The sequence below is a fragment of the Talpa europaea genome (assembly GCF_964194135.1).
Source record: "Talpa europaea genome assembly, chromosome: 10".
Taxonomy (NCBI): Eukaryota; Metazoa; Chordata; class Mammalia; order Eulipotyphla; family Talpidae; genus Talpa; species Talpa europaea.
This window is the reverse complement of record NC_140077.1, coordinates 42,770,648-42,893,872: the sequence shown is the minus strand read 5'-3', so window position 1 is coordinate 42,893,872 and position 123,225 is coordinate 42,770,648. Positions and strand designations below refer to the sequence as shown.

General features: G+C 46.3%; 2 protein-coding genes across 2 annotated transcripts; one reads left to right on the top strand and one right to left on the bottom strand.

Annotated features, from left to right (window-relative positions):
* Positions 1–3,654: 3,654 nt before the first annotated feature.
* On the top strand, positions 3,655–55,715 carry SGPL1 (sphingosine-1-phosphate lyase 1; the record flags this gene model as incomplete). The annotated part of the gene is made up of 14 exons (XM_084244824.1): positions 3,655–3,681; positions 28,939–29,104; positions 34,356–34,423; positions 37,808–37,955; positions 40,784–40,860; positions 44,332–44,460; positions 46,959–47,047; positions 48,399–48,504; positions 50,212–50,310; positions 50,990–51,139; positions 52,698–52,936; positions 54,049–54,195; positions 54,904–55,024; positions 55,575–55,715. The coding sequence occupies 14 exons, from the start codon at positions 3,655–3,657 to the stop codon at positions 55,713–55,715; spliced, it is 1,707 nt and encodes a 568-aa protein (XP_084100950.1).
* A 5,114-nt stretch (positions 55,716–60,829) lies between these two features.
* Positions 60,830–61,710, bottom strand: PCBD1 (pterin-4 alpha-carbinolamine dehydratase 1; the record flags this gene model as incomplete). The annotated part of the gene is made up of 2 exons (XM_084244622.1): positions 60,830–60,928; positions 61,642–61,710. 2 exons carry the CDS (start codon positions 61,708–61,710, stop codon positions 60,830–60,832), a joined length of 168 nt encoding a protein of 55 aa, XP_084100748.1.
* Positions 61,711–123,225: the final 61,515 nt, after the last annotated feature.

Genomic DNA, 123,225 nt, shown 5'->3' with positions numbered 1-123,225 from the left:
CTGGAAAGTACCAGGATGGCATCAAAGGACACCTTAGGCAACTGTAGTTCTCCTTCTTGCCTCCCCCACATGTTCCCCATCAACTACCTTAAACTATCTCAAACAGACTTGCAATCTTAATATAAACAAGGTGTATTCTCTGCAAATGTCCAGGGGCTTACTTCTCAAACTTTATTGTCGTAAGTGTAACCCAGGGATCTTAAATTGCAGATGCAGATTCAGTGATCTGGAGTGGAGCTCAGGAACCTGCATTCCTACCTAGCTCCCAGGTGACGCCATTGCAACTCACTGTTGGGAAACCAACTCTGATCATAGATGCTCCAGGCAGCCCCGCCTCTGCCTCCTGTGGGCCAGCCAAGCCCCTCCTTCATGGAAATTCTGATGCCCCCACTGTATGAGCATCTAAGGGAGGAGGGCAAGGACACAGATATTGGCCTGTGTCCCCCCCTTAGCTAACATTTCTTCCTTTTTATATCCCTCTTCTCTTGGAGCTATAATTCTCTCTTTCATTTGGCCTTTTTCTACTTGATGATTCTGTTGTTAATCACTGATGTTATTCTTCAGTCAGACAGTATGGGGTAGAGGGACAGAGGGGCTTGAAGTCACACACACACACACACACACACACACACACACACACACACACACACAGAGTTTCTGGGCTATGCCACAAACTTCTAAGAATCATGTCCTTCCCTGGGGCTCAGTTTCTATGGGATTGATTTGAAAAAGAGCTGGAGGCCCCTCAAGTGCTGACATTCTTTGACTCTAGTTAACCAACAAACATATTTTAGGTCCTTCTTACAAAGACTGAAACCTTAATTTCCCACCTGAACTCCACCTATCCTGCTGTGTGTCTTTGGGATAATCATTTACCTTCTCTGGGCCTTAGTACCCTTGTTTACAAAATTAGAGGCGATTAAGAGTCACATGACCTGGGCAAATTAGGATATAAATAGGGCCTTGTATATAAAGATGCCCAGCATGTCTCTTGGTAAAGTAAGTGTCTTAGTCAGCTCTGGTTGCTATGACAAAACACTATAGACAGTGACTTAAACAACAGACATCTATTTATCACAGTGCAGCAGTCTGGGATGGAGAGTCAAGGATGAGGCTTTGGTGAGGTCCCTCTTTCTGGCTTGCAAATAGCTGCCATTTCAGTGTGTGATCACATGATCCCTTCTTTGTATATGCATGAGGGGTCAGTGAGAGAGAGAGATAGAGAGACAGAGACAGAGAGAGAAGAGAACACTCCAGTTTCTTTTCCTCTTTTTCTAAGGACAGTGATCCCATTATTGGAGCACTACCCTCACAACCTCATCTAAACCTAATTACTTCCTAAACTCTCTAACGGTAAGGATTAATCAATATGGCTGATGTATTTTGTTCATGGGGAAGAATGAACAGACTGCCCAGCCTGAGTTAGGGCTGGGGAGTCCTAACTGAGGTGTACTGCAGAGAGCATAGGGAGAAATCAGGTGTGGACCTGCCTCTCGTCAGCTGGCACCAAGATTCTAGATTAAAGGGGTTGGCATCTAAGGAGAGAGACTAGTGAGGGCATTCTTAGGACCTGAAGAAATCAAGCAGGGGAAGTGGGGAGGGCATCCCTGAAATTTCAAAGCAGCAAGAGGAGTGCTGTGCCTGATTCAGGAGTTCTGGATGGTAGAAACGTCCAGGACTTCTGATGGGGTGGGGGTGAAGGAAGGGAAGCCCAGACTGCTGCAGAGTCTTAACCATTCTGGATGGAAAATTAGGAAATGCTGAGGGGTGGGCAAAGAACTTTTGTGATAGCAAGGAACTTCATCCGAGGAGCACTAGATGAGGAATAGTGATGGTAAAAGATGATGTCATGACAACAGTTAATGTCATGTTAATGTCATGACAACAGTTTGCAACAGGATGGAATGGGTACCCTCATTAGTGTCATTTTTGTTAAGGTTTCAAGATCCTAACCAGGTATTGTTTTTCAAAATCTGTTAAAAAAATACCGTAGGCAGATTACTGATGAGTTACGTGCAACTATGCTGCCTTTTGTTTCTGCTGAATTAATTAATGCCACTGACAACATGGGCAAGGCATAGAAAATACTTGAGATTTAGTTTTTCATGGCCTTGGTGATCCTGGTGGCCAGTTTCACTTGAGTATTAGATGACTCCGACATTGCTTACTAAAGTAAATATGGGCAGCATTTTTTGCCCAACAACTATAGTTTCTGTTCTCCATTTTGGGGGGAGGAGAGAGGAACCGGTGAGATGATATTTTCATGATGGCAACTTTTCATGAAGGGACTTTTCCTGTTGCTTTTCTTCAGGCATCACTGGCTTCCTGAAAGTCTCCAGCAAGTCTCCAGAAAAGAGGCCAGGAGCAAATCTTTGATGACCCATTAAGACCCCAAGGGCCTTTCCGGAGACCCACCTGGAGTCCCCGTTTCGGGTTACCCTGCACAGAGCTCTGCGCTCCACTCGGCGCCGACGAGCGGCCCGAAGTCAGTGAGCAGATTCCCAGCAGCGAGCGCGGCGGGGCTGGGGACCCCCTGGGGCGGAGGGCGCGCCCTCCCGAGGGGGCCCGGGTGTGCGCGCCCCTCGGGCCGGCAGGCGGGGCGCTCGCCGCGCGGGGCCCCGAGGGCACCCGGCGCCTCAGTCAGGCGAGCGCGCGGCCGACGGCGGGGCCGCGCACGCGGGGCGGGGGCGCCGGGCCGGCGCCGCCCGAGCCATTTCCGGGCGGGGAGGGGCGGGGAGAGTCGGGGAGGGGCGGGGCGGGGCGGCCGGACCCTCAATCTCCGGAGCCGCGGCGGCAGGGGGAGCCCGCGCCCCGCGGCCGGCTGGTCGATCGCGCGGCGAGAGGGAGCAGGACCCGCGACAGCGTGAGCCGGAGGGGAGGCGCGGGGAAGCTGGCTCCGGACAGAGGCGGTGGCGGGGTCCGGGCTGGGGAGGGGGGCTCCGGATCGGGGTGAGGGGGCGTCGGCGGGGAGTCGCCGGCCGGCCTGGACTAGGTAGGGGTCCTCTCGGGGGAGGAGAGGAAGGGGGCTGGGCCGGACGGAGAGGCGGGGCGCCCGAGGCCTGGGGTGGGGTGGGGTGGGCTGGGGGTGGGTGGGGGCGCCGCCTGAGGTGAGCGGAATGAGGGGGGCTCATGAGGGAGGGGGCGCCGGGGCCGAGGTGGGGCCGATGTGGCGCTCCCCTGCGCCGGCTGGGTCGGGGTGGACTTAGCGGCTGGGGTTCGCTGCTCTTTCAGGAGCCAAGAGGGGTTCTGGGGTGGGCGGGACGAGGCCGCGGGCGGGAGCGCGGGGCGGGGAGCCCGGCGGACGCAGGCCCCGGGACCGGGCGGCGCGCGGCCGGGCCGGTGAATGGTCGGGCGGGCTGGGCGGCACCCTGTGTGCACCTGGGGGGTGCTTTGTGGGAAGCTGGGTCCGGATTCGTTTGACCAGCTGTGGGAGGGAAGTGGAGCGGCTGCGGGGTTCCGATTCGCTGGCTCGGATTGCTAGGGGTGGAGTGCGGTATCTGGAGTGAAATCTGAGCTCTCAAAGAGGGAAGGGAACCTTTCTTGAAGGCTCCTGCGACTCTAGGCGGGCCGAGGTGGACTGTTTAAAGCTTTAGAAGTAAACAAACCTGGTTCCCTTTTGCAGAGGGGAGGCTCTGAAAGGAAGACGAGAGGAATATGCCGAGTACGGACCTTCTGATGTTGGTGAGTCTTTTCTAAACGTCCTCTTTGTTAGGAGGCACTTGTTCCTTAAGTTTTATTTTTAGTTCAAAGACTTTTGAGTTCACCTCCGATACTTGCTTTTTCCTAGGTGAGTATTTCTGCCACCTTTTAGTTTAGGTTGAATGATTAGGATGGATACAAAACTAATTAAACATAGGAATATATATTTTATGTATACGAAGAAGCTTCAGAATTCTGCAGTTGATTTTAATCTCTCCGTTTCCGGAGAAAGGGGTTTTGAAACTTGTGTTACGTTTTGTCTTCCTCGACCATACATCAGCTTTTAAGAGTTTGACTCCCAGGTTAGTTATGATTCCCTGGAAGGCAGACATCATGTCTTATTTGTTTAGAGATGAACAAACACGTATTGCAGTGCTCTATATGTAATCAGTGCTTACCAAATGCTTGTTGAATTAAACTAGTTTAAATTTAAGCTCTTGTTGGTTTGAGGAATATGCTTCCTTTGGTAGAGGCTGTTTTTTCCTGTTGGTTTTTCATTGAATAGGGAAAATGTTATTGCCAAATGATTGTTTACCAAATTGATACTTTATTTCCTTGGGACTTCTATGGTTCTACAGAGGGAATTTAATGTGAGAGTTAGGGGGAACCTGTGACTTTCAAATAGCAATATTCAAAAAATTATTTGGGGAGGGTTACATTTTAATAAGTCACTTCTGAGTCTGCTATTCCTTTTTTGCAAAAATATTGCCTTAAAAACAATTCCTTTCTATCTCACTGTCCCAGAGTTGGTGCTGTCACTTGGCAAAAGTGGGAAGTTGGCAAAAGCTAATAGTGAGATTTTCCTGTAACTTGTGCTGACTTCTTGTAGAGATAAAACCTTTAATATCTGCAGGAGGATAAAGAAGAGGGAAAGCCAGGTTGTGATTAGCTCTGGGGGCAGGGAAAAAGATGATTTTAAGGTCATAGTAATACTTGATTTATCTAGATTCCTGATGAAGAGTTTACCTGAAACTCTTGCCTCAAATTTCATGGACTATTAGTAGATAATAATAGCCTCATGTGATTTTAAATTTGTATTACAAGAGCAGTCTGTTACAAAAAATAGAAACTATAAATAAGCAAAAGGAAGTAAACTACTCAGAGATAGCCTCTGTTATCACCTTGGAGGGCTAATGCAGAGTGACTTGAGACAGTTGACAGTTCTCTTTTTCCTCTGACGGATCAGCATTCTTAAGTCAATTAAGATTCCTATGTGTAAGTAGAATAGACCACCTTTCCTAGAGTTGTGCTTATTACTTCTTGGGCCTGTTCATTCCCTTTAGCAGTCTGAGCAGTGACTACTCATATTCAGAATATTAACTCTAGAATATTAACGCTGGAGTATTGATTTGCCACTACCTTTCACTTCCTCTTTTGATAATCTAGTATGTTTAGAGGTCTTGTTTTGATTGTTGGTGTAAGGAATTAAGTTATATAATGATTGGCACTTGTGAATCATCACTCTCTGAGGATACTATACATGTTGCTTAAAAATGACTTGAAAAGGTGTCATTTTCTCCTTGACTGTTAATCAATGAAGAACCATTGACCAGGGCTAGGTATTCAGTGGGGCAGTAAATCAAGTGATTTAGTGTAAATGATCTGAGTTCTAAATGTTTCTCTAGCTACTTTTTATGATGTATAAGACATGTTCTTAGATCTCTAACTGGGAAGAAAGGACCTGGGTAATAAAAAAAATTAACCTTAATTTAGGGCAGCACTTTGTAGAATTTCGACATTATAAAGAATCTTAGAAGTCATATGCGGGCCTCCCCTGGTGGCTCAGGCGGTTGAGCACAGGGCTTTGAAGCTGTCCACAGCCGCTGCAGCACGGGTTTGATCCCGGCTGGCCCGCGAGAATCCCACGTGGTGCGGCAGACCTCTCCTGTCTTGCCCGCTGCTCCCCTCAGCAGTGTATTTCAGTCAGTCTGCCTGTTCTGTTCCCCGCTCTGTCTCTGGTGAATCCTCTCACCCTTCTGCGCATCTGGCCTGTAACACGGTTCTTGTATGCACGAATAAATAAATCTTTAAAAAAAAAAAAAGAAGCCATATATGTAACTTTTTATTATGTGTGAATCTTTTTAGACTATCTGATAAGTGGATATCTAGTCATCCATCCTTTCTGCTGGGAGTATAAGATGGACAAAAGCTAGGAAATATGATATTAGGTGTTGTCAGGAAAAATCTGTCTGAAAGCTAACATTTATTGAGCATATATTACATGGTAGGTACAGAACTACTCTACAGACTCGTTTCATTATTACCAAAAGCCTTTGAAAAATATGTTGGCCTCCTCCTTTTATATGTAAAAATCTAGACTTAAGGAGCCACAGCATTCAAGAGGTGGAGTCACATTTTAGCCACATTTGGTCTGATTTCAAATCCCTTTCTCCTGTTTGCTCTGCCTCTGGACAGAAGGGATGGGATAGCTTTGCCTTCTAGGGGACACTTTGGAAATATGTGTCTTTAGAAAGGGTGTGCTTTCATCTTCTAGTATAATCTTGTCTGCATTGTAATGAAATGTTAAGAATTATATCTATAGGTAGAAAGTTATAATCTTTGAATTTCATTTCATAAAAGTAAAGGGTCATTAATTATAAAATATTGGTTGTAAAAAGAGGACATTGAATTTGATAGGGTAGAAAACCCTGTGGTGTGGGTTTTATGCTGTGATAATAAAGCTTGAAGACCAGCTGGAGTCCACATAAATGACAAGCCTTATATTACGGACCAAGGAGCTTGGGCTGTCTGTCCTCCGTGATTTCTTGCCTTATTTTTGTCCTCATTTGAATAGGGTGGTTTGCTTGCCTTTTTCCATTTGTTCTTATAGAACATGTCATGGCCTGTAATACTTTCCACCTGTGTCTCAGGGAGAATAAAGTGAGCAGGTATACTCATCTACTGAGGATTGAAATGTTTTCAGAGGGAATTCAAGTTAGGCAGTATTTAGCAACCTTTCCCTCCTTTGGCAACCGTTTTTTTAATCCTTGTTCTCCTCTTCCTCCCTACTACCGCGGATGGTGCCGCTTTGCAAATATATAAAAATACTTGCAGATTTTAAGGAAAAGTTATAAAGTTAAACCTACTTGGGTGACTTTTCTTTTTTCCCACCCAGATAGGTGAATTAAGGTTACTGTATGCACCGGGTAATGCCAGATGAGTGCTTTGAATAATTGTTTATCTAGGGTTGGGGTTCTCAACCAAACCACAGGTGATTTTGTCCTCTAAGGATATCTGACAATGTCTTAGAGATACTTTTCATTGTTATACTTGAGAGGTGGAGGTCAGAGATGTGACTAACGATCACTATTATGAATGCCCGCTCCCACAACTAAGAATTATCTTGATAAAATGTCAGAAGCTGGGGTTGAGAAGTCATGGTCTAGGGTTCCCTGACATAGAGATCTGTATCTGGTAGCCCTGGCGCTCATGTGGGTGGGGAAATGAGTCTTTGCATTTAATGGATATTTTGTAGTATTTGTAGTATTTTGCCATAGATCAAGCCCTGCTATTTTGGAATGTGTATTGGAAAGTATACAGAATGATCTTCTGCAGCAGAGTAAAATTCTTAAATGCATTTTTTTTATCTTTTATGCAACATTCTTCTTTTAAAAAAAAAAAAGATTTGTTTTTTTTTTTTTAAGATTTATTTATTTATTAATTTATTTATACAAGCACTGGGTACAGTCAGAAGCGTGAGAGGGTGACAGAATTCACCAGAGCCAGAGCGGGGAGCAGAGCAGGCAGAAGGACTGAAGTACACTGTTGAGGGGAGCAGCGGGTGGCAGGAGAGGTCTGAGCGCCATGTGGGACCCTTCTCCTGTGGCCAGGGAGCAGCCGGGGATTGAACCGGCGCTGCAGAGGCTATGGGCAGCTTCCCAACCCAGCGCTCAACCGCTGCGCCACTAGGGAGGCCCCTGCAACATTCTTCTTGATTTGGAAACAATTAAATCTCCATTTTTGTTTTTTGAATTCAAAAATAGAATTTTATCTTTGACCCTTGACTCTTTTGCAGGGCTATTTTCCTTCAGAATCTTAAGTGGGATTTTAGCAGTAAACTGAAAGGTAGACACTAAGCTCAGTTCTTTTATTTGAATCTGGTATCTTATTTGCAGGATTGTCTAGAAGAAGGTAAAGTCATTCATTGAAATACTCAGATTGTTGACAATCTGATGGGCATTGTAAGATGAGCACTGTATTTAGCATTGTTCCAATCTTACACATGAAGCAGAGCTATAATAAGTATGATAACTTCTCCAGCCTTTGGTCTGAAGGAAAGGGGAGTTATAAATAGATAAATCCCAAATCCCAGTATTTGGCTTGGCTTTACAAAATTCTGTGTGTCAGGAAATTTTAGTAACATTTACTTTCTTAATTGGACTTTGCCCAGTCTAATATTACATACAGTTTGTACACATTGGTAGCGGAATTGGGAATCAGCCAGGGATTAAAAATTTTCCACAGGGAATTGGTTTATAGTGAATGAGGTCCCCATGTATAAACATACAGAAGCCAATTATGGAGAGAAAAACTATGCTGTGGAGAAGGGGAGACAGGAGCTTTCTGGGAAGATGGAATAGTGCAAGCAGAGAGTAGTTTGTTGGCGAAATCAGTTATCTCCTGCCACACTACAATCGTGCTGATTGAGGAGGTGAAGGGGCCTATTTATAAATGCTGGGCAGTGTTAAGGGAGACCAATACGGCTTGGTGACACACCATTATCACTTTTAAGGGGCAAGAAAGGGAATAGTTTTGGGACCTTGAGAGAGCTTAGATGCAGGAGAGGATAAAACCTGCATTCACTGTCAACTATTGGCCTAGCAGAAGAGGAGAATCAGGGGAATAAATACCTGAAACTTTCTTTTCCCATCCATTGATCTTCTGTGGGTGCCTCTCATTGATTAAGCTAATCAGAAACCAGAGGAGAAGGGAGCCTGGGTATTGTAGTGCGTAGAGTGAAGCTGTGAGGCCCCTTTGAGCGTGGAGTAGAAGATCTGGAGGAGTAAAGGACCAGCATGTCCAGGTCCAGTTAGATTTGAATGCACGAGTGAGAAGATAGTGTTTGAGCAGTCTTGAAGTGCGGGTAGAACATGGAATGTTAAAGAAAAGGAATGTTCTCACTGATAACAGGATTTCAGAGCAAAGTGTTCCCACAGCTTTGGCAAGCCCAGAGCTTCTTGGTTCCAACAGTAGCCTTAGAATCTTAATTGCCTGAAGGGCCTTTAGAAATCCTGCAGTCCAGCTTCCCTTGCTGTGTAGTCATCCCTTCTGCAATGCCCTGCCAAGAGTGGGAGCAGAATCCTTCGTGGGGAGTTCTTTGCATTGTTGGATAGCTTTAATTGTTAGAAAGTTTTTCATTTGTCCAAGTCACTGTAGTCACAGGATTAGGTTTGGCTGTTTTTAGCAGAGAAATTTAAAGAAGCAGAAACTTTTAATAGACAGAAACTTCTAAAAGATAGAAGTTCCTGCTGGCATGGCCATTCCTTAGGTCTTTGAGGACATTCCCACCACTTGCAGTTATGTTCCTTGTTGATCCAGGGTGGCTGCGCAAGCTTGAGCTGTCAGGTTCCTGTTTCAGTCGGAAGAAGAAGGGAGTAGAAGGGCTTGCACTCATCCTAATTAAGTATGTTTTGTGTGACATAAAGAAGAGTATATAGGCACATATACATTTTAAAGAATAATAATAAACAATCATATCTAATCTGTTACAGGGCAGGGAGAGGGGCACCCCAGACCCCGCAAACCTGCCTGCTCTAAATAGGTTCTGCCATCCACTGCATTAACACAAAACATATGAGACTTTAATGGGAAGGAACTTTAATACGATTAGGAAGCAATATAGGAAAGGCAAAGAATAGAGTTTCTAAATCAAGCACCCAAAGTTACCCGGCTCCTCATGGGTAAAAGTCCACCCAAGCAGGATTGGCCCAGAACAAGGCCCCAAAGCCTGCCACAAGTCTAAAGCATCTTCCATTGGGGGCCCACGGAAAAGGATCAGAAGCAACCAGACAAGTCTGGAAGGAAAAGAGCAAAATCAAAATCAAGACAAAAACCACCATTGTCACCTCCCCACGGGTCTCTCACCCACATCTGTGTCACCCAGTCCACGACCAAAAGGCAAGTGTAGTTTCTTCATGTGTCTCTCTGCTCCATGTGCCTCCTCCAGGTCTTCTTCTGGCTCTCCATCCTGCTTCCTTCCTTCCTCAGTTGTAACACCCTGGTTAAGAAATAAAATATTCACCACCATCCTCATGTGCCCCATTCTTGTTACATCTTCTTTCCTTCCCTCTAGATATAACCACTTTTGTGACTTTTTGAATTTTTGCCTCACTATTTAAAAAAACAAACTCGTTCACCACCTATTATGCATCCCTGAGTTTAGTTTACTTTTTATATTGATGTAAGTGTATATCTGCATATGTGCGTATATATTTTATATACACACATATAATTTTCCTGTGTTCAATATTTGTGAGATTCATCTGTCTTGTTGCATGTAGTTTATTTAGTTCATTTATTTTCGTTGCTGTATAATTCATTGTATGGCTGAATCAGAATTTATCCATTCCGAGGAGGATTGACATTTTGGTTATTTCCAATTTGGGCATCATTTTAAACATTGTCATTATGATCTTTCTTGTTTATAACAACAGCTCACAAATGAAAGAGTTTTTCTGGAATTTATTCCTGGGAGTGAAATTTCTAGATGGTAAAGGGTATATATCTCCTTAACTTTCCAGATAACTGCAAACTTTTCTAAAGAGATTGATATGGTTTATATGTTTGGCAACATTCAGAGGAATTTTTGTTCCTACACAGCTTAACGAATTGATATTTATAAGGCTTTTTAGTTTTGCCAGTCTGGTAGGCATGTAAATCTAACTGTTTTCCATATGCATTTCCTTGGTTACTGATGAGGTGATATCCTTTCAGCTACTTGGATTTCTTGTTTTGTGGGTCTCTCTTCAACTCTTATGCCTTATCAATTATTTAACTATTTCTCCTTATAGTTCTAAGGGGTGTTTTTATTTATATATTTGAGATTTTGTTAGTAGGTACATACAAATATAAAGTTGTTACATCTTACTAGTAAGTTGAGCTTTTTGTGTAATATTTTTTGACTTAATTATGATACAGCTCTGTGAGCTTTTTGTCATGAAATAGGCAAACTTCAGTGTTTGGTGACTGAATAATTTGCCTGTTGTACAGGTATAAACTGCATGCAGTCTTCCATTGGACTCACTATGTCTTATCCTATAAAATGCATAAATCAATCAATTAAATAAAAACATAGTATTTTTTGTTTTGAGGGATAACTTACATACAGCAAAGGGCACAAAATTTACTGTATGTGTCATTTGATATTTGCATGTGGATACTCTGTACTCACTATCCAGATCAAGATATGAAAAATACCCAGCATCCTGCCAGGCTCCTCGCATCCCTTTCTGTTGACATCTGTGCAAGGTTGTCATTCTTCTCACTATAGTTTAGTTTTGCTGGTTTTTGAACTCTATGTAAATGAAAACATACAGAATATTTTCTTTTGTCAGTTAGTGTCCTTTTTTGCTCAGCATTTTGTTTTTGAGATTCACCCATGTGTTATGCAGCAAAAGTTTTTAAAAGTATTGCTGTGTAGTTTTGCATTGTGTAAATACATAGCAATTTATTCATTCTACAGTTGCTGAACATTTCTGTTTCTCCTGTTTGGCTAGTATGAACCACATTTCTACATTCTTGTATCTTTATAAATATAAATAGAATTGCTGGGTCATGAGGTGTATTGTCAAACAGGTTTCCAAGGTGATTGTGCCAATTTGCACTTTCATCTATGCTTCTTAATATATAACTTGTTTATTATTTAACTTAAGACAAAAAAATCTTTGATTTCTGCTATCAGCACATTAGACATTGGAGAGATCATTGAGAACTTTTTCCAGGGTAGTGGAGACACTGTGAAGATGTAAAATGCCCTTCCTTTTTTGTCATTTCCCTAGAAAATGTATATCCCTTGCTGTGGTCTTGCTTTTTTTTTTTTTTTTAAGGTTTATTTTTATTATTTATTTATACAAGTACTGGGTACAGTCAGAAGCACGGGAGGGTGAGAGAATTCACCAGAGCCAGAGCGGGGAGCAGAGCAGGCAGAAGGACCGAAGTACACTGCTGAGGGGAGCAGCGGGCGGCAGGAGAGGTCTGCGCGCCGTGTGGGACCCTCACCTGGTGGCCGGGGATCAAACCTGCGCTGCAGAGGCTGTGGGCAGCTTCGCAACCCAGCGCTCAACTGCTGAGTCACCGGGGAGGCCCCCTGGTCTTGCTTATATAGACAATAAATATTAATAAACATTTGATGGAAGCAAAGAAACCTTAGTTCTTTGAGTCCTAAAAGGGCTCTGTTAAGAGCAAAGTTTGAGAGTTGTGAAACATCGTTCGTAGCAGTTAATTCCAGGACTGAAATCTTAATCCTCTGGAACTCTTTGGAACCTGAGTAGTTGTTGTGATGTATTTACACTTTGCACTCAATATTGAGTAAACCTTGTTTTCTGGAGGTTTTTTCCTGAAACCATTTAAAAGCCCTCATTTGAAATGTGTTTTGGCAGGTGGGTCTAAAAAAGAATACATCTATCTGTGTTGAGCTGAGTCTTTGAAGTAATTGAGGCAAATATAAAATTTATTTTCTAACTCTATGATGATATTACCCAGCCCTTTTTGATAAACTTAAGATTTAAAATGCTTTCCCAAGAGTCATGACTGCAGCAGTCAATAGCATGCTATCTGGTAGCTGATTTAACATCAACAGGTAGCTGATTTAGTCTTCTGTAGGCGGCTAAGGGGCCACTTGCAACCTTCTGATTGAATCAGTAGATAACTGAAGGCTAAGAGTTGGCTTAACAGTTGCACAAAACTGAGGGGCAGCTCCTGATCATCATGTATTTTGTTACTATCATCTGTAAGAAAATACAACACACGCATGGGACTCAAACCACTTAATCCTCTCCTAGCTCCCCCTTGGTGACCTTAGTTACTTTCCCTTGCTCTTTCCTGAAGAGACAAGGAAAACATCAGATTCATGTAACATTTAGTAAGTGTATGTTATCTACAGTCATTTTCATATTACCTTATAGTTAGGTGAGTGGTTAGTATTCCTCTTTTTTTCTTGTGAACTTTTGGTTGAATTCTAACAATAGTAACTTTTTGCAGATGGGTAAAATCCAATTACATGGAGGGTTCAGTATGTGGCAAAGGATGCACAGCTTCTAAGTGAAATCTAAAATTAAAATACATGCCTTTGCTTACTGGTTCAGACTTTCGAGGACAACATAGCTACCTGTAGAACAGCCGTGACATGACTATGAAAGTTCACAGGCATGGTGGTGAGGCGTCAGTTCAGGACAGTGCTCAGAGGTGACTGTTTGCAGATATCCTGCTTTAGTGGCTGGAGTTCGTGTTCAGGAATTACCAAAGGAAAAATGATGTTTTAAAAATGTTTTAAATCATCATGTTAAAAGTTAGTGATTCTGTTTGTAGACTCTTCAAAACTATATCTTTAGATAGTAATGACATTCTTGGTCTAATCGACACATAAGTGCTCTACAGATTTCTAAGTTATTTTTAGATATTTATGGTTGGGTTTTTTTTTTTTGTGTGTGTGTGTGTGTGTGTGTGTGTGTGTGTGTGTGTGTCGAAAGCTTTATTCTTTATTTTGGAATAGCAAAGCTCCTGCTGTCTTTTGCCCATTTGGAAACTCTTTTCAGACACAGATTTTTATTTTTATCTTTTTTATTTTTTATATTTTTAACAAGTTTGTGAAATTAAAAGAATCTTTGGTGGTTGGTCTCAGCTGAGAGAATATTTGGTAAACATCAGTGGGATTGCTGGATCATAGTGCTTTTTTTTTTTTTTTTTAAGGCAAACGATTCTGTGGTTTTCAGTATATTCACAGGATTTGTGCAGCCATCATCACTATTAAATTTAGAACTTACTCAGGAAAAATTCCATACTTATTAGTAGTCTCTTCCTTCTGTCATCCTAGTCCCCTAGCTCTAGGCAAGCATAAAACTGCTTTTTGTCTGTATATTTCCTTATTCAAAACATTTCATGAAAATTTAATCATATATGGTCTTCTGTAATTGACTTTATTTTTTACTTAGAGTCAGATTTTCAAGTCTCCTGTCACAGCTTATGTTAGAATTTCATTCTTGTTTATTACAGCCATAAAGCTTTTCTTGGAAAATTTAAGTAGTGGAGACATCCAATAGTGTTTCTGTTTTCTTTTCACCTACAGGGTGCACTGTCATTTGGGGCTTACTTTACATATGATAGAACCATTTGTAATATATATTTTATATATTTTTAAATTTTTTTACATCAGTGTTCATTTTTAAACAATTATTTGCTTCCCCCACCCCCTTAGGTGTAGTCCCCATGGAATTTCCTTCCCAAGGCACCCATGCACCATCACCTCAGTCCCCTGTGCTCCTCCCTCCTTCCCTCCCTCCTTTTGATTCCTCTCCTTCCTCCTCCTCCCCTGCAGTATGTCTCTGATTTATAATTGCTCTTTTTTATTTTGTTGTATTTTGTACTGTTATTATTTTTTTCCCTTGATGTCTTATTTGGTTCCCCTATATTCCTGCTATAAGTGAAACCATCTGATATTTTTCTTTTTCCTTCTGGCTTATTTCACTGAGCATAATTCCTTCTAGTTCCATCCATGTTGCTGCAAATGGCATGAGTTTATCTTTTTTGATTGCTGAATAATACTCCATTGTGTATATATGCCACATCTTCTTGATAGAATCATTTGTCGTACTAAGGTTACTTCTGTGATTTGCTTCACAGAAGGGCTTACTAGCCTGGGGAATATAAACCCCAGTGACTGGCCCTCAGAATGTTCTGATCCTTTGGTAATTAATTGTGAAATTTTGTGTTTACAAATATTTTTTTGATGAGGGAATTTGGGGAACTGAGAACATTTACCTTTTTTCTAATTGAGTTTTTTTGAGATATAATTGATATTCAGCACCATATAAGTTTAAAGTGTAGGGGTAGGAGAAAGAAAGGAAAAATGTCTTTTTCCTTGTGACAAGAACATTTAGAACTACTCTTTTATTTGACTTTCAATATGCCATATAACAATGTTGACAATAGTCACCCTCCATAGCACTTATCTGTCTTAGAGCTAGAAGTTTGTACCTTTTTGACCACCTTATCCAATCCTCCCCCAACCCCATAGCACAAATCTGATCTCTTTCTATGAGTAGATTTAGCTTTTGTTAAAAGATAATTAAAAAAAAATTATGACACTCATACAGATATAAAATGAGTACATACTGAAGACTATATTTTACTCATAACAAAGAAACCAGGCAGAGTTATTTATAACTGGTTCAAAGGAGAAGTCCAAAGGATAGGTAGACACAATTATACATCAGGAATATTAAAATGATTATTCAGCTGGAGGCCAGACTAGTTTCCTCCATAGTGGAGAGGGAAGTCATTTTGAATATGCAGTTTTCATGTTTGTAGATGAAGATTAGTTTGCAGCTGCTGCCAATTATCTACAACTTTTAGAGTTGTCATATTACTTCCATATAATCAGTATCAGATAACGCAGAAGGGTGTCCTAGACAATGTATGACATTGCATTGGAAGCACGCGGTTTCTCCTGTACTTTGAACAAAGTCTAAAACTCTTCCAAAGTTAACCTTAAGTGTAGAGTCTTCAGTTTTTAAAAGTAGCTCCTTTGTGGTGATGAGACTCAACAAAAACAAAGTAGATAATCCAGTCAAAAAATGGGTAGAAGAGCTAAAAAGAAACTTCTCCAAAGAGGAAATGCAAATGGCCAACAGGCATATGAAAAAATGTTCAACATCACTTGAAATCAGGGAAATGCAAATCAAAACTATGAGATACCATCTTACACGAGTGAGAATGGCACATATTAAAAAAACTAGCAACAACAAATGTTGGTGAGGATGTGTAGAAAAAGGAATTCTCCTGCACTAGTCCAACCACTATGGAAAGCTGTGTGGAGATTCCTCAACCTGCTAAAGATGGAGATTCCATATGATCCAGCAATTACACTCCTACGTATTTACCCAAAGGACACAGAACCATTAATTCAGAAGGGCACCAGCACCCCTGTGTTTATAGCAGCACTATTTAGAATAGCTAAGCTAGGGAAACAACCCAAATGCCCAAAAGAAGATGACTGAATCAGGAAGATGTGGTACATATACACAATGGAATATTACTCAGCAATCAAAAAAGATAAAGTCATGCAATTTGCAGCAACATGGATGGAGCTGGAAGGGATCATGCTCAACAAAATAAGCCAGAAAGAAAAAGAAAAATACCACATGGTCTCACCCATAGCAGGAATTTAGAAAACCTAAATAAGGGGCCAGGGAAAAGACTAATTATAATAAAGTAAAAGTCAAAATTAACAAGCAACTATAAACCAGAGACACACTACGTGAGGGGGCGGAGGGAGTAGGATCAAAACAGGGGGGGGGTGGAGATTGTATGGGGTCTATAACCAAGATGAAATGCATACATTGCATTGTGCAAAAATGAAAAATGATGTAAAAAATGTGTAGAATAAAAAAAAAAAAACCATGTAGCTCCTTTGCGACTAGCTTTGAAGGCAGGTTTTCCAGAGGGTAGGTCTCTGGCTTATTCTTTTGAACAGGATTATATATTAGAATCTCCAAAGAAGAAAGCCTTTGCAAGTTAGGTTACACTTCTTGGCATGTATTCAGTATTCCTCATTTCTAACAGCAACATGGTTATTGAAGAGAGCGGATTTCGATAAATAGTTATAATTTGGTAAGTCTAGGTGTCACAAAGGTAGATAAAATCCTATTAGTAAAATAGGCTCAGATGACTTCTGCTCAATTATGATATTATGCTCTGGGAAATGAGGACTTCTTTATGTGGGAAGAATTTGGAATTATATCTAGACCTTGCTAGTTATCCAAAGAATTCTCATTTCTGGTCTTCAGAGGATCGTGAATTTCTTTTTGTACCTTGAAAGGTAACCTCTGTCCATATGCACTCTAAGTCATTTAGCTTCTTGTTATAAGAGACTCTGGGCATTTGTAGCAAATTCGGCAGCGTACATGTTCAACTTTGCATAGCACTTTCCCCCCACATTGTACCTACTGACTTAGACTGAGGATGTATTGATATTTAACAACAAAATCCATAGTCATTCTTACCTCTGCATCCCTCATCCTGTTCACCTGCATATTGGACTTAGTTTTATGCATTTTAGTCTTCTCAATTATTTTAAATTCCCTGCAATACATTTCTTGATGTGTTTCAGAAGAGAGGTTCCCAGAATCATTAGCTGACACATCAGTCTCCGTTGTCATTTAGTACCTGTTTTCATTCAATACCGTGTTCTGACCACGAGTAAATAAATACAATATTTAAAATTGACTATAAAATACAATATTTAAAAAGGCTACTTCACCGACTATTTGGCAGTGTGTTAGGGCAGTCAGCTTTTAAAACGAGCTCAGAAGCTTTGATTTTTCTTGAGTGCACTCCTGATGATTTGAGAACTTGGCCTGTTTGTCTTCTTTTTGAGGCCCAATTTGTATCTCAGTGATAGTGAAGTGCTTTGCCTAAATACTCCAGTGCTAAGTATAGAGCAGTTCAGCAGACTTCTCAGTGCTTGTGAACTGTACTGAGCATGTATAGCTGACTGTTAAAGCCTGACCAGGAGGGGAAAATATGGACCATTACACTTTTTGAAGAGAACTTCTCAGATACTGGGGTCTTGTGATTTACGTAGTGGAATTTTGGAGGAAGTTTATGGTTTGTTCTTTACCTCCTAAGAAATGATGATTCAGTCCCTTTAACATTAATGGCTGTTAGGTTTGTTGCTCAATTCTTTTTTTTTTTTTTTTTTTTTTTTTTGTATAGAGGCATGCTTTATTTATTTGTTTGCTGGTCTGTTTGTTTGTTTCGTTTATACATGCACTGGGTACAGTCAGAAGTGCGGGAGGGTGAGAGAATTCACCAGAGCCAGAGCGGGGAGCAGAGCAGGCAGAAGGACCGAAGTACACTGCTGAGGGGAGCAGCGGGCGGCAGGAGAGGTCTGCGCGCCATGTGGGACCCTCCTCCGGGTGGCCGGGGAGCAGCCGGGGATCGAACCGGCGCTGCAGAGGCCGCGGGCAGCTTCGCAACCCAGCGCTCAACCGCTGCGCCACCGGGGAGGCCCTGTTGCTCAATTCTTAACTAATGACCCAAGGGACTTTTCTCTTTGGGTTTGTGATCTGTGTTAGCTGATAAACTTCAATGCCTTTTGCGGATATAAAGACAATAGTGTTTTCTTACCTGTTTATGTTGCACTGCGAAGTTCTGCAGAATGTGATGTGAACAAGAATCAGATTGATTAGCTTTGTTTTCTGTTTTTACAGCAGAAGTAGAGTAAGAATAAATAACATTAAGTATTTGGATCTTTTCTGTAGTTTAATTTCACTCTCTAACATAAGTCTCAGTCTTTAGAGTATGATTTGATCTTAATAGGGCAATGAGTGGATGGATAGGGTAAAACAGGTTTCTCTTTTCCTCAATAGCCCCTTCCTGCTTTAAAGCTAGGATTTCTGGCTTTACTGAAAAACAATATTGAGTGTTGAATTGTGCAATTATATTAGAGGTAGAGAAAGTGGAAGGAACACTAAAATAAGTCCATTCTTCTCTGCATCATTACAAGATTGAAAATTTGGATTTTCATTAATATCTGATCAAAGAATGAATGTTATTAGCCAAGAGCAAATTATCTGATGTTGTGGCTGGGCCCTGGGTCGAACACTTCCAGGAAAGCTTGGTGGATATCTTTTTACACACCCCCATCTGAGAGATATGTAGCCTCTTTTTTTGGCAATTGGGTCTCAGTGATACCAACTATTGGGTTACTTTTTTATAAAAGAAGGTGATGGGGAGACGAAGGCCATCATGTTCTAGTCTAGAGAAAGGGTTCTTTACCAGGGATACCTATTATGTTCAGTGGAGGCAGGGAGGTTACTTAAACTATGTATTTCTGGTCTCCTCTCTACACTTACTGACTGCTATGTGGGATGTTCTGGAAGAGAAATGGATTTGGGTGATTTTGATCCATTCCACTGATTTAATGGAAAGAGTATACAACAAAAAGTTGGATTCTGATGTTGGCTGTGCCTCTAGTTTGACCCCAGGGATTGCGCATTTTAGTTAGTCTTTGAATCTCAGTTTCTTCATCACTGAAATGGATTGGATTTTCTTGTTTCTTTGAACAGCAACATTTCATAATTTTGAAGACAGTTCTCCTGAAATACTTTTCACACTTTTCAGTCTTTCTTTTTGAAAGCAGGTAAGTCGTGTGTGAGAGTCTCTGAGAATGAGATTTGCAGTTTGAAATGACTATTGAGTGGTGGTCCAGTCTCCATAGGACAGTGCTCACATCACTTGGCAATGTTGTCTTAGGTTCAGAGAGTTGTGAGGCAGTGGGCTTGTAATTCAGCTTTTGGCATAAACTAGATGACATGACTGAGAATTGTCTGTTTCAAACCTGATGGTCTTCTTGTAGTTTATGCCAACGATATTTGACTCTGGAAAACTGAGGAGTAAGAAACATAGTGGAAAAACAGTGCATGTTGAGTCAGAAGGTTTGAGTTCTGGTTCTGCCATTTCTAAGCCATGTGATCTTTGGGCCTCCGTGTCTTCACCTGTGAGGGATGAAGAGCGGTCAGTCATGATCAGATCTCTAACCTTTCTCCTGATGACCTATGATATGGTATCTTGTGAACCCAGCAGAAGGGTGCTGTGTGTACAAAGTCCGGTTATAAATAACAGTCATACTCCTCTGCAGGGTCAGACCTGCCACCAGGAAAGATGTGAGAGAGGGGAAGGCAGAAACATCCTTGGATACACAAAACAGACTGTCATAAGTACAATATATGTAAGATTATAATTATTTCACTTTAGTTGAGTGAATCATTTTCTACCATGATGAAGATGTGGTTCTCATGGTGTCGGAGATATAAAAATGTCATCCCTCTTGTTTGTATCCTTATCAGCAAAGTTCAGATGTTAAAATACAGTTACTGGGTTATTCTCCCACTCCAGGGTTGAGTGCTTTGTCTCTAGGACTAATTCATTCACAGTGTGATTGGCTAATGTAGTTGGGCCCTGATTGACTTTTGAGAAATTACCTGAATTGAGGCACACTGTGTATTTGGCATATTCGAAATGCAAAGAACACACTGTGTTATTATGAAGATAAACCTTTTTAAAAAGGTAACTTTCCCAGAAGCCTGATTTTACAGGGACTCATTGATATTAGGCATTACCAGTGTGAATTTTTCCTTTAGTGAGTGAGACTTATACTGGAACCCAGGTCTCTGTTGTGGCCAGCAGTCCACATTCGGACAAGCAGGGCGTTTGAGAGGTGTAGAGCAAAAGTACTGCGTTTTCTTTGGCAAGGAACGTGTTTCTCTTTGGCAGTTCAGAAACAATTGGTAGAGTAGATCAGTTTCTCAGCGGAAATGTTTTTCTTTGATCTTTTGCCTGATTTTCTTTAATGTGAGAGGAGTAGGAAGAAGAAAGTACATCGGAAGGTCTTACTGGTTTCTCTGCTTGGCTTTGTAGCTGTTGGTTCTCTTTGGTACTCTTCTTTGAGGTTATATTCCAATTAATGTTTAGTACTTACGATATTTTGAAGTTGTGAGAGATGTTTTCTGACATCTTGAATTCAATTCTAAGTGTGAAGTCTTGGATTTTAGTCTGACTCTGTCCCTTACTATCAGTTTGCCATAAAGCAAGTCACTTAACCTTCCTCGACTTCAGTTTTCCCCATTTGTAAAGTGAAACTGTTCATTCTTAATCTGACACCCTCATGAGGTCATTTAAGTTGTATAAATATTGCTGTGTATTCTCTCTAATAATTTAATGCATTTAGGTGCTTCATTCTTTCCACTGTATGCTGTCATGGCAACTTTGACTTTCTGTTAATTAGTTCTGTAATCAGATAGTCACCTAATCTTTGAGTTTTAAAGGGAAGAGGAAGTTTCAAGTGAAACACATGGATAAACCTGGGCCCTATAAACAGCATGTGCATTATAGGCACTCAGAAAATGCCTGTTGAATGACAGAAACCATAAGCCATGGTGGCATGTCTGTGGCAACAGTAGCATTGCAGGGAAGCTCTCTTCTCAGATGATGGGATGCAGATGCCACTGCTCTTGAATAAAACAAATAGGATGGTTTCCCTGTGGTAAATAATGGAAAGTGATTTTTACCATTTGTATTAGTTCCAAGGAAGGAAGCACCTGGTATGGTCTGAAAGTGTCTGCCCAAATGTTTTACCTCTTTTAGTGATACTCATTTTTGGAATGTTTCTTTCGCTATAAGCAGTAATTAATAAATTTAATGGGGGGAAAATCACTGTCTAATTGGCAGTGGTCAGGTACAGTACTAGTTCTTAAGTAAGCTTTTTGGGGAATGGAAGCTTTTTGGGTAGGGCCACCATGGGAAATTTGCTTACAAAATCTTCCCTTGAAGATATTTGGGGACTGAGAGAGTGCTGTCTCTGGGGATAGCTATGGGCTAATACAATGGGAAAGTAACCTGCAACTGAAGGAATTGTGAATCTTCTGGACTTAGTTACTTCATCGGCTCATAATCCTGGCCTCACAAAGATGTTAACAGAATAAATCATAGCCATAAACAGCATCAAGATGTGTAAAGTAGAAAATAACAGTATTAACTCCCTTCATTGCATTACACAACCATATTCTAAATTTAAGGAAGCCAGGCACTTAGAAAATACCTGCTGAGTGACAGGAACCTTAAACCAGGAGTAAAAATCACTCTAAATCACTAGTTTTAAACCTGAAGGTCATGATCTGTTTAAAGGGATATAGAATCAATTTGATGGGTCCAACATTTTAAAAAAAAAGTGTCAGGTATTATTTTGGAAACTTTTGGCTTTATATCTGTCTTTTGTTATGAGTATTAGATTATGTTGTAAAATAACATTTCTTTGGGACCATATTGGAAAGCTTGAAACTCATTGGTTGGAAAGCTTGAAACTCATGCTTTTTAAAATATCATGCCCCAAATTTACAGAATTTGTAGATTTCCTCTAGCATGTTACATTCAGGTTAGTGTCTTGCTCCCTTGAAGTGATTTGGTAGCTGAAAGAGTTCAATACCATTGGCGTAAGTTACTAAACTCCCATAAATTCTAGTAGATGCCTATTTGTCTAGTACTTGTCTAATTATTATTAGGATTTTTGAGTATAGAATGTTAATTATTTGGTATCTTGTAGGTTTCGGCTAAAACCTAAATCACTAAATTAGAAATGGTGTGAATAAGAAGAGAAAGACTAAGCTTACTGATCATTATTTGACAGTAGCTTCCTAAAATAGTTAATACTTTGATTCTTCATACTAGTAAGGTTTATCTTGATTTTTTTCCTTTAATATTTTAAAAAGATTTATGGTATTCTTTACTATCATTTTTTACATTTGCTGGGCAACCTTTTTGTTTTTTTCTCTAAAGGAATGGATTGCCAACTTTATATTAAAGTGTGAAGGAAGGAATGCTTTACTTTTGGAAAATTTAACCCAAACTATTGTTCTCTTGGGCCTCCCTGGTGGCGTAGGGGTTAAGTCTCAGCACTCTCACTGCTGTGGCCTGAGTTCAGTCCCTGAGAGGAGGCACAGCAGACCTCTCCTGTCTCGCCCACTGCTTCCCTTAGCAGTGTATTTCGGTAAATCCGCCTCTTCTGCTCCCCACTCTGTCTCTGGTGAATCCTCTCACCTCCTGCACCTCTGGCCTACACTCCAGTTCTCATACTCAGTAAATAAATCCTTAAAAATATATATATACACTACTGTTCTGTTAATCAAAGGCTGGTGATAAACACCCCCACATACTGACAGATACACATACACACAGGCACAATCGATCTATTTTATTCTGTGTCCCTTCTTGATGAAGAAGTGGAGGTGAAGATTGGTGATTTGCCTGGACTTGTACAATAAGCTAGTGGCCTTTATAGATAACCATTCATAGTAGTTGTGTTGTCAAAGACACAATATGTGATTTAAGTTAAACAGAACCCTAAGTATTATAATGTTAAATATATATGCAGGTGTATATAAACAAAAAGTGTATTACTGTAAGCAAAAAGACTCTATCTAGATGTTTATCTCTAGTAATGACCTGGCAGTACAATTTTAGTTTGTTTTAGTTCTTATTAACTGTTTTACATGTCTAAGGTTGATTATGCTAAGAGCATAAATTATGAATAGAAAACTCTTGAAATGGCACTGGATCGTGATATGTTGAGAGCCTCTGTCTGCGAATATTGAGAATGAAGAACTGAAGGAGTACAGAAGGTTGAATCAGTAGCCAGGGTTCCTAGTTCCTACTAGGACACACACCTGTTTGTAGGAGTTTAGACACGCTGCTTCTCTTTGAGACCTGTTTGTAAAGTGAAGATGTTGACTTGATCTCTAAAATTTCCTTCAGCATTTAGAGTCAGTTTCCCAAGGGCTGTAGTATTGCATCAGTACCTGGCCCGGGGTTTGTGCTTTTCGCAAGGCCCCAAGGAACTGCCTCATCCTTTTTTTTTTTTTCCAGGAGATTGCATACATTACCCCACAGAGCCCAATAATGCAGTGAGCTCTCAGTGTTGTGAGGTGCTTCTTCATTGGGGACAGAGCTGAGGTTGTTAGTAATAATCTAGAAGGACTTTGGAATGAAGCCAGAATATGTGATCTCTGATCACCTAGTTTCCTACTCAGAAAGCTTGCTGAGACCCTTCTAAGTACAGTATCATTCTGTCTTTGGTGTAAGAGAATATAAAATATTTCTTCATAGAGGAGATATTTAAGGATTTTTCTTCCTAATTGTTTTTTGAGGGACAGTAAGGCATATTTACAAACACTGTTTGTTTTGGGAGTATAGGTTCACACCTCCACACCATACCCACTACCAAGTCAATTTGTTGCTCTCACCTCCTTTGCCTACCCTTTTGTAACCTCAGTTCTGCAGACAAATTTGGGAGCTTTATGTCTGTTCCTTTGCTTTGATTTTTGTATGCTACATATGAGTGAAATCATCTAGTATTTGTCTTTCTCCTTCTGACTTATTTTGCTTAGCTCATTTCCTCCAGTTCCATTCTTGTTGCAAATAGCAAGATTTCATCTTTATTTATTTTTTAATGCTGAGTAGTAGTCCCGTGTGTATATATACCCCATCTTCATCCACTCATCTATCTGTGGGCGCTTAGGTTGTTTTATATAGCTTGGCTATTTTAAGTAGTGCTGCACTGAACGTAGAAATGCATATACGCCTTCAAATTAGTGTTCTTTCATTCTTTGGGTAGAATCATAGCAGTGGAATTGCTGGATCATATGGTAGATTTATTTTAATATCTTGAGAAACATCTAAACTGTTTTCTACAGAGATTGGACTAGTTAGGCTACATTTCCACCAACAGTATACAGGATTCCTATTTCTCCACACCCTGTCAACACTTGTTTCTAGTTTGCTTTTTTTTTTTTTTAATGTGGGACATTCTCACAGCTGTGAGGTGGTTACTCATTGTGGTTTTGATTCACATTTCCCTCATAATAAATGATGATCAACACTTTCATGTGCCTGCTGGCTGTCTATATGTCTTCTTTGGAGAAGTGTCTGTTTAGCTTTTCTGTTGGTTTTTTGATGGGTTAGTTTTTTATCGTTATCTGCGGTTTTTTTGTAGATCTTGGATATCAGCCCTTTTCAGGTGTATGATGTACAGATACTTTCTCCCATTTGGTAGGATGTCTTTGTTTTAATGATGGTTTCTTTCATCATGCAGAAGCTTTGTAATGTGAGATAGTCTGATTTGTTTATTTTGCTTTCGTTTCCAAAAAATATCACTAAAGCCAACATCATGGAATATTTTACCTGTGTTTTCTTCTTTATTATGGTTTCAGATCTTACAGCCAAGTCTTTGATCCACTTTGAATTTTGTGTATGGTCTGAGATCGTGGTCTAGTTTTGCCTGTAACTGTTTGATTTCCCAACACTTTTTCTTCTCTATAGACTTTCCTTTCTTCACTGTATGTTCTTGGCTTCTTTGTTGTATATTAACTGTCCATGTAAGTGTAGGTTTATTTCTGGGCTCTCAATTCTATTCCATTGATCTCTGTGTGTTTTCATAACAGTACCATACTGTTTTGATCACTATGACTTTGTAATTTGAAGTCTGGAAGTATAGTACCTCCATTCTTTTTTATTAGAATTAGAATTTTGTAAATGTTAGAACGCATGCCTTATATATTATACATTTAAAATTAATTTGCATTTGCTGATCTTTGCTTTTCCCCAATACTAATTTTTATATTACTTGTTTTGTTCAGTGCTGTGAACTGTTGATAATTTTTATAGTCATCTTTTGACACTGGTAGCCTCTCCTTTTGGAGTGAATTAGAAACTGGTATCGCTGGAGGGAAAATTGATCTGACTGATAGTTTTTTTGGGGGGGGGTATATTTTTGGTTTGCTTGCTTGCTTGATTGATTGGTTTTTTTTTAAAGATTTATTTTATTTTTATACAGGAACTGGGGTACAGGCCAGATGCGCGGGAGGGTGAGAGGATTCACCAGAGACAGAGTGGGGAACAGAACAGGCAGACTGACGAAATACACTGCTGAGGGGAGCAGCGAACAAGACAGGAAAGGTCTGCTTCGCCATGTGGGATTCTTGCCGGCTAGCCAGGATCGAACCTGTACTGCAGGGGCTGCGGACAGCTTCACAGTGCGGCGCTCAACTGCCTGCTCCACTAGAGAGGTCCCTACTGATAGTTTTTTAACCCATTCACACATATTATTTAATCCTTTAGTTTGATCACAGCTTTGACACCGGAAGATTCTTTATAGTGGTGAAAATCTTGACATACCTTTAACGATGATAGACTTCTCTGGTCTTTTTCCCAGTTCTTGTCTGGCACTACCATTGCTGTGCAGGATTGAGGTTGTTGATAGCAACTGTGGACTCTGGGGAATAGTCACCAAGAACTATGAGGGGTTGTAGGTAGCTGTGTTTCCATGGGTGACCTCCAGGGAACCCTGTACTTGTCCAGTGTTAATTACCTTATATTGCAACCTAATTGTTAAGAGCATAAATGTTGTTAACAAATATTTGTTGAGCAGTTGTCCTCTTCTTACACTTTCGTGCTCCTGTTGCAACACTGTGCATAGATATCTTATAGAGCATAACTTAAACCAATCTCTTTTTCTGAAAAGTCTCCTCTACCTTCTTCAGCTTCCCTCCTATTCTCGTCTACTGTGGTTAATAGTGACACCATTTATTTTACTCTTTCAAACCAGAACTTAAGCATTTGGAATTATCTGTACTCTTTACACTTGATACGTTTTGTATCTAATAAATTATCATACCATATTTCTTTGGCCTCCAAAAATATCTTTCATATCCATAGTGCTCTTCTTTCCCAATACTGAGGTAAATAAAACCCAGTGTTTCTCCCCTGGACTATTTGAGCAATCTTCCTAAATTTTACCCCAAATCTGCTGCTCATCTTCTACCAAATTATCCTTAAAAATACTCATCTATTGCTGTTGCTGTTTTGCATTTTGCTTTTTTTTTAGTTGGCAATATGCTTTAGAAATTTTTCCAAGTACTTCCTATGGCTCTGTCTTCTTTTTAATGCTACTTAGTATAGTTACATAATATGTGTGTATTCTAGTTTACTGACTCTTTACCATTCCTCTGTGAATCAACATTTATTACATTTTTTTCTTTACCTGTTAAAGACTGACATACATGTCTTTGAATATGCGTCTTTGTATAAATGTTGAAGTATGTTGATGTCAAAAAACAGAATTCCTGGATCAAAGGAATATATATCATTTAAAATGTTAATAGAGGGCCTCCCTGGTGGCGCAAGGGATTGAACACCACACTACGAAGCAATCCGCAGCCTCTGCAGCACGAGTTCGATCCCCAGCCGGCCAGGGAGCAACTCACATGGTGCGGCAGACCTCTCCTGACTCTCCCGCTGCTCCCCTAAACAGTGTATTTCAGTCAGTCTGCCTGTTCTGTTCCCCACTCTGTCTCTGGTGAACCCTCTCACCCCCCACACCTCTGGCCTGTACCCCAGTTCTTCTATGCATAAATAAATAAATCTTTTTAAAAAACCTAACAAACCTTAGCTAGATTAAATCTTTTTTTAAAAAAAAAAGATTTATTTATTTATTTATACAAGCACTGGGTACAGTCAGAAGCACGGGAGGGTGAGAGAATTCTCCAGAGCCAGAGCAGGGAACAGAACAGGCAGACTGATGAAATACACTGCTGAAGGGAGCAGCAGGTGCGGCAGGAAAGGTCTGTCGTGCCATGTGGGACCCTTGCCGGTGGCCGGGGATCGAACCAGCGCTGCAGAGGATGCAGGCAGCTTCGCAGCCCAGACTCAACCGCTGCACCACCAGGGGAGGCCCGCTAGATTAAATCATTAAAAATAAATAAATAAATAAAATGTTAATAGATAACAAGTCACTTTACAAGAAGTGCCTATCAATTATATTCTCATTCTCTGTGCCTCTCCCTTCCCGCCCCCACCAAGACCATTTTATTCAGGACCTAGTGTACGTCCCCCAGTCTTAACTCTGTGATTGGGACTTCTTCTCTCATTCACTTGCTCACTGTCAGTCACAGTTCAAGTTTTTATTTAGTCCAGAGTATGTGCCAGGCACTGTGTTCTATGCTGGGGCCTCAGCACTGGACAGATAGGTTCTCTGGCTTCACCTACTTGAAATTCTTACCACACAGAAATTTTTGCCATTTCCTTAAGCTTTGGCAGTTACTACTCTCTCTTCCTGTTACACCACTTTATTCTTTTAACCTTTCTGCCTAGAGAATTTTCTTAGATCATTCTTTTACCCTTTATCTAGCTTAGATTTATCCTCTGTCGTATCATCTCCATCACCCCTTAGGTAAGTGGACCTTCCTCTGTGGTCTCTCTGAACATTTCACTTACATCCTTTTTATATATAGTGTTTATTCCAAAGGGTTTTAATTACTCACTTATATCTGTGTGCGTGTGCTTGCACACCTGTACACACAGATCTCTCCTGTTAGCTTGTAAATGCAGTAGGGACAAGACTCTAATGATACTTATCTTAATGCTCCCCCAACTTAATGCCTTAAACACTGGGATTTCCTCACTAATGTCGGGTAAATGAACAAATAACTTATGATGAACTTATTTTGTGCAGGGCAGTCTGGGGCTTGTAACAGACTTGGTTTGTCTTCAAGGACTAACCATATAGTCAGGGAGATAAGAAATAGATGAGTAGACTGCAGTGCAGGTGTGATAAGCTCTGTGTAGAGACAGGAACAAGGACCTGAGGAAAGCTCACTGGGAGAGCTTAATTCTTGTGAGTGGGTATTATATTAAGTTTCCAGTTGATGGGATTTTTTTTCTTGCTTGTGCCATGTTTAGTGAGGGATACACATAATGATAAGATATGGTCCCTTGCTTTAAGAGTCCTTTAGTCAAATAAGGCCTTTGAGCAGATTGGAAGTCTGGCCTATGGACCAAGTGTGGCCTGCCCGCTTTATACAACCCATGAGGTAAGAATGATCTTAAATTGTTTAAAGAAGACTATTTTGTGACAAGTGAAATGATGTGAGATTCAGATTTCAGCATCTGCAATTAAGTTGTGTTGGCACATAGCCACCTTCATGTGTTTACCTGTGTCTCGCAGCATTTCTGCTACAGCAGCAATGTTGAGTAATTGGCCCGTAACACTTACGGAATTTTCTCTTCGGCCTTTTACAGTGACAGTTTGATGACCCTTGAGTTAGAGAACAGGGAACATTCAAATCAAATAGAGAAGAGCAAGACATTCATATTGAGAGGGTCAGTTTGAGTTCAGAGAATGGGACAATGAATATGCAAGGCATAGAAACTTTATAGCTTAATAGATGATCTGGCTTAACTTTTTATCTTACATACTAGGCAGAAGATGAAAAATCTTGCCAAAGTCCACACAACTTGTCAGGGACAGTGAATGGAGAAGAAGCTTTGAGGGCTTTAGAGGATGATAAGATTATTGTTGGGGTAGGGCCAGATTCAACAATGGCTTCACCCTTGAAAAACGAGGATTAGAGAACAAGCTAAGAACAGACTTTGTTACTCCGTCTGAATGCAGTATTCTTTCTCTTCTATTTCTAGAAGGCCTTTGAGCCCTACTTCGAGATTTTGGAAGTTTATGCCACAAAAGCCAAGAATTATGTAAATGGACACTGCACCAAGTATGAGCCCTGGCAGCTGATTTTGTGGAGTGTCGTGTGGACCCTGCTGATAGTCTGGGTATATGAGTTTGTGTTCCAGCCTGAGAGTAAGTATGCCACCCCTGCTGTAAAGGTAGAGGTTTAGTGGGATTTCACTAGCCTTGGACCCATACTGACACATTGAATTAACTTCTTACCTTTTGGTTATGATTTTTAAAAGCTCCGTAAGTGAAAAATAGCACATTATCCGTTGACTGGTAGATATCTCTTATGTAACTCTCTACTTGTGTTGATATGGATATGCAGCTTATATCAAAACTTCTGAGAAATTATTCATAGCAAGGATATCTCAGAGTGTGGCTTAAATTCAGTTCTAGTTTCTTGCCTAGAACATAATTGTGTCATCTGGAGTTCCCCAAGCAGAAATGTATTGCTTTTTAGGCCATCTTTTTAAATAAAGAGTATGTAAAATTGGAACATTCCTCATGAGAGGACCCTGTGAGTACCTGCTATGTGCCAAGCACCGTGCTAGGCCCTGGGGATAGTGTGCAAGCATTACACATCTCCTGTCTTGGAGTTGAACTTCTGATGTCAGCCAACAGAACATGTTAAGCTTCCCTGGGAGTGAGTTAGGGAGTCAGGCTCCCAAGGGGATGAAGGAGCCCACCTCTTAGGGCATGCAGAAGAAGATAAGTTTCTTGTGATCAGTGTGTAGATCCTCTGTCTTTTCGAAGATTTAGATTCTTCTCTTGCCCACTCCTCTCCCCTTCCCAATTTGGAGTTCTGGTTTCCATGTTACCTCCTTGTGAATTGTTTTCACCCTGCAGGCTGTGCTTGGTAAGTTTTGCTTGATTTCACCCAAATTCAAATGTTAGCAGTGGTGGGGGGTATTTTCTAACACCCCCCTGCAGCCCTTCTGTGCTCTTGGTAGAATGCCTGAGTCTGAGTTCATTTCCTTGGGATAGGAAACCAGTAACATTGAAGAAAATTGCTTGTCATTTCTCATGTTTTTAAAAGTTCCTGTTTGCTTCCCTGATAATGCCTGGTTGAAGGGATTCTTTAACTATACTTATTTTGCTTTTCTTCCTCTTCCTCCAGGAAGTTAGCTTAGATAAGCCAGATTCTGTTTTTACCTCTCTACCACGCAGTAGCCACAGAGCCATTCTAGTAACATTGCAGAGTTATGGCGTAATAAATTCTGCACTTAATTACAGTGAAAATGAGACAGAACTCCCTGTCTAAATTGTAGTTTACTGCTGCCTTTAAAACCCCGTCTTCAGTTTTTGCTATTAGCCTTACAGAGTTTCCTCATAAACTCTGACACATTAGACTAACTAGCCCTTTAGCTGCATCTGCTCAGTGGTGTGGGTATGGGCTCAATGTTGTCTTTCTGCTCAGATCTTATTGCTTTTCCAGGAAGCATTTCATACAGTAGTGTCTACCATCTTGACCCGCCAGGTAGCCTGTTCCAGAGGACCCTTAGGAGTAGCAATAAATGTTCTTTTCTTCTTTTTTATTCTAAAATATACTTAACAGAAATCTGCCATTTTACCCATTTTTGTTTATTGTTCAGAAATATTAAGTATTATATTTACATTAATGTACAACCATCTACCATCCATTTCTGCAGCCTTTCCATCATCCTAAACTGAAACTCTGCACCCATTAAGCCCTAACTCCCCGTACCCCAGCCACCATTCTGTGTGCTTGTCCTTTTTTTTTTTTTTTTTTTTAAGATTTATTTATCTATTTATACAAGAACCCAAGAACCAGAGTATAGGCCAGATGCTCCGGGGTGGGGGTGGGGGGTGCGGTGAGAGGATTCACCAGAGACAGAGTGGGAACAGAACAGGCATACTGACAAAATACACTGCTGAGGGGAGCAGCAGGTGAGACAGGAGAGGTCTGCCGCACCATGTGGGACCCTCCCTGGCTGGCTGGCTGCTGGAGATCAAACCACTGCAGAGGCTGCGGACAGCAGCTTCAGAGCACTGCACTCAACCTCCTGCGCCACAAGGGGAGCCCCGAGCTTGTCATTTTAAGGTGGTACTTGTGAAACCAGCTTGTGGTTAGAAATCTTGAGATATATATTTCTTTGCTGTGATTAGCTTTAGCTTTAGGTATTTAGTTCTGTTTTCAGTTCTGCAGTCCATGGTATCCATGTGCATTTTGCTTAACTGGTGAAGGCACAACCCTCTTAGGTTCCGGTACTTACCTACTTACCTTTAGTGTTCAAAAGGAACAGACTGGACTTTGAGCATCCCATGAGAATTTTAGTAGTAGCAGTAAATTAATAGGGTATGTTACCTAAATCTTCGTAAGTTGAACTCCAAAACATTTCAGTTGTTTTATTTTTTCTAACATTTTTTATTATAAAAGTAATAACATGTTCATGGTAGAACATTTAGAAAATATAGATAATAATGTAAAAACAAAATTAACATCTTGTTACATGGAGATAAACAGCATTTATGTATCTTTATCTATTTCTATATCTGAAATAGGCTGAACCAGACAAAGTATAGCTTTTGTAGGTCACAAATTACTGCTGTTGGCATTTCCGTACAGTTTAACACAGATGCACACTTTTTATTTTGCAATTTCCAACTTGAATTTAGACAGATAAAAATGTCTTCTTGCCAGAGATGGAAGATAATTTTGATAAAATTGCTATTTTTTTCCCCAACACCCTGCTAATGGAGAAATATTTGTACATATCACTGAACGATCAAGTCATTATTAGTATATTGCCCTAGAGAAGTCTAAAGTCTGGGCTGGTGAGGAATTTTGCTGCTCCTCAGACCCTGAATACCCTTCTGAGGGAGAGGGGTAGTTCTGGAAAACAGGATAGCCACTGGGCTAGATAAGAACTGCAGTGGCAGGAGGGTGGGCAGGTATGAGCAGTTCTTGGGTGTTATCTCAATTAATTCTACTTTCTGATTATCTGCTCATATCATTACTACTTGATGTTGATTTTAACTGTGGGATTGCCCGTAGTTCATCAACAGATACCAAATTTCTATGTGGGAGGAGGTGGTAAACTCTCCTGGTTTCTAGCCCTGGCACCTTGGGCAACAACATCCTTCATCTCTCTTGACTGTTTTCCTTACAATAAAACGATAATAACAATACCTGTCTCACCTGGTCCCGGGACTATAGGATTGAGTGGGCGTAACTTGTGTGAGAAGAATTTTTAAATTTGAACTGTGCATTGCTGTTCTTATCACTGGCATTTCCTGTTTATTGCCTTAACATAACCTGCCTTTCTTTCTGTACCTCTGGGGACTTTTTCTCCTGAGATCATCTTTAGATTCCTACCACATGATCTTTCCTTTAATTTGTCCATCTTTGATGCTGTATTCTGTTTTTTCTACCCCATATCTTACAACTTTGCCAAAATTAGTCTATTCTTTTCTCTTCCACGTAGACAAATAACTGTCCTTTTGGAAGTCTGACTCAGTTTGCTAATTTTTAGGTCTCTTTTACCTCACTCATTAATCACTTCATCTATTAAGTAAGGAAGTGGTTTTGAATTTGTATAGCTTTTGTATTATTAGAAATAGTCAAATAACAAGCAGCTTAAATATAACCAGCACTAGATTATACTCCCTTGATGGACTATCAGGGTAACATTTAAAATGTGTTTAATGAGGGGCCTCCCTGGTGGCACAAGGGGTGAAGACACAGCACTATGAAGCTATCTGCAGCCACTACAGCACGAGTTCGATCCCTAGCCAGGGAGCTAACCCACATGTTGTAGCAGACCTCTCCTGACTTGCCCCTGCTCCCCTCAGCAGTGTATTTCAATATATCTGTGTGTTCTGTTCCCCACTCTGTCTCTGGTTAATCCTCTCACCCCCCCCACACCTCTGGCCTGTACCCCAGTTCTTGTATGCATAATTGTATGCATAAATACATAGATCTTAAAAAAAGAATTTTTAATGATGTAGAAAATAAGTGAAAAGAGTATAGATATACCATTGTATGTACAGCCTAATCTCAGTTCTGTATACTAGCATGTTGAACATAGCATGGGAAGGAAATACTCCAAAATTTAAACAAAACAATAGCTACAGTAGTTTCAGTCTTGTCTTCTTATGCAATCTCTGTTTTAGTTACCTGGTCTTATCCCAGATACTTACAGACTTTCAGCTAAAAACGACAGGGATACAACCTAAGCAGAAACAACTAGTGAAGATATAAGGCATTTTATAACAGATATCAAAGGAAGATACGGATACATTCTGGCTGTTGAGAAAGAGCGTCTGGCCAGGGATTTGTAATGCTCAGATCTCTTAGGAATGCAGTGAAAGTTCATATTCAGTTCTTGCCCTGTATGAAAGCTAGGTCTAGATTCCTTTTCTTCATCTGGAAAAACTGAAAATTTCTACTTTTATAGAGTGAAAAACAAAGACTTCAGATAAATCATCTATCATGATTTGATTTGTGGCCTTGAGCAAATTATAAATGCTTTGACCCTTGGTTCCCTTTGGATAGTATGCCCTGACTTCTGTGCCAATTTCAAAATCTTGTTGTCACAATCATGCATTAAAAGATATACAATCTATTTAGATGTCACGTATTTATAGTCGACAGCATCGGAATTCCATATTTGTCCTTTGTACTGTCCAACAGAAAGGATTCTGATTGGTGTTCATGATAAAGGCTAATTTTAGGTCCAGAAAATGTTGCTAGGATGAAAGTGTTCAATGAGAGACTGAAACACAAGCCCTAAAAAACAGTATGTGTTGGTTATTTGTGGAGAAGGGAGAGAAATGTTGGGCATGTGGAGACCTTGGGAAGGTAAAGAACTCTGGACTGAACACTTCTGGGAATTTCTCCTACAGTAGACTGTCAGGTATATGTTAGGGTGTGTGTTACATGGAATTTATTTCAGTGTGGTTTGTAATAGCAAATGTTAGAAACAACCAAATTACCCTTTAGGAAGGGACAGGTTAAGTAAATTATGGAATATCCATATGATGGAATACTTGGCAGCTATAAAAATGATTGATCTCTTACATTTCTCAGTAGGCAAAGTTAGTACAGTACTGGAGTATGCTGCCTTTTGGGTAAAAGGAGACACAAATAAAACTATATCTTTTTTTCTTTTATATACGTGAAGAAATTCTAAAAGGGTAATTAGAAACTAATAGTAGTGTTTACATGAGACTGGGAGATAGGTGAGACTTTCTCTCTGTGTGTGTATGTTTACACATTTGAGCCACATAAATGTGTTACCTTTGTGAACTGAAGTAAGGCTGTGGAGGAAATATTGAATATTAAATTCCATCACTGTGGCTAGTAGGTCATAATCATGGAAATTTACTCGAATAATAAAACCATCTGTTTCTTTAGGTTTATGGTCAAGGTTTAAAAAGAAATGTTTCAAGCTCATCAGGAAGATGCCTATTATTGGCCGCAAGGTAAGTAGAAGCTATAGATCTCCAGACCATCTCCAGCCACTCTCCTCCTGTAATCATATTTCTTTCTTCCTATTTATTGAACCTAGTTTTCTCAAGCAGGGAGGGTGATTTTGTCCCGTAGGAACATCTGACAATATTTGGAGATATTTTTGGTTATAGTAACTGGAGGGTAGTGCTTGTTGTTGTCATCCAGTAGGTGCTGGCCAGGGGTCCTGCTAAACATTCTACAGTGGACAGGACAGCCCCCCACAATAGAGAAGTGCCAAGGTTGAGAAGTGTGACTTAACCCTTTCTCCAGCTTATTTGACTTAAGGAAAAAGGAGGAGTCTGTTTTTTTTTTTTTTTTTAAAGTTTTATTTATTTATTTATTTATACAAGCACTGGGTGCAGTCAGAAGCGTGGGAGGGTGAGAGAATTCACCAGAGCCAGAGAGGGGAGCAGAGCAGGCAGAAGGACCGAAGTACACTGCTGAGGGGAGCAGCGGGCAGCAGGAGAGGTCTGCGTGCCATGTGGGACCCTCCACCGGTGGCCGGGGAGCAGCCGGGGATCGAACCGGCACTGCAGAGGCTGCGGGCAGCTTCGCAACCCAGCGCTCAACCGCTGCACCACTGGGGAGGCCCGAAACGAAGAGTCTGTTAAGGAAGAATTTTGTCTGTTAAGGAAGAATTTTATGTTAGAAAACCTGCCAGTAGAGACACAATTCTTTAGAGCAGTATTTGACTGGGCTGAACTTAGATAAAGCAGGTCCTTGAATAACATCGTCTGTTATAATTAGGAGGGAAAGAAAAATATCACCCAATGTTAAATGAAAAAATATTCAAGGATCTCATTTCCTTAAACGTCATTTTGCTGAAAGTCCAAGTTTCCAAAAACTTGTGACATTAAGTGAGAATTTCCTGTATTTATCCTTGGGTTGGGTGTTTATGTGGTTTAGATCAGGGATTGGCAAACTCTCTGTAATGGACTAGATGTGAAACATTTTAGGCTTTGTGAGCCATGCTGTGTCCGCCCCACTCCTCAAGTGTGCCCTTTTAGAAGGAAAGCAGTAGGGTGACAAGTAAAGGCATGGACCTGGCTGTGTTCCAATAAAACTCTCTTTGCCAAGACAAGTGGTAGGTCAAATCTGGACTGTATTTTGCTGATCCCAGGTTTACAAACTTAGATAACAGAGCTACTCTCTTGCCCTTTGTACCTATCTACAGTATAGTATGTGCCCTTCACACTATCCTCTCCACCCTCAAACACACCAGATAAGACAGTCACCTCTGTACCCTTCCCACAGATTCTTTATCACCAATGACAATTAATAGGCCAAGGCCCCATTGCAAAATAGAAGGAAGGCTAGCGAGCCTTTGAGATCATCGTTTCCCCCAGTACCCTGACTCTCCTTGGTTTTCCTTCAAGCTTTCCCAGCCTTAATCTGCCTTCAAGCTTTCTTTCACTTTTGCCTTTTAATTCCTTTTTCCCTTTCCTGGCAAACCAGAGAAGTTGTGAGTTGTCTTTAGCATTTGACCAAAATCTAATCATACTACTGTGCTAACAGTTATCCCAGAATTCTCTCTCTCCTTAGCTGTGGGAAAGTAGAGTAATTAGGACAAAGAAAGGGAATAAGAGTAGATAGACTTTTATTTGCTTCCCAAATGATATTCAGCCCTAAGATTAAATCTAATTTAGAGCTTAGAGAGTAAGGGGTAGGGCAGAGGCACAGGCATCATGGAGGAACTGTAGCACAAAGGTTAAGAGAGCAGCATTTCTCCTCAGTCCCTATATTTTTTCCACCCTTACACTTGTCTCCTTTAATTCGAATTTTGAGACAAACACTAGAATTTCAGAACCTATTTTAAATTCATGAAATAACACTTAGAAGATACAACTATATAATCAGCTTTCTTCTTTTTTTTGCAGATTTTGAGGTTCAGGAACAAGAAGTTATTTGAGTGTGTGTGTATATTCTCCCCTCGTTCACACATCTGCACTCGCTTATTCAGTGCTGGTTTATTGAACACCTTGTCAAGTGCCCTCTTGGGTGCTGGGGGTAGAGTGATGAACAAGACCCAATCCTTCCTCTTTGGCATTTACATATTTAGACAGAAAACAAGTAAGCAAGTGTGTAAGGATTGCATTTTGAATGCGATGAAGAAATTAAAATTGGGTAATGTGATTAGAGGTTCTGAGGCAAGAATTGGGAGTGGGAAAGTAGTTGCTGTCTTTCTAACATACCTCTTATTTTTTGTTTGTTTTATCACAACGGCACAGTCCGTGCATGGGAACTGAGCTTTCATAGCCTGTTCCTATGCGTGGTTGCCATGTATGCAGCACAAGTTCTTTATTTACAGCTTTAAAAATACTGGCATGTGTATGGCATGCCTGGCCCAAGAATGTGGGCTCTGCTGCCTGCCATTGTTAGGTAGCTACAGACGTGTTTTAAAGGAGTGGCTTTCCTGTGGTTTTAAGAAGGGTCATATACAAGAAGACCCTAGTGGTTTTTGTTCACCTACAGCTAGAGATGAGAAAATCTAAATAGTTTGGAGTAACATCTGGAGCGTCAAACTTTAATACATATACTGATGAAAACCATCTCACTGAAACACAAATTGTGGTCTTCGCCACTCGCCCCAAACCTGTAAACCCCAGTCACTGCTTCAGTTTTCATTGACTGCATCTCTGCCCACAGTATTTATTAAGTTCAACACTTATTTATTAAGGGAATAAGTGAATGAATGAGAGAATGTTTCAGAAGCTGTGGCTATGAGAATGGAAAAGAAATAGCCATAGTTGATAAATTATGCAGCAGAAAGGACCTTAGCTCCTCCTACTACTTAGATTTCAGTTGATAACCTAAGGAGATAATGCAATCTTCCTGAAAGTTTCCAGAATGTCTTGTAGGCAGGAGTTGGGTCGGACTTCCAGATTCCTGGTGTGCTCTGTTGAAGGAACTCATTACGTGGCACAAGCAACAAAATCTGGCTACTGTTTATGGCTCTACCTTTGTTTCTTTAGTGCACACACTGTGGCTGCTACCAGGGCAGGAACAAGGTCCAAGTATTGTGCTCAGGAAGTGGTGATATTAGCAAATGAAGATCAAGTAAAGCAATGGTGATATCAATGTGGCAGAAGAAATGTGGGCAGAGGTGGGATTGGATGCATCTTTGACCTTCGGAGAGAAAGTGAACTTTTCATATTTCTAAGAAACTTGCACATACCAGAAAGTGGCTGACTAGTCAAAATGTTTCCATATCTCTGTAGAAATAATGCCATTCTTGTTTTGTAGCACTTGTGGAGTTCCCAGCCCTGAGCTGTTGACTTGATGTCTCAGCTGGTTCATTTACTCTCTGTACTATTTTCTTCCATTGCCTCGTTAATTTGTTTTTCTTATCTTTGGAGATCCAAGATATATTGAAGAAGACCAAGGATGATATTAACAAGAGCATGTCATTCCTGAAAATAGACAAAGAGTATGTGAAAGCTCTGCCCTCTCAAGGTCTGAGCTCATCTGAAGTTCTGGAGAAGCTCAAGGAATACAGCTCTATGGGTATGATTCTTTACCAGTGCATCTCTATCCTTACCAGGGTGGGTGTGGGTGTCATTAAAGGTTAAGATCAGGTCATCCCTTGTACCTACATGTTTTGGAAGTCAACTCCCTGTTTCAGAGGTTGAATTTCTTATTTTAAAAATTGCATTTAAGTTCATTTTTCATCCATAAAGCACACAAATCTCAGAGAGTGTGGAACTTGGTTTGGTATCCTTTTCTAAGCCTGAATAAAACAAGATACATTTGTGTTTTTAAAAGAGATTCATAAGTGATACGAATGAAATATAGATTCATTATAGAAGTTAGGAAAGATGCCCAGAGAAACAAAAGAAAATGAAAAATTACCAATTCCATCATCAAAAGATAAACACACGATATATATGTATCTGTATCTATATCAGAATGTTAATAGTGTTTTGTGTTGTAGTCACACACACATCCATCCATCCATACATACATGCATACATAACATGTATGAGCACATATGAGAAGGATAAACGCACCAGGATAGACATTTAAGAGTTTAACCTGTGGAATCAGCCCAGATTCACATCCTGGCTTGACCACGTGTGACTTGGGTGAGTTCCTTAACTTCTCTCTCCCTCAGTTTCTGTCTCTGCAATGAGGAAACAGCAGGTCCTTGAATAAAGTCATTTGTTATAACATTAATGAGGAAAAACATTGTCAGTTCCCAGCCAGATCTACTGGGCGCCCCATGTCGGTGTGGTTTTTCCCCAGGTACTCCAGCTTCCTCTCACACATCCCAAAGATGTGCACATGAGGTTCATTGTCATGCCTGCATGTCCCCGACTTTGTGACTGTGGGTGTTGGCTGAGTGTGCCTTTGACAGACGGGCATCCTACTCAGGGTTGGTGCCTATCTTCTGCCCTGAACTGCTGGGATTAACTCTGGCCACCCAACACCCTGAAAAAGGGTAATCAGGTTGGAAAATGGATGAATACAAATGATTGTTTAACAGAAGTACTTTGATATTTACAAGCTTACCATGGGAACTTAACTCTTATTTATTTATATCAGTTAAGTTGTGATAAATTGGTTTCCTTATAAGTCATTTCACTTAAAAGTAACACTTTCCAATAACCTATTAATGAAGTTAACCATAATAATAATAGTGCTTATCTGAAAGGATGATGATCGAGATTGAGAGCATACATGTAAATGTAGAACTCCTGTCATTTAGTAAGTCCTGAATAAATGTTAAATATAACTTTAATATAATTTATTACAGATTAAGATCATATTACAAATATTTTTAAAAAATAAATTTTTGGTTTGGCATAATTTTAGAGATATAAAAAATTTGCAAAGACAATTCAGATTTCTGCTCTGCCCCTCACCCGCCTTTTCCTGATGTTAACCTCTAAAATAATTATGGTATGTTTGTCAAACTGAAAAATTATGGCGCAGCAGACCTCTCCTGACTTGCCTGCTGCTCCCCTCAGCAGTATACTTTGGTCTGCCTTTTCTGTTCCCCACTCTGTCTCTGATGAATCCTCTCACCCCCCACACCTCTGGCCTGTACCCCAGCTCTTATATGCATAAAATAAATCTTAAAAAAAAAACTGAAAAATTAACATTATATAGTATAATCTTAAGCTACAAATTCTTCATAAGTTTTTCTACAAATGCCTTTTTTCTTTTCTAGGATTCAATACAGGGTAACACATGGCATTTCAAAACAAATGCATTTTAAATTTCTAATTGACAGGTATTGAGTTTTTTATATTGGATCCTGTCCGGGATTTATTGGTGACATAAAGCAGGGATTAGCACCCTGTCACCTGTATATTAAAGATTTTCATGATTATGGTGATTATTTGCTGCCCATATTTCCTTCCCTTCTACTTTTTAAGTCCCTATCTATTGTTATACTCTGTAGCACCAGTAAAAGAACAGGAAGTGAAACCATGGGCCCTGTTTTTAAAGGGCTAATGACCGCTGATCTGAAGACATTCTTGGTACAGAGCAGTGTCCTCCAAGGAAAGAGGGAAAATCAGACTGGTAGCAGAGCTTAACGCAGGGTGAGATTGAGGGGTTTCTCTGGGTAGTCATTGCTCAGTACTTTGCTCTCTCATTGGAGCTGTAGATACTTTATATTAGTGTTTTTCTGTAACATGCCTACTTTCAGTAGCAAAGGATCTCAGACACCCATATCAGCAGATTTGTTGCTATAATGTAGACAGGAAGTGGATGTCAGGAAGCTTCCCTCTGAACTTTATCCCAGTGTTGACAGTGTTCCTGATCCTTATGCTACAGCATAAGTTGCTGGAAGCAGGTGGCTAATTCTATGGATTTCTAAGCTCATCTGAAGGACCCCTGAGGCTCAGGGGTCCTTGTCTCAGCATGGTTTGTTTAGTTCGGGATTTGTTCCCTTGGCTCCAACTCTGATGATAATAAACTGAAATTTCACACTTTTGTCTTGCTTCTTTCTGCTAACTCTGTTCATAACAGTTCCCAGGGTGAGAGGGAAGAAACGATTGCCGAAAAAATTCAGGCTCAGAGAATAGAAAGTGAGTTTATAAATAGAGGAAAGTTTTTCTGCTACTACAAGGCAGGTGGGAATGAGGACACTGTATTAGATGCTGTTAATAACTTTTCCACACTGTTGTTGATAATCTTTCATCATGATTTGGTGATAGTTCTTTATTGGAATTCTTTCTTGATTCAGTATAATGACTGTCTTGAATGTCCACTTAAGTGGTTTTTTTTTTTTTTTTCCCTTTTTTCCCCAGAGGGGCTTCTTTATTAAAACTTGTTCTTCCCAAAGATTCCTGCTTACTGACCCATTGACTTAACTTTCTCTGCAGATGGTGTGTGGCAAGATGGGAGAGCCTCTGGAGCCGTCTACAGTGGGGAAGAGCAGCTCACCGAACTCCTCGTGAAGGTGAATGCCCAGTACTAGTATTCTAAGGGAGGGTGTGTGGTCTCTGCCAGTTTATATTACCTCATTTTTTTTCTTTTGTAATTAAAAAAAATGATTTAAGGAAAGTTTATTGTTAAAATTAAAGAAGTTAAGAAGTGATCTCCTTACCATCTCACACCAGTGAGAATGGCACATATTAAAAAAACGAGCAACAACAAATGTTGGCGAGGATGTGGAGAAAAAGGAATTCTCCTGCACTGCTGGTGGGAGTGCAAACTGCTCCAACCACTATGAGAGCTGTGTGGAGATTCCTCAACCTACTGAAGATAGAGCTTCCATATGATCCAATAATTCCCTCCTAGGTATTTACCCAAAGGACACAGAAACATTAATTCCAAAGAGCACCTGCACCCCTATGTTTATAGCAGCACTATTTACAATAGCTAAGTTTTGGAAACAACCCAAATGCCCAAAAATAGATGACTGGATCAAGAAGATGTGGTACATATACATGATGGAATATTACTCAGCAATCAAAAAAGATAAATACATGCAATTTGCAGCAACATGGATGGAGCTGGAAGGGATCATGCTCAGTGAAATAAGCCAGAAAGAAAAAGAAAAATACAGGATGGTCTCACTCATAGCAGGAATCTAGAAAACCTAAATAAGGGACCAGGAAAAAGAATAAGAAAAGAAAGAAAAAATATAAGAAAGAAAAAATCAAAATCAACAAACAACTATGAACCAGAGACACACTATGGGGGAGGAGGGCAGGGAAAGGAGGGATTGGGGTCAAAATAAGAGGGTTGCAATTGTATGGGGAATATAAAAATAAAATTAAAAAAAATTATTTTCTTATAAAAAAAAAAAGAATGATCTCTTTACCTAGACACAGGTGAATATGTATAATATTGTCAAAGACATCTTCAATCCATGAGTACATTATTTATGTTTCCCTGTGCAGAAGGCAGGTAACTTGGAGAGGTTCCATCTTTTGAGATTGTTAATAAGACATCATAGTCTGTTTGATAAGAAAAGGCAAAGGATGGCAAGTTGGGCTTAATTTTCTATACCAGTGAAAATGATTCCACTCACTTAATTCTCAAATCAAATGATCTGAGAATAAGCAGTACTCCTCATGATTCAGATAATTCTCATTTTGTTGTTGACTTTAGAGTTACCTTTAGCTTTCTTAATTTCCAATCAGATTTATTTTTAAAATCCCACTTTGTCACATAAAATTAGCATTGGACGGATAGTCTCCCTAGACCTTCAAGTTTGATATTGTAACTAGGAAACTTCTCACACTTTACTGAATATTACAGCTATATCTTGATTTTACTTCTTTGCTTAAAAATCCTCTAATAGCTTCCCTCTGTCTGTGGGACAAAACGCAAGCTGCTTTTGTAACAGAAAATGCAAGTCCTTCATGAACAACTCCCACCTATTTTGCTCAGCCACTCCTGTAACTTTCCCATGTCTTCTCTTTACTGAGCACACCATACTCTTTTTTTTTTTTTTAAGAAATGTATACTTTTTTTAATGTCATCCTTAGAGTCTATTCCATTCAATTTTTAAAACAGATTTTGTTTTTTAGAGTACTTTCAGGTTCAACAAAAAGTACAGAGAGTTCCTGCATACCCCCTACTCCCAAATGCATAGAATCTCCCCCATTATCAGCCTCCCACACCAGAAGGTACATTTGTTACAAGTGAAAAACCTACAATGATATGACATCAGTTGAAGTTCATGGTTTACATTAGGATTCCCTTTGGGTATTGTACAGTCTATGGGTTTTGACAGCTATATAATGACATGCATCCACCTTAATAGTATCACACAGAATAGTTTTACTGCACTAAAAATCTACTGTGCTGTCTCTTCATCCTTCCTTCTCTTCTAACCCCTGGCAACCATTGTTTTTTTTATTAACTCCATAGTTTTGCCTTTTCTAGAATGTCATATAGTTAAGATCAGTATGTAGCCTTTTCAGATTGGCTTCCATTCTTTTTTTTTTTTTTAATTGTCATCTTTTTTTTTTTTTTATAAATTTTATTGTTATATTCCCCATACAATTGCAGCCCCCCCATTCTGACCCCAATCCCTCCCCTCCCGCCCCCGCCCCCCTAAAAGTGTCTCTGGTTCATAGTTTTTTGTTGATTTTGATTTTCATTTTCTTATAGTTATTCATTTTCCTGGTCCCTTATTTAAGTTTTCTAGATTCCTGCTATGAGTGAGACCATCCGGTATTTTTCTTTTTCTTTTTGGCTTATTTCACTGAGCATGATCCCTTCCAGCGCCATCCATGTTGCTGCAAATTGCATGTGTTTATCTTTTTTGAATGCTGAGTAATAGTCCATGGTATATATGTACCACATCTTCTTGATCCAGTCATCTACTTTTGGGCATTTGGGTTGTTTCCAAAGCTTAGCTATTGTAAACAGTGCTGCTATAAACATAGGGGTGCAGGTGTTCTTTGGAATTGATGTTTCTGTGTCCTTTGGGTAAATACCTAGGAGTGGAATTGCTGGATCATATGGAAGCTCTATGTTTAGTAGGTCCAGAAATCTCCACACAGCTCTCCACAGTGGTTGGACCAGTTTGCACTCCCACCAACAGTGCAGAAGAGTTCCTTTTTCTCCACACCCTCGCCAGCATTTGTTGTTGCTAGTTTTTTTAATATGTGCCATTCTCACTGGTGTAAGATGGTATCTCATGGTAGTTTTGATTTGCATTTCCCTGATGGCAAGTGATGTTGAACATTTTTTCATATGCCTGTTGGCCATTTGCATTTCCTCTTCAGAGAAGTTTCTTTTTAGCTCTTCTGCCCATTTTTTGACTGGATTATTTTCTTTGTTGTTGTTGAGTCTCATCAGCTCTTTGCAGATTTTTGGAGCACACCATACTCTTATAATGTGGCTTTCCTGTCCCTTCTTCACACCAGCTGTTGTAAATGATGAATCCCTGATCATGTCTCAAGGTTCTCCCCTCAGCGGATACCTCCAGACCTCTCAAGTTGTTCATCATCTTCTCTTTAATGCCCTTTACCATCATGTACATGCAACTGGTGCCATACTTACAACATGGCTGTTTTGCGCCATATACTCTTTTAGGTGCCCTGCATACATTATATTGTTTACTTATTGCTGGAACCTTACTGGATTGGTACCATAATTATTACCTTTAGCATATGAAGAAACTAACCTTACTTGACCTAAGATGACAGCTAGGAGTGCTAGGCAAAAGTGGGACTTGAAACTGGGGCTGTTTGGTGTTTTAGTCTGTACTTTAACCACCTTTGTGCTTTTTATCCTAGCCATGTGTGCAAACACATGTTTGCACATGTGTTTTAATCTTCAGGTTGGAGAAAGTAACAGCATTTTTGCAGTTTCTAGAGCTGCACCTACTACCTAGGGACTCTTGTTTAATACATGATTCTTTGTCCCTTACAGTGCAGTTGTCTTCACATCTGCTTGTATTTCTTTGCAGGCTTATGGAGATTTTGCATGGAGTAATCCGCTGCATCCAGACATCTTCCCAGGACTACGTAAGATAGAGGCAGAGATTGTGAGGATAGCTTGTTCCCTGTTTAATGGGGGGCCAGATTCCTGTGGATGTGTAAGTAATATGCAAGTGGTAGCCATGATTTATTTTTAGCTTAAAATTGAAGCATTTATTAAAAACATTACACATGTAATATGTGATTATTTTGGAAAAATCCATAGCAGCAGCAATTTTAAAATAGTGCTTGTAATTTTTTAGTCTGTAGAGTATTGACATTTTGGTATATAGTCTTCTAGTTATTTTTTCTCTTCAGTTTTTTTTTGTTCTGAAATGCTATAAATCTACATATAGTTACTAGATTGGGTAAAGGAATACCCTTAATTCATTAAGGGATAATTACCCTTAATCCATCTAAATATAAATATTTTGGTATATTATTCTTGGCTTTTATCCACCCAACCACCCACATACTAAGCCATTCATATAATTCTGTTGAACTATATTGTTTTACTACACTATTTGTTTTACTTGACTTATAAGTTTATTATTTTGCTGTAAATTGAGTCTCATTTAGTTGGCTTAAGAATAAAGGAGTTCAGAGATGGAGAACAAGAAGACAAAGCCAAATGGGCTGGACTGTCTTTAGATTATTTTCCAACTGAGGTCTTAATCTCTTCTCAGTCTTTATTCTTCAACCTAAACTCTTTTACTTTTTATTAACTTGATTTGCTTCAGTTAGAATAGATGAGAAGTAACTTCATATACTCAAATTAGGTTGCCAGGGAGAACGTCTTTGGCTTGTGCAGATGCCATTGGGCCCAAACAACACGTAAGAGAAAATTTTCCAAATAGGGCATACTCCACTCTTTTTTCCTGATAAACGTGTCAGATATTAGAAGGTTTTTATTAACGTTGGAAGAAGTTGAATACCATAACAAGTAGTTATTTAAATTTCTGTCTTCTGGGAATGGAGGAAAATAGGAGATTATGAGCATATTTAAACATAGAATTTGGGGGTGAGACATAAAAATCAGAAGTAGAATTTAGATGTTCCTGATTTTGCAGGCAAAAGTACACTGATGTTTGTGTAACAAATGGTGATGTTGATTTGATTAGTTAGTGGGCTAAAAAAGTACATATGAAGTGGTTGACTGGAGGTTTGGAAATATTTTTGCTTATGTCATTATTGGACTTTGGTAAGAGGTAGACTCACTGCAGACTTTGACTTTGCTGGTCCTCTCCTAAATTTCTTCACAACTGGTTTGACTCCCCATGTGACATTCTGAGGTTTCATGCTGGCTCACAGGAAATGCAGATGATTTGCAGAGATGACTTCAGCTGTAAGCATTTGTCTTCTCTAGCATTGAAATGCAGAGGCTACACACAAGTGACCTGTGCCCAAGTTCCAGGCATTACTTTGTGGATGGTGATCACATGCTTCAGACTTCCTGAATCCAAAAATTACTAGGCTAATAACCTTCAAACTTCTGTATTAAATGGTATTTTTATCTTATATGTGGTTATTAGGAAATATCAACAGTCACCCTCTCTTTTTTCCTTCTCATATTAAGCTATACTAAGTTGAAGATGTAGATAGTTTTACTTAGTATCAACAGATGCTCATGGCTGAATCACGTTAGTCTCAGGGGCTCAAACTGTAAAATAAAAAAAAAAACAAAAAACTAAGATTATATGAATCTTCGGAAATGATGATTCTAAGACAATAACCACCTAGCTCATTGCTTCGGCTTTTTCCCTGCCCTGTTCATTTTGAAATTATTCACTCTTGGATGTTACCAAAAGATAGACAGATGGGTCTGATGTGCTGTGTTGTGTGTGTTGGTCATGGTTTACTGGGAGTCAAATGAAGCATTAAGAAATGTTAATCAAGGGTCTATTCAATATTGGCCTCCCCTTCATGAGTATATAATCCAGTGAGGAAAACAGAAGGCATGAAATAATCTCTGAGTCTTTTTATTTCAACTCTGGTAAAACAAATCCACCTGCTTTAGAGGGGCTAGGCCTAACTTAAGGAAAACATTTTTATTCATTTCAGAACATTAGGATTTTGCTTTGTTTCAGGTAAGATAACAAAATTCTAAGCAGAGGCTTCTACTTTTCTCTGTCTTTCAAATTTGTCAAAACCACAAGTTCTCTTTGGTGTGTCTGAATGTTTCTTGAGCTTCTAATGTATTGCATAAGTCACTAGATTTATAATTGTACATTCTTCAGTGGGCATTAAAATTTCAAAGTCAGATATACATTCTGGTGCTTTTGGATGTCAAAATTCCCTCTCCTATGTGCAGTTGGACAAACGAATATGGAAAGGTTGATGGATTGTGCACAGATCTGAACAGATGTATGTTTGTCCATACAATGTAGAACTTCTGCGCATTCTTACGTAGTGGATTTTACTCTTCTCCCAAATCAAGATTGAGTTTAGCCAACAAAATGAAATTTTTCTTTGGAAGATACAACTGTGTCTACTCTGTACCATGCATACAAGACCTTACCTGTTCCTGCATCAGGCATCAACAAAATTAGGGCAGGAAGTACACACTGACAGCTGTTCCTAGCTCTGCTCTACAGATGGCATCACTTCTTTATTACAGGTGACCTCTGGGGGGACAGAGAGTATACTGATGGCCTGCAAAGCTTATCGGGACCTTGCTATAGACAATGGGATCAAAACTCCAGAAATGTATGTATATCTGGCTGGTTTTTTTTTTTTTTTTTCCTTTTTGAGTTTTGTCTGTTTGAAATACTGCTATGTGAAACAGCCTGAAAATCTGTTTTCCGCTTCTCTTCCTCTGGCAGCTCCAATCTGCTTTCTTTCAGTCCTGTGCCCTTGACCCTTATCCTTCATTCAGCCAAATCCTCAGTGGAGGAGTTGATTTTTGAACATTATTCCCTTTCCCAGCCCCCTAAGTTTAAACATGTACTTCTATCCTGAGAGTAAGAATGAAATACTTATTTTTAAAAGTGTAGTTCAAAGACTACATCTTTGAACTTCGTGCTATTTATTGTAAATTATCTGGAGTGTAAGGAAAGTTCTCTGCTTCTCTTAGTTCAGTGAATGTTATGTAAGTGTAGAGACTGCCTCAGGGTGCTCTCTAAGGAAATTCAGCCCAAGAAGGAAAATTATAAAAATCTTCTGAGATTTACCTATATTGCCATAGACATAATTTTAATATTTGGTTGCAGTTTTTTCCTCTACACTGTCTCCTTGTCCACTGTATTTTTACCACATCTTTTAGTTTAATGTTTTTTCCCACAAGTGTCACTGACTAAAGATTTTCTTGCACATGATTTCATGCTGTGATTCATATTTAGCCTAAGAGAATAAATCAGGCTGATATCTTCCTTAATAATCTTCATAAATCTTCAGTGCTTGGTACTTACTCTCTTTGGTGTTTGATACTCATTAATTCATTTTTCTCCCTTAAGGAAGCAGGTTTAATTGCAAAAGTGGAGTAACTGAGGAGAGTCTGAAAGCAGAAACTTAAGTATGGCTAGGTTTCCTTTTTTCAATACCGTTTGAAATGCTGCTTCCAAGAGTGTAGGAAAAATGTGGATCGTGGTCTTTCAGAGATGGAGGAGACCACTGATCACTGACTGCTGCTGTAACATCCCTGTCAAGCAGTCTCACATTTTCCACTTGAACATGCGCTATGGCAGGAGTTTGCTTCCACTGAGGCACCGTCTTTGGATAGCCAGACATTAGCAGGCTCTGCTTCATATTGATCTGATCCAAAATCCCTCTCTCTTATCTTTGCCTGTCAGCCCTAATTTGTGCTTTAGATTCCTCCATGTGGGCCTACTTTTGAGTTCTTCCTCTTGCCAAAATGATTTTCTAAATAGTAGAAAGAGTGAGAAGGATTCTATAGAAAATTAGTTCACCTCTTTTTGTTCATGCTTAAGAAGCAGTATAAGCTTCGTAAAATTTGAGAAAAAATAGTAAGTTTATTCTAGTGATATCAGTTAGCTGCTAACCATGCTCTCTCAAACCCTATTTTGATCTGAATTTGATGATTTTCTTCCCTGTCATTTAGTGTGGCCCCTCAAAGTGCCCATGCTGCATTTGACAAAGCAGCCAGTTATTTTGGGATGAAGATTATACGAGTTCCACTGAACAAAATGATGGAGGTGGATGTTCGGGTGAGTTTCTCTGAGGGGCCATTGTCTGCCTGGGATGAGGAGGACCAGGAAATGCTCCTGATTGAATAGGTTTTTTTCTGGTGTAACCTGCAGATAAGGTGGAAATGCCTTCGATTGTAGCAGTCAGAACTGAATGAACTGCCACTGAGAGTAGTGATTGATTGCAGCTTCAGTTCTTTCATAGATTCATGACTTCTAACAGGAAGATGACCTAGTCCCTAACTTGAGACTTCCAGATCTGGCTTTTGCTTCAGTACTATCATTTGCTCTTTTCTGTTTGTAAAACACTGATGGACTAACTTGCTCTAAGATTCTCATTGTGGTTTTGATTGACCTTAATTAGTACCAATGCCATTATAGTACTTTTTCAGATTTATGTATCTTACTAGCATTATCTCCCTCCCCATCTTTATTGAGGTATTAACTGATATTAATTATTGACAAAAAAACATATTTAAGGTATACAGCTCAATGTTTTGCTACACACTCCCCTACCCCACCTCCTCCCCTCCACCCCTGTGAAATGACCCCTGTGATCTAGCTACTTAACATATCCATCACCTCACATGATTACCATTTTCCTTCTTTCTTTTTTCTTTTCATGGTTAGAATACTTAAGACTATCATCCAAGCAGATTTCAGGTATACAATGAAGTATTGGATAAGTAATGTCACGTGGCTATGCGTTCGATCTCCAGAACATACTCCTCTTGTATAAATGAAACATTGTACTCCTTGACCAACTTTACCTTCATTCTCCAGCCCCTGGCAACCACCATTCTACATTGTGCTTCTTACTATGTTAGATTCCACCTATCAGGAAGATCATGCAGTAATTTGTCTTTCTATTCCTAGCATATTTAGCTTACCATAATGATGTCCAGCTTCATCCATGTTGTCACAAAAAGCAGGATTTTTTTGTTCATAAAAGCGTGGATACTTTTATGCCTTGCATAAACCTTTCCAGTTTTCAGAGTGATGTCAAAACTGCATTTGTTCCTATGACAGCCTCGGGAGGATGGAGGCCATTAGTATTGAAGTTCACAGTTGAGGGCACAGACCTGGTGAAGGGAAGTAGCCTCCTCAAGGTTTTTATTGCAAGTAGGTGGGCTGGGATTCACCTTTGGCTTTTATATATTTATTTTTTTAAAGATTTATTTATTTATGCATACAAGAACTGGGGTACAAGCCAGAGGTGTGGGGGTGTGAGAGGATTCACCAGAGACAGCGTAGGGAACAGAACAGACAGATTGACTGAAATACACTGCTGAAGAGAGCAGCGGGCAAGACAGGAGAGGTCTGCTGTGCCATGTGGATTGCTCCCTGGCCGGGGATTGAACTCGTGCTGCAGTGGCTGCAGATAGCTTCATAGGTTGCGCCTTAACCCCTTGTGCCACCAGGGAGGCCCCACCTTTGGCTTTTAGCCGAATATTTTTATATCCAGTCATCTTGCCTGGGGGTTTCAGTGTGTTTGTTTTCTTACTGTGCTGTATTGTCAGATGATGTTTCCTCAAACAGACACATTATACCCATCAAGCCTTGTTTGTGTTCTGTCCCCCTGATGGGTCAGTATTCTCCCAGTCTGGACAGGGTAAGAAGGGGCACAAGTACAACCAGAATGCTAGCTGGTAGCCTGGATTACCCTCATAGGGGGAGAGAGTAACTGTAATGTGGCTTCTCACTTTCCTTGAAACTTTAAAACCCTAGGCAATGAGAAGAGCGATCTCCAGGAATACTGCGATGCTCGTCTGTTCTGTCCCCCAGTTTCCTCATGGTGTATTAGATCCTGTCCCTGAAGTGGCCAAGGTACGTGAGAGATGGGCTGTTGGGTAGACAAATTGAGATTTTTAAAATAGAATCTAGTGGTGCAGTATTTGTCAAATAGAAGCAATTCTGAGTTTAGAGTTGAGCACAGTAGTGATGAATAGCTCTCATCAGCCCTGTGGTAAGCCCCGCAGCTGTGTTTGGAGCCTCTGAAAGTTACTAGCTTCTACCATGGAGGTGTAATACTACAGGAAGAAGTCTTTGTTTAAATTGGATGTTCTGAAATAGTACTGATATTCCAATTCAGATGAGGAAATCATCTGCATTTCCTTACTTGCTAGTAGGGTTGGTATTCAGCGTGTCACCCTGCAGTGCACCCTAATTCTTCCCACCTGCAGTTCCTAAAGCAGGACCTTTCCTCCCTCCAGAGGCAACCTAAACCAGAGTGCTGCTCCTTTCTTGCTTGATTTTACAGTGAGTTGGAGACCCTGCTTACTTAAATACAAATAGACATCACATTTCAGATGAATTATTTTGAAAGCTAAAGGCATTGGAAAAATCACTCTTTATTAGGAATGTCAAAAATAGCCAGTTTTTTAAAACATGAAAAACCTGTCCACGATGGCCTTGTCCTTCCACCCAGGTTTTGCAAAATTTTTGTTATAGGGCTGTTAGGGGCTATAAATGAAATTCTCGTGAGGTTTTTGTTTTTTGAAACTAGCTGGCTGTCAAATACAAAATACCTCTTCACGTGGATGCTTGTCTGGGGGGCTTCCTCATCGTCTTTATGGAGAAAGCAGGATACCCATTGGAATACCCATTTGATTTCCGAGTCAAAGGTGTGACCAGCATTTCAGCTGATACTCACAAGGTAAGCTTGGGAAGAGACCAAATATCTAATCAGAGTAGACAATTATTTTTGATTAATTTCAACAAAATAAATTGGATAAAATATTAACCTTTCCCGTGAATATAACAAAATATAAAATTAAATCTGGCTTTTTGCTCTTACCAGGCCATTGATTCAGGTGACAAGGTATAGTGATAGAGAGGACAAGCAATAGTGAAAAGGAATATGTTCCCTTTGTGTCAGTCACATGGTGAAGAGCATTTCTCTGTCCACTGACTGTATATAACCAAGACATGCTAGTGTAGTGACCCTTACAGAAAAGTCCTGTGAAGCCTTGACATTCGCTGGGGCAGGAGGGTGGGACAGTAGAAGAAAGGTTGATGCTGGATTTCTAAGAGGATGTTAATGCAGCCACTCCTGGGGCTCCAGCATCTCAGTGACAGCAGTGTGTTGGCAGCAGTCCTTTGGAAAAGAGGGAAGAACTTATTCAGGAATGTTTGGCTTGTAATGTTTGAAATGCCTGTGCCTGCCAGATCAGTAGGATTCTGATCACCTATCTCCAGATGAGAGAGAAGCAGTTGCAGCCTCAGGGACATGTGCTCTGTGGTTGTACTTTCAGAGCTGGTTTTTAACTGGACTCTAGTAAATTCTAGTAAAGACCTGTTTTTCAAATTCTAAAGGAGCAGTATCGAATCTTCAGTCAGGGCTGATTTTTGCTTTGCTGTCCATGGATCTCCTGTGCTGCTTTTCTTACCCTCCGCCCTTGTTTGGTTCAAGGATTGCAGTCCTTTCCATGTCAGTTTTAGTGAGAGTTAAGTAGGAGGGCACATTTTCTATAAGGAAACAAGTACTGAGTTTATTTTAAAGCTGGATTAATTTGCTGCTAGATTCTAAGCACCATAATGTTCTCAGAAAGCAAGTACAATATGAAGCGAAAAGGGTGGGAAGGGAGTCAATTCACTTGAATTCCATCCACTCCTGGCTTTCAGTGGTTATCTTTGCTTCCATCCTGACATGCCACTCTAGAGAAGTTTTAAAGAAGGAAAACCACATGCTGGGTGAGGGAGAGAAAGTACACCCGTTAACTTTTCTCATCCCTAAAATAGAGTTTTTAAACTCTATCCCTTAAGTTTCCTCTGCCATTTAACATTCTTTTTTTTTTAATATTTATTTATTTATTTGTACAAGCACTGGGTACAGTCAGAAGTGCGGGAGGGTGAGAGAATTCACCAGAGCCAGAGCGAGCAGCAGAACAGGCAGACTGACGAAGTACACTGCTGGGGGGAGCAGCAGGCGTGGCAGGAGAGGTCTGCATGCCGTGTGGGACCCTTGCTGGTGGCCAGGGATCAAACTGGCGCTGCAGAGGCTGCAGGCAGCCTCGCAGCCCAGCGCTCAACCGCTGCGCCACCGGGGAGGCCCTGCCATTTAACATTCTAAGTTTGAATTCTTTAATGTGAATGGGAAATGTATTATTAGAGAAACCAACATGACAAGGAGAAATCTCCATGATATGAGAGTCCTGGGACAGGTCTGCTGTACAGAACTGTGCACTCACCTGTGTGCTTCTTCTCCCCCTCAGTATGGCTACGCCCCCAAAGGCTCTTCAGTGCTGTTATACAGTGATAAGAAGTACAGGAGCTATCAGTTCTTCGTTGCTACAGATTGGCAGGGTGGCATCTATGCTTCCCCAACCATCGCAGGCTCTCGGCCTGGTGGCATCAGTGCAGCTTGTTGGGCTGCCCTGATGCACATGGGTGAAAGTGGATATGTTGATGCAACCAGACAGATCATCAGAACTACTCGCTACCTCAAGTCAGAGTATGTATGTGTGGAAGATTGGTGTTCTGCCTTGTATCTTCCTTGTATGCTGGTGGGCTCGAGGTCTGGCCACACTCCCAGAATTCCAACCCCATTTGCTGTCCTTTTAGAGACCACGGGTTTAGACATCAGCTTAGGGGTCTGGTACTAACCTGGAAAGATATGCTTTCTTGCTCTGCTATGAGTTGGAGGGTCAAATTAGGGCTTCATCTGTAGCCCGTCTTGTTTCCAGGATTGTCTGAACAATTGGCAGCTCTTACCAACTATTCATGTACAGTTTAGTGGTGAAGACAGTGTTTCTCAAGCTTGAGCACATATCTGAGTCACCTAGAGGGGCTAGTTAAAATGCAGATTGCCGAGCCCCACTCTTAGAATTCTGATTTGGTAGATCTTTATAGGAGTCTGAGTGTTTGTATTACTAGGAAGTTCTGATTAGGTATTGATGCTGCTGGTATAGGAATCACACTTGGAGAATCACTGGAATAATAAAAGAACCGGAGATAAAGGGTTGGGGGTTGGGACAAAAGGGGCGTGTGTGATAAAATCTGGGTTTAGTCTGAGACTTGAACTAGACTGCATACTCTGTCTAACATCTGTTATGTATTATGTGCCAGTCTCTCTCTGTCTGGGGAGAGATTGGGGAGGCTTATTCAGAACATTGAGGGTGAATGAAAGCAGTCAGTAAGTTCTGTTTCATTTGGAAAAGGCCTGCATATGGTTCTCATATACCCATCTGTTAAGAAACGCGGTACCATTTCATGCTTTAGGCCTTGCATATATGACTTTAAAACTGTAGACATGGAGGGATTTTTTTCAGGGTATTTTTTAAAGTACATCTTTTATGCCTCAGATGCCTTTGGGGCCATGTCTTAATACGGGAGTTGGGCAGACAGGTTAGGAGTTGGTGATTCTGTTTCATTGGCTCTAAATGCAATTTGGCCCTTTGAATATTTAGGAATTGCTGATTTCTGTCTAGCCACCTTATTTTAGAAGCGGAAAATCTAAGGCTCTAAAAGGTTAGTTTGTGTCATAAGGGAGATATTGGTTGATTAAAATGATGATGACCTGAGGAATATATGTGGCTAAATTTCCTTTTTTGTTCCCTTTTTAAGACTGGAAACTGTCAAGGGCATCTTTGTTTTCGGGAACCCTCAGGTATCAGTCATTGCCCTGGGCTCCCGTGATTTTGACATCTATCGACTATCTAACCTGATGACTGCTAAAGGCTGGTTCTTGAACCAGTTGCAGTTCCCACCCAGGTAAGCTTGAAGAAGTTCTTTGCTGCCCTTTGCTTCATGACTTTTGAAGAACTGGGGTTGGAAGGTGACCTGGGACATAGAGCTGGCTTTGCTAGAGCCTAGCACGTGGTACTATTCAATATCGAAACTAAGACAGCTTTAAAACCCTGGCAGTTAGGTTGCCTCTTAAGACCAGTGGATGGCCATGAGAACCCCCTCACCCTGGTACCCCAAATCTTTCTAGGCTCTATACTCTGATCCATCTTTGTCTACAGCCACATACCGACTCATTACCTGAGTAATACTTAGCTCAAAACCTTCTGAAGGACTTCTAGTAATTCAGTCCTGCTACTGCCTCCTTTAATGTGGTTTTCTCTTAGCTTTCTATGATGCCCTATCCCCATGAGTGTTTATCATCTATGATAGGAACGTCCCATTGGTGGTCACATGGTCGAAGGAATAGCAGTTGACAGTTTTTGAGGGGAGGGGTGGGGCAGAACAGCCATTCTGTCAGGGTGGTGCTTGATGATGATGAGAAGCCCTCATGCTACCCCGTGCTTGGCAAGCATGTATCTGAGACCTTGATTCCTAGGACTAGGAATCACAACTAATACTTGTCACAAATAGCATGTAGAAGCAATCAAAACATTCCTATATTGGGGGCTGCTTTATTTTAGAACACTTTTCTCTTTTTCCAAGGTTCATCTTTGTCTCCTTATTCTCTTTTAGTATTCATTTCTGCGTCACGCTAGTACACACCCGGAAGCGAGTAGCCGTCCAGTTCCTAAAGGATGTCCGGGAGTCTGTCACTCAGATCATGAAAAATCCTAAAGCAAAGACCACAGGAATGGTAGGGACACTTGGGGTTTTTCTTCTTGTGGAAGTTTAGGTGGGTGGTTTGAAAGAATTAGATGACCTTGAGTCTGTTCCTGCCTAATCCACAAATCCCTAATCCACAGACCTCTTTCTTTATTTATTAATTGCAGCCAGATATCTGCGTCTCACTGATACCCAGAGTTTTTTAGGCTCAAATGAGACAGACTATATCTAAAGCACCTTATAAATTTGAAAATGCTAAGTACAAAGGCATATGGTGGTAGTGTCTATTGGAGAAGAAAATTTTGACACAGCAAAGGCAGTAAAGCTGTATTCTCTGGAATTTTCTAGAGTAAATTCCATAGGCTGTTTCCTTTGGGCAGAAAGGCAGACTGGGAAGTGCCTATGAAAATTTTACTATGCCAGACGTTTTTCTGAAGGAATGGTGCTTGGCATGGAAATGGAGTGAGGGAGAGAAGGGCACATGGAAAGCAAGGATGGAGGGATGAGGAGGGCAGTGCCACAGCTGTATCTTTGTTCCTGTACCCCTTGTCACTAATACCGATTCTTGGGCTGCTCTGCAGGGTGCAATCTACGGCATGGCCCAGGCAACCGTCGACAGGAACCTGGTGGCAGAATTGAGCTCGGTCTTCTTGGACAGCCTTTTCAGCACAGATGCTGTAACTCAGGGCAGCCAAATGAATGGTTCTCCAAAACCCCGCTGAGCCCAGACCCTTTCTAGCCCCACGGCACTTCTGGCCTCCAGAAGATTCTCGGGGTATGGAACAGGCCACGCACATTTTCAACATGGTCTTGCTCCATAGAGCACAATGAAACAGACCATGAGACAGCTTGATCCTCAGGATTCTTGTTCCTCCTTTCATCATCCTTTTATGGTTTTTAATGTGAAGATCCCCCCAAAATTCCATTACATAATTATTTTGCCCTTGTTATAAATGTTACCCTAGGAATTATTATAACCATTTCCTTCTCTAACCTCTCTAGCTTTCAACTACCACTTAATCATTGTGTGGCAACTCTGACCTGTCCTGATTCCTTAGGGAAGCTGGGGTACAGTTTATGAGCTAGAAGGTTTTCTTTGTTATTTCAGGCAGATTGGCTAGTCAGATGGGAAGCATTTAGGTAACAGATGTCCCCCAGTGGGTGTTAGCCATACTCTAAACAGGAGGCCTTTTCAGCTGTCCTCTTTGAGTAGGTTAGTTGGCCCTCTTAGAGTCACTTTTATTAGAATTTGTTTTTCCAGGACACACATCACCAGGCTATTCCCAGTTTGCAGGCCCCATCGACAAGGAGACTTGGGAGCGGCCCCTTGGTCCTCCTCTGTGCTGGCAGTCCTATTTGGCACTCGGGTGCTATCATTTTTGGAGATTGTTGTTTGAAAGGTTGACCCATTGATTTGTTCTTGTTTCTTGGACTAGGAAGAGGGTGTGGTTTCCTGAGAATCTAGGACTTTCTGGTCCAGGGCTGCCTCTCTGAAATGCCATGATCTGAGTATGCCTGCTGGTGCTCAGAAGCCAGACTGTTTTCTACACTTTGCTGAGGATCAGAGTAGGATGAGCACCTGACTTCAGATGCATGTCACAAGGGTGCTGGTGATAGTCCTGCCCTCTGTTGCTTTAAGGCATCATGTATGAGAATGTTTTGCTTGAAGAAACAGCTCAAAAGCACCTTCACAAGTTGCTTTGGCTTACCCTAAGTGGGTGCACGGAGGCATGAGAGCGCCCCCAAGGCAAGGACACTTTTCTCTCTCCATTAGTGTGTCCTTCCTGCCTTTCCCCCCTTCATTCAGCTCCCAAAGGTACTATGGCAACTTAGCCTCAGGTACAAGATGCTTTTCAGCCTGGCTAAGATGAGATAAGCTTTTTGGAATAGGAAAACATGATGGCAAGTGTTGTTTGTGGACTCGGGCTTGGGATTCCTTCCTAAGACTAGTTGCTCAGGGTGGTGCAGGGAGAGGACCAGACCCTGCACCCACTTCCTCCTCCCCTGCATGGGCCCTCACCCCTCCTGTCTGATGACAACATATAGTGTGCCTTTCTCCTCAGCCGTGAGCAGTGGGGGCTATTCCTGACAGACCCTAGAGGAAGTGATCAGTCTTTGAGGCTTTTCTTTGGGTAGAGGAGTACTTAGGATAAGTCAGGAGAAACTTTCCTCTGTTCCATTGCCCTTCTCAGGGACTCCTGAATATTCAGCCTCCTCAGGCTAGTGTCCTCTCGCCTCTGCTGGGAATGCTGGCCAGAGAGCCAGGCTCACTGACTTTCCCCCAGGCTTTTTGTCTGAAGTGTTCTGTAGCACTGTACTTCCTGCATAGTAACTGTGACTAGCTAGCCATCATTGTGGGGCTGGTTTGGGGGTGTGCGTGTGCGTGTGCGTGTGCGTGTGTGTAGGTATGTCTCTTCCTGCCTATCGTGGGTTCCAAAAGTCCGGTGTATGTGTGTGTGTGTGTCTGTCTGTCTGACATCTTTTGGACATGGGAGTCACATTCCCTTCAGTTGCTAAACTGGTGGGTACCTCCTGAAAGAGAAGCTGTGGTGGGAGCTGTGCGTGACGTCTCTTGGGTCCCCAGTGCATTCTTATGTTGGTGGCAGTCCAGGGCAGATGCTCTGGCAGGCACCACTGATTTGTCAGCTTCTAAAGTGGCGCTGCACGTGCCCTACAGATTGTGCTGTTGTTTCCAGTGTCTCCTTGGGACCTTCCTCTGTGCTGTGACCACGTTGTTGCCAGGGGTGATGGTGTATTTCAAAGGGACCTACTGTCGCCACTTTCATTTATGATCACAAGCCTTAGTTTGATCCAGTACTTGTGGGCTTTGCATTCTGTGTGTATCTGTGCATGTAGTAACACCTAGTCTAGAAGAGGCGGAGGAATGTCTTAATATCATGTTGCTGGCAGATGTCATTTTGGCTTCTGCGAAAACTGTACTGTTGTTTGTGCAGTAGAAGTAGTTGTGTGAAAATACTGCCATGTCACTTTTAATATTACCAGTTTTATACTTGGAAAATGGTACTTGCCTCTTAAATCTTTTGTCTTTAACCTCCCCTCTCTTTCTCAGTAACCCCTTCCTCATTGCAGCAATAATCTCTTTTAAAAAATTAAGTAATAAAATATCCCAAATGTTAATCGTCTTGAATGGTTGCATTCATTTATTTGGGCACAGGGAGATCCCAGGAGGGGGTGGCAGGAGCTCTTGACCTGGCTACTGATGAGAGCGCGCCCCCTTTTGGTGGAACGGTTGTGTGTGACGCTGATACCAAGGCCAATAGACCCAGGCAGGGAACAGCAATCCTGTCAGCTGGAAACACTTTCATAGGTAGTGTGTGTGTGTGTGGGGGGGGGGGGGGGGGCACCCCGGGAATGGTGATGATACCTGTTTTAAGGTGGTCTAGAGCTCAGGTCTTTCAGTGACTCAGGGCCTGGGCACTGCCTTATATTTCCGTCATTTTCGTCATCCACTTCTGCTTATACCTTCATGATGCATTAAGCCATCTGGGATGGTCTCCAGCCAGCTGGGTACTTGGCTCTCTCTTAGCGAAGGACACTGACTTGCAGCCCTGTGTTTGGTTTGGGAGCTGCTAGAACTGCTCCGGTTGTCTGTGCCAACGTAACTGAGCTTCTTGCGCCATCATAACTGAGAAGTCGTTCCAAAGGGTTATATTAGGGTTTCGAAGGCTGTCATTGAGGTGACCCTGCTTTTCACTGTCTTTCAGCCCATTCAGACTTTACCAGGATCAAGCTGAGGTATACCACCTTTGCAATAGTTTTCTGCTAAATGACTCAGATCCCTGGGCCTCTACTTGCTTTGGGGTGAATGCTACACTACAGAGAGAGGGGCTGGCCTATACTTGGTTAGGCCTGGATGTCTGGATGCTTATATCTTCTTACAGTTATAAACATTCTCTGTGGGTCCTTGGTAGCAAAGAGCTGTTGTTAATTAGAACCAGTAGTAACAGAAGTAATAACGAAGACAGATTTTGACAACCACTAGCTCTACCACGGGTAAGCAAAAGTCAGGTATTCGGAAGCCTTTTCTTGAGTTTTACTTTTTCCTGCCTTTTTTTTTTTTTAAATCATAATCTCTCCTAAGCATCTGTCCCTTTATTTTCAATTATTTGCATTAACATTAGAATAAATGTTTGTTAAAAAAAGTTACCTGAATCTGTGTCCCACATAAAGGTGCTTCCTACAACTGTAGTGTCCACTTGATTGGTGTTTTTTCCACCTTTGGTCCTTGCGAATAAGCAGAGGCAGGAAGGTGACATAATACTGGTCCACAACTCCATGTTTGGTGGCTTCTGTCCCCTAATCCTAAGCCGGTCATCAGGTCAAAGTACACTTAGAATCATCTAGTCAGCAGTGGAGCAGACGGAGGGCCACTGTCTGAAGCTGAGAGCTTGCTATTAACATAGGTGCCAAGAGTCCTTACCATCCTAGAGGCTGGGAAGGAGGTCCTGTAGTCCCATCTTACCCAATAATATGCTTATTTTCTCAAGCACCAACTTTATTTTTCTGGTGCTGCTGCAGGACCAACTCATCCAGGATAACTGGGGCATGGTAATGCTAAATTGCCTGCTCCAGATGACCCTGCATTTATAGCTTGAGGTCATTATGCCTTGGGACCCAGGCAGCTTCAGGTTAGGGGTACAAGATGAGAACCCATCTGGAGAATGGCTTCCCAGCCTCTTGCATAATGGCTTGTGTGAAGTGACAGCCCTGCACATAGGGGAGAGGAGACTGCTCTGTGTCTCTTCTCACAGACATCCGGGGGGACATTCTGCCGTAGAGAGTTCCTGGTCAGACCACCTGCAGATCAACTCCTTAACTGCTTGGATAATAAATAACCTGTTACTCCTTAGCTCTGGCTTTCGTTTTCTCCCAGAGAGAGTAAAAGCAGGTGAGCCTTGGGTCTTCAGCTAAGTTTCTAAGAAACTGTAGAAACTATCAAGATTAGAAATCTCCCCGTCAGATGTTAGAGGCCAGGAAGAAAATGAGGCCCCAGCCGGCCTGTAGGACGGGTGCCTTCTACCTTTATGTTTGCTCAGGGGCTCCCTCAGGCACCTCTGCCTCAAGAATCCTATTCAGTACTTCCAGGTACATCTCAGATGAAGCCTCCAGAGTTAGTTCATTGCTTCATGTTCCCTTAGCTGACTTCTTGCATCTGGCATTGACTTAATTCACCCTGCCCAGTAATCGTTAACTGTTTTCCTGTTGAAGTCCCCTAGAGGATCATGAACAACCCCAAGGCAGAGTGGCCTGGGCTCCTCTTCCCCCAGGGCTTTGAATAGTGCCTTGCGCAGAGTAAGTGCTTTAAATGCCCACTGGCTTCACTTTGGATTGACCTTGGAAAAAGATTCTAGAGCCTGAGGCCAAGTGAAACAATACTTTTTATTTGAGGCATGAAAGCATGTGTTTCTGTTACTACTGGATGGGGTTGACTTAGGGTCCTGTTTTCTAAGATGAGACTTTATCAATCTTAGAACACAGCTCTACTCAGCTTCTTGAGAAATGAAACAGGAAAAGATCAAGATATGGCCAGAAAGAAAATTACTGCTTGGAAGTTATAAAAGGGAAGATCTTACTCAAATTAGTGTACATGTAACAGAGCCCCAAGGATGAAGAGAACGGTGTGGGGGACGAAGGTCTATGGTCCTGGTGTTGGCAGAGATGCTGGCTTCTCTTTCCACAGCAAGGACTCACCCTAAGCAGAGGCCACAGGGTCAACATGACAGTTCTGAGTGCAGCTAGATCCTTGGGCTCCCGAGTTCCCTTTTTGGATTCCCAGTTCAGTCACCCCTTCCCCTGAAGAATTCAAAGGGCAGGTCTAGGTCATGGTCACTGCTACTTGTTCGATGAAGCTGGCCAGGTTTATGTCCCGTTCTGACAGGCCTGCACACTCATGGGTGCTCAGGGTGATGTGGACCTGAAACAAAACCAGAGATTCGGGGCCAGCTGATCCCACGAGCTTACCTAAAAGCAGGAGGGAGTCCCTGGGCACTGGCCTGGCCACACTAAGGCTCCTGACATGTCTGTCTTCTACTAGTCTCCACAAGTAGTGGTGACTTCAGCTGAAGGCTAAAAATGAGATACCCAAATATCAAGAGTAATCTGAAAGCTCACAAGACCAATGACCAATTTTGGCTCCGAAGTGCTACCCTTTTCCAGATAGTCTCTTCGTTTTAATGTTTTCATAAAGAGCCCAGCACAGCTCTTGGCAAACGGCAGGCACTTAATCTGTTTCCATTCATTAAGCAAACAGTCTGATCTGTTTGCTGTGCTTGGGTATCCTTAGTTCAGATTTATTACTTTTTCTTTCTTCATGCCTCCAGAACGATTGAGGCCATTTAGCGCTATTAACAAGGATGCCTAATTCCCACAGACTTTCCTTCCTTTGGGTTGGCCTTTTAGTGTCTCCTTTGACCATAAGTGATCTCACCAGTCTTTTAATGAGACTGAGTATTTTCTAGGGGTGTTTATGTGGCTTATGGAAGGGGGTGAACTGGTCAGGGGCAGCAAGTAGCTAGTCAGCCTTTGGGTGAATAAGGGCCGGAGGCAGATCCCAGAAAAGGGTCTTCCGAACAAACTGGAGTTTTCAGAACTCACACAGGCCAAGCACAGCAAGCCCACCTCACTCACCTTGTTGTACACGTTAAACCATTCAGGGTGGTGGTCAAGTTTCTCAGCCTGCAGCGCCACTCTCGTCATGAAGCCAAAAGCCTATTTAGTGAAATGAGACCCAGGTCAGTGTTCTGAGAGACACACGGCTGGGCGCCTTTTTAAAGGCCAGTGTATGTGTAGAGACATTAGGGTGGGCTAGCTCCCTGTAAGGAGACCTCTCTAGCTCTAATCACTGCCCCTGGCATCCTGCCACGGGTTCTGTGGCTGCAGGTGGTCTTTCTGCAGCAGGTGGTCTTGTAGCAGGAAGAGTCTTGTTACTGGAATCACTAACAAGGTGGGAATGCCAGGGCGGTTTGCATTTCTGTCCTGCCCAATTCTGGCTGTTTACTACAATGTCTTCATGTGCCCCTCTTTCCACCCTGAACTATCTCCTCTGAGGATAGTTTGGGAAAACCCCAGGCACAGGGAGCCCAAGACCCACCTCCCCACTCTCCAATCCCCCAGGATGACACTTTCCCAGAAATAGGTAGTGTCGTGTCTGAGCCTTGGCATGAGGACTCGAAGAGAGAGGCCAGTTCTGGAGTGTGACCCATCAGCCCTGGTGCCGTACCCTGTTGAAGTCTTTGAAATGGAACTGCTTGAAGATGGCATCTCGGCCTTCCAGCTCATTCCACCCCACAGCCCTCAAGTTTGGCAGCAGCTGGTCCCTCTCTTCAGCACTTAGCCTGTGTGCTTTGCCAGCCTGCAAAAGGAAGAAAACAAACAACAACATCAAAAAACCAGAGGCCTAAGGGCATTTCTTTTTACAGGACAAAAGAGAGGGCCCTGACCTTTGGGGGCAGTTAGCCAGACTCCTCTGGCTACTCTGGGGATGCAAAGGGCAGCTGGTCTAAAGCGATGGACTGGGAGGTAGGGCCCTGGCTCCGATCTGATAGGTTCTTAGGCTTGATACTCCACTTAGAACAGATTCTGAGGTGTAAGAAAAGTCACTGGGACTGAGAAACACTCCCGCCACCCCTGCCCCCTGCCAAAGCATTACACAGCTGTAGGGTAAAGAAAATGTCAGGCTTTTCTGCCCTTCCGCCATCAGGATAGATGATGGATCCTTGTCCTGAATGCATGCCTGATGGCGGGCACCTGGAATAGGGTGTGGGCATAGGTAGATGGGATTCAGCTGAGCTAAGACTGTGCTTTTAAGGGCGGCGTCACGGGGGGACGCCAGCAGCAGCAGAACCTGAAGGAGAAGCCGAAGCAGAAGCAGAGAACGCCAGAGAGCCCAGATAGAGTAAAGACTTGCTGGGGGCTGGGAGGCCTGCCAGCCTCCCAGCCCCCCAGCCAGCACCCCTGCCTGCCATATGCCTGGTGAACCCCAAATAAAAAACCTGCAAAACTACTGAGGACTCTGACTCCTCCTTTACCCGGTCTGCATGGGATCAGAAAACCTGCACTGTATCCAGTCCTGACCTTACAACAGCCCTCCCCCCCACCAAAAAAAAAAAAAAAGAGAGAGGTCTCTTAACAAGGGAATAAAAGCAAATTCAAGCCCAGAAACGTCTGTATTACAACACAACCTTTCAGAAAGAGAACCACTGGCTGGCCAATTTCCTTTTTCTATTATGGGGAGATCCAGGCCACCCCATGCCCCTACTGGTACCCATGTCAGGTGTATTTAAGAGGAAACTGAGGCCTAGAGAGGGGAAGTGGACCTCCCCCCACCTCCCACCTCATCCCCTCACCCCGCCCCCAGTCAGTGAGAGCACAGACAGTGGGTCTAAGCCTGCATCCCTGCAGCCAGCTGGGCGGAGGAAATGGTGCTCAACATGTCCAGGCGACTCTCAGCTACGCTGCAGTTGGCAACTACGGCACTACCTCCCTGTGGGTGCTGCACACGCACCCTGCAGCCTCTGGTTCCCATCCGTCTGGCCTAGGTTACTCAGATTCCCACCTTTTCTGTCCACTTGGGAAGATTGACCACCAAGCTCAATCCCCAAAGAGGAAATAACTTGTGCAGTTGATAAACCTAGTGCCCGTCCTGTTTACCTCAAGCACCTCACATAGGCACATTACAGAGCAGACGGTGCGAAGGGCAGCTGCATCCTCTAGGAGGATCCAGGTCTAGGCGTTTAAGGGATTCCAGAGCCTAGGCTTCTCAAACAGAGCCAGCCAACGGCAGAAACTCGAGCGTGCTCAATTAAAAATGAAATCAGTAAGGTCTGGGAAGAAAATGTAAGGGGGTTAATTTAGTGTGTATGAGGTAGGTCAAAGATGGGGAGCCTTGGGTGGAGTCAATGGGACTGGGTGAAGCACCTGTTCTGCCAACATGGGCCAGCAGGCCTGGTGCACATCTCTCTTGGGTCAGGGCAAAAGAGGACGAGAACTTCCATGGGACAGATCAGCAAGAGGAGCCAATGGGACACGAGTAAACACCATTGCTTCTTATTAAGGGAACACCATTTGCATTTTCAGAAGAGGCTTAGATAGGCCTGGCCTGAGACAGGCAAGGAGGCTGAGATAGGCCTGGCTGGTTTGGGTGGGATTGGAAAAGCACTGCAGAGCCCTCAGTCCTCATCCTTTTTTCCCTTCTGAAAACACAAGTTGTCTCTGGACTGATCTGGCTTGGTCCGGCTTCTCTCCAGGCCTTGGAAACGCAGTAGAGATCTGTATCTGGTGCTCAGCCTGGCTTCATTTCAGAAAGGCCCTTTCTCAGCAGCTGATAAGCCTGGTCCCTGTTTCCAGGCAACAGGATGACCAGATGTCAGCCAAGGCATCAGAAACCACCTGTTTAATTCTCTGGTTCTGAAAGGAGTAGGTGGGTACTAGTGAGCTCCTAGGAGATCCTCTCACCTCCCCAAAGAAGACTTAAGAGTCTTCTGGAATCCCCCAAGTCTCACAGCCTGGGGCTGAACTAACTGACAAGCAAGCCCTTTAGAGATGGAATTAGAGAGGGGGCAGGGGCTTGTTTGCTTAGTAAATCACAAGTCAGGCCTGGACGGGCCTTAGCCTCTGGGGGAGGGTGCAGAGGAGTTACTGATTACCCATGCCCTGCATCTCTGGAGCCACAGAGCACCTCACCATCAGCTTCACTCCCCACCACCCTTCCCACCCACCGCAGCCATCAGAACAGCCTCTGCCCCCCCCTCCCAGGTGTCATCACAGGCCCTACTGTTCCACTGCTTTGGAGCCTGAAACAGGCTGTTAGGTAAAGCTCCCCGCCTCTAGACTGCCTCCTTGAAGCACAGCTAACCACAGGGCTTGAGACCTTCCCGCGGGGTAGGTCCTGAGCAATCAGCTCCCCATCTTGAGCATTAGCCTTGACTTATGTGCCAGGGGCGCACTGGGAGGTGGGGGTAGGCCCTGGGGGTACAGAGGCCTTCGCCAGCCCTGTGCCCATAAGTGCAAGGCAGGTCAGCACAGACACACAGAGGAGGATGCGGATGGAATCTCCCCGCTTTTACACACTCACAAACTGGCGACCCCCCTACCCCCACCCCAGGGAGACCAGAACCAGCACGCCCGAGGGGGCCCATCTGCGGGCTCACCGGGCTGCCCCGCCCACCTCCGCCCAGGGAGGTCACTAAGCCCCGCCCCCAGACTTGCACCAAGGGGGCACCGGCCTGGCAGCCAGGGGCAGGCCTGGGCTCCCGCCTCGCCAGTCCCCCATCTGCCACCTCCCTGCCCCCGACCTCAGTTCTAGGACACCACCGGGAGGGTGGAGCAGGGCGGAGACCCCTGACTCTCCGAGATCGGGTGAGGCAGATCGTCTAGGGGCTGGAAGAGAACCTCCCCGCCCCCACTGGGCCACCCCACCCGGTTCCTGGCTGTGGGCCCCGCAGAGATCCAGCGCCGGCCGCTTCCTCTCCGCCCCGCCCGCGCGCCGGCTCCTAATGGAGCTGCGGGGATCGCAGCAGCGCCTGCCCCCCCCACCCTCACCATGTCTGGACGCGGCGCGGACGCGGACCCGCAGCAGGTGGCGGCGGAGAGGCCTCACGGCTCGCGGCGCAATGGGCGGCCGTCGGGCGGGGCAGCGCTTGGGTGCAGGGGGGCGGTGCGTGCACCCGGGGAGGGGCCGCCCACCCATAATCATTAACTCGGCCGAGGCAGCCGGCTCCGTCCGTTCCCTTCCGGCACTTTCCTCCCGGCCTTTGTTACCTGGACATCAGGGCTCAGGTGTGCTCAGGCTCCGAAACAAGGCTGCTGAGCCGGATCCTGCACCGCCACTTACAACCACTTACAACTCTGTGACTCTGGCGCGAGACTGACTTTTTCAAAAATGCTTTGTGGAGATATTGACATCCAGTAAAATCCATATTTAAAGTGTACAGTTTGATGTCTTTGGACATATGCCCCTGTGCAGACATATCGTGAACATATCCATCACTCCTAATGCAACAGGGTGGTCCCCAGGAAAGGGGGAGGTTCCCTGCCCCACCCAAGGGAGGGTGGAGCTGAGCAGGAAGAAGAGAAGCTGCAGAAGAGACTGAGGAAGGAAGGAAGCAGGATGGAGCCAGGAGACCTGGAGGAGGCGCATGGAGCCTAGAGACATGTGAAGAAACTGCGCTTGTCTTTTGGTCGTGGACTGGGTGACACAGATGTGGGTGAGACCTGTGGGGAGGTGACAATGGCAGCTTTTATCTTGATGTTGATTTTGCTCTTTTCCTTCCGGGCTTGTCCGGTTGTTTGTGACCCTTTTCTGTGGGTCCCCACTGGAAGATGCTTTAGACTTGTAGCAGGCTTTGGGGCCTTGTTCTGGGCCGATCCCGTATGGATGGACTTTTACCCACGAGGGGACGGGTAACTTTGGGTGCTTCATTTAGAAACTAGACTCTTTGCCTTACCTGTATTGTTTCCTAGTTTTATTAAAGTTCCTTCCCATTAAAGTCTCCTATGTTTTGTGTTGATGCGGCGGATGGCAGAACCCATGTAGAATAGGCAGGTTTGCGGGGTTTGGGCTGCCCCTCTCCCTGTAAATCCCTGTGGAAGCACGGTCCAGCAATACTGGAGAGTGCTCTTGGACTTAGGGTCCTGCCACTCAAAGGCAAAAAGCAGTTGATCCTGGACATCAATTGGAATACAGAAAAAGGCATTCTTCAGGTCTAATACTGAAAACCACCCATAGTCACCAGGTATGGCAGTTAATAGGGTGTACGGATTAGGCACAGTGGGATGTAAATCCTGAACAATGTCATTAATAGCCCTTAAATCTTGGACAAAACGGTACTCGCCTGTATGGGGTTTCTTCACTGGCAGAATTGGAGTATTGTACGGTGAGCGACAGGGCCGAATGAGTCCAGATTGAAGGAACCTTTTCAATACTGGCTCAATTCCTCTCAAGGCCTCCTCCCTTAAGGGGTATTGTTTCTTTCTCGGGGTTTTGTTCCCCTCTATCACTTCTATCTTTACAGGCTCCGCATTTTTCGCACGTCCTGGGGTTCCATCAGCCCATACCCCTTTACTTACTCTTTCAACAATTTCTGGAGGTAAAATTTCACTTTTTGGTGGAGCATCTTGAGTAAGCAACATCTGGAACCGCAGAGCATGCTCTGGAGGAACCTGTAGGTGAAGCCTCTGATTTTTGGGTGAGAATATAATTCGTGCATTGAGCTTACTTAAAAGGTCACGACCAAGGAGAGGGATTGGACACTCTTTCATGTACAGGAAGCTGTGCTGGAGCTGTGTGGTGCCTAGCCGGCACTCCAAAGGTTGCAGGAAGGGTGTCTGTTGTGACTTTCCTGTAACTCCAATGACTGCTGCAGTCTTTTTGCTCATTTTAGTTAATTTCGAATTCAAAACTGAGTATGTTGCTCCAGTGTCCACCAAGAAATCAATCAGGCGATCCCCCACAGCGAGGGTTACCCGGGGCTCCGAGGGGGTTATTTTGATGGGTTTAAGATCTAGTGGAACCCCTGGGGACCCCTATTCTTCATCTGAACCTTCTCCATGAACTATCATTTGTCTCCTTTCCTCCACACTTGGCTCCCGATTCCTTCTACTCTGTCTATATTCCCTCCTATCTTCACCTGAGACCCTACTCTGTGCTATCACTGGTCTCCTGTCCTCGGTGCTGGGCTCTCGATTCCTTCTACTCTGTCTATATTCCCTCCTATCTTCATCTGAGCCTCTACTCTGTGCTCTTTCCTCTCTCCTTGGTTCCTGGTTCTGTGTACTCCTCCTATATTCCCTCCTGTAACCCCTACGTGAATCATCCTGTCGTGGTGTCCTCGGTCTTCTATCCTGTCTGCTGGAATTACTGCGTCTGCCTCTGTCCTGTAACCTGGGACAACTGTCCTTCCAATGTCCCTCTTCCCTACAGAAAGCACACTGATCTCTTCCTAGGGGTTCACGTCTCTGTCCATTACTGTTATCCCGAAACTGTGGCCTGTGCTCTCTTTGTACAAAAACAGTCGCAGGTTTCGGTCTCCTGTCCTAAATCACGTTGGACGCCAAATCTGTTATAGGACAGGGAGAGGGGCAGCCCAAACCCCGCAAACCTGCCTATTCTACATGGGTTCTGCCATCCGCCGCATCAACACAAAACATAGGAGACTTTAATGGGAAGGAACTTTAATAAAACTAGGAAACAATACAGGTAAGGCAAAGAGTCTAGTTTCTAAATGAAGCACCCAAAGTTACCCGTCCCCTCGTGGGTAAAAGTCCATCCATACGGGATCGGCCCAGAACAAGGCCCCAAAGCCTGCTACAAGTCTAAAGCATCTTCCAGTGGGGACCCACAGAAAAGGGTCACAAACAACCGGACAAGCCCGGAAGGAAAAGAGCAAAATCAACATCAAGATAAAAGCTGCCATTGTCACCTCCCCACAGGTCTCACCCACATCTGTGTCACCCAGTCCACGACCAAAAGACAAGCGCAGTTTCTTCACATGTCTCTAGGCTCCATGCGCCTCCTCCAGGTCTCCTGGCTCCATCCTGCTTCCTTCCTTCCTCAGTCTCTTCTGCAGCTTCTCTTCTTCCTGCTCAGCTCCACCCTCCCTTGGGTGGGGCAGGGAACCTCCCCCTTTCCTGGGGACCACCCTGTTGCACTAAAAGTGTCCTCCCTTGTCAGACAACCGTGTTGATCTGCTTCCACGAACTAAAGATTACATTTCCTAGAATTTTATGTAAATGGAAATTATACAGTGTGTATTTTTGAGTCTGCTTTCTTTCACTCAGCATAATTACTTAGGTTCACCCATGTCCTTGCATGGATCGAGTTTCTTCCCTTTTTATGGACTAAGTAAAATCTTATAATATTACATTGTATGGATATGTCACAATTTCTCATGGGCGTTGGGGTTATTTCCAGTTGTTTTTTTTTTTTTTTTTTTAAGATTTATTTATTTATACATGCACTGGGTACAGTCAGAAGCACGCGGGAGGGTGAGAGGATTCACCAGAGCCAGAGCGGGGAACAGAACAGGCAGATGGACCGAAATACACTGCTGAGGGGAGCAGCAGGAGCAGCAGGAGAGGTCTGCACGCCATGTGGGACCCTAGCCAGCAGCCGGGGATGGAATGGGCTCTTCAGAGGCTGTGGGCAGCTTCACAGACCAGCGCTCAACTGCTGTGCCACTAGGGGAGGCCCTGTTTCCAGTTTTTGACTATTACTAATGAAGTTGCCTTGAACTTACACATGCAACTCTTTGTATGGATATATGCTTCTGCTTTTCTTGGATAGATACCTAGAATGGCATGGCTAGATCATATGGGTAGTTGTATGTTTATAACTGTTAGGAAACTGCCAAAATGCTTTTTAAAATGGTTGTACCGTTTTACATCCTTACCAGCAATATAGGAGAAATTCCAGTACCCTTCCACCCTCACAAATGACCATTCCTTAGTATGGTTGTCTGTTCATTTTTAACCATCCTAATGGTTGCTAGTGTCATTTTGGTTTTGAGTTTCCTTAATGATTAATGATATTGATCACCTATTCATGTGCTTATTTGTTACGGTAACCCAAGGTCTCTAAGACTTTGTTCTGTGGTTTTATAGCTTTTGGTTCTACATGTTGATCTTAGATCCATTTCGAGTTAATTTTTATATGCTTATGTAGGCTTGTTGGTAAAGTCATGACATATTTTTTCTGTTTTCTATGCAAAAATGTGTCATGATTTTTCTGACAACCTAATAGATCCAGCCTCACTTTTGCATATGAATATATTCAGTTGTTCCTTTCTTCCTTGCCTTCCTACCATTATAAACATCAATTGGCCTCATATATATAGGTTAACTTGTGGGTTCTCTATTCTGTTCCATTAATCTTAAGGGTAAGACCTCCCCAAGATATTAAGAATAGTACCGCCCATGACACACCACTTTGGCGTGTGGCTAATTTCAAGATGAAGTCAGTGGAGGCCCTGGCAGTCTCCTGAGAAATTTTAACTACTCCCTTAACTACCTCGAAAGATGAAAATTGGGGTTGTTACCCAGAATAGGGATTATTACCAGAAATAGCCTTTCTGTCTGAAAAAACTAGGTGTAAGGCAAGACAAACATCTGATTGTCAGGTAACAAGGTTAAAAGCTAAGCCCCCACTCCTTGCCCAGCAGGAGGTTTGGGGGACTGGAATAGATAAAGGGAATTGATAAGGTTGCTATGGGAACCAGGCCATAAGACTGGTCATTTTGACCATGAATGCAGAAGCAGGGCCAGGGCTCATTCTGTGCCAAAGGCCAACTCCCAAGACAAGGCATCCCAGCACTAAGTGGCCCAAACTGACTCCTCCAGTCAGGAAAAGCCCACAAAAACAGGTTATAAAAGGGAGCCGCAAATCCTTTATGTGCAGACATCTCCCTTGCAAGGTATTTCAATAAATCTGCCTTTTCTGTTCTCCCCTCTGTCTCCGGTGGATTCTTTTACCCCCGAGCCTCTGGCTTCACCCCGCTATTTCTCCCCGCTACACTAATTACAGAGCATCCGCTCTTCATCGTGTGACTCACCCTCTCCCGGTCACGGGAGTCTCCCTTGACTCTCCTTGATGCTCCATCCTAGTCCAGCGTCCGGATCCAAGCTCAGAATTATATGTTCCCATTTACCTCACTGTCTTTGCCCTCCTTCTGTCTATGTAGAGTCCCTCATGCACGTAATTAAATTAGATTTTTTTCTCCTACCAATCTTCCTGGTGTTCATGTGGTCAGTTGGTCAGCCCAAGAGGAAGGGAGAAATTTCCCCTCCTCCCTGACAATCTATCAGTATTTGTCCATCTTGATGGTAATACCATACTGTGTTCATTACTATAGCTTTGTAAGTCTTGAAGTCAGCCAATATAAGTGGTCTAATTAAAAAACATTTTTCCTATTAACCTTTACCCCCATGCGCCACTTGGATTCCTCTCCTCCCAATAGTGTTTTCTAATGTGTTAATAAGTAATTTTATTTGTATGAGTTCTTGTGAAAATGTGCTTGTGGTTGCATCTGTATTTTTTGTATATGGTAGACCACACCGTGGCGGTGAGACTCAGGCGTGGTTTATTGCTCTACCAGGGATGGACACTCAGGTGGCCTCCAACTGTACCACCACCACCACTAATACCCCAAACACATGAGTGTGCAACCTGCAGATGCACAGACACACACATGCACACACACAGGGCAAAACAACAAATTGATTTTGCAGGGGCGTCTCTTCCAACTCAGTAACTCCCTGGCCTGTGGTAATGTCCTAGGCAAATAAAAGCATGTCTCACAAATCCAGTCATTCCCCATGGGGTGTGTATCCCCAAAGAGTTCCAGACGCTGTCCAGAATGGCTGCATCAGTCAGTCCTCATATGCAATTGGAGGGCTCTTACTACCCTTCGTGCCTCACACACTCATACTCGCACTTGGCATTATCTAGTTTTCTGCATTTTGCCTAGTTAATAGGTATAAAATGATACCTCATTGTTTGCCGTTACATTTGTCTATTACTCATGATGCTGAGTACCTCTTCCTATGCTTGTTAGCATGGGGGCTTATTGTTTGCAAATTGCTTTCTACTGTCCTTTGCCAGTTTTTTATAATTTACTATGCTTTTATACTTTTTAGTTAATTTGCAGGAGTGTCTGTCTAGGCACAATTAATCACATTAATTGCATGTCAGCTTTAGATATTGCAAATATCTCCTCCCATTCCACCCTCTGTATACTCAATTCCTTCATGATGTCCTTTGTTGGCAGAATCTTAATTTTGACATAGTAATGATCAATCTTTCTTCTATTTTATAATCTTGTGCCTTTAAACCTTTTTTTAAAATTTGTCCCCTCCCACTGCATCACAAAAATATTTTCCTTTTTTGGTGTCAAATTTATACTTAAATACATTTAAGACTTAACTGTCAAAGTTCCTGTTGTGTACAACGTTAGGCAGAACTTGGCTGGTCTTCAAAGCTGGCCCTCCAGTGACCCTTGACTCCCAGTACTCACCTCGGTGGCTTCTGTAATCATCTGCCAGGCAGGGAGGAGGCTTCTCTGCTGCCCAGACCTTGGGATGACTTCAATCTCTGCAAAGATCTGACTGCAGCCCCATGTGAAAACAGTGCCCAGCAGGGATCTGGCAACTCACGGAACTATGAGAAATGGCAGTACGTTTTCATTTTAAGCCACCAGTTTTTTTTAAAGCTTTATTTTTATTTATTTTTTGCATAGAAGAACTGGGGTGTAGGCCAGAGGTATGGGGGGTGAGAGGACTCACCAGAGACAGAGTGGGGAACAGAACAGGGGGATTTACTGAAATATACTGCTGAAGGGAGCAGCAGGCAAGACAGGAGAGGTCTGCTGCACCATGTAGGTCAGCAACCTGGTCAGGGATCTAACTCATGCCACAGTTGCTAGCGATAGTTTGATAGTGTTGAGACTAAAACCCCTGTGCCACCAAGGAGGCCCTAAGCCACTAAATTTTGAGGTGGCATGTTATACAGCAATAGATAACAGGGCAAATCAATTGGTACCCCAAAGTGGAGTGTTAAGAGTAAGAAGGAAACAGATAAATATCAGGTGGTTTCACTTACATGTTGAATACAGAGAAACCAAACAAAAGGTTAAGAAAAAAATGACCAAACCTGCAAGCTGGCCATAGACCTGGGGCATCCAGCAGGGGAAGAGGAGGTTGAGGGGTCAAAACAGGGGAGGGAAGAGCACAAGGGGCTAGGGTGATGGATCACGGGTGCAGTGGTGGAGGGAGAACTGGGGACTACACCTGAAGGGAGAAATCAATTGCTGTACAAAATTGAACAACGATGTAAGGAAATATTTAAATAATGAGCAATTGCTTGAAAAGCACCTGGCACATAACCATTATATAATAAATGTTGCTAATTTGAAAAAAAAAAAAAAAAGGAGCAAAAGGCTTGCCAAGGGAAGTGGGTAGAAGGAGAAAGGCAGGTTTCAAAGACAGGCAGACGTTGCACTGGCCCAGGACTAGCACCCACACTGACAAGGAGAAAGACCTGGAGAAATCACAGTATCATCACTTTTCTTCTTTTCACAAGGGAGCTGAGGTCGCAGGCAACCAAGGAGTCAGGGGTGCAGACCAGCTCACCGGCACGCCCTGGGGGTGGGAGGGGGAGACACAACTTCCACGCAAGAGGGTAAGAAAAAATAAGCTAAAATTTTAGCAAATGGTTGGAAGCCAGGTATGTGCTGGCTTGTCAGCCTGGAGATCTCAGGCACCCGGGGTAGCGGTGGAGGGGTTTGCGGGGAGGGGGGGGGCGGGGCTCTTGCACACACTAATAGCTTTTATTTATGGGTCTCCACCGCTGCGCAGGAGAAAATGGGCAAAGAGCCTGAGATGGGCAGCTGACCCCTCTCAATCAAGCAAGGGCAGGAGGGGATTGGCCACGGCCCTTTGGGGACGAGTGCCAAACTCCGCCTCCCTCCCCTGGTTTTGGTCTCACAGGAGCAAAAGCCTGGAGTCACCAGGAGAGGGCCAACAAACCCTGTCCCTCCCAGGGTCCAGATAAAAATCCATTATGGCTTCATGTTCTGCAGGCGAAAAATCCCTTGCCCTGGGAAAGGTGCAGGAAACCCCTCTGGGCCTGGGCCTTGTAGCCTTGGGTCACCTGTGTAGCAGGAAACTGGGCATTCTGGCTGCCATGGAAGAAGGGGGTGGCACACGAAGGAAGGGACTTTGAGAAAGCTGCAGCACCTAGGCCAACAGCAAGCCCCCCTCCCCCAACATTCCCTTACTTTATGAAGCGCAGTAACTCTCCAAGAGAAATGAAAACACGTCCACCCAAGAACCCATTACAAATATATATAGTAGGTGTGTTTGGAAACAATCCAAATGCTCATCCGCAGATGTGTGAACAGACACATATGGGTCATTCGTACACTGGAATACTACTCAGCAATATAAAGGAATAAACTGCCCACGCAACAACATGAGTAAATCTCAAAAGCGTTACGCTAAGCAACAGAAACCAAGCACAGAAGCTTAAAAAAATGAAATCATTCTCTTGCATATATTACACATCAGATGATTGGAAGAATTTTCTACCAGTTAGATGCCAGCTCTGTACACCTGGAGCTCTGTCTCTCCTCCTGTTACAGGGCAGGGAGAGGTGCACCCCAGACCCCCCAAACCTGCCTATTCTAAATGGGTTCTGCCATTCACCGCATCAACACAAAAACATATGAGACTTTAATGGGAAGGAACTTTAATACAATTAGGAAACAATACAGGAAAGGCAAAGAATCTAGTTTCTAAATCAAACACCCAAAGTTACCCGTCCCCTCGTCGGTAAAACTCCATCCAAATGGGATTGGCCCAAAGCAAGGCCCCAAAGCCTGCCACAAGTCTAAAGCATCTTCCAGTGGGGACCCACAGAAAAGGGTCAGAAACAACCAGACAAGCCCGGAAGGAAAAGAGCAAAATCAAAATCAAGATAAAAGCCGCCATTGTCACCTCCCCTCGGGTTTCTCACCCACATCTGTGTCACCCAGTCCACGACCAAAAGCAAGCGCAGTTTCTTCACGTGTCTCTAGGCCCCATGTGCCTCCTCCAGGTCTCCTTCTGGCTCCATCCTGCTTCCTTCCTTCCTCAGTCTCCTCTGCAGCTTCTTCTCTCCCTGCTCAGCTCCACCCTCCCTTGGGTGGGGCAGGGAACCTGGAACCTCCCCCTTTCCTGGGGACCACCCTGTTACACTCCCATTACCCACATGCTTCTCTGTTGGGACCACAGGCACATTCACATCTCTTACAGCTTCTGCCCTGCATCTTTCTGTCACCATGCTGGTGATAGTGGGGACATGGGGCTCTTTTTGGAAGGTATTCCTACAACTGGAATGACTAGTAATAAGTAGTCTAGCGGTGGGCACGATTAAGAATCACATTCCTGTAGCCCTCTATTTTTTTTAGTTCATTAATTTATGCATACAAGAGCTGGGGGTACAGGCCAGAGGTGCAGGGGGATGAGAGGGTTCAACAGACACAGAGTGGGGAATAGAACAGGCAGATCGACCAGAGGTACACTGCTCTGAGGGTGCAATGGGTGAGTCAGGAGAGGTCTGCTGTGCCATGTGGGTTTCTCCCTGGCCAGCCGGGGGTTCGAACTCATGCTGCAGAGGCTGTGGACTGCTTCATAGTGCTGTGCTTAACCCCTTGTGCCACCAGGGAGGCCCTCCTGTAAACCTCTAAATCCAAATTAAGTGTATCCGCAACTCAACTTGCCCTTGACCTGATGTCCAGACATGCTCAACATCCCCTTGAACACAAGCCAACACAAGGAGTGTGCAGGAGGGACAACCAAAGTGGCAAGAGACAAAGGGCTTAACCTACTGCACTTAAAACAACACACACACACACACACACAAACACACATGAAAATTTGTAAAAACGTACGACCATGTTAGTTCTTGGAAGGGTCCCTTCAAGGAAAGCCTGGGACTCTGGCTTCATTTGCTTCCCAGCAAGTCCTCCCTGCCAGGGAGCCTTCTCTGTGCCACCCACTGCTTCCTGAGCATCCTTGGTCCCTTTCCTCCGTGCGCTTCCATCCTACCCCTTGCTCCCAGAGGATGTAAATTGATGTCTTTGAATCCTCTACGGGGCCTGGCTCCCTGCCCTGGATTTAATACCTTCCCCACCAGCACTTCCAAAATCCATCTTTGTGTATTGTCGTCATTGTATTTTGGTAGCTGATACAGCTGCTGAGCAACATATAAACTATTGTGAAGAAATACTAATGATGACAACTCTGACAATAATATATGTATATTAACTTTTTTCCCTTAAATTCTAAGCTAAGGATCTAAACAGTTTGGAAAACCAATTTTTTTAAAAGTTAACAGGAAGAACATGTGCCCATATTAAAAATAAAAGAATCCAATAAACAGCTCGCGATCAGGGATAACATGACTGGGCATAAAGAGAAAGACAGACAGTGCCTTCCCCAGCACCTCTGCACCCACCTGGGTGACCGCCAGAGGCCACTCCAGCGCTGGGAGAGTGAAGGCTGGCCCCTCCACTGGCCTGACTGCGGCATCTTGAACGAGTTACTGAACCTTTTGGAGCCTCAGTTTCCTCAACTATAAAACGGGGCTAATGATAACAGGCACCTTGTAGGGTTTTTGTAATGACCAACTGAGATAGTCCGTGTCAGGTGCCTGGCATTCCCACTTGTATCCCCTACACCTTCCCAAAGATCACCTGCCCATGATTTCTCTTTCCACCTTGCCTTTGTGCCTCAGACTTCCTTTACCCAAACAACACCCTCTGCTGTGGACAGATGCAGTGAGGGGGAGTTCAAACCCCATTTCAGCCAGTGGGGCCAGGCCCAGCAGGTGAGTATCCATTTCCTGCCTCTTGGTATGTTCGCCACAGGGATCTCCATGGGAACCAGACCCCCTGTCCTCACTGACACCTGCTCTTTAACACAAGTTCTGGGCTTTCTCACCCACCCCCTCTCCACTAACCCACTTACTTTTATTTTCTTAATTCAGGGTGGTCCTTCTCTTCATGATTTATTGGAAAATAGCCCCTTACTTATGATATATGTTGCAAATATATTCTCTGAATCTCATGTGCTTTTTAACTTAGTCACAAAGTGAAATATTTAATTTTTAGAAAGTCAAATGTCTGTCTTTTCCCTTACATTGTCTGGATTTCATTTCTTGCTTAGAAGGGACTTCCTCACCCCAAGATGAACAACTATTTGTCTCTATCGCCTTCTAAATCTTTTCCTGTTGGTAAAATTCCAGAGTATTAAACTCGTCGAGGGAATTTACTTTTGGATGCCCTATGAGATATACTAATACTAATAATAATTTTTATGACTGCAAAACACATACTGCTTTATTTTCTAGGTAATCATCTCATATTAGGTTTTAAGACATTGACCAGTTCATCCCCACCTCCCCCTCAGCTGAATGTTGTTTTTGTACTATGCGGATTCCCATAATCCCCATTACTTGGTTTCTGGATTCTTTGTTCCGTTCCTTTTGGTCCATCACCTCCACCGTGTTTTAATTACTCTAGCTTTAGAATGCATTTCGATATCTGGTAGGTTAAGTCTTATCTCGTTTTTCTTCTTTTTCAAAGTGTTCTTGGCTATTCTTGCTTGTTTACTCTTTAAGATGAGCTTTAAAATCAGCTTGTCAAGTTCTATAAAAATCCCTTTTAGAGGTCTGATTGGGAATGCATTGGATTTATAGATTTAATTTGGGAAGAATTGACATCTTTGTATTATTCAGTCTTCCTATTTTGGAGCATGATGTATGGCTCCATTTAGCCAGACCTTCTTTATGTCCTTCAGTAAAGTTTTATCATGTTCTTCATACAGGACTTGGCTATTTCTCATTAAGTTTATTCTTAGGTAGTTTATAATCTGGGTTGGCCATTATGTATGGGTTTTTTTCCTATTATATTTCTCTCTCTTTCTTTTTTTAAAAGATTTATTTATTTATGCATACAAGAACTGGGCACAGGCCAGAGACATGGTGGGTGAGAGAATTCACCAGAGAGAGAGTGGGGAACAGAGCAGGCAGACTGACTGAAATACACTGCTGAGGGGAGCAACAGGCAAGACAGGAGATGGGCTGTGCTATGTGGGTAGCTCCCTGGCGGGGCATCGAACTCGCGCTGCAGTGGCTGTGGATATCTTCATAGGTTGTGTCTTAACCCCTTGAGCCACCAGGGAGGCCCACTATTATATTTCTCATTGGCTACTGCTTGTTATAAATTTTGATGTTTTCTAAATCTCCAGTCAGGCTGATGAACTCTTTATTTACTTCTAATATTTTTCCATTGGTCAGGAGAACTTGGGCCAGCCTGCCCCACTTGGGATCAGTCTCCCTCAGGAGCAGAGAACAACTTTGTACTGTCTGGCAGTGGTTGGATGTGGCCGACTCTGTTGGGGATGCTGGGGACTGGCGCATGGGCTGAGCTTCCAACCAGATGGCCCTGAGAGTCCTTCCAATTCTAAGCTTGACAAGTTTATAATTCTGATCCCTGCGTCTGTTTTCCTGCACTGTCCTCCCAGGCGCATGCAGCCCAGGTAAGTTTCCTTCCCTTCCTCCCTCCTGTCCTTCTGCATCTGTTCTTGCTTGATTTCTACATGCCAAGCACTGTGCTTGGCATGTGGTGCTGAGAGGAGGGGAAGGGCATATTGAGATGATGCTTGCAGTTATAAATGCTTCTCGCCCTTGGAATGTAAGGAGTGTTACTTAAAATATCCTCAAATTAAATTAGAATGTGGTAGAGACTCTTTCTTCAAAATGACTGGAATTGTGATATTGACTCTGGGGGGGCTCTTGCTCCCTCCCCCTCGACTCAGGTGATTGTCAAGGTCTCCGCTCTCATAGCATCGAGTCCCACCTGCTTTTCTGGGCTGCTGTCCTTGCACTTGCCCCAGAGGTGTCGCTGTCAGGTCCCAGGCTTCCTCTCTGTTGCTGATACTTCTGCTCCAACAACTGGCTTCTCTGAGTGCCTCAGATGAAGGCCCCTCCCCCACAACACACGGGGCAGCTCCTCAGAGCTTCTCCAAGTTGTGCCCTTCTCCTCCTGGTCTCGGAGCCTTGGCGAAACTCTGAAACCAGCGCCTCTGCCCCCTCCCCAGGCCCACAAAGCCTCCCCTCTGGGAGGCAGCTCCCTCCTCCATCTACAATACACCCACTCATCCCTGCCTGACTCTGACGGGACCACCATTACTCCTCAAGAAGGGTCTGTGGCAATGACTCTCTGTCAGTTAGTGACGTGGCGATTTTGTCCCCAGGTGACAGTTGGCCTTTCACCACCACATCCCTGGTGCTCAGCTCAGCGCCTGGCTCAGATAGGCACTTAGTAAATACTGTTGGATGAAGTGAGGCCTGACAGACAGCTTAGGGGGCATCTGAGCAGCTGAACACTCTAGGAGGCAGCCGCTGGTGTTCGGGATGAGGCATCCCATGTCCCCTGAATGCCTCCAGTGACAGGGTGCTCTCTCCTTTCAATCCTCTCCTTTCTGGGTTGGCTCCAGCTGTCTGCACAGTTCTTGACAATGAGTGAGGAGTAGGTCACATGTTCAGCTGTCTGAGGGACACCTGTGACTCGTAGCTGTCATAGTGGACAGCAGTAGAAAGTCCCAGGTTTTCTCTTAGAGGACAACACCTCCCATGTCCTGTCCGGTGAGTCAGGTTTCCTTCCCAAGGGCATCAGGGAGCTTTGAGTAAAAGTGGAATAGTGGGAGAAACCGAACACACAAATTCAGTTCTTCATGGGCCTCTGCCATGCTGAGAAGCAGTGTCTTCTCTCAAGGCCCCTCTGGTCTAGGGAGGGAGATGGTCACACCGCTAATACGAGTGACACGTGCTAATAGAGATGCCATTGCTCTCTCTCTACATATAATAGAGCGGCAGAGTAACTGCGTGCTGCTGATAGTGAAGAGTCCATGTGGAGGGGGCATTTGGTGTACACCGTAAATATTTTCCAGGAGTTGGCCAGGCAGAGACTGTGTTTGGGGCAGAGTATGGGCAAGCCAGCAGAGCAGGCCTGAGAGCAAAGGTCAGGCTCCTGGAGGGAGGGTGTGGCCCATTTCTAAGGCAATTCCTCAGTGAGGTTGCCCTGGAGCCTGAGGATCAGAAGAGGCTGCAGGTGACAGGTTCCTGCCTGTTTCTGTGTGGGCTTCCCCCTGGAGCCTAGTCCAGAGCTCTGCTCAATGAGGGAGGGAGAAAATGGTGGACTCTGGTGGGGTCTTCTGCTGCTAGCCATCCTCGCAATACTTCTTTCCACCAACAGGGGGCAGGGCAACCTCAGGAAATGATACCCGCATGACGTCCTGCTTTGGGTGAGACCTTACAAATACTCTGTTTCAGGCTTCCTGCTGGATTCTGGGAGCACTTGCAGCCTGTGTTCCAGAATGAATGGATTATGGGGACTTCCAGGAAGCAGAGGTCAGTTATCAGGGTGGAGACCATAGGAGAAATAGGACCAGATTCCCATAGGAGGTGATTTGTGAGCTGAGAAGTTGCCCTCTTGGCTGGCAGGGTGGCAAGACAAGCTGCCCGAGGGCACAGAGCAGGACACATGGAGGCACATAGGGGAGTGACCACCTGCTGACTGTGCCCAGAGCCAGGAATGCCAGGGATAAGGGGCCAGGGCTGGGGCCAGGAAAGGGTCAGAGATCTGGGTGTGGCTCACCGAGGGCAAGGGAGCTGTGTGAAAGGAGCATCCTGGGGCAACAGAGAGGATCACGTGGGAGTTCCTTAAAAAAAAGAAATTTTTCATACAAATACACACAGAAGTATGTAGTGTGGACCCCACATACCCACCTAGGATGATCACCAGCTGCCATTTTTTTTTTTATCCATTCTCCAGCCACATTTTAAAAGCTTTATTACAGAAAACTCCAAACACCCACACAAGCAGGGATCTAGGGTAAATGACCTGACACCCACGCAGTGATACTTTGCCAAGTTTGTGTCTCTCTAGCCTGGCCCACGCTCTCCACCCTTAGGTTATTTTGAAGAATATCACATGTCATTTCATACATATAAATATTAGGATATAACTGAACGAAGTTGGCAGTCAGTCTTTAATTTCCCATATCGAGGGCTGACAGATTTCTAAGTCCAGAAGCAACCAGGATCAGATGATCATTTCAGGAAGGTCACCTGCAGGGCATGGAGGAGGAAATAGAGGGGACAAGGGACTGGAGTAATGGCATCAGGCCAGAAGCTTATGAGGCTTCAGGGGGAAAAGCAGTGAGGACTTGAACTTGGTCAAGTCAGAGCTGTGAAGGTAAGAGCTGTGGAAAGCCTACCAAGTGCCAGAAATCACACATTTTTCTAATTAATCCTCACAAACCTGCAGAGGAGGTTTTGTTATCTCCTCGTTTACAGGGAAGGCGATTATGGCCCAGAGAGGCTGAATTGCTCAGCGAGACACTTGGCAGGACTGGGGTTCAAACTCAGGTCTCCAGGTTCCCAAAGCCCTGGCTCCCTGCAGCCCGGGCCACAGAAGAGGTGGGAGCTGGGGTGCCGGGGTGTGATGGGTGTACCACCACCAGAACCCTGTGCCTCTTAGATATGAGGGGTGAAGGAGGGAGCTGCCTGTCCTACTGATTCCTGCTTTGTTGCCCAGAGGCTCCCATGTACGCCCCGTGGTGGGTGGAAGTAGAATGAATGTGGGGTCGCCTTTACTAAGCTGTGCCAGCAACAAACCAAGGATTCCAACCAATTCTACCATTCCCTAACTTTCCTCTTCTCTCTCCCTCCCTTAGGCAAGGCAGGGACCCCCCAGTTTCCAAGTGGACAAACAATCCCTGTTCTCTCTATGAGTTGATGGTTGCCCAACTCACAGTCCTGCCTTAGAGGCAGAGAGCAGCATTTTAGCATCAGTCCAAATTAGTCCGGGCTGACTTAGTCCTGTCACTTTTGGTTGAGCGAGTAGCATGTCACTTACCCCAGACTTCATGTCCCTCCCCACCACTCCCCCAAACCTGTTATCAGGTGGGCTGGCCAGTGGTCTGGAGCATTCCTCTTCAGGGGACACACAAACCTCCTGCTTGCTCAGCTTACAGATCAAGAGCGGGGCTGGTGGGGGGTGCTGGGGTTCTCTGGGACGAGAAGCAGCAAGCCCAAGGTCAAGCTCAGGCTCACTCTGGGTGACATGGTAGAAGTCTTGGGCCCTTTCTGGGCTCAGTTTGTCCAGCTTTCAAGTGAAGTGACAGTGTCTGCCTCCTAGAGTGGATGGGGCTCCGGGGAGATCGTCTTTGGACATCTGCTCTGCCTGGGTTGTGGGGGGTCTGGCTGGCTTTCTTCCCCCATTACTCCTAGACCTTTGGGATGATCAAATCTATTGTTCCTTCCCTCCCAAAGTCAGAAGCAGCTGTGACCCAGCGCTGGGCCCATCCACCCCTATATTCTGTGAAGCGACCCCTATATTTTGTTCTCAGGAGGGGGCCGGGGGTGACCCTCCCTGCCTTCATTCCCTGTCCTCTTTCTCTATAATCAATCCCATCCCCCCTTCTCATTCCTGCCCATTTAACTGTTCCCATTAGCACTAGCCCTGCCCGCCTTCCACCTCCCCTCCGTCCCAGGCAAGCCATCGGTCTTCATTAACCAAGAGTTTGGGCTGCCTGCGCAGCCCGGAGCTGGAGCTTGGGAGGAGCCAGCCCTCCCTCTTGGAGCCTCCCAGGCTGGCAGCCAGGGCTGGGGCTCTGGGGCCAGCGGCTCCGAGGGAAGATGGATGCAGCTAATCGCTGTGTCTCTGTCGCCAGGGAGACTAGGTGATCAATGCTTATCAACGTCAGAATCAGACCTCCCCCTCTCCCCCTAAAACATCCTGAACTGTGAGTCCACACCCCTAGGACCCTCGGTCATAGCTGCCCCAGGACAGAGGGACATTACAGACACTCCCTCATTCCTTAGACAAGGAGACAGACCACCAAGGACTTGCCCAGGGTCAAGGCCGGCTGCGGCAGTGACTGGTGTAAGACTGGGCTTTCCCTCTGCAGTTGGCTGCCCAGACATGTGGGAGACTGGGCAGGGTTCCCCCCCACAGTAACCTCACCCACAGTTCCCAGACGGGCTCTGGTGGCTGGACCCTGCTGGCAGACCTCATCGTCCTCAGAACCAGAGGAACCTCGGGGCTCATCCTCCAAGGTGACTGAGGACATGGGGACCCACACAGGGGAGCCTGGCTTGATCACTCAGGCCACTGAGGATCTCCTCTCAACTGGGCCACACGGATCCTCCTCATGCTCCTTTAGAACCATTTGTGGGTCAAGCGAGGGGCTGTCACCCCACCTGCCCTGGCTCAGCCCTCCCCTCCTGCAGCAGGACTAATCATAGAGGGCCTTCCTTTCTCCTGGGGGTACAAGGGCCCCGTCCCTACCGATGCTTCTCCTAGTGCTTCCCCAGGTCAGCTCTGGGGTAGATGGGGCAGTGCTGCCCTGGCTGGAGCACCGGAAGCAGGGGCCAGAGACCTGGATTCGAGCCCTCCCCCTGCCCATTGCTGTGTGATCTTGAACAAGTCACTTCATTTCTCTAAGCCTTTGTGTCCTCCTGCATAATCATTCCACTAGCTCTGCTGTCATCAAGTGGGGTCAAATCTGGAAGTCAAGTGTAAGGGGTGGGCCTGAGATGGCCAGAGGGAGCGTGAGAATCAATGAGTGTGCAGAACACGGGTCCTTCCTGGCTCCCAGAAGGCTATAAATACTGACTCTAGTTCTATTGCTGATTTGCTGTGTGGCTCTGGATAAGTGTCCTAACCTCCCTATGCCTCACAAAAACATGGAGACACATTCTTTTTTGTGCTGTGGAATTGACCTGACAATGAGGGGAAGCTAAATGTGGAAGAGCTTTAAGATCTCTGGAAGAAAAGCCATCTATAAATGTAAGAGATTATTAACAACATCCAATAATCACACTGTCTGCTAACAAAAGTAATGACACCCTAAAGTTGGGCAGGGAAACCAGTCCTGTCAGCACAGCGGCAGCTCCTGGTTGGCCTTCCTCTCAGACTCTGAGGACTAATAAGCCTCTGTGTTTGTTTATGTGGGGCTTTGCCTCTGCAAACCAACCACTAATTAGTCCCTCCACAGGGCGTGCCCAGGGAGGTAGCAGGAAGGGCAGCAGCGATGAGAGAGCTGGAGCTCTGAGCAGGGAGGGGGTCTAGCCCGGCCACCCAGCCGGGTAGGGGCGGGGCCATGCTGGGAACAGAAAGTTCTCTGTGTTCTCAGCACCTCCTTCTGTCACTGCTAGCAGCTGGCTGTAGAGCTTGCCCTCTCTGGGCCTCAGTTTCCCCACCAGAGCTGTAAGTGCAGGAAAATGGTGAGATTACTGTGGGATTTATGGCCAGATCACCTTCTGACTTGCCCACCTACCCTCTCCTTGCACCTCTTGTGATGCTGGGTACTGGCATAGGGTATGTGTGGGGGTCACTCACTCCCACAGGCTCCTCCCTGTGGCCAACTCCTCTGAGTGGTGCCCAGGACTCAGTGGGCCTGTCCCATGACTCTCTGAGACTCGTTTTCCCATCTGTACTGTGGGGCTGTGATTTCCACCCTGCCAGTTCTGGGTGTCCACAGCTGGTACCCAGGATGCACTAGATGAGCCTGAAACCATGCGGATGGGGGTTGCTGTGCCACGGGCTAAGCTGAGCTGCAGGGTGGGCCTCACTCACGGACCACTGGAAGTGTGGCCAGGGTCCCTGCTGGGTGGGAGGGATGCAGACACCTCTGCCAGCTGTCATCCTCAAACTTGCCGGGCTTGTAAGGAATCCCTGCCGTCCCAGCTCCTTCACCCTCTCTCCCTCAGATGACTGCTCTCATTCTGTCTCCCTCTCACCACACAGCCTATTTTTAACTTTCGGCATTGGGGGAGGGGAGGAAGGGCCCAGGAGCTGGCGTTTTTTCTCTCTCCTTTTCCTTTGTCTTGTTGCTTTCCCTGGTCCCCTCTGTCCTAGTCCCCGAGTCCCCTTGTTCGGCTCTCCCTGAGGTTTGGCAGTCCTCCTGTTCCTCCTCTACTTCTCACATCCCTTCGGCCTCCTAGTCTTCTATTTCCATCCTCATCCCTAAGTCCCTCTTCCTTGCCGCCCCATGCTAGGGTCCCCCAGATCCACCCCTCTCTGGAAGGTTTCCCTGGGAGGTAGCAGTTTTTGGATTTTGTCATTGTTACTCACTCTTGGCCACTGGTGGCCAATCTAACGGCCTCTTTGTGGCAGCAGCTGACATGGTGGCCACTCCTTCCTTCTGGAATCCTGATTTTTTTTTTTTGTGTCCACGTCTTTGAACTTTTCCTAGTGTCCCCCCACCTCGCTGGACAAACCTCTGTGGGTGCCGTTTGTCCCTTCCATTCACTGCTGGTGTTGGAGGGTGAAGCAGGCCGCTGTGGGGTCTGCCTGGCGCCCAGTGCCTTCTCTGGCTGCCAGTGTGTGGCTTTCCTCAGGCCCCTGACACACACCCACCTAGTGTCAGTCCCTGTTGGTGAGCTGGAGCCGATCCACCTCCTTGTTTTAAGGCATATGTGCAACCAGTGGGAGCCCCTATTGGGTTTTTGCTGGATTGGGGAGTGGTGGGGTGTCTGTCCTCTTGATAGGGCAGGGGTGACAACTTGAGCTGTCAGGGCCTCTTCGAGAATCTGCTTGAGGAAGAGGGGAGGAAAATGGAACCACGTGGTGGAAGGAAAAGAAGAAAGATTCCCAAGCCCTCTATGGAGCACCCAGACCAAGCTGTTTCTGATCTTTCAGTTACAAGGATTTATATTTTTTGTTGTTGTTGTTTTTGCTTTTTCCTTAAATTACCTGCAGTTTGTTTTTTGACAACTGTAACTGCAAGAGTTGGGACAGGCCACTAGGGTTCAATCCTGGCTTCTCCTCCCAGTACATCCCAGTCCTACTTCCCTGGCCTTTCCTCCTCGCCTGTGGTTAAGAATACCCAAACCCCAGCCCCGTCCGTGCTTCTGGGCTTCAGGCCTGTGTCTTCAGCTGTTCCAAACACTTTTGATGGGGTGCCTTGCGAAGCACTTGAAATGCAAGGTGTCCAAACTGCATTCATCCTCTGTCCTTTGTCTTCTAGCGTCTTTTGACTTAAGGATTAATATTCTTTCATTCCACCCACCCACCCACCCACCAGTCCATCCATCCATCTACACCTTCACATATAACCCTTTTTTCCTCATTCCCATCTATCCATCCATCCATCCATCCATCCATCCATCCATCCATCCCCTTCTCTCCTTATACTAACAACTATGATGATAATGATAGCCTATGTGCATTCAGGGCTTACTGGGTATCGGGTAATGTGTTAATCCATGTCTACAGACTCATTTAATCCCCCAAACAAGCCTGTAACAGATCTATATTATTATCACCGTTTTAGAGGTGGGGAAACTGAGGCACAGAGGGGTTAAATAATTTACAGTCAGTTAAGTGGAGAGTCAGGATTTCTTTTTTGCTCAGGCCGAACCCCTGGGAGTTGTCCCACATATCCCCAGTCCTCCTGGACAGGCCGTCACAGTGACCCCAGAGTTGTTCTCAAACTGGCCTGTTTCTCCAATTGGCCGGGGGCCAGCAGCTGAGGAGTTGACTGTGCCCTAACTCGGGGTGTCCTGTGATCATTGTACTGGCCTCTAGGCTCCTCACCCTCCTCTACCTCATTACATTCAGTTGGGGCAGCTGCCCCAGCCAGGCCATCCTCCACAAGAGCCCAGGGCACAGGCCCACTGCTCCAGGCTCTCTAACCATAACTCTTCAAGAAGTGGAGGCACAGTCAACTCCTCAGCTGCTGGCCCCAGGCTAGTTTGAGAACAACTCTGGAGGCACTCGAGGGCTGGAGGTTCAAATCCCTGATGCACCTCTAGTCTGGGTCTCCCAGATCTTTGGGCTCAGGGAAACAGAGACTAGAGACCCAGCAGCCTGTCTGGCTGGGGAGGTCCCTTCATGTCTCTGTGCCTTGATTTCCTTGCATGTAAAGAGGGGAAATTAAAACTCACCTTAGATATTTGAAGATGGCCTGGGATAATGTTTGCCAAGTGTCTGGGGCAGCCTGAGGCTCAGCAGCTCTCCCTGACCCTTTGAGCTGCCTGTCCCCACCTCTGCCCTCGTAATGCCTCACGCCTGCCTGAGGGTCTGGCTCAGGGCTGAGCACCAGATATGTTTAAAATTCAGGTGTTGAAATGTAGGGAAATGGTGAGAGGAGGCTGCCTGGGAAGGCGCTACTGGGGAGACAGTGATGGTTTTCCTCAGCTCACAACTGAGAGAGAAACCCCGATTCAGCACTCTGGTGGGAAACTCTGCAGGCCTGGGGGGCTGGGGTGTGGAGGAGGGAGAGATGAGTGGGGAGGTGATGGGGTGGATGAGGGAAAGAAGATACAGAGAGACAAAGAGGAATAGAGACTGAAGCCAGGAGATCAGAGATATCGAAAGCAACCTTGGAGGAGGAGACCGGCAGAGGCTGAAACAAAGACAGAAAGAGGGAGAGAAATTTAGAGTCCAGAGCAACACATAGGCCAGGTCCATGCACCTGACTGAGGGATTCTGCTGGGTGAGACTTCCCTTAGGTGAGGGCCTTTGGTATGTCGCTTCCTGAGTCAAAGTTCATGTCCACCTGTGCCCCTGCTCCTGCAGCCTGGCCAGCAGCCGAGGAGTTGGCTGTCGCCTAACTCTGGGGTTCCTGAGGGCCCTGGGGCTTTGTGACAAGCAGGTCTGCCAGGCTCTAAGAGCATTATAAGTCAGCATAGGTCACAGGGTTGCCTGTGGGGAAAGATTCCTAGAAACTTGTCTTTGTGCCCTGAAAGGAATCAGGTGTTTCACTTTGGGTCCCTTATGTGATTTTAGGCCCCTATTAACCCATAGCAGGACTTCTGACAAAGTCATCTATACTGGGAGTAGGTGGTTGGAAATTACTTAATAACTTCCTCTAAAAGGAACAGTGTTTAACCCAAAGTGGTGCTTTGCTTATGGTGAAATGACAGGCAGCAGGGAGCTGGCAGGGAGAGGTTAAAAGGGAAGGAAACTCTCTTTGGCTTCCATTTCTCACTAGAATCTCCTCCTCTTGTCTTAATTGGAGGTGCTTGGCAGATGGTGGCCATTTTTTTCTCTTTCTTTTGTGTACCCACAAATCAGGTCCCATGAGCCTCTGCCCTTACCCCAGGCAGGGATAGAACAGTAAGCTTAGCATTTTACCATGAACCATGTCACCCAGTAAGACCCCAGCTAAATAAAGTAGGAGTTTGGGCTGTGGGTGGCTTGCTGTGTGGCCTTAGGCAAGTCATTTCCCTCTCTGAGCCTCCACTATCCATCTGGGAAAGATAGGGTTTGGACCAGGTGGTTTTTGAGGCCCCTCCAGCTGTTTCAATCTGAGGTTCTGGGCCTCATCAGTTGCTCCTCAGTACCCAGGCTGCAGTCTAAATGCCCGAGCAGGTGGATGGACTCCAGATGACCTAATGGTCTTAGACCAGCCAGGCAATGGACTCTTCCATCTGGAAATAATGGAAGAGTTCTTAGAGTCCTTAGGTGATCTTCTGTGACTCCCTCAGTGATGGAAACTGAGGCCTGGGTAGAGGGGTGGCTTGCACAAGTCCCTCAGCATGTTAGCTTTAGATTAGAACTATAAACAGATCTGCTAATCTGTGCAACTGGTTGGGTTTTGGGGATAGATCCTTGTGGGCGCCCTGATAGAGGTGAACATTAAGATAGGTTCTGAAGGAAAGCTAGAGTTGATATTTGTTGATAAAGTTGATATATCTCCCAGGGAGGGACTCGGGGAAGGGAAAAGTGTTGGGCTGTGCACCTGTGCTTCACTTGTGTATCCTCTGTGGGGGGAAGGAAGGTCTAGAAGTCTAGGTAAGTGTTATAATCTAAGCTGACCCTTTTGCACTTGCCCCTGGTGTGCAGTGACAGAGGACACCTTTCCCTGCAGCATGGGCTACCCCTGGGCCAGTGGATGGATTGGGCTGGACACAGTTGTAAATCATCCATGAAGCTGGCCTGGTAGAGATGGCTTGTGCCTCCTGGCACCTACTCTGCAACTCAGATTGGGCAGCAACATGCCATTTTAACAAGGTTGTATATTTCCTTATCATCCAGGAGGTTGACAGGCAATGGCCAGCACAACCTTGCTTACCCCAGGCCCCTCCAGAATCTCCCCAGGTTGGGGAGTGAGTGCAGAAGGGGAGGAGCTGTGGATCCATCTCTAGATTGGGGAGAAGAGTGGATCTGGCCTCTTACTTTGAGCACCTCCCCCACCTTCCACTCTGCCTCCTTCTACTCCTGGGGTGATCCCACTGTCCTTGAATATACTGTGCAGATTTTCCTCTCCAGATTCCTACTCACACTGCTCTTGCTGCATAGAACACCCTCTCCATTCCCTACAACTATACAGACTCTTATTTCTAGCATTAGGTGAAAACCTCTGCCTCCAGGAAGTCTCCTGTGTCTAGCCCAGCCATGATTCTTAGGCCTTTGCAGGGAGGTAAGCCCCATTTTGCTTGCTAAATCCTATAATCAGATTGGGGGCAGTCTGGCGCATAGTAGCAGAAGGACCCAGGAGGCTGCTTCCAGGCATAGAGTCAGGTTAAGCCGGAAAGTTATGTGATTGATTAGTGATGTCTGCTAGGGCTAGGGAATGGAAGACCATAGTGACTTATGTTTGCTTTCCCACCTGGGGCATCTGGACCACTCAACTTAAGATTTGTGTACTGTGATGATTGATGCCCAGGGACCACGTAGCCTCCAGATGGCAGGCACCTTGCCCATGCTTCCTCAGTCAGATGGAAGGGAAGTGAGTGAAACTGTCACTTTTCTTGGAGTTGGGAACATGAGTCATAGGACTTCAGAGTCATTTGCAGAGGACAGATCTGGGGGAGTCCTGGCATGGGGGGAAGATTTTCTCAAGGTTCCAGAGGGAGTGTATATTGGGAAGCTCTCTACCATGGACTAGAGGTTAACAGGTTGCTGAGGGCTGTTTCTCAGGCCATTGGGGTGGGGCCCAGAATCCAGCCAGGCATCAGGGTACTAGAGCAGCTGTCCTATATCCCCTGGTCTGCTAGAGTGCCCCTTTTTCTCACCTGAGGCTCTGAGAGCATTCATTAGTGCACTATCCTCCCACATGTAGGACCCACACATATCATTATGCCCATTTTACAGATGGGAAAATGGAGGGAACTTGGGATTCATGGCTGAGCCCTGGGACCCTCCCAGCAAGTCAGTTGTGACTGGACTGCCTCTGGCTCCAAACACAGACATTTGCTGTCCAGGCCAGCTCCAGGCTTGTTAAAAGGTAGGTCTCCCTTTATGAACCCTATTGCAGAGAGGATCTGAGTTGGAAATCACTTACAGTTTATTCTGCACACCTTAGGATCAGATGGAGAAAATGAGGCCCAGAAAAGACTAGGGACTGACCCAATCCCACACAACCTCCCCTAATGGACAGGCTTTCTGACAACCAGGTAGGTCCTTGGGGAATGCAGAATAGAGGGGTGAGTTGGTCTGTTTACTGCACCCTGACTGAAGTTCCACTCTGCCTAGTTCCAAAGATACTGAAGAGAGGACCCCTGTGAGGTTTCTGCTCTGGCAGCCCGCCCTGACCAGCATGGCATGCTGGCCTTGACATGGCATGCCCTTCTTTTCTACCAAGTCAGATACTTTGACTTCTACCAATCCTGTGAAAGTAAGGAAAGCACAGCCTGGCCTGGAAGACTGTGTAGCATGAAGGCCACAGTGCAGACCTGGTGGCTCAGTATGTATGGACTTGGCCACTGATGGGCTGAGACACTTAGTCCTCTGAGCCACAGCTCCCTTATCCCCCAAATGATCAGGGCACCAAGGTATTCTCTGCAGTCTTTTTCAACTTCAATTTCTCACTATGGTGTCAATGACTGACAATAGATCTTTCTGAAGTCCTGTTGGCAAAAGTGGGAAGAAGAGTCTAAAGGCTAGAACAGGATGCTAGGAGCAACTGAAGATATGGGTCATGATATGGTCCAGAGAGGGGATCCTGGGGGAGGGGACACTCCATCTGTTTCTGAGCCCCCTTCCAGGTTGGCCTTTCTCCTGTCCTTTTCCTCTTCTCCCCTTCTCCTCTTGTTCTCTTGCCGCAGCTCTTAATTCAGTCCTCCCTCAGCATAGAGCGCTGGAGAGCTGGCCCATAGCCAGATTTGCATTGGTAGTTTATTGATTTAATTAAGTGGGGGCTGTAAACAGTGCCCCCCCTTTGGAGTGTGGCTGGGCAGGGGCTGGGGCTGGGATCCACAGGACAGTTGGCTGGCATTAAAGACCCAAGGAGGGCTGCTGACATCAGGAGCAGCCTGTTTCAGGCACCTGTGGTTCCTGTGACCTTCGTCCCTCTGTCCCTCTTGGAATGGATCAGAAGTGACATTGCGAGCAGCAGTGACAGCTTAATCAAGCCCAGAGCCTGTGCCAGGGAGAGGGGGCCGCAGTGACGAGTGAGCAGAGGAAGTCCCTGCTCCTCCAGTCTGGATCCCATCTAGGCACACCTCTTCCTGCAGCTTGCCCGGCCCGTGGCTCCGAAAAGACTGTTCTTTTGTCCTCCATAATGAAGCTGCAGCTCTGGGGGCCTGTGGTGTGCTTGCCTGTGCCCACTCTTGCCTGGCATCTCCAGATGCCATCATAGAGCAGGTATTTGCTGCATCTGCGGAAGACGCAGGAGTGACTTTAGGCGACCTCCACACTCCCTTCCTCTTCCAAGACCAGGGAGCACAGGCCTGGGAGATAGAGACTGGGCTCCAGGCCACCCAGGCGCTTAGGACTGCGGGGCCAGCCTCCCAGCTGCCCTCTCGGGTCCCTGTCTTTCAGGATGGCAGTAGGGTTGGAGTCAGCATTCTCGGAGTGCCTTCTAGCGCCAAGGCTGTCTTTCCTCTCCTCCTTGGGAAGACTTTTTATGCCACAGAGTGCTGGGTACCAGGCTGGGGGGTTCTTACATCCTGGTCCTCATACCAGCTCTGCAAAGCAGGCAACTGTTGGTGAGCAACTCAGAGAAATTGAGTGTCTTGCCTCTACACACAGTTCTTAAGTGGCAGAGCCTGTTTGAGCCCAACCAGTTCTAAGAGAGGTGACAGTGGTGTTGGTGAATTTCCCTTGGCCTCCCCACCCTTCCTCATCATCAACCCCTTCCTTCAATCACTAGGCACCTTCTTCCTCACCAGAGCTGGAAGAAAAACCTGCTTCACAGAAAGAAGAAGGACACCAGAGGTCAGAGAGGCTGCAGAGAATCTTTGGTTTCTCCGACCTTTGGAGGGGTAGGCTGAGGCCCTGGGTTAGCCGTGGGAGTTGGCTACGGGAGTCAGGAGGCTGGATGAGGGGGTGGATCACTGCAGAGTGGCGTCTTTGCAGGATTGGGCGGGCTGGGGGCTAGGGACATGTCTGGATGTCAGGGTAGCACCTGGCTAAGCTGGCAGGATTCTAGAGGCCCATCGCCTAGATGAGAGCAGTAAGACTCAAGGCCACACCGGTGTCTCCCTGCAAGAGCCTAGGTGGGTGTCTCCCTGCAAGAGCCTGGCCTGGCCTTCTGCTGCCACTCTCCTCATTTACACCCCTTGTCACTAGACCAAGGTGGGCACCCAGATGGCTCAGGGATGCAGTGGGGAGCTGTGGGTGTTAGGGCCCCGCCCCCACGCCTGTGTCAGCAGTGTCTGTCTCGTGAGTTCACAGCTGCGGGAGAACGTCTGCTCTGTCTCCCACCTCAGCACCACCTGCCTCCCCGCCCTCCGGTGCCTCAGCCCCACACGCCCTACCCCTCTGCCGCTTTCTCGCTTCCTTTGCATCTCTTCTCTTTCTCATCTCCCCTCAATCTCCGGCTCTCTCAGAATTCCTGCCCCCTTCAGAATTCCTGGCCAGGATGCAGGGTGAGGTGGAGTGGAGTGTGACAGCTAGCCTTGGGGTCTGCGAGGCTGCGGTCTTTACCACCCCTGGCTGACCCTTGCCTGTACAGTGGGGATAACAGCACCCACCTCAGAGGTGAGTAAGGTGAGTGAGGGCCACGGAGAGGCCTTGGTCCCTTCCAAGTCTCCCTCTGCTCCATGTCCAGGTTCAGAGTTGTTGCCACTTCATCCAGCCCCAAACCTGGCTGTGCCTAGAATGCCCGGTGGCCCCAAGAAGGTAAGGATTCCCAAGTTCCATTCTCCAGGCACACTCCACTCTCCTGCCTCACCCCTCTCTCCTGCACCCCTACCAAGTGGTCATCCACCTTTGGTGAATCTTGATTGTCAACAGGTGGGCTAATAGTTTGGGGTCCTGGCATTACCACTCAGTCCTCTGGGCCTCAACTTGCACATTTGTAAAAAAAAAGGAAGGCTAGGCTTGCTAAGTGAGCTCCAGAAAAGCCCACAGCACAGGGCCTTCCACAGATGCCAGAAGGCCTCAACAAATGAGGTTGACTGTATTTTTGAAATGTGCCACGAATAGGGAGCTCAGCCCTTTGAGGTTGCTCAGAGTTCTGGGGAGGGTCAGCAGGGGCCCTGGTTCTAGATGACACCTGGACATAGTGAAGTGTTTCCATACCCCAAGACATGTCTTGGCCTGCTACAGTCCAGTTTCTCTATTTCCACCCCCCACCCCAAAACTCCCCCATCTACCCACACGCTGACTCTGCCTCTTGCAGCATGACTGAGCCCACACCTAGCACTGGTTTCCTGCTGGTTTTCTCACTCTCTCACTTAAGATGTTGCAAAAGTCTCCCAAATGGTTGCTTTGTCCCTCCCCCGCCCTCTCCACTTGGTCTCTAGCTTCAACTGGAGGAAATGAAAACCACTTTTTGGGGGGTATCTCAGTATAAAACGCTCACTTCTTCAGTGTATTGCTTAATGGATTTCTGCATGAGTGTACACACACACAAGTGTCTCATTGATCAGGATACAGAACAATTCCAATAGCCCAGAAGTTTCCTTTATATCCCTTTCTAGTGACTAATCTCCTCAGAGATAACTTCTCATCAGACTTTAATCCCCAAAGTGAATTTTCTTTACCCTTAAGCTTTATTTAAATGGAACCATACAGCATATCCTCATTTCACTCAGCATCATGTCTGTGTCTGTGAGATACATCCACACAGATGCATAAGTCAGCTATGTGTTCTTTTTCATCGCTGTATAGTACTTCATCATTCATTTAATGACACTACATAGTAGATGGACTTTAGAAGTATTTTCAGGCTTAGCTGTTATGAATACAGCTTTGATGACCATTTTGCCTATGTCCGTAGGCGGTCATTTGTTTTCATTTCTCTTGGGTAAATACCTGCTAGTGGAATTGTGGGATCATAACGTGGGCATATATAGTTTCATTAACTACTGCCAAACACTTTCCCAAGTGATTGAACCAATGAACACTCCCACTGGCAATGTTGAGTGTTCTGCTGACTCTACAATCTCATCGGCACCGGGAGTCACTCTCCCTTTATAATTTTGGTGGGAATGTAATGGTATCTCACTTGTGGTTTTAATTTGCGTTTCCTTAATGACTGATGATATTGAGCTTTTTACATGTTTATTGGGCAGATGGGTATCATCTTTTGTAGAGTGCCTGTTCAGGTCTTTTGCCAATGTTTTTTATTGGGTTGTCTTTTTTTCCCCTTGATTTGGATTTTTTCTTTTTTTCTTGTTTTGTATGTTTAATTCATCTGTTGGATCATGTGATGACAAACTTTTGTATGTGTAATTCATCCGCTGCATCTGTAATGTCCTCACTTATTTTCTCATCCTCTCAGAAGGCCTCACTGCCTAAATGAGCAGTATGTTTTCCCATCACTGAGTCTCTGAACGTGGGTGTCCTCTGCCAGGTGGACTCTCCCCTTTCTCTACCTTACCAGGCCTCACTTTTTAGGACATAAATCAAATTTCCCCCAGGATGGCAGCTCTTGCTGTTCCCTGTTTGATTTGACATGGCTCATGTTTTATATGCATCAGCGTGCATGGTGCATGGGATGCAATAAATGTACCTGAGAGGGTTCCTTGGATTCCGGGGCAGGCTGGGTCTTCTCGTCACAGGTGCCCAATACCTCACATGATACTATTCTCAATCAGCTTCAGGTGGGTGTTCAAAGACAGGATAGAGGTATGGTCCAATTTGTCTGCAACAGTCCCCACATTGACCTACTGACGCAGCATGGTCAGTAATCGTCTCTCCTGGAGGCCTTGAGGGAAGGAACAGAAGAAGCCTCACGACACTGACTGGGAAGAGAACATTTCTTTCAGGGACAGACCTGCATCTAGTGCTGACCTGCCCTCTGTGCTAAGTGCTCTCAGGTAAATCCCCAGGCCTCATTTTCCTCTTCTGTGAAATGGGGAGAATACATTTTCACCTTTTCTATTTTTTTAAAGATTTATTTATTTACGCATACAAGAGCTGGGGTACAGGCCAGAGGTATGGGGGGTGAAAGGATTCACCAGAGACAGAGTGGGGAACAGAACAGGCAGACTGACTGAAATATACTACTGAGGGGAGCAGCGGGCGAGACAGGAGAGGTCAGCTGCGCCATGTGGGTTGCTCCCTGGCCTGCCGGAGATCGAACTCGTGCTGTGGACTGCTTCATAGTGCGGTGCTTAACCCCTTGCGCCACCAGGGAGACTCCATTTTCACCTTTTCTAATCAGGTAGTTATCAGGGTGAAATGTCAGGATGAGATGTTGGATGAGCATGTGGCAGGAGCACAGAGCTGCTGTTCCGCTCCCATCCTCAGGGAGCCTCTCCTAGTGGGAAAGACATCAGGCACGCCAGAACCACTGCAGGCAGGCACGAGAGGAGGGTCCTGGGACAGGGGCACTGAGCATGCTCAGAGGAGAAGCAACTCCCAGGAAGGACGCCTGACTAACTGAATACTAGCATCAATGAAGTCCAGGTGGCGGCTGACTGTACTTTTTGGTTCTTTCCTAAATGTTCAAAATACTTCATAATTAAAAATATTTTTAATTAAAAAATGGATGTGTAGGTAGGGTGCTTCCAATGCTCTCAGCTGCTTGTGAGAAGTCACCTCCTGCTGCGTCTTCAGGCATCAGTATCCAGGGAGCTGGGCTCAGCAGGCCTCCCTCCACAGGCCTGGACTGCCTGTGTGACAACGTCGGACACTCCCTTCACAGCCAGGGCACTGGGGACAGGTGTGCTTGGGGCTGAGGTGGGCTTGAGGAAGAGTGACTCAGTGCTGGGGTTCTGCTAGGGCATGGCTCCAGACCTGGGGAGGTGGCCCCTTGGGCTTCCCATTGTCCAGATGGGAAGGCTAGACCCAGAGGGCAGAAAGGAAGTCAGGCCGGAAATTATTGGGGCCAGATCTTCTGCCTCCCCCCCATACCCCCATATACACTTGCCAGGGACTAGGAAGCATTTTCCTGCATTCCCCTTGGGTGTCACAAGCCTGAAGCTGCCTAGTAACCCCCTCAGGTGGGACACCCTGCATCTTGGACCTGGGCTCCTCACATGGGATCCGTAGAATGCAGGCATCTCCAGGAGAACGGGGGTGCAGAGTGGGCAGCTGGGTGCTGTCTCCAGTTCTCCTGGCTGTGGAGTTAATTATGAGCATCTCTTCCCAACTTGAAGTCCACTGACTAGCGGGTGGTCGCCTGAAGTCGGCTGCAGTGGGAGTATTTACCCCCTAGAAACTGACTAATGCTAGTGGGCACAGCTGTCCTCTGGATGCTGGGTTGGCCAGTGCCCCACTGCCAGCACCTCACCTCACTTCCCCCTGCCCCCACTCCCTCCAGCTAAGGCAGCGCCACAGTATTTGTTTTATACATCAGGGCCCGGGTGAGATTTCATTTGCAGGAGAGTTCTACTGCCTTAAAAATATTTGGAAAATTATGTTTTGGGCCCATTTTATTTAACCTATCCCGGGTGTACCAAGTAAACCTACAGAGTAACCTGGGCGTGTTCTGAACTGCCCTGAGATCTGGGCTGTCTGTGTTAGCAGGTGTTCTAAGCTCACCCAAATATTTTGGGATACCATGTGTCTCTGGGCTTCCTGGGCTAATGGGTGTCTTCCGGGTCAATGTGTGAGTTTGGGCTAATCTGTGAGCTAGGCCTAGGCGAGGGGGACAAGGAAGGGGAGAGGCAGCCACATAGAGGCAACTGTCAGTGTCTATAAGAACTTTCTAGCACTTAGAGATGCTCCGGAATAGAATAGGTTGCCTAGTGCGAGCCTGGACTCACCTACGTGTTCTGGGATAACCTGTCATTTCTGGGTTACCTAGGGCCTTGTTCCAGGCTAATCTGCAGGACACGGAGGAGGCCCCTCGCCTCTCCTGGAGACTAGGACAAGGGACGGAGCTCTGGTTCTGTTGCTCTCTTAATGCTTCGGTGGCGGAAAGAGACCTTCAGGTTTCCATCTCATAAATGAGAAGTTAGAAATTACCTAGGAACTTGGAGGTCCTTAGGGAGCAAGCACCTTGGGCCGCCTCAGGAGGTCCAGATCCAGCTGCCTCTGGGCTGGTGGGGGAGGAGGGAGGCAACTAGCTTTTACCTGGGTCGATGTCTGGGCGGGGTGGGTGAGGGAGAATGGGGCCATGGTGGGCTCTGGGGCTGAGGCCAGACCTAGAAGGGCTTTCTGCCCTTCCCGATTCTTCCTGCGCAAGGAAGCCAGGGGCCTCATTGGAAGCTTGGCCTCACCCCCAGTCCCATAAAGAATCCCCCTCAAGGAGGCGCCAGCATCAGAATCTTGCAGTCCTGCATCTGCTAATGTCACCCCATCCCCCATTGCTTTGGGTATGGAGGGCCATCTGCTCAGTTGGCAGATGAGGTAACTGAAGCTTTGAGAGGTGAAGGCCAGGACACAATCCCTGGTGCCAGCTCTGTTCATCTCTCAGAAAGCCTGTCCAGGTGCCTTCCCAGGGGACACCAAGGGAGACATTCGCAGGAGAATTCTACTGCTTTAAAAATATTTGGAAAATCTGTGTTTGGACCCATTTTATTTAACCTATCCCAGGTGTACCAAGCACCGTTGCCCTCATGGATCCTGGCTCCTGGGAACTTCTGTTTGGCCCCAGAGTGAAGGCCTGATTTGTTGGGGTTCTTCTGGGCCTACAGGGAAGAGAATCCCCCCAACCAGTACCCGCGGGGGCAGTCACACTGTGCTGGACAGATACAGTGACAATGATGTCATTGCCCCCAACCCCTTGGAGAAGGTCAGTGCTGCCCTCAAGGTGCCACGTGCACCCTGAGTTAGCGCAGACCTCAGCAGCTACCCTTCTGTCTGTGCCCCCTCCCGCCACTCCGGTAGCCAAACCCAGTCAGCTTCAGACAGCAGCAGAGTATAAGGGGAGCAAACACTGGCTTAGGCCTTATCCCTCTGACTATATTTCTCTACTTTTCTACAAAACCCTTTTGACCTCTCATAATTCCATCAGCCTTTCTATTCACCATGTCCTTCAATACCTGGTTTCCCAGCCCCTCCTGCGTGTGAATGATGCACATGCCAGGCAGATGTGGCTCCTGCCCTCCTCCGACTTTTGTTCATAAACCCTGTCAAGTGTTGCTCCTGCTGCTCCGGCAACCAATAAGATGCTCTCATGTCCTCCACCAGGAAGCCTTCCCTGATTCCTCATACGGACCTGTGGATCAGCCTGTCACTGGCCTAGGGGGCACCCCCTTTTTCCCTTGAAATCTGCACTCTTGTGGCTGTCCCAGCTCACTGCCCCAGATGGCTGGGCCTGGGAACACACCACTCCTGTGAGAGATGGTTCACTTCTAGCCAGCAGGATGGCTGAGGTCTTTCCACCCACCCTCTGCCTCTGAGAGGCCAGTGCTGCCAGCAAAGGCCTTCCCCTGTGATGTCTCACCCACACACGTGCCCCCACCTCTGGGCCCCCCTCCTCAGGCTTCCTCCTGGTGTTTCCCTCTGCATGAATCTTTTTTTCCCTCCACCTCTCCCCACTCTCTCCTCATGCAGATAACAGACTCATTGTTGAGATCTTGGATTTAATACTCTTTCACAGGGAAGACTTTTCTGCACCTCAGATGATAGCCATTCCCCCTGCTGTTTGCTTCTGTGACTCCTTGCACTTCTGCTTGATCTTGAGTCTAGTAAAAATAATGAACTGTGTCTCATTGGCTATCTAATATCTGCCTCCTGCTTCCCCTGCCACCTGTGGAAGCTCCATGACAGGAAGGGCTTTGCCTGTCCTTGAATGAATGAATGAATGAATGAATGACTGTGTGGGACAGAACTGGAGGGGACGACAAGAGTGAACGTGGGGAGACCTGCCAGGAGGTCTGTGTAGATTGCAGGTGAAGCGTGGGCACCAGCATCTCCAGCTGCCCTGGGCTAGGAGCCCGACCTGGTGAAGGCAAGCAGCGGCCTTCCTTGAGCCCGGGTAGCGGTGGAGGTGGTGAGAAGTGGTTGATTCTGGGCTGATCCTGAAAGCAGCGCCAGCAGGCTTTGCTGAGGGATTGGATGTGGGGTGTATCAGAAAGACAGTTTTGGTCTGAACACTGAGATAGCGGAGGCTGAGACTGAGGGGGGCAGGCCTTGGGCATCCTGGGCCCTGTTCTCACCAACTTTAGGTTCTAAATGGATGTGTTGGTGGCAGGTGGACAGTGGGAGTGTGGAGTTCAGGGGAGAACCTGAAACCGGTCCTGACACTGGGCCAGGGGGATATGTTTTGGGGTCTTTGGTAGAAAATTGGAATTTGAAGGTGTGAAATTAACTGAGCTTCTCAAGGGCATTAGTGCAGAGAGAGGAGGCATTCAAGGCCTGCTCTCTCGGGCCCATCGGGTTAGGGAGTCCAGGACTGTGAGGAGACAGGGAAACAGACACAGAGCAGAGGAAGGGGGTGAGGCACAGAAGCCCTGGCTTTGCAGCTTGAGGGACCCGCTGGGAAGAAGAGAGAGGAGCACTGGGGGGGGGGGTTTCCAGGAGATGGAGCACAGGAGGATTTAGAAGGTAAAGAGAAAATCTGGAGAATGAATTCTGGGCTCTGAATGTCAACATGGATGGATAGGGGTTGCTTCATCCCATGGCAACCGAGAACCACTGAAGGTTGATGAGCAGGAGAGAGACTCAACAGGGCAGGCTTCGGGGGCCCCCTAAGTGGCTGGAAATAGGAGGGAGAGGCCTGGATGTGGGGACTAGGTTATGAGTAGGCTGAGATCGGGACATAGATTTAGGTTTTGGGTGACCTTGGGCTTCAGCTTCCTTTCCTGCCTTAACCTTGCATAAGGAGGCTACAGGGAGTTGGACCAGCCCCATCTTCTCTGGGCAGCACAGCCTGCCATCCTGACACTTGCCACTAGGTGGCAGCCAGCCCCCAGCAGCCCCAGCTGTAGCCCCACACTGGACCCGAAGGGCTTTCCTGCAGGGACTAGTCTCCATGCTGCCCCATCCCAACCTACAGCTTCCTTGTGGAATCTTCTCTCTCCCACCACCAGCTCTAGTATAGCCTGAGGCTTCAAGGAATTATGTCCCAGTAAAAAAACTCACCATCAACACTGTCTGCACAGGGCCTCTCTGTGGGGTAACTCTGCCAGGCAAGGGGCACAGGGGACAGATAGGTGTAGGGGCAACAGATACAGCAAATAAATACAACACGTGGGACATAAGTCTGCAAAAATATTATTCATCATTAATATGAGATTCAGATTTATCTGGCAACTCTGGCCCTGTGGTGCTGACCCCCGTGGGGAACCAGCTGGTCCCTCCCCACTGGGCACAGGCACCGACCCAGGCTTTGGCTGACCAGGTCAGAGAGGGAGCTGCATGGGGCAGGCTGGACCCAGCTTCACCAAACAGTCACCACCCCTGGGTACTTGTCCATCTAGCTATCCACCCGCCCATCCACCCATCCATCCACCCACCCACCCACCCACCCATCCCTCATTCACCATCAATCCACCCACCACCTGTCCGATTCACTCCCAAGCACTGACTAGTTTCGGGGTCCGCTAACCACTATCCTCATCTTCTCAGCCCACCCGGCTTCCCTCTGGACACTTTGTGGAGTCAGTGGTGGAAGTGGTGGGGTCAGATAGAGTCCATGACCTTACCTACCCCAAGGGCTGTGCCTTCTAGGGTGCATTCTGGCTGGACACGTATACTCCACTAACCCCCTCCTCAAACCAGGGGTGCCCAGGGGACCAGGGTTGCTCATCATTCCTGAGAATGGCTATCGCTTGTTCTTCACCTGCTAGTTGTGTGCAGAGTAGGACCAGGAGGGGCAGGGAGAGGGAGAGGGAAAGCAGGATTAGGGGAGGTGGCACTGTGGGCAGGGCCCAGAGTAGAGGGTTCTCCTGTATGGAAACACTACTCATCTCTCCTTACCTCATTGGGGAGCATGGGGTTCAGGACCCAGAAGCCAACTTGGGATGCCTGCTGGAGACCAGCTGGCCTCATTTCTTGCTTCCTGGGTGCTAGATGTGGAAACTAAGTTTCAGAGACGCAACTTCTGTCACTGAGGGGTTCCTAGTGACGTAGCCCCAGGTCCAGAAGACATGGCCCCATCCACCCTCTTCACCAGGAAGAAGATTCACGAGGCAGGTGAGTTAGTTTAAAGCAAGCTGCAGTCCTCTTATCACCTTGATGGCTACAATGGATTTTGTTTCGGGGAGTATCTGTAAGACTTTAATTAAATCAGGAACTCAGGCCCCGCCAGCTTCCCTACTGCTTATCAGCTTCTTAAGGCCATGATTCATTACCCAGGATTCTTTTTTTTTCATCCCTGAAATAATCTTTAAAGGCCTCCTATCAGGAAGATTAAAGTCGTAAGTCATACACGCCCATGTGGATGCTTTGTTTTCTCTGCACATGGGGGGCGTGGAGCACCTGGAGGACAGGGCCTTGGTGCTGCCCTGGCCTCCTAGGCCCCTCAGAGCCCTCTGCCACCTGCATCTGGAGGAGGAGTGAGTGAGGATGTCTCCTTGGCTGGGAGGACTCTGGCTGGAGGTGTGGGCGCTGGGGTAGCCTGGGTGGGTGGTGAGGGGGAGAGACAGGAACTTGCATCCAATTTCCCCTTCACCAGAGACTCTTGATGTCCTGGGTTAAGAAGGCCAGGTCTGTTACATTCCCTCCCTCCATTCTCACCCAAATATATAAATTCAAAAGGAGAGAGAGAGACAGAAAGACAGACAGACAGACAGACAGATTTGACTCCTCTCTAGACCTCCTACTCATCTTTTTCTCTTATTCCTCCCTCTTTGCTTTATGGTTTTTCTCCTTCCTTCATCTAACAAACACTGACTGGCTGCTGTGCTAGGCCACTCTCGGTCCTGGGTGTGGACAGAGCCAGACAGAAGAGATGCCTTCTGGGGATGCCAGCCAATCTTGAGCGATGACACCATGTTTATTTCTCTCTCTGCCTCCAAGTCTCTTTTATCTCTTCGCCTCCCTGTCCTTCCCTCCTTCAGTATTTCTCTGTCTCTCAAATCAGAGAAGAAGGGCTTTTTCCCCAATAAGAGGCAAGATTGCTTCCTGGAGGTGGTGGCCTCTGAGCTCATCTTGAATTGTTCACTGTGAGTCTCCCCTGCTCTAGTCTCCCAGGGAGCATGGTGGTCTCAGGCCTTTGGCGATGAATGGAGTCCCACATTTAACCACATTTAACCAAGGGCAACCAGGGGCTTGGAGAGAGGAGGGAAGCCTGCTTGGAGGAGGTAGCCTTGGGGACTCAGGGTGGGCTGCAGAGAACTTGGGCCTGGACTACAACCTGCCCTGTTCTGACACCAGAGGATCCTAAACACTGTCTCAAATGCCTGAATCTCTTGTGGGTAAAGCATGAGTTACTGAGGCTCAGTTTGAGACAGACTACTCCTATATAGCTCTCTGTTCACTACCAAGGTCAGTAAGTTGCTAGTCACACCACAGGCACCATGAGTTTGGAGATGTCACTGTCTGTGTGCAGTGTTGCTCTGAACCAGAGGTGCGGGCCAGACAGCAGGCTCCCTCTGATTGAAGCTGCTGTGGGCAGATCTCATGTAGGCCCCAGGTAAGTCTCACCTGGGCTCAGAATCACTCCATACCTACTGGACAATGAGACCCAGAGTAGCCCCAAGCACCTGTTTGCATGATTTCATCTGCAAGGGGAGTGCAATGTGAAGAAACAATTCCATGAATGGTGTGGGTGGTCAGAGGTGGGGTGAGTGGGTCCTGGGAGTTGGGAACTTGGCATGAGATTTCGTCCCTATTCTCCAGCATGGGGCCTGTGGTCGACTGAACCCCAATGCAGTTTTCTTCCCTTTTTTGGATGTAGCTTGTTTTTTTCTATCTCCAGGCCTTTGCACATGCTGTTCCCCTGCCACCCTCCATCCTGTGTCACCTGGAGCCAAGTGATGGGGCCAGCTCCTGCTCAAGTCTCCCAGCACCATGCACTCCTCCAGGGCCTTTGCGCAGCTGAGTGACTCATGTGGTGACCCGGTAGGTGACCCGGTGGGCAGACCCAGCTCTGCCCTTGTCTGCCTGGCACAGGGAAGACACTCAATGAATGTTTGCCAAAGGAAAAGATGAGTCAAGGGCAGGCGGTGGGCACACTGAAGAACTCTGGAGACATGGAGCTGCCAAGAGGGAATGTTTCAAGTGACCCAGCATGGCCCAGACCTGGAGAGAGAAACCTCCCCAGCCCACTTCTGCCCAGAACGCAGAAGGTCTTTGGAATACACAACCCCAAACAGATGGGTCTGAGAGGGGCTTGGATGGGTGACCCCAGCTCCTTTTTTCACAAGGCCACACAGAGGACTGAGCATGAGCATGTGGGGGCCCCCTGCCCTTCCTGGCTTCCCAAGGTGGGGTGGGGCCTGCACTAAGCAGGTGGAGACAGTGAGCCTGCCATGCGGGGCTGGAGCCACTGCAACCTCCTTGACGGCGAAGGCTGGCTGAGCAGTGGACATTTATATTTATATTAATTTGTGTCGCACACAATGACTTCATTTTCTGAAGCAAAATTGCAGAGGTAAATGCAGAAAATTTCAAATCCAGGTTGTTCTGATTTTCTATAATATTTGCTCCCAATACGGTCACGTGTCACTTAGCAACGTAACCGACGATGGACTGCGCATCCTTCAGCGGAGCCGTGGGCATCTCACACACCCAGGCTGCCCCAGCTAGGGGCAGTGTGCAATGATGGAGGAAGTGTGCAATGATGAGGAAGTGTGCAATGATGAGGAAGTGTGCAATGATGAAATCACCTAATGATGATACATTTTTCAGAAAGTCTCCTGTCATTAAGGGACACATGGGCGTGTGTCTGTGTGTGTATGTGTGTGCACGTGATTTTATTAGACAATGATTGAGTTTCTGGGGCTGTGGGCTGACCTGTGGTTCATCCAGGAGTTGGGGATGAAGGCTGACCATGGAGAGGCAATTAGCTTGTGATCTCTGAGAGGGCAAAGGTCTTTCCTAATCATAATAGCTCCAGTTTACGGCGCCCTCGGCATGCCTCTGTGCAAAGTCTGGGCAGATGTTGTTTCTGAAATTTATGACCACCTTGTGGGGGTGTTACTTTCCCATTTTACAGACGAAGGAACAGAGAAGTCAAGATGCTTCTCTCATTCATTCCATTAGTCAGTTAGTTATCACTCATTAAAGCCTTTATGGTGCCCCACTATGTGCTGGGCCATCACTGGGCGTCTGGGCATCTGGCCTGAAACTCAGTCCAGCTGGGACCAGATCTGGGTCTTTTGCTCTATTCCAGGCCTTCCCTCTCTCTGCGTTGCTCCTGCTGGGAAATAGACAGGGGTGCTTGATAAAAGCCAAGGACTGATGGAGGTAACATATCAAAGAGATGACAGTGCAGGGAGATATGGTGTTGGGGCTCGGGACTGGCTCCAGGCGTGGAACCAGGGCCACCCCTGGGATACTTGGAAACTAGCTTCCTCTGGTCCCAGCCCTAAGACCCCCTCACAGGCTCTATTCCCCCAAAATCCTGGCAGAATATAAATCTCCACAGTCCTTCACCTTCCTGCCTCCCCTGACCTTGAGACCCCCTTTTCTCAGGGCAGCAGCCCAGTCCCCAGGCTCTGCCATGGAGACAGCACCCCCTGTTTCATCTGGTGTGATCTCAGTGCAGCAGAGGCAACAGCGGAAAGGGTGACAACTTAATAAAACCACTTATTTATGTCAGGTTCCCTTTCACAGTCCTTGTCTCATTTTACTCAATGACTCTGGGATAGAGGTGCATTTCTGATTACCCCCATTTTCAGCTGAGGATACTGAGTGATGACTTTCTCTGCCCCAGGGATGTTTCAGTATCAAAATCTGGCCACAGCAGAAGCTTCCTTGATGGGGCGGGGTGAGGTGGGGAGGCCCGGGGCTACAGTGGTTTGCAGCTGTGAGGAAGAGCAAACTTTTTTTAAAAAAAGTTTTATTTTATTTATGCATACTCTGAGGTACAGGCCAGAGGTGTGGGGGGTGAGAGGATTCACCAGAGACAGAGTGGGGAGCAGAATAGGCAGACAGACTGAAACACACTGCTGAGGGGAGCAGCAGGCAAGACAGGAGCGGTCTGCTCCATCATGTGTGTTGCTCCCTGGCCAGGGATCGAACTGGTGCTGCAGTGTCTGCCAATTGCTTGATAACTCTGTCTTTAACCCCTGCACCATGAGAGAGGCCCAAGAGCAGAGTTTTGGAGTCACCATCTTGGGAGTGAGGCCTCCCCTGTACAATGGAGCAGCTCCTGCCAGAAGAGGGTTCCAGTCTGAGCGAGTCATCCCCTCTGTGAGCACCTGTGGCCTCCTGCTGCAACATTCCTTCCTGGCCCACCCCTTGCCCCTCTGCTCCAGGGTCTGGTCATTGGTTGTCACTGACTCTGAGATCCAGAGAGATCGTCCAGGAAACCACAACACCGCCACCTTGCCCAGAGCTTTTGTCACAAGGTTGAGGTGGTTGGTGAGGTCCAAGGGGATGGTATGTGGACATGGTGGCTGGTACGGAGCAGAAGGTCAGTGCTTAAGAAATATCAGGGGGCCTCCCTGGTGGCACAAGGGGTTAAGCACAGCACTGTGAAGCTGTTCGCAGCCTCTGCAGCACAAGTTCAATCTCTGGAGGGCCTGGGAGCTACCCACACGGTGCGGCAGACCTCTCCTGTCTTGCCTGCTGCTCACCTCAGCAGTGTATTTCAGCCAGTCTGCCTGTTCTGTTCCTCACTCTCTCTGGTGAATCCTCTCACCCCCCACACCTCTGGCCTGTACCCCAGTTCTTGTATGCATAAATAAATAAATCTTTAAAAAACAAAAAAAGAAATACCAGGCCCCTTTCTCTTAACTTTCTTGACTTACCGTGTCCTCTCCTCTTGAATATCAGCTTTGCCATTGATAGGATAAGGACACTGGAACCTGAAAAGATGGCAAAGCAAGAGCCCACGCTTGCGTCGCTCACACACGCCAAGGTCAGTGGCAGGTATCAGCCGGGAGCCGTCTCAGAATCCTTCTTAACCCAGGATTTGGGGAACCTTAGCCAATCAGTTCATGGAGGGCTTGAACTTCTAAGGAATGAACTTCTAAGAACTGAACAGTCTTGATGTAGGAAGGTTCAAAGATTCCATGTGAGGAGAGGATCTAAGCTTGCTATGTGAGATGAGAAGAAAGAAGGGGAAGAAGCAGGTGGGAGACCGAAAGGAAGGAAGGGAGGGAGAGGTGGTGCCCCCAGAATGCATTAACCCTATTGTTTCCAAAGCATCCTCTTTGGGCAGGGGGCTGCCCTCAGGGAGGGCGAATTGGGGCTGCGCACCCCAGATCTTGGGCTCTACTCCCATTGCATTTCCCAGCCCTTGGCCCTAAACACACTCTAATACGTGCCCAGCCTGGAGGGGCCACTGCATGGCAGTGCTGGAGCCAGGGAGGTACAGTGTGACCTCATTACTCGTCAGGGCTACCCTCATCACACTGCATCCTCATCTGACAGAGAGGAAGAGGCCGAAACTCTGTGCTCGGTGGCCAAAGGTTGCACAGGCAGGCAGGAGCTGAGCTGGGAGGCCCCCACCTGTTTCTGCTGGATTTACCCAGCCCATTAACCAGGTCCCTGACATCAAATGAATTCTATAATTTGTAAGCACAGCTGAGTAGCTTTTACAGAGGAATGTCGGGAAGTGATAAAAAATATCATCCGTAGATTTACGGAGGAGCTGAATGCCAGCATCTTGCCCCCACCTGCTTTCTCCAGGAGCCACACACGACCAGCGCAGAGGCCTGAGAAGGCTTTTGTGGCTGACAGCCAGGACTTTCATGGGCTTGTACAAGACAGGTTTACTGCGCGGAGGAGACGGGGACGCGGGGCGGGAGGGAGAGGGCTGCCTCCGTCTCGGGCTCACGAGCAGGATGACAGGCTGGCAAGTGAAGCTCAGAGGAAGTGTTACAGGGCAGCCTCGATATAAAATGGGTTGCCTGGCTGTGGGTCCTCACCCGCGCGACATCCTTTTCCCCCTAACAGAAGGACAACCCTTGCCCGTCTCCCAAGGGCTGCGTGCCCACCCTATCGATTCCTGGAAACTCTGAGGACTGGGGGCATTGCAGGGGCATGGCCAGAAACCTTGGTCTGTGTCCTGGATTTGCCAGAGGCATGCAGCATGACCTGGGGTGAATTAGTCTCCCTCTGTGGGCCTCGAACAACAGGGCTGAATTAGAGAGGCCGTTCTCAACCTCCAATGAGCGCCCAAACACACCGGGAGCTCAGCCCTGCCCCTTCAGGGATCTGATTCCATAACTGTGAAGGGGGCTGCCTGTGCGGGGTTCACTGTGACCCCAGTGGGGAGTCTGGAACTGAGTCTCTCCAAGGGCCATGGTGGCCCAGTTGGCTGCTGAATTCAGGAAGCCATGCTACTCTATGGAAGCCCATCTACAGGGAACATAGCCACCTTCCAGGCACCCCAAACTCCTGGATCTCAGAGTCACCTGTGGCCCAGGTGCAGTGGGGACAGGGAGGCTAGTTCAGCCCCTAGATCCACTGTGGAAGTAGTCACTGTAAGGTCAGGACTGGACACAGTGCAGGTTTTCTGATCCCATGCAGACTGGGTAAAGGAGGAGTCAGAGTCCTCAGTGATTTTGCAGGTTTTTATTGGGGTTCAGCGGGTACGTGGCAGGCAGGGGTGCTGGGGGGCCGGGAGGCTGGCAGCCTCCCAGCCCCCAGCAAATCCTCACTCTATCTGGGCTCTCTGGCGTTCGTTCTGCTGCTTCTCGGCTTCTGCTTCGGCTTCTCCTGCTGCTGCTGCTGCTGCTACTGCTGCTGCTGGCGTCCCCGTGACGCCGCCCTTAAAAGCACACTCTTAACTCAGCTGAATCCCATCTCCCTATGCCCACACCCTATTCCAGGTGCCCGCCATCAGGCATGCATTCAGGACAAGGATCCATCATCTATCCTGATGGCAGAAGGGCAGAAAATCCTGATATTTTCTTTACCCTACAGTCACGAAGTATGTTCAGCATCGCGAAATGTTGGCAAGAGTGTGGAGCAGTCTTGGGAATCAGCAACCACCTCTGTACCTCCTTTTTCTCTTTACCTGTGTTGCATTTACTGCTATTCCTGTGGAGCCTTACCTTCTAGATACGTCTGGAATCTGTGCTTCACTCCAGTGTTTCCCCGTGATCTGAGTGATGCCCAGTGATCTCCTTCGGATGACAGCAGTGCCCTCCTGCCTCCCGCTGTGGTCTGCTTCCCCTTCAGGGGCCACATATCGGGTTCTCCCATTTCCCAAAGGCTCCTGTTGCACTTGGGACTTCCCCTCATCCCTTCCTACTGCCAAGTTCCCACTCTGGAGGCCCCTTCGTCCCCCTCACCTGGTTCAGGATGACGCTGAACCTGGAGACAAACCAGGTGCCTCTCCTCCGAATCTCCAGATCTGCCCTTGTCTTTCAAACCCCAGCCAGTGAGAATGTGTCCTTGCGCAGGAGAATGGCAGCCCTGTGAAGTCAGGCGTGGTCAGTGCCGTAATCGGGGCCCAGGACAGGACAGCACGTAGTAGGCCCCATGCAGCATGCCGATAGAGGCTGACGGGGCCTGCAACCCTGGAAAGCATGGAGCAGGGAGGGATGTGAGTTAAGCAGGGTGAGAGTGGGTGCAAAGTAGCCCCATGTCCACTCTCTTCATCATCAGCACATCAAGACAGGACACATGGAGAGATCACTCGCTGCAGAAGTCAAGCTTGAGATGCCCCAGAAGGTGTGATCTCAGCATCCATGTGTCTAAAGGGCATTGCCCTCAAAGGAGCAGACTCAGGTCTCTGGGTGCTCTAGGGTGGGCTGAAGACAGGGGGACAAGCAGCCACACAGAGGCAACTGTCAGTGGCTATAAGAACTTTCTAGCACTTAGAGATGCTCCGGAATAGAATAGGTTGCCTAGTGTGATGTGAGCTCCGGGGAGCTGGGGGCATCAAGTAGAGGCATGAGGTGGGTCAGTTGGTGAATTTCTCACACTCTTTGGTTCCAGCCTGGCCCCATGATCATGGCAGCAATTGAGTGACCAACTGTCCTGGTTGGCCTGGAATTAGGGGTTTGCAGGGACGTTGGGCTGTCAGTGCTGCAACCAGGAAAGTCTTGGGTAAACTGAGACCAGATAGTCACCCTACAGAGGAGTGTCTTGTGGGAGTGCACGCCTCTAAGCAAGCTTGACTCTGGCGTTCCCAAGGAGCTTAGCTGCCAGAAATGCTCTGGACTTTCCTATTTACTCACTCCCATGCAGCCTGCTTAGCTGGAAAGGCAGACATGGGGCGCCCTGTTCAAGAATTCTCCATGATGATAGGCCAGGCCAGCTCAAGTGCCCTCTCATTTGCCTCCCCTCTCTGAGTCTTTCTTTTCCATGCCTACAGGGTCCCTGGGCGGTTGGAGAGGCGGTGCCCATGGTTATCTGTCCCTCTCACATAGGAGCCTCAGTCCCTGCTTTCTTCTCCAGGCCAACTTCTAACCTCCTCTGGCTGTGCGTGGACGGGGATCAGGCAGGGGGCAGGGTGGCCGCAGTGTTTGCTCCTTCCCTCCTTCTTCCTCTGGCAGGTGAGCTGAGAGATGTGGGCCCTGCTCTCTGTCATTCTCCAGTGTGTTGCCTGTCCCTGCCATCTGCCAGACTGGCCCCAGCAGGCCTGGCCCTCTGTCACCTCAGCCCGTGCCTCTGCTGGCTGCACCTCCGGAAGGAGGAGGGAGAGAGGCCTGGGAGGGGCAGGGAGGCAGTGGGAGCCTCCTTCTGCTCCAGACCATGCTTCACAGTCAGCGGCAAAGTGGGGAAGTTAAGTCCCAGGTCCCTCTGAAGGCCCAGAGCTGCCCTTTCAGGCAGCAGAGCTGGAGGGCTAGACTGGGCTAGCAGAACTCACTTCGTTGGGCTTCCGCCCTGGGCCTGCCTGCTGCTCAGCAAAATGGGGGGGGTGTCAGGTCCCTGGAAGGGGCAGTGTCAGCCTAGAAGCCAGGAAACTCAGCCTGTGCTGGCCTCAGCCTGATCTTGGGCAACCCTTGTCCCCCTCTGAGCACTAGTGTCCTCACAGGGTGGCGGGCCCTGCCTTCCTACCACTTGCTGTGTGACTTGGAGAGCAGGATCGGAACCTCTGACACCTCTAGCCACGCAGGGGCTGATTTTTATTACAGAAACCCTATCTCAGAACTAGTTCTTGCACAACTTAACAAGGGGATGGGGCCCCAGTTTTGTTCTCTGTCACACGTAGCGTGAACAATATGCAAATTACCTCACAGCTTCTGCTCTGGAATATTCACACACACACCCCTTCATATACTCACACCCACCTTCAACCACATCACATACACACCTTCAGACACCCCCATGCTTCTCCATATCCCCCCAGTACTTTCACACCCTCACACACATATACAACCCCACCCCCACCAAACTATCTTCTGAGGGAAAATGATAGAACAAAGAGAAATGACATGTCAGGATGAAAAATAGCTGGTGGCTTGCTCTGGAGCACTGTTGGCACTCAGAGATTGTGGGAAACAGCAGGTGGGGGAGGCAGGTCAGGGAGGGGGTGCCCTTACCCTGTAGGTGACGGTCTTGAGCCCAGGTCCAGGCCCAGGCTCTATCCATTCTTACTGAGCTCTGCCTAGTGCTGGGAACACTGGGCCTGAATTTCACCTGCCCTGCTCTCCTGCACAACCTGGCTCCCAAGGGCAGCAGTGCTCCCACCCCCACATCCCTGACACAGAGCTGCAGGCCTCTGAAATGCAGGAGGAAATGAGGTGGGGAGACCTGAGGAGACTGGCCCAAGGTCGCACAGATACCAGGAAGAAACCATATCCCCTCAGAGAGACCACGAGAAGCAGAGAGCATGGCCTGGAGCAGCCCTCTCTTCACAGGGCTGAAGCCACTGCCGCTGGGCCTCAGTTTCCCGCTTTGTCAACAATAAAGTCAAGTCAGGCCACACTTCTCAGGGTTTTTCCTGCTTTAACACCCCCAGAAGTCTTCAGCTTCGCCCCAGCATGACAGGACCTCAGTGCCAGTGATGTGGTTTTTGGAGTTTGGAGTGCGGGGTCCTTGTGTTCACTCTGGAAAAGGTTTCACCAGAGCTCCGCTTTCAGCAGCACACGGCGAGTTTCTCCACAAGACAGAGATGTTAGTTATATTTAAAGAGCAGGTTTAATAGGGAAAGGGACAGAAGAGTAAGACATGTGCATAGACACAAGCAGGCAGGAAGAGCTGCCCCGAAAGGGACAGGTTTGCTGAGCGAGGCCTGCATGGTTGCAGGCGGGCGGCCTTGAGGAGAGCAGCCTCTGCTGAGGGAGGTCAGTGAGGAGAAGCCCCAGCAGGTACAGGTCACGGGCAGGCAGGGAGGCTGCTGCCCTGCAGAGGAGAGTTTGGTGAAAGGAAGCACCTGCATAGTCACAGGTGGGCAGGCAGAGTGCTGCCCTATTGTGAGGGCTGCGTTAGGTTTTATCATCTTCAGGGAGGGGCTCACCTTTGTCAGTGGATAGTTTGTGCTCCTGACACTCCCTATAGCAGTCTGATAGTTTCTGGGTATTGCGCCTCCTGATCTGGGCGTTGATGCCTAAGGGCCTTGATTTCTATAACTGGGTTGATGGCTTACGCTAATCTCTTCTATCCCTACCTCCTTGTGTGAGCTAGGTTTTTGACCTTACATCACCTTTTCTCCATCACCAGGGCTCCTGTGTTGTGCTTGGTGTGGGCTGAGAGGACATAGCCAGAAATCCTGATGGCCCCCTGTAAGGTCAGGAATGGCCACGGAGCAGGTTTTCTATGATCCCATGCAGACGGGGTAAAGGAGGAGAGATCCTGGAGATCTTGGCAGGTTTTCATTCTTTTACTGGGATTACCAGGTACACGGCAGGCAGGGGCGCTGGGAGGCTGGCAGGCCTCCCAGCCTCCAGCAAGTCTTCACTCTGGGCTCTCCGGCATTTTCTCACATTCTCTCTGCTCTTCTCATGGCCCTGCTTCTCTCTCAGCTTCTCTGCTCCTCTGCTTCTTTCTTGGCTTCTGCTGGCATCCCTGTGACTCCGCTCTTAAAGGCCCAGTCTCAACCCAGGTGAATCCCATCTACATATGCCCACACCCTACTCCAGGTGCCCGCCATCAGGCATGCATTCGGGACCGCAGGGTTCTGTCATCTCTCCTAATGGCGGGAGGGCAGAAAAGCCTGATACCTTTTACCTTACCCTACACCCCCAGTGCAAGGCGTGAGCCCCTGAGTGTTCCTCAGAGTCCTGCCTAGCTATATCCTCAGTCTCCTGCCTGCGTGCAGACCACCCCCAACCCTCACACAGAGGTCAAGTGGCTGCTCAGGAAGGCCTGGGGCAGAAGAGGGAGGAAGGCCCTGTGAGGCACTCAGGAGCCTCAGCCTCCTGTGTTAGAGGCTGTGACCTGAGCAGGGGAAGGGCTTTCATCTGCCTGGGGTGCATACACGACAGTCTGGAGACCAAGGGTGCATCTTAGAGGCCATCAGGTACTGGGCTGTATTGGCAGGAAGTCAGGTGGGTCCAGGGCCCAGCAGCTCTGCGCTGCTGCTCTCGCTGTCTTCCTGCCCTCCCCACCTCTCAGGTCCCTGCTTCTCCTGCTCACCCACTCATCCTCTTTGCTCCAGACTCTTGCTCTAGTTCTGGATATATTCTCAATACAAATCCCTAAAAGATCTCTCTGTTGGCCCACCACCCCACTAGGCAGAGCCCTCAGTGCCCCCTGGTCCATCTGGTGCCATCTGGGCACTGAGTGTGGTGTGGGCAGGACCATAACAGTCCTAAGGGAACACAGGTGTGACAGGCAGCCTGGGAAGCACAAGGGGCATTACGTCAGACTTCCTGGAAGAAGGGTTCAGCCTCAAAGGAGGTTCTAAAGCAAGGTGAAAATTGTATTCATAGCTCAGGGGTGCTAGAAATGTAGACTGGGAATATCCAAACTTTTTAGCCATGGAGGGGACCCGAAAGAGTGCAGGCAGGTTGTGGGTGCAAATCCATGAAGGTCAGGGGCTAGGGCAGTCGACTAGATTGTGGCTTAGGAGCTGGAGAAGGACTGGATAGGGCTGTGCGTGCCCAACACAAAGAGGATTGATCAGCAGTGCCATCAGGGGACCTATAATGACAATTAGGAGGCTGGTGCTGACCCAGGTCAGAGCAGCTTCTATGGTGTGTGTGGACTTGGCCTGATGGCAGGAGCGAGCAATGAGAGGAAGCAGAAACAGCAGGCACAAGTTTCTTTGGGGTTCATGGGTGAGAGTGGGTCCTCAGCCTTGCATGCATTGCACATCTGAGGTGAATGGTGGGCTGCTATTCAGCACCTGGCTCTCTGGGGGCACAGGGGCAGGACACATGTGCTACTAGAGTGAGCAGCATCTGCCAAGGCTCTAGTGCAAGCTCACACTGCATTGACAGGTGACATCTGTCCAACTCTGCACAGACCACAGCCCAAGGGTGTTCACTATGTGTCTCCCAGAGAGAAGTGAGTGGTGCCAGGGCTACAAGTCAGGCCAGGGCCGGATGACTGAAGGAATTCTGGATTTGGACTTGGAGGGAACATGATGGCTGTTCTCCAGGTTTGTCTAGGGAAGAATTCTACTTGCCTACGGTGACTCCTGAAGGCAGGATTAGATCCAGAGAGGGGGGCGACAGGGGCAATTTTCAGCTCAAATGGGAGAGAAGTTTCTGGGTCAGCTCTATCCCCATGGCTGCTGGAGGCACAGTGGCAGTGGTGAGTGCCGTTACCAGCAGTAATGTGAGTGGAGGGTGGTGCTTTGTCATGTGTCTTGCACATCCAAGATCCCCAAAGAATGTGTGGTCCAAGGGGTACCCAAGAAATGCATGCCATGACCCTGCTCTTGGGGCTGGCAATATCATCTGGGAAAGTTGACTCAGACAAACACAGAGGGACCTATGGCAAGGGGATGGCAACGAGTCTCAGGTCTATTCCTCCCTCCTGGAAGAACTTGGGCCCAGTTGGGGCCGCCCTGCTGTGGCACAGGCTGTCTTCTGGACAGTGAGCAGCCTGCCCTTGGAGGCGTACAGCCGAGACTGGATAACCTTGGGCCGGGGACGCAGGAAAAGGGATTCCAGCTTCAGGCGTGAGGAGGGGGTTGGATGTGAACAGGTGACCTCTGCAGTTCCTTGGAGTCCATGTTCCTTGGCAGAGAAAAACTCCCGCAGAACTCTGCACAAGGTTACTGAGGACGGAGCAGAGATCCCAATATAGCTGGCGGGAGGAAGGCAGCAGCGGGCGAGGGGAAAGTAGGTCCTCTGAACAAATGAGGTGGGGCACAAAATTAACGAGGCTGGAAATGGGCTGAGCTCAGGGACTCGTTTTTTAAAACTGTCTTCTAGCAAGAAAAACGAGGGAAAGAAATTTGGGCAATGGATATGTAATGGAGATTGTGAATGCATCTATCTGGTGCTGGCCAATTGGCCAGAGAGAGGGCCCCCTGGACAGCAAGGAGAGATGTTAATGAGGGGGTCTGGGTGATCCCGGCATGCCATGCATGGCAGTTGGTGGTGGAATGCTGGTGACAGCGGCTGGGGTGACCACCTCTTGCCCATGTCTGGAAGGGTCCCCATGTTCAAGACCTTTCTGTCCCCAACGCGGCTCTTAGGCACCGTGCTCTGAACCTGACCTTTGCCTGTACCATTCTCTTCACTGTCGTGCCACTTGTCTCCATTCCAGTGGGGAGGGCGAGGGTTGCCTTAGATGACACCAAGGGTCCTTCTGCTCTGCTACCCTATGACCCCTTGAATGGTGGGTATAGAGGCTGCCTTAGTCACACTCTGGTGACTGGTTTACTTTACCCTTGTCTCTTTGGAAAAAGAAGAGCAGGTGCTGGTCCCATTTGCCAGCATTGCCCAGGCTTGGTTGGCAGGCCAGGTAGAGAACGTAGGAGACAGCTCTCTGTCCCTCTGTTCCCACTGAGCTGGCCCGCAGGAAAGTGAGCTCCCAGAAGCACCCCTGCCCCTTTATCTTTCTCCCTATGGAGAATGTGAACTGGAGGTGAGGAGGAGATTGGAAAGGGCCCCTAGAATTTGCCTTTATTTCACCAGGGTGACACCCAGTATCCCACACTGCCCCTGACATTGTGGTGCGGGCCTGGGGAAGGTCCTCCTGTGCCCTGTCCTGCCAGCTTTGCCATCTGGACCCCTCCTCCCAGCCCACATTGTGGCCCTGCAAGGTGATACGGTCCACCCAGCAGGGGTCCACAGGAACTGCAGCCAGGACCAAGGGGGAGAGGGCAAGACGTGTCACCAAGGCATCAGAGCCCGTCCTCTAGGAAAGGAGATGAACCTGGCGAGTTTCGGGGAGTCTGAAATCCAGCAACCACTTCACACCTTGCCTGTTAATTGCCAGATTGATTTCAGATCCCAGTCTCCAGGAGGACCCAAAAATCAATCCCCGCCATTCTTCCCTGTTCTGGACTGGAGAGCTAATCTTAAAGCTGCAGCTTTTCCAGCTGCTTTGACTCATCCCTCCTGTTGAAGAGCAGATTTCAAGTTCTAAAACATGCCCACAACCGCGTGGGGGCTGGTGACCCCCTTTCAGATCTGTTTGTCTCTGTGTAGAAAGATCTTATCTTGAGGGAAGTGAGATACCTCACGGGGTGTGATTGGAAAGACGCTAAGAAGATTTTTATGCCCAAATCTTCCTCTCACCCAAATGCCCAATGCCCTGATGTCCATAATTTCACCATTAGAAAGCCATTCCTCGATGAATTAAGGTCAGCAGCAGTGTCCAAAACCTGAAGGCCCAGAAGGAACACTTATTAACACTCTGTTCCAGTTCCATGAGAGTGGGGGCTTTGGAGACTTTAGGGCATTGGGGAAGCTCCTTGTGAGGGCTGGAGAGAGGGCAAGAGATCAGGGTGTGGGGGAGGGGGGTGACACTCTGGGTTGATTTGGTCCTTGGGTTCACTTTCTCCAAGGCGCCCTGATCAAAAGCCCAGAGAAGACTGAACTCAGGCCTGTACCCTTGTGATAGCCACAGGTGGAGGGGTCACCAGAGCCAAGCTGGACACAGGCTACTTGGGACATGTGGAGGCATCTGCCAACTTAGAACTGGCTCCATCTACCTTGGGTAGTGAGTGCTCGGCCCGCGAGGCATGCAAGCAGAAACTGAGGAGCACCCCAAGAGAAGATCATGGAGGGGTCTGGGTGAAGAAGCATTAGACATTCAGAGTTGTTCCTGGGACTCTGGGGCCTGGAGCAGGCTCCATGGCAGAGGGGTGTGCAAAGACGGGGGAACTCCAAATGGCTAGACACCTACTGTGCCCTCCAGCCATGAGCCATGCATAGTGAGTCTCTAATGTCTCTAAGGGCACCAACAGTCCTGCTTCCTAGACAAGGACACTGACGTGCACAAGGCCACACGGCTTCTCACACACCTCGGGGACCAGAGCTTACAGGGGCTGCCTCCTGCCCCGTAGTTGAATCTCAGGTGCTGGTTGGAATTGCTTTGAGTTTAAGGAGGTGCTAAGAAGTTGGGAGAGCTGGAATGGGGAAGATACGCTGAAGGGGTCTTGAGCTCACACTTGCATAGTGCTGGGAAGCGCGAGCAGTAGGGTGATTCTATCACCTATTGATATAAGTCAGGCATGCCCAGCCCTGGGTTTCTGGCCTCAATCTCTGACATCCCGCCCTGGCTGTGCCCCCCACACAGGGGCCTGGTGGGCAGTGGTTCTGCAGCCCTAGCCCAGCCTCTACTCACCACCACTCCATCACCCTGCAGAGATGGGGCTCTGGGCAGGTCACTGTGGGTCAGCCCCTGTCCCTGGGGACATGATGACGTCATTGCCCCGTCCCTGCAGAAGTGGACCTGATTACTGCTGCAGCACCGCATGTCCCCACAGCCACCTACAGGGGCCTCCTTCCTGCAACATCACCAATGGTGGGAGAGATGCCGGGGCCCCCTCCCAACCTGTCCCATGACAGTGGCTGGAGAGGTTCCCTAAGGTCAACTTCTCCCCCGCCTTTTTCCACATGCTCCTTTCAAGGTGTGTCTTCACTTTGTCAGCCTGTGGGGTGTGTGTGTGTGCGTGTGCGTGTGCGTGTGTGTGTGTGTGTGTTGGGAGGAAGTGAAGCAGCAACTGTGAAATATTTGGTGCAGTTACAGGAAACAAGTCTTATCTCTGCCCAGCCTGTGCACCCCCTTGAGAGCAGGGGCCATGTCTGTTTTGGCCCCCAGAGTGCCTGGCACTGGGCAGACATCTGTTGAGTGAGTGAATGGCTGAGTGGATGGAGTAGAACTGTTGCACACTCAGCTCAGGAAGCCTGGAACCAACTTTCCCTACAGAGGGCAATAGAGGAACCCTCTGGGTGACTTTCAGTCCCTGCTCGGTGAGTTGCTTGATGTCTCTGTGCTCTGATTGCTGGGCATGGCACCAACTGGGAAAGTGACCAATGACACACAAGTGTTGGGGGCAGCAGAGTGGGCAGAAGGGTGCTCTCTTTCATGGAGGTGCCTGTGGTGTGAACCAGAGAAAGCAGGGGCCTCTTTGCCTCTTGCAAGGTGAATCTCACCCAAATTAGAGCACAGTGTAGTCCTAAGGAGCTAATGAGGGGGATGTCTGGGGCCCAGGGCTGAGGCCTGACAGAATGGGACTGGGGTCACAGACCAGTTCCCAGTGATAGCAGCTGGGGGCTCATGCTGAAACTCAAATAAGAACTTACTCAGGACCCAGGCAGAACTGGGGTTCAGTTCTCAGATGGGTTCAAGAGTGGGGTCAGAGCCTGAGGCTGATTTCAGGACTTTGCTCCAAGGCTGGCCAGGAGCTCCCTCCATAAGGAGCAGGCTCAGCCTGAGGTTTGAGCACATTTCCTGTCTGATGAGAGGAGGTCTGCCATCATGGCCTTCTTTGCCCCCAAGTTCCAGTGATGCCCATTTTACAGATGAGGGAAACAGGCGCAGAAAAACCAAGAAGGTTGCACAAGGCCGTTCGGGAGGTAAAGGCAGACAGGCAAAGCTGGGAAGTGTCTGACTTCCCATTTGGTGCAACCTCATGGGGCTGCCTGACACTGCCTGGGCCTGAATGCCCTACTTGGGATGCCATCCCCAGGCACCCACTCCCATAGCCCTGCTGCCCACGGACTCCCTGCCAAGGTTTACAAGCTGGGCCTGCTCTGCAGCCCTTGCCAAGTCTGTCCAAGTTGCCTCAGTCATCAGCAAGTCACATTGCTGACATCACTACTGCATAAAATTAATTTATTTAGTTAAGGGAGGTGTTAATTAAGAGTTCTCATTTATTGTGTCTCTGCAGACAGCTCTCGGGGGCTTCTGAGTTGTCAGTGCTGGTGACAGCAAAAGCTAATGGTATCACAAGTTATTAATAGGATGATTTGAGAGGGGGAGGGGGCATGAGCTGGGGCTGGAGTGGGGAGAAGAGCCTGGGGGAGGGGAGGAGAGGGAATGGTCCCCTACTTCTTTCTCTATAGAAGGGCTATAGGTGGGCTCCCCATCGAAAGTCAATTCCAAAGCTGGCATTCCCTAGGAGCTGTGGGATTCACTGCCTGGGCCCTGTGGCCCTCCTGGAGGTAATCACAGCCCTGCTGCTGCCCAGGATCCCACATTCCTGGGCTTTGCCTTAAGGAGTGTTTGCCTCACACAAGGAGCCCCTTCTTTGTCTTGTCTGTTTGCCCCTTTATTCTAACCCTGAACATCTTGGTGGAGACAATGACTGGGTTAGCTCTGGACCCCAGAGCTTAGGGCATTATGAGAGGTCAGCTGATATTTGCAGAATGAATAAGGGGCCATCCTGTCACCCAGCCAGTCCCCAGGTCTGGCCTTTTTGCTGGGGAACCTTGAGATCTGGGGAGGGAGCTGTGGAGGAGTGACTCCCAATTCCCTTTCAGTCTCTTGCAGCCATGGAGATCCACACCTGGGAAATAGGTAGATCTTTGCTGATGAAGGTGGGGGTGCATGTGCAGGTGTGGGCAGCCAGGTGTGAGAAGGCTTACTAGGATGGGGCAGTGGGTGGGAAGCCTTTGGTATACTTTGTACAAGGATGCAGCATGGGGGCAGTGGGAAGAGAAAAGGCTTTAAACTATTTTAGGTAAACAGTGACGGCCACAAGGAAGTCGATTCATGCAATGGAGAGAACACAGCCAAGGAGCTCAGATGCCCAGCTCTGTCCCTGATGGATTCTGTCACCTTGAGGGAATGATTGCTCTCTGGGCCTCAGCTTGCCCATCTGTGAAATGGAGTGACTGGGCTAAAATTGGCTAAAGTCCCTTCTAACACAGATGCATGGATATCTCCTCATCTATGCAGTCACTTATGGAGCACACCACCTGCATTCTGGGAAATATGTTGGGCCGTTTCATGGTCATCTTGAATGCTTACAGCACCCCTAGAGGGGGGATACTCAGGTCATCTCCAGTGATCACTTGGGATGGTCTGGGTACAGAGGAGACCCCAGTTTAGATGGCATCTGATTGACTGGGACAGGCAGGGCTGAGGGGAAGAGGGACAGGGTACTATGTGTGACTCACTGTGTCCAGTTTTTCTGGATGTATGGGGTGGGCTCTGGGCTCTGACACCATCAGAGACCAAGAACAGCCTGCACTATGATGTAGGGCAGCACCTGCCCAGGCTGACCTCTTCCTGTTCTTCCTCCTGTCAGCTCACAGACCACCACTCATTCAACTTGTCTTGATTAGGGCCTGGCCTGACTAAAGATGAATCAGATTGGCCCCTGCCCTCAGGGAATGCAGCATTTAATAGGAGACATGACCCACTCTGGGTCATGGGGGCTGGGAGAGAGGCAGCTCAGGTCTGTCCATGGCTTCCTGCAGATGGTCTCTTTTCCTGCAGGTGGTGAGGAATGACTTCCCTAGAGGAAGTGACCCTTGAGCAGAGTTTTGAAACTTCGGTGGATGTTCATCAGGTAAAGTAGAGGCAACTGTGAGGAGCAGCTTTGGGCAGAGAGAGTTGCAGGGCCAGGGTCCTGGAGGTGTGATACTACCTTTGGACTTAAGCCAATGGGAGAAGAGGTACCCAGAGACAAGGTGGGCAGGGGCCAGAGAATGGGGGACATTGACAGCCAGCTGGAGTTCATTGGGAGGGTATTGGGAAGGCACCAGGGTGTTTGAATAGAAAAATGTTATCTGCTCTCTGATTATGTCACCCAGCCACATGCCAGCTCAGGAGGACACTGCTGATAGTGGGGAGGAGAGCATTTGTTTGGGTTCCTACAGAAGTCAATCTGAGACAATGTTAACATGGGAACACGGGTGGGGACAAGAGACAGTGGGGCCATTATGGAACCAGCTAGGTGAGTGGAGCCTCTCTCTGCTGGGGGACTTGGAGAACTGGGATGGAACTCACTCCAGTGCTGGGGACCTGGTGTGTTTATTCACCAGCTCCCATCAGTCAGAAGTAAAAGTCTGCTCCCAGGAGGTGTTAATAGTCTGGCATTTCTGGTCTTCTCTACATAACCAAGAAAGAAGACCCAGCCATTAGAGAAAATCCTCAGACAGAAATGAGTATGCTGACAGCTGACACTTGAGCCAGTGAGTCGTGAAGTGCTAGGTGAGGGGACATGGGTGGAATACCAACAGCTTCTGCAATTGTGACTGAGCAGCAAGAGCATCCCAGACAGTAGAGTGGACATCAGTTTCTACAAAGCCTCGGTGATTACTTACCTGGATGAAGAGACCCGGGGTAGTCTACTGATGGAAGAATTGCCTCCGTTTGCATCTCTGCCAAGGCCTCAGCCAGCCAGGAGGCTGAAACTCAGGATAAGAGGGAGGGAAAAAGTGGTCCTAAGCTCCAGCTTTGGAGAAATACTGATTTGATGTCAAGTGCTGCTTGTCACATATAAGCTATACACTTGGACAGGTTATTTAACATCCTTGAACTTTATAAAGCCTTCCTTGCAAAGGGGGAGATAAAAGTACCCATGCTATGGGGTTGCTATGATCAATGAGCAAAACAACACATGGGACGTATTTAGCCCAATGTTTTGAAAGCATTATGTGCTGAATAAATGTTTATCGTCGTCATTATTACTGTTATTATTATTATTACTCCAGTGATACATAAGAAGAAAGGAGTAAATTACAGGCTTACAGAAAACACTGCCAACTTACCAGCCCAGAGTAATTTCTAGGGGATCATGGTGTCCTTACATAGGATTTTTGGCCTTTGTGAGTTCAAATTGAGCCATGGACTGGTGACTTTAAATACCTGTTACTGGCTGTGACAATCATTGTTTTGTCTATGACACCTGTCCTCCCAAGAACTCAAAGATCAGTTTCAGACATTATCTTGGCATCATTTGATCATTCTCAGACTATCTCGCAAACAGACTTTGAAGATGTGGAGCAGAGGAAGCAATACAAGGCAAGGAGTCTGTATTTTAATGCAAGCTCCAAAATGGAAAGTGTGGATGAAACCACATCATCTGTTTCTTCCTAAGACTGTTTAAAGATCAAACAAGATTACAAGTAACAAAAAAAGATCATGAATGTGGAACTGCTTTGAAAACTACAAATCACCATCCAAAGTTTTCACCAGATGTAGCAAAGGGTTGGGGCTAGAGTCAGGTGACTTAACTCCTGAAACCCAAATCTAAATAATCATGGCCACTGTAGAAGTCACTATGCCACAACGAGGATGGCTCAGCTGAGCTTCTGGGGCAGGCGAAAAAAGGGAAGGAAGAAAGGGAAACTGGGAAACCCTAGTCTTTGGAAGGAGGGCCTGAAGTTCTTGCTCGGGGACATCAGAACTTGGAGCGGGCTGTCAGCTGCTTCTGAGAAATGAGCAGAAGGCAGGCAAGGATAGGATTGAGTTATTAAATCAGGAAGTGTGGTGCTCATGTGAGAAGTATTTCCTCAACCTGTTGGGGACAGGTTTCCTAATTTCCTTATGGATGCAGAGACATTTCAGGATGTGACTGAAGGGCTCTCTGACCACACCCAGTTGATAAGGCCTGGGCAAATGGCACTGGCCAAGTTGGCACCACCAGTTATATGCTAAGGCCATTTAACCTTCTCCCTGACTAACCCACTCTGGGATCAGTTTAGAACTAGCCAGAGTGAATGTAACTCTGGCCCCTGGCAAGTCCTTGTGTTCCACACTGTGCAGTAATAGTGGACTGAAAAGGCTGTGAGACTGGGGCTGAAGGCGCAGGAAACATACCAAGCAACTCTGGATGCAGATGCCATAATCCAGGAAGTCATTTTCACTGTTGTTAAGAGGAGAGTCACGGCATAATGGGACAGAGACACCTACCCCAGCTTGGAGTGTCTGGGTGGAATGTATTTTCTAGAAGAGGCCAACAATTTTCCACAATACCAGTGAGTAGAGGCTGCCAGTCTGATGCATTGTCACCTCTCTGAGGTCCCTTGTCCCCATAAAAAGTACTAAAATGAACAAATCCTCACATCTTACACTCCATTTAGAGTACAATGGCCCATGTAGGACCAATTTTCACCTGAGGGCATTTCTCTGTGACTTCTTGATTGGAGAGGTCCAAGATGTAGAAAGAGGATTCTTAATGCTACTTGGAACCCTCAGCTGCCTGAATAAAGTCCTGCACTTGGGACCCCCAGGTCTCACACATGATTGGTTCAAGGCCAAGGTAGGCAGCATTGAGAAGTTCCTCCTTAGGTTCAGGTGCTAGTTTCAATTTTAATCGATGTTCAGAGACCCAGTCAAATTGATTCCTTGGATCTTGTTTTATTTTGTTTTTCAAAGCAAAGTCTCTAAAAGACTGGCTCAATTTGTTGTTTAGTAAAAGCCTTCAGATTTGTGGTATTTCCTGTTTTCCTTCAATGACTCACACCCACTTAACACTCTGAATCTGGTATATGCTTTGAACTGAAATCACGGAGGAGGCCAGTTTGGAAAGAGGGTCATAGCAGCCAGAGGTTTTTGGGAAGAGAAACAGAGAGAGGAGATACAGGAACAGGAGACAAAGAGAAGATATTTGTCAGCCAAGGAATGACAGTGAAGGGAGGACTGTCCAGGGGGCTAGGAGAGAGGGAGGGATAAGCATCAAGAGAAGAAAGAAAAAGAGGAGAAAATGAAAAAAAGAAAGAGACAAAGCTATAGTAAAGTGTGTGTACAAAACATGTGGGGAAAGACAGAGGGAGGCAGACAAGAGGGAGGTGAAGGTAAGGTGGGGGGGGGGTTGAGGTGGAGGAAGGTGGGAGCAGGGTGGGGACATGGAAGTCCTAAGTCCCAGAGTCTTTTCCTTTGCCAAGCATCTGCACCGCAGATAAATACAGTACAGCTGGGCTTTTTACTCGTCTTAATTGACATCTTTGAATCTGTCCCTGCTTGACAAATCAGGCCATTTATTATTAGCGATGATAGGGATAAATATCACAGGCATTCATTTTACATCTGGGTCCCCTGATAATAGAAATGAACACACCAATCCCTC